This window comes from Lathyrus oleraceus, chromosome 5, assembly GCF_024323335.1.
Source record: "Lathyrus oleraceus cultivar Zhongwan6 chromosome 5, CAAS_Psat_ZW6_1.0, whole genome shotgun sequence".
NCBI classification, from domain to species: Eukaryota; Viridiplantae; Streptophyta; class Magnoliopsida; order Fabales; family Fabaceae; genus Lathyrus; species Lathyrus oleraceus.
Window position 1 is genome coordinate 557,756,295 of NC_066583.1, and position 144,179 is coordinate 557,900,473.

Below are 144,179 nucleotides of genomic sequence, written 5' to 3' on the forward strand. Positions count from 1 at the left end.
TCTTAGCCAAATGGATTGCACTTTGACTATCACACATCAGTCTCACGCGTTCTTGCTCAACACCCAAATCACCTAGAAGACCCCTCAGCCACAATGCTTCCTTTACTCCTTCTGCTACTGCCATGTACTCGGCTTCCGTAGTAGAGAGTGTCACTGTAGACTGTAACATTGATCGCCAACTAACTGGAGCACCGTGTATTTTGAACACATAACCAGTAGTAGATCGCCGTCTATCTAGATCACCAGCATAATCTGAATCAACGAACCCGCTTATTTGACATGTATCTTCACCAAAACACAAAGCAGTGTTAATGGTACCCTTTAAGTACCTCAAAATCCACTTCACAGCTTCCCAGTGTGCCTTTCCCGGATTTGCCATGAACCTACTGATAACACTTACCGCTTGTGAAATATTTGGACGTGTACACACCATAGCGTATATCAAACTGCCAACTGCACTAGCATAAGGTACATTTTCCATGTATGCCTTATCTTCTGCTGTAGTGGGAGATTGATTACCAGAAAGCCTAAAATGTGGAGCTAATGGAGTAACCACCGACTTAGCACCTTTCATTCCAAACCTTTCAACAACCCGCTCTAAATAGCCTTTTTGACTCAAGAACAGTTTCCGATTTGTCCGCTCTCTTCTAATCTTCATACCCAGTATTTTATTTGCAGCACCCAAGTTCTTCGTCTCAAACTCTTTACCAAGTTTAGACTTCAACTTATCTATCTCCACCTTGCTTTTTGAAGCAATAAGCATGTCATCGACATACAATAATAGATAGATAGAATCACCTCCATGAAGCTTCTGAATATAGACACAACTGTCATAGCTGCTTCTAGAGAAACCTTGTTTTATCATAAAAGAATCAAATCGCTTGTACCATTTATCTCGGAGATTGTTTCAATCCATAAAGTGATTTTCTCAAACGACATACCTGACTCTCTTTATCCTCAACCTTGTAACCCTCAGGTTGATCCATATATATTTCCTCATCTAAGTCTCCATGCAAGAAAGTTGTCTTCACGTCTAGTTGTTCCAGCTCAAGATCACCATGAGCTACTAAACTTAATAGCACCCGGATAGAAGTATGTTTCACCACCAGAGAAAATATCTCATTGTAATCAACTCCTTCCTTTTGTGCAAACCCCTTGGCCACTAGCCTAGCCTTATATCTTGTACCGCATGACTTAGTATGATTTTCTTTTCTTTTATACACCCATTTACAACCAATAGCAGACTTTCCTACAGGCAATGGGACCACCTCCCATGTCTTGTTCTTGTGAAGAGATTGCATCTCTTCCTCCATAGCAACCAACCAACTCTCTCTATATTTGTCTTTGATAGCTTGCTTGAAGGTGATCGGCTCATCATATTCAACTGAGAGTGCATATTCAACCAAGTTAACCTGCCCATAATACCTTAGAGGTTTGTCTGACCCAAACTTCTGAACTATTTTATAATTTCTCTTTGGCCTAGTGGTATCCAAAGATTCTTGCTGTTGTTGTTGTAATACATGTGTATTTTCCTGCTGAACCTCCTCATAATCATGTTCATCCTCTTGCTCGTCTTCACTGGCGATAGGATTCTCCACCTGACCACGACTAGAATCTGGTTGGTCTTCAGATTCTATCTCAATAACTTGCTTATTTGATATCGTCACATCACCATCTTTAGGCACCATAGATTTTTCATCAAAGGTAACATCCCTGCTAATCACAAACTTAGAATCTTCTACACTCCAAAGGCGGTAGCCTTTGACCCCTGTTGCATATCCTAGAAAGATAGCTTTCTTGGCTCTATTATCAAGTTTGTTTTCCTTGACGTGATAATAAGCCGTGCATCTGAATATTTTTAGTCTTTCATAATCAGCATGCTCACCTGACCACACCCTATAGGGTGTGTCTCCACCTAAACTAGAATGTGGGGATCTGTTTACAACATAACAAGTTGTAGCTACCGACTCTGCCCACCATTCTCGACCTAACCCAGAATTAGAGCGCATACACCTTGCTTTCTCAAGAAGTGTACGGTTCAGTCTTTCCACGACTCCATTCTGTTGCGGTGTGTCTCTTACCGTCTAGTGTCTAACAAATTCATTGTTCCCTTGTTTCCCAACTCTTGTCTAAAGAGAAAATTGTTTGATAGTAAGTAGGCTGTAATTCAAATTAGGGAGAATATGACGCATAAAAAAGAAAAATCAACAGTGAAAAAAAAAAAGAGGGGGTGTCATGTAAAATGGTTTCCGATAAAAGTATATAAAATAAACTAAAAAAAATAGAAAAAAATTAAAGATGAAGGTGGTCTGTATTCTTTTATTACTAGTTGGTAAGTGGGGTTTAATTCATATATTTACTTATCTATAATCACAAATCACAACATTTTAGAGAAATAGGCTAAAGCCATTTGGCTCATAGCCCCATTTCTCTACAACAATTCCCTAATTTCTTAGGTGGAGAAATGTTATCAAAAGTTTTATTGCGTGCTAATTTATTAAGTTACAATATAGAAATCAATATTTCAAAAGTTATAACCCATCAGAGAGTTATCATAGTTCCATTTACAACAGTCATGGTCAATGGTTAATTTTTTCTTAAAGTTATAGCCCAATTATTAATTTTAATTTAAAAAGTATTAGATTTTATACATGTTTTTTCAAAATCAAGTGTAAAATTATAATTTATTTTCAAAGTTTTATAATTTTATATTGAATTTTTTAAAAATATGTATAAAATCGTAATTTTTAAAATAGTTTTTTTTTAATTTAGATCTATTTTTTAAATTGATCTAGGCCTCCGGCTAATTGGGGGCCCTGGTTGCTCTGCTAAGACCTTTTTGCCTTTTTACTTCAAAATTTGATGTCTAAATAGTTTCCTTGTTTCCTGTAGAAATAGTCAACACAAGAAAAATTCAACACAAGTCATAATAGGAAAATAAGGGAACGGCTTATATTTTATTGTAACATGATTCATTCATTTATTAGTATATAAGACACTATAAATTGTCATATGTTTAGTGTAACAATCATCAAGCAACATTCTAACAACAATATATATATATATATATATATATATATATATATATATATATATATATATATATATATATATATATATATATATATATATATATATATATACAAACAAAGTTACTACTTTCTCAATATAATCAATCTTTATTCTTTAGACATACATTCCTTCATACAAGTTATTATTCTAGCTATATTATTTCGTGTTCAACCTTAGTGAGGGTGATATTTCATATCGTTGTTAGAAGCCAAATTTCTGCTGCGACTCCAACAATTGGTATCAGAGCCAATTGTAAAATAGTATAGTGGTAAAACTTTATTATTTTTTGGTTATCGAAGATAATGGCTTCTACTAGTGGAACCGTCAAGGTTGGTAAATATGAAATTGAGAAGTTCAATGGGAAAAATGATTTTTCCTATTGGAGGATGCAGATGAAAAATCTGCTTATTTCACAAAAATTGCACAAAGCATTAGCGGAAATTTGGCTTCTAACAACGATATGAAATATCACCCTCACTAAGGTTGAACACGAAATAATATAGCTAGAATAATAACTTGTATGAAGGAATATATGTCTAAAGAATAAAGATTGATTATATTGAGAAAGTAGTAACTTTGTTTATATATATATATATATATATATATATATATATATATATATATATATATATATATATATATATATATATATATATATATATATATTATTGTTACAATGTTGCTTGATGATTGTTACACTAAACATATGACAATTTATAGTGTCTTACATACTAATAAATGAATGAATCATGTTACAATAAAATATAAGCCGTTCCCTTATTTTCCTATTATGACTTGTGTTGAATTTTTCTTGTGTTGACTATTTCTACATTTCCCATTAAATAAGTGATCATAAATTTACTTTTAAGGTTGTGAAAATAGTGAGAAATATTCCAATTTAAAATTATAGTGCATTGGGTATCATACTACTATACTATGAGAAATCTCCATTTGGTGATGCAAAGTAAGAATCTTTTAATACAAGATGTAAACAAATATATAAGTGTTTGAATCTTTTACCAGAAAGTGTATAAAATAAAGTCATTTGTTTTCTTCTTTATTTCTTTTTATATAGTTTTTTCTCTTCATTGAAAGTTTTTTATTTTTCTTTGGTTGATTCTCTAAAGTTTATTTATAATGTTGTTCAATATTTGTTTCGCTTGTTGGTAAATAAAACTATGAAAATTTGAGCATTCATATAGCTTTCTTTTTCATAGTTGTTTCTTGATCTTTTGATTTTTTTTTATAAAGGAACAATTGTGATCATTGTATCATATGCAACAGACTAGTCATACCAGATCTTGTCACATATAACGTTGTATCTTTTATCACGTAAATCTTGTACTATTGTACCTTGTATACTATTTCTTAGTTGTATCTCAAATTTGAAATATTAGAATTGAGAGGGAAAATAAATAATTAATTCTTTTAGAGAATTAATTTTACTAATGTTTGATAGAAGAACAAACTCACAATGGTTGAAAATTTGATCTTCACATAGAGAATCAAACCGTTGAATTTAAGCATTGAGTTGATTGAAGAAAATTGATGGTTACTTAAGTCTTCATGGCGGGAATATAGAGGATGCTTCAACATATGTAGTAGAAGTGTTAACCAGATGACTTCAAACATGAGAGAAGGTGAATTGTGATATTAAAAGATTTTTCATAACTTTAAAAAGAAAAAAAGAAAATTTTAAGGTTGATTTTAAAAAAATGGGCAAGAGATGAATAAATTACAAGAAAATAAAGATATAAAACTAAGTAGATAAGAGATCAAAGAAAAACACGCCAGATTTCATTCTAGTTCACTCCAAAATCACTAGGCATGTGTCTAGTCCCTAGGGACTGACCATTGAGATTTCCACGATCACATAGCTTTTACGATAGGATTAGATTTCAACCTTCTTACGCCAAGCATTTATCTCAAGTTTAACTTGCATCCTTTATATCAAAATATCAAAGTCCATAGAACATGCTTCTCTTGATTATAGTTACAAATCAATAGTGATTTACACATGATAACTTGACTAAACCTTTTGCACATTCAACACTAAAAAAGTATTTAAATGAATTAAAAATTTTAAAATATCAATGAAGTGATTAGAATAGGTATTATTTAATATTTCTTGTGGTTTTTAAATTAAAACAAGTCCTCCTTTTAAAGTAGAAAATTTGGCCAAGAAAGGAGAGAAATTGGGTCGGATTTACACCATAATCAATTAGGTTGCAACCATTATCGATTATTATCTATTAAAATAGGAAATTTTTTGTTGGATTTAAACCATAAACTATTAGAATTCTTCCTTAATCTTTTATTGAACTAGTTATCCCCCATAACAAATTAGAAAAGTATCATATTTGGTTAGAGGGTGAATGTTTGCTTCATCAATAATTAAATAAGTAGAGTAATAGATTAAGCTTCAATTTTAAAAGACTTGGCTCAACTTCAAAAATTATAAAAGAAGCTTTGAAAACAGATTTTAAGTGTGTGTGTGTGTGTGTGTGTGTGTGTGTGCGTGTGTGTGTGTGTGTGTGTGTGTGTGTGTGTGTGTATGTGTGTGTGTGTCTGCGTGTGTGCGTGTGTGTGTGTGTGTGTGTCAGAGAGAGAGAGAGAGAGAGTATCACTACGCCAAAAACTGGAATAGACAGCGCACCTTAGAGGGCGCTTTATTACAAAAGCGCACTCTAAAGTGAAGCGAAAAAATAAGGAGCGAACAACTGGAATAGACAGCGCACTTTAAAGGGCGCTTTTGTAATAAAGCGCCCTCTAAGGTGAAGCGAAAAAATAAGGAGGAGATAGAGGGACAACAATACAGGGCGCTTTTTAGAAAGCGCCCTCTAAGGTTACCCTTAGAGGGCGCTTTTAAAAAAGCGCTCTATAAGTCCATGTGCATTTCCAGTTTATAAAGCGCTTTTGGAAAGCCTTAGAGAGCGCTTTCATAAGCGCCCTCTTAGGCCCCCTTTAGAGGGCGCTTTTTTTCCACAAGCGCCCTCTAAGGTCCCCTTTAGTAAACATTAAAATTATAACATACTGCGCGTTTTGTTATTTCACTCTCTGTTATTTTCGTTCTTTTTCACGTTAGGGTTCTCACTGCTACGATTTTCGCTACTTCTAAGGCGTTCTCCTTCCACCTCTGTTAGATCTACGACGTTTCCTCCTTCTATTAATTCGTTGTTAGCTGTTCGATTTTGACACCATAGGTATTTTTCTAATCTTCATATTACTTGGTTTCTCTTCTGACGTTCGCTATTGTTCATTTTTGGTTTCATTTTTCTTGGTTCATACATTTATTGAGTATTCTCAACAATAATTATTGTGTTGTAATGCTAGCAATGGAGACTAGGCATTATGGGTTAAATTTCACCAACTGTTCCATTTGTTTCTCGATGTAGAAAAAGGAGGCAGCAATATCTAAAACACCTTCTACAATCAAAGGTACACTATGCAGCTTATGAGTGTATTTATTCTAGCATACATAGCGTAGCTAGTAACTTAAGAAGTTTAGGTATGGATGTTATTTGATAGAGTAAATTAGAGTCGACTATTCTTCTGTTAGCTTTCAGTTAGACCATTATACAATTCTACATATATATTTTCTAGTCAATGTTTATCTTTTGTAAAAACTATATGATGATATATAACTATGCTACAAATTAGTGCATACCACTAATGCTTAATGCATGGTTCATACATTCTCAGGCTATTGAAGTCAGAGATATCTGAAAATGTTGAGATTCACAAGGATGTTCTCCGAGGTTTAAATCCCAATAGAAATGAAAATTGGATAGTACGAGAGCACAATCGATGTTTTATACCTTGGTTTAAGGATCATATTTATTCAAAGTATTATTCAGATCCCGCTTCAATAACAGAAAGGTTGAGATGCTTAGCATATGGTCCAAGTTTCCATGTTTTTTCTTATAGCGCATACGCGATTAATGGATACACATTTTATACCAAAGGACAAGATGATAAAAGTACTATGCAGAATAGTGGTGTCACCGTGGTAGCTGAAGCAATGCACATATCAAGTGTGAAGGACTTAAACCCCAAATTTGCAAATCTATCGTATTTTGGTGTTATCGAGCGCATTTGGGTGTTTGATTATGAGAACTTTCAGATTCCTATATTTGGTTGCAAGTGGGTTGAAAATAATAACGGCATTCGAATGGATAAGTCAGGATTTTTGCAAGTGGATCTTAATAGGGTGGGATACAAAGATGAGTCTTTTATTCTAGCCTCTCAAGCTAGACAAGTGTTCTATGTCAATGATCTGAAAAGTACGAAATGGTCTATAGTTCTTTTTTCCAACAAAGTAATTGATGAAAACACTGGAGATCAAGGTGATATTGATGTTGAGATTGAATCGTTTACCAGAAATGATCAAGATGAGAATATTATATCAAATGATTCATATATTAGAAATGATCATAATGAGGGTATTTGGATCAATCCAACCGTCTGTGTTGTTAAGAGACATGTAGAACATATTCCAACCAAGAAAAGAAAGAGAACTTAGTGAAAAAGGTACAGGTCAAATGATTTTAATTGTTTTCTTTATTACAGGTAAAATGGCTTTATTACAGGTAAAAGGTATAAACACAATTATATGATATTTATGCATAGAAAATGTTAATTCTTGATCTTATACTTCACCTAACTAATTTTATGATATTTTAGGTTCATGCTATTGATATTGAACAAAAAGAGGTTGTTGCTAAGAAGACTGCGGCTAGCAAAAAAAACATACATCTCAGAGATGCTTTTGCTACTTAGTTTTATTTCTTTTTAAGTTATGAATTGGTTGTATATTTAGAATCTTTAGAAGTTAAACGATTATATATCAGTGGATTGTTGTATATGTATGGATTGTTGTATATAAGGCTTGTTGAATGCAATGTGTGAAAAAGGGCTTCAAATTATACAGTTTTAGGTGTACTGCTTCAATATACAGGTTGTCTAAAATAAATAAATAAATATAGCGCTTTTTAAAAAAAAAAATTTAAATAACCACCCACTTTAGAGGGCGCTTTCCAAAATAAGCGCCCTCTAAACCCTTTAAATTTCCACTTTAGAGGGCGCTTTCCAGTAAAAGCGCCCTCTAAACCCTTAAAGTTTCCACTTTAGAGGGCGCTTTCCAATAAAAGCGCCCTCTAAACCCTTAAAAGTTTCTACTTTAGAGGGCGCTTTCTTTAAAAAGCGCCCTCTAAAGTGGCCCTTAAAGGGCTTAAAGAGCCACTTTAGAGAGCACTTTCACCAGGAAAAAAAGCGTTGTCTTTACCTATGCCAGCGCCAGATTAGAGGGCGCTTTAAAGCGCTGTTATAGGCCAAAAAAAGCGCCCTCTTTTTCCTTATTTGGCGTAGTGTATGTGTGTGTGTATGCATATAGAATCACATTACATTAACTTTTAGCTTGCTACTGAGTGCATACATTTAATATCTAGATGACATCTCTAAAACATGTAATATACGACAATAACAAAACAATGTACATGAATTCCAAGATGTCTATATAATAGTACTACACAAGAATTCACAGCTGAAACAAAATATGACATAACCTAAACTCTAAATCTTCATATCACCTTGCCTTTACCCTTGTCCTTCTTCGAGCTACATGAAAATCAACAACATGAATGAGGTGAGATAATATATCTTAACCAAGTTTCCCTATCTTATGGGTCCACTTGACTCTAAAGGGTTTCCCGTCCATAATCCATTTCCACTAGTACTACACATGTGTAATATGATAAAAATAACATACTTGAAGCTTAATGTCGCTTCATACTACACATGAAAGTTGATGTCCTTTGTACACCTACCATGTAGAATAATAAAAACTACGGATTTTGGCCATGTTGAGAGGAATCGACAAACAACTAAGTTTGATGCCCACGTAGGTAAGGACTTACGGGTGTTCCTCCCCTCTTCTATTTGATCATGTCTGTTAAGGTGGTTTTCGGAATTTCCTGCCCCTCTTCTCTTAGGATTGTGTATAGTAAGGCGGTATCCAAAGTTTTGTCCTACCTTTCCTCTTATCGGGTCTTACTCTTCTACATTTCGATCTACACATTGAGAAATCCCTAGGAATCTTATTTTCACCTATTAGTTTCCCTCTTAATCGAAATTGAAATATCGGTATACACCGAGGGTTGAAGTGTCATCACACATTCAAGAATTTCTCATCAGAGGATACTAACTCAATCCTAGGATATTCTAACTTACCAAGTAGCTTCCATTAGGTAAGCACACACATGAGTCAATAGAGTTACTTTAATAACCCACGCTAATCGATTAACATACGAGACGCTCATCTTTAATCCTCCTTACTTGCTTGCCATACATGATTATCGAGAGTTTCCAGTTTCATTAAACCGCACTCAACCTCTCAGGACTCCGAAATACGAGGATGCTTCAACTAAACCAACTAGGATTCATCTAGCTTATTTAGGCTTGATGAGTCTCTGAATGCTCTCACGATTCATACAAGATCCACATGCTAATACAATCATAATCACTCATGATATTAACATACTATCATGGTACTACACTACCATTACAAGTCCTACCACTTCAAGTTACATAAGACAAGCAAACAAGTGAAAATTTCAAAGTTTTAGGGAGTGTAATCGGTAACACTAAAAGTGTAATCGGTTACATACCCGTTATGTAATGTATTTTTTCATTTTTCATGGGTGGTAATCGCTTACACTAAAAGTGTAACTGGTTACATATCCATTATATTTCTGAAAAACTGAAAATATCAGGATGGTAACCAATTGCTCGAAAAGTGTAATTGATTACACCTCTAGCTAGCTTCATAAAAAACCAAGTTTTCGTGCATGTAACCGGTTACACACAGTGTAACTGATTATGGTATGCTATTTTTAAAAAAAAAACTCCATCATTTAACTCAATTTTCAGCATACTGTTCCAGAATCAACCAAACATTAACTCATACTAACATGCTTAAATGATCATACCATGTCAAAAACAGTACATGCAAGTTACCAACATTTATTGCACATGCATTCACAAAACATGCATGTTTCATCTATCATAAACAAATATCAGTCATCCTACATGAATCCTAACATGAAAATAAGGATAAAATCTAACTAGAAACCCTTCCTTTGATTGATAAAACCTGGAATTTGAGTGAGGTGATTATGAGATGGTGATGCTCTAAGTTGATTTTGGCACTTCCAGAAGGTAATTGAAACACAAGAAGGGGGGACTTTTTCAACCCAAAGAGACAAACAAAAAATTAAGAACAAAAATAATGAACACAATTATTTTTATCTTGGTTCTCTATTAACAAATCTACCTTCGGTCCACCCACCAAGGTGATTTCTCCTTATCACAAGGACTTAATCCACTATAACCAAAATTGATTACAACACAAAGATCAATTGCCAATGTCTTCTTGAGTAATTTTGATTAAACCCTAGTCACTCATGGAAATACAATCACAAATATTAAGATACATAGTGTGTTTACAAAATAATTCTAAGAAAGTAGAACACACAAATGAATTACAAGATGTTTCACAAAAAATATATTCTATGAAGAGTATGAACAAAATTTCATTGTGTGTATTTTCTTCTCAAAATATATTCATGGTATGCAATATTCATGTAATGATATTCTTAGCACTTGGCTAATGTTCCATTCTTCCAAGACTCCTTTATATAGGCAATAAAGAGACATGTTGGAGGATAGAAGTGGAATACACAAATATAGTTGTATCCTTGCATAACGATTTATGAAAATGGGAGACACAATGGTACAAGAGTACAATCCTTATTCAACAAAATTAGTATAGTGGAAGGAATATTTGATATTGTATTGTGTACTATTTTCTCACGTAAAACCTTTTTGATCTTATCTTCAATATTCAGGGGCTTCTGATAAAGAGGTGATGAAGCATGCATAGAAGAAAAATAAGAGTCTGGTTGAGAGAATCTTCACAAACTCAGTCTTCAGAGTCTTGACCCAGTTCATCAGAATATGGTCTTCAGAGTCTGGTGACACAATTCATCAGAGTTGTTTGAATGCAAGACTTTAGAGATTGGCAACATTAGAAGCTTCAGAGTCATAAATCTTTTGATATACAATGTTCAGAGGTGTTGAGTATAATAGTCCAGAGCTTGATTATCTTGTAGAACACACATCTCAGAGTCAGAGTGCACTAGGTTCAGAATCTGATGACGCCACACGTCACTTCTTCAGAGTCAGAACTTGTATCTAGTATCTGCATACTAAGCAAAACCATTAGAGTATAAAATTATTCTCTAAGAGGCTATGTATTGTTATCATCAAAACATAAGGCTAGATGCAGAACCAAATCTTCTTCTTACACTTCCTCTTCAAGAATCAAGCAACTAAATACACATGCAAGGATGAGATGATATTGAACCAATAAATTCTTCTCCTTCCTCCAAACTCGCCTCTTCCTCTCTCTACTTCACACTCTCTTAAATCCTTCTCCATTTGAATTATATATTGGACATGAGAAAAGTCCATAATGCTCTTGGCATTAAATCCAATTAGCTAACCATGCAACTCTTCTCTATTCTAGGAGATTAAGTTTACTAATCATCTTATTATACCACTAATATATCATTAGTAGAATAAAGTTTAGTATTATAAAACTAGGGTATTACATCCCCCCTTAATTTATAATCCGTCATCGAATTTGAGAATTACCTGAACAAATAAGGATATGAATCTCGCATCTACGACTCAAGCTCCCATGTGGCTTTGTTCGGATGTGATTATTTCCAAAGGACCTTCACAAGAGGTATTTCCTTCTTACTTAATACATAATTATGCGATCCAAAATATGAATCAGTTGAAGTTCAAAAGAAAGATCATCTTCTACTTCAACCATGTCTAGAAGGATAGGGTTAAGTGAATCCAGAATAAATTTCCAAAGTTGAGACACATGGAATACACGGATAGTAAAGGCGACAATGCTAAATGCTACACCACTTCACCTACTCGTCTTATGATTTGATACGGTCCAATGTCCATGATTTCTTGTCTTGTACGTTCACCTTAGCCTTAACTTTAGCTTGACCATCAAGAATCTCCTTCCTCGAATTTCTATGGTCTTCTTCACTGATCAACATGACTCTTCTGGTGATCTTGGGATTTATTCAATTTATCTTGAATCGCCTTTATTTTCTCGATAATTTCTTATATTATTTCCAGTCTAAGAATCCCTTTATTGCCAACTTCTTCCCAACACAAAGGCATTCAAAATTTCCTTCCATCAAAGTTTTCATATGAAGTCATCCCTATACTTGCATGGTAATTATTGATGTAGTTGAAATTCTATCAATGGTAAGTGGTCTTTCCAATTTCCCCCACATTCCAAGACATGTTCCCTAAACATATTTTCGATGATTTGGATGGTTATTTCTATATGTCCATCTAATTAGGTGATGTCCCTAGAAAGGTGATTCCAATGGTGTTTAAACAAAGAGAGATAAAAGAGCCATGGGGAAAGTTTACAGACTTGATAGTGAATTGATTGGAATTGCACTAAAGTCTTTGAACAGAAATGAATACTCTGGGTAGCTAGGTTCTACACCCTGTGCACAGAGGTACTCTAGACAAGGGTAGGGAAAATCCCATTTCATCATTTCCTATTGCTTAAGGCTCATGGCATAAAGCCTAGTTAATTACTGACAAGTTGTTGAAGCAGGTTCCCAAAGATGCTTGTGGGGATGATTGAGATATGCTGAGGAAAGTGACTGTGATTCATCAGAAGTCGTGTACTTGTTGAGAGGATGAAACTCCAAAGTGACAGAGATAAGTCTCATCAAGTGATCAAGGGACTTATGGTCACTTGACAATGACAAAAGGGAAAATATATCAGATGAAAGGATCTGGTTGATCAAAGTGAAATTTGATCAAGCCAAATCAAAGGAGTGGATTAATGAACAAACATGATGCATGGTCATACAATAATTAATCCTAGGGTCTCATTGTTAGGTAGCCCAAGAGAAATCCGTGTGGATGAAAAGTGTATTATCCTATGTGTCATTGTTAGGTAGCCCAAGAGAAAGCCATGTGTGTATGAATTTATTCTAAGCCTAAGCAGATGAATGCAATAAGCAATAGGCATACAACAGATGAATAAAACCACAAGCTCAAAAGTTCAACAATAGCAGAACAAGTCAAAGTGTCCATAAGATCCATGGGTCCAAGGTCACTCCAAGTCAAGCAAAGAGTTTAAACCTAAGTCAAAGTCCATAGTCCAAGAGGTCTTCAACACTCTAAGTCAAGCATAGGTTTAAGATTAAGTCCAAATCATTTTATCATGTTTTGATTCTTTGAGATTAACAAGCAAATCAAACAAACAAGATAAGAAACAACAAATGAATAAGGCAATATGAATAGAGTATGAAGTGAGATGATGATTAATGAGACATAAAATTAAATTGTATTAATTAAATTAAATAAAAGTAAATAACATAAATTAAATCAATTGAATTAAATGGCAAGAGTTAAATGGCAATAATCTAAATGGTACAAAGTAATGTTAGAAGTTAATGGTCAATTGACGGTGTCGGGATAATTTAGCGTTATGTTAAGCAATCGTAAGTAGGCTTATGTAGAAGCCATGCCTATTAGAGGTCGGTCAATAACAATGTATGTATTAGATGAAGGAGAAGAGCGATCCAAAATGCAACATAATTTAAAATTTCTCCTTTAGTGATCCTTATGAATGAGCATGATCCGTGATAGAATCGTTCCCTCTTGTGGCAATTGTAACCTTTGATGCAGATCTACAGAGCGATCACGAACGTTGAACGATGACAGCGCCTCTACTCAGTCCACACAAATAGATTCCTTCAATCTCAGTGCTAGCTGCTACGAATGAAGGCTTTGAGTGAGAGAGAGGGAGAAATGAAATTTCAACTGCACAAATGCTTCTACACAAGGGTTCTATTTATAGAACCACTTGTGTGGGCTGCAAGCTAAAAATCCCACTCATTTGTATGTGGCCCATATTTTATAATATGCCAAAATCACTTAAGCGCGTGGTATCTTACCATATTTCGTATTCTACTTAAGTACACCGTACCTTACGATGTTCTACAATTCACTTAAGTGCACCGTACATTACGGTATTCCTTAGTTACTCTATCTCTCATCAATTCGTCCTTTTGTGTGTGACCCTGTAGGTTTTCACGGCATTGGCAATTATATTAAATCACGTATTTAACATAATAAATAGTGAGCAATATCTAGCAACACATCACTGCTACCCAAGACACGAAAATGTCATGTGATCTGACAAATCCTTTTGTGATAATACTTATGTGTACAATTACCCTTTTGCCCTTATGTCTATATTGAACATAAGGCATAGACCGTGTCATCCTTGTCCAGTTCAATATTGGGCCCATAGACATTTATCCTGTTACGCAGGATGGGCAAATTCCATCTAGGTCACTCATGTCCCTTAGCATGCTTCGTGGAGTACCCATCAACTGTCTTTATGGTCATCCAGTTACGGACAATGTTTGATCAGCAATAAGGCACTCGACTCTACATCTAGGGTCCATAGTGGTTTTAGGTTGAAGGGTGGTATACACCATTATTACCATGAGAATAACTTATGACACTTTGCATAATATTCTATATAGTATTCTCATAGCGGGTCAATCCAGTATAAATATTACTCTTAACATTCATACCTATGTTTAAGACTTGATAACTCTTTATCTATGATCCATGAGATGTGATCATCAGTCTATATACATAATAGTCTTAATGCTTTAATGTTATCCCACTTCACAATAAAGCTCGACTACGGATACTTTAAGAATAGTGTCCTTATGTTTAATGTGATCTCATGATTAAGTCACACTTGATACATTAAACGGACTAGCTATTCTATGGACTTTATTAAACAAACATAATAAAGAAAAAGCCTTTATTATTAATAAATAATTCGATACAAGTACCAAAAGTATTGGCCTCTAGGGCTTACACCAACATTAGACATGTTAGAGAATTAACACAAAGTTAATCTCCTACAACATGTCACACAATGATTAAAGCAAAAGAAGAGATGAAGATAGAAAGAATGAAGAGCAGGTCTAAGGCAATCATATAGGGATTATTCTATCCAAAAATCAAAGGACTCAAAATATGGCACATCGAGGAATAACCTATCACTGATCCAAAGTATTGCAGATAATTCATGATCATCCATTAACAGTTTTGAATCAGAGAAGGTTGAATCAACCTCAAGTCCATCTATCGATGATTTTAGATGTGGAAGAACTCATCAACCAAGCTATCGACTTAATTCAAAACATTAGGTGAATATCAAAAAGAAATAAAAAATGATTAAAATGATTTAATAATGATTAATAAAAGAAAATAAAAGAGAAAATGTCAAAGAGAGGTCAAAACACAAAATAAAAGTCCAAGAAAAATAGAGAAGGTCAATAAAATTATAAGTGACTTGACCTCAAAACTTGGGATGAATTTTTTTTAAAACTATTAAAATAAAAAACTTAAATGAAAACTAAATGAAAAATAAAAGAAAATATGAATCAAATGCAAAGATGATTTTTAAAATTATGCAAAAATTATATGTGGTAGATAATATTTTTATAAAATTAAGGAAACAAATTGGACTAAAAAATAATAAATGAGTTATTTAAAATTATTTTTGAAATAAAAGGAAATTAAATGAATTAAAAAGAAAAAGAAAATAATTCAAATGCAACGGCTAGGGCGCGTGTCAATGAATGATTGGCCAGGAGGTTTGAAATTCCCTCTGAAGCGCGTAAAGAAGTTCATCTTTAGCCTCCAGATTTTGATTTTGCAAACTCGTGAACTCTTATTTTTAACATGAATCAATCATGGATTCAGTTGCTAAACATCCCATCGTTCATGTTTCCCTGCATCAGAGCAATTGATTTGCTGTGAGCTGGGAGAACTTTCTCAAACTGTTGAAGAACCCTAGTTCTTCAAATTAAAATTAAATGACTAAATCAATAGATAAATCTCAATTAGTCGAGGCCTTTTGATTAGTGGAACAAGGCGAAGAGTGTGGTAACTTGTTTGCTTGAAGTTGTAACTCGTATCTACCTTTTCAATTGGAGCTTCAGAAGTCAATAATTATGGATCTGGATGCAATATTCCAAGAGTTTACAAACCACGATAATGCTTCAGGTAGCTTCATATGATGTCGTTGAAGGTTTCTAGGCAAAGATTCGAAGGTAAAAGGGCCTGAATGAAGAAATGGTTGACTGGTTTTTCTGAGTTTTCGAGCTTCAGTGAGTCAGGGATTCTTTGGTTGTTCAAGCTTGGAAATGAAGGAAATGTCTTCCACTATTTATAGGGAAGGTGGCAGGATTCAAATACGTGTGAAATGGACCTGAATTCGTGTGAATCAACTCAAGAACTTTCATATCCAAACCGTGTGAAAATTTGGCCCCAAACTCGTGATTTTAGAGTTTTCAAGTGGTTATGTGTTATGGTCAGATGCGTTTGGTCATGAGAAACAAGTTTGCACGTGTGAGAAGTGGTCCCAAATTGATTTTGGCATGATTCCACATTATAGGTCATGGTGCAAAACATAGTTTAGGTCACCATGTTCATGCTTGGGCCAATTCCAATCCACTCGTACGTTTTCCAATTTTCTTTGAGCCAACTGATCACTTCATGGAGTAGAACATGATGCAAAAATAATCAAGTCTAGAAGATATTTGAGGTGAAACTTACATTCTTTGGATGGTTAGGTCGTGACCTGGTTTTTAGGCTGGGTAATTGGTCAAGCAGTTTGCAGCATGTTTGGCCATTTTGAGGTCCTAAGTTGATGATACCATAACTTTTGATTCCCTCGTGCATTTTGAGAAAAACTTGGGCCAAATTATTTTTGACATAAGCTTAACAATATTCAAAAAGAATGGGATCAAAAGAGTTCTTGAGCTGAAACTGGCAAAGGTGAAAAGTAGGGGTCATGACAAGGATTTGACCCATTTTGGCAACTTGGTCTTTGGCACAAATGAGGTCATTAATGAATGAATTGATGTTTGATCCTTGAATCAAAGTTGTATAGGATCCCAAAAAGCACATTTATCTTAAATAAGTTTGGAAATTGGATAAAAAATGAAGGAGTTAGGGAGTTTGGACCAAAGGCATGGCATACTTGCAAATTAGGTCAAACCAACTTGTACCCCTTTATGAAAATTTGATGTTTTCTTGCATTTCAAGCCACAATAATGATGGAATAATCATCCCTTGGTGAAAACTTGATTAGGGATTGTATGATATGGAGAATGGCTTGAAGATTGAGTGATGTGGCATGGAAACAAACACATGAACCAACTTTGAATTACAATGAACAAACTTGCATTTCCCTTTATCAAAAGGCCTTTGCCTTGCCTTGATTTGGAGCATGCTTACCTACATGAGTTACAAGAAAAACCAAGTACCATCTCTAAATGAAGTTAGGGTTAGTTGTTAAGCAAAATAAGATGAAACCCTAATGTTAAGATACAACCTACAAAGTGGTCATGCTTGTGATCCCATGACCAAATGCAATGGTCATGCATGATATAATTTTATGTATGCAAATGGATTATGCAAAAGGGGATGGTAAATTTTGGGGTATGAGAGGCGTGACATGAATTTACTAAAAACATACATAAACTACCACACAACTAATCGTAATTTGCATGCTTTTAACGTCTAAGACATGATAATTCTAACACAATTGGTGACTGATCACAACCCTAAACTTAGCTTGTTGATTGCTCCCAATCAACTTTTAGCACATAAAAAATCATGTCACCCTCAAATGAACAGAAAAAACATAAAATTCCACCATACCTATGAGATCTTAAATGGTTCTCTTTTGTTACTACCTTAAGTTTGGCTTTATTATCGAGGTCGACTAATCTGCACACCTTCACTTGATGGTACTTTTTCACCTGTCATCTCAATTCACACTCTCACCAAATCTCTCGGGTGTTTATATGGTTTACACTCAATATTAACAATATGCAATACCATTCCATAAGCTTGAATAAATTCTCTTTTGATTACTAGATGCACAAGACACACACTTTTTGAGGTCTTTCATGGTTGTAACAGGGTTAGGGTTAAGGTGGGATAAATATATGGATGAGTAGGATGATGGTTCAAAATCATTATTACCATTCTCCTCATTATGTTCATTCTAATTTATCACTGCTATAATTCTTCTTGTACTTTCCCTTTTAGGGTTAGCTGTAATGGACTATTCAGCTTTTTGTATTTTGCTCTGTTTCTCGGTATCTAGTTGAGTTCTTCTTCTGGTGAGGGCTTTGATGATGGTTTTCTACTATTATTTTTTTCATTTTTTTCAGATAAGTTGATTTTTCAACTTCTCACATCTATTTTTTACAAGTGCACTCACCTTTACCAATGTTGCACAGCTACCCCAAACTTAAAGGTTATTATTCCAACAATAACCCCAAACTTATAATGGAACATAGATCCTAGAACTCAACACAATAACTCTCAAAGGGCGGAGAAGTGTTTGGGCCTTGGTTTAATAATATGGTACTTACAGAAACATAGGGATACATGCTTAACAGGGGTGAACAAATGGTAACTATGATAACATGGGATAGCTCAAAAGACTCGAGGCTAAAAACAAACAATGTGCCTCAGCGTGTGTAATCATGCAAATGACATCAGAAAAGAACATACGCAAGTTCTGAATGATAAGGACATACCTGAATGCTCTCCCATGATGAATATTATGTTTGGATATTTCTTCTCTCACCATGTTGGTTAGATTTTACCGCTTTTATAATACCTCTTGTGTGATGGCACTTCTCACTCAGTTACGATAACCTTTCTCCCCCTTCAATAAAACTCAAGAAATCCACATCAAATCATTTCAGAGGTATCAAAATTTAGGAGTATTGACATGTATAGGGCATATAAGCCTTTCATTTGGGCCATCTGTGTCAACCACTCAACCTAGCAATCATCACTTAATTGTAAAAACATGAATTGAATTAACTAAAACAAATAAAAATTGAGGAAATTACAATGGAATCAAAATAAACTAAAAATAACAAAACATTAAATAACTAAAAAAAGAAAAAGAAAATCAAGAAAACTAATCCTCATCCTCTATGACCCTGTCATATATCTGTTGACCAAAGTTGATTATGTCAGTCGGATCACTTCCATCATGCATAAATATGGACAGATGAGACATTCATCCCTGCTCAATCGATCACCTCCATCATGGACTCGAGAATAGGCTCTGGTGTTGCTGAAGAGTCGGCTGAAAGAGGGGATGATGTTGAGGATGTTGTTGAACGGATCCTTCTAGTTGGATCAGCGTATCAATCCCATGATGCTGATAGCGGTCAAAAAATGTAGATGGAGGGTCTCCTGCAAAAATATCTCTGAAACACTGAGCCATTGCTCAAGTGTTCGTGTGATGACTAAGGTAGCATCCTGGTAAACCATTATGCACACAAAAGTCATGCATGAAGCATAACTTGTTTAGCATATCCTGGTGCACCATATAATCCTCATCAGTGAACGTAGAAGATGTGAGAGGCACTCATCGGGGTATGTTCTATGTCGAAGGTGCACTCGACCTTGCAGACTCTGTTAGTCTCCCATTTGTGTCTCTAACACCTGGCGTTTGTGCTACCTTCTTAGGATGGTCAATTATTTGTGACGATGCAAAAAAAAATGACCTAGCAAGTGCATCGCACACTCATGGTGATAAATAGAGTCTTCGCTAAACTTTATTTATTCCAAAAAGGAAAGTAAAAATATTGATAAAACCCTTAAAGATGACAAAGATATGGTCGTCACAACCAAATCAGGTTCGGGAGTCGATTATGTGAGGGAAAGGTATTAGCACCCCTCACATCTGTTGGACTTAACAAGAACCATTTAGTTAGTTTTGTGTTAAGTGTTAGCTTAAAACATGTTTGCTTTCTTTCCTATTCAATAAAAGGTTTTAGATAAAAAGAAAAGGACTAAAAAGGAAGTTTTTTATCAGGGTGTCTATCGAGACTTTGAATCTCGCTCATATGTATCTCCATGTGTGGTGGAGAACTTAATATTGTGTAGTTTTAGGTAGAAAATATTGGTTTGTTGGTCGATTTTAGAGAAATCTATTTAGTCGCATTCTAATGGAAAATATTGCTTATTATCCAAAACATGGAGAAGTGAACATTTGCAACACATTTGAATGGATAACGTAATCTGGATTCTCACATATTCATGTTCTCTTTGCATTCCAGCGGAAAGCATTCTAACCTCTTGTGCATGGTAGGAATGAAGCGTGTTCGCATCGTCTCGGACTGGACGAGGCATTTTTCGTTTACTAAAAGGTTTGAGTGTATTCAAAATATTTTTGGGTGGAAGACAAGCATTCAAACTGGCAAGATATTACAACTTAGGTTCAATACTCAGGGATTAGGATTGAATATTAAATACAAATAATCCTTTTTAATTCTTTTTATTGCGAAAAGGTTTGAAATGTTTACGAGTATTTTAAGCAGAAGAAAAATGTTCGAGCATGCAAGCTATTACGACTTGTGCCTAAGTATTCGAGACTAGGATTGGACATTACACCCAACTAGTCCTTTTTAATCTATTTTATTGAGAGAGAGAGAAATTTGAGACGCGTTTAATGAATTTTGGAGGAAGACAAATACTCGAATGATCGAGTTGTACAACTCTTATCCAAGTATTCGATACTAAGATTGGAAATTACATCCAACTAGCCCTTTTTAATCCATTATTATTGAAAATGTTCAAAGTATTTATGTTATTTGGTTTAGATTTTATTTGAGAAGAGAAGCTTGATGTTGGATCAAGCGTTTTGATTTGTGTTGCAAAATAAAATATGAAATGACTTGTTTTTTGTTTGAAATCGATTTGAATTGATTTTGAAATTGTGGTATGAGGTTTTTTTTATTTAAAAGGTAAATTGTAATTAAACATAAAAAAATATGATTTATTTTATTATTTTTAATTAATAAAAATGTAAATAGTAGTGAGGTTTATTTATTATTTTTGGGTTTTGAAAAGATCTTTTTGGTTTTTAATAAATCAATCCACCCAAGTGATCTAAAATAAAAGAAAAAACACCATATTTACATTTTAAACACACAAGAAATAAATATAGATATTTTAGTTCATACATGTACAAAAAAGAAATAAAATATTAAAATACAATGTTAAAACAAATATAGTCATTTTTTTACAAATAATTATTGAATAAAAATAAAATAGTAATACAAATTACCCAGAAAACCAGATGATGGTGGATTGAGGTCGGTGGTTCTAATGAACTCACACTGCAGAGCGTTTGAATGTCCACGGCGGCGCAGATGAACACCACGTCGGTGTTCATCCTGCAGTCGCTGGAGCTCCACCACCTTCAAACAAAACCCCTCCTCCTTATGTAATCAAACCTGCTGAGGCAAAATTTGGACTCAAAAACACCAACAACCCTCTATAAGACCTTGAATTGAACCCTAGAAGTGAAAACCCTAATTTTTCAAAACTCAAAATAATCTCAATCATCAACAACAACAACAACAACAACAACAAGAAATTAACACAAGGGAGAGTTTCAAAAGCATCAAATAATAAAAGATCAAGCAAGAAAAATGCAAGGGAAGCACAAACATTATTGATTCAGACGTTACTGGAGTGAAGGTCCAACGGGTAAATTTCCCTTCTTTTATCCTCTTTTATTCTCTGGTAGGAATGTTTATAATCAATCTCTGATATTGTGGGATTTAGAGTGAGTGTAATGAAAAACTGTGTGAGGTCGTGTGAAGAATTCTGGATGAATTTGTTTTGTGTTTTTACTGTTGTGAAACTATTATCTCAATGCATTGCCCTCTCATTTACTTTTTTCATTACGGTAACTTGGTGATATGATAAAAATGAATTCCTTTCTATTTTGACTTATGTTCCGTATTTATTGTGCTTGGTTGTGATTGTGTAGCTTGATGTATAGTTTATTTGGGACATATTGAGTTGTTTGAAAATATGTTATAATAGCTTCTTTTGTATTGCCTTGTTTTGGTTATTTGAAACATGTTGCAATGCCTTTTTTTGTGCATAGACTTGGTTGAACTCAAACAACTTGTGTAATTTGATTGACATTGTTTGGTCTTAACTAATCTTTCCCTTTTGGTGCTAGGTCTCAAATCAAGAAATGGCTAGCAAAAAGGCCTCAAGTGAGAGATGCACATGGAAATGGTTGACAATTTCAATGGAATAAGGTTTAGGCTTTGTGGAGGATTGGTGATGGCTTGGACAACAAGTTTTAATATTTTGGTAGCATTAGATTTTGGTTATATAGGTAAATTAGGTTTATGCTCAAAATATAAAAAGTTTCAAATGTATAAAACAAAATATGATTTGAACTGTGAATATCAAAAAAATTTAGTAACTTTTTATTTATGTAATGTGTAGTTAAATGTAACATTTGAAAAATATTTGAAATAAAATGAGAATGCATTATTTTGAAATTCAAAATGTTAGACTTGAAACTTATTATAATGTTTATTAGAATGAATGTATGTATGCAATATTTGGAAAATAATACTCATCAATGGACAATGTATATATGGATCAAACTTATGTGACTTCAAATCACTCAAAATTTCAACTAAACCTCAAAATGAAAATCCACAAGTCTTAAATCAAAGAGCATCTAATGACATGTCAATGCAAATGATGCCACACATATTTGGAAATGGATGTGTGAACTGACCATGTAAATGATTAGATGAAATGTCAAATTGTTGACTTTTCTTTGCTATTAACCTATGCGTACTAATGGGACCTTATGACCAAATGCAATGGTCATAAGATAATGATGCAAATGAGATACAGATGAATTATATGCAGAGGAAAAACTTTTGCGGGGATTTAGGATATGACAGTTGCCCCTATTTAAATAGCTTTGTCGTATGGCATGAGTGATGATAATCCTCATAGAATCCTGGTGAAAGGTGTTTAAATACAGAAGAACTGAATTATGCCCCTAGATGCAATGAAACTATATTATATGATATACTATGAGTTTCCTGGGGATATGCAACGCAAACTCTTTGGGGATTGTTGAGATAATTGGTAAAGTAGGTCTGTTGTTTTAAATATGGTAAGATGAAAAAGACTTACTGGAGAAAACAAAGTTAGGTTTTAAAAGTTTAACATAACATAAGTGATATATTACGGTTTCTCATGTAACAGACATGATAAGGTTATGGCTTCTCACATAACAAAAGGAAAGCATTGTGGTTTCTCATAGAATGATAAAGATGAGTTACGACTTCCCACACAACAAGGGAAGTATTCTAGTTTCTCACTGAAAGGTAATGATAAAGTTATGGTTTCTCACATAATGATCAAAGGTAGGTTATGAATTCTCATGTAACAAATACTTAACGAGTTCTTCCTTCTCACAGAGTAAAAATGATAAGTTATGGCTTCTCACATAGCAAAAACAATAAGTTATGACTTCTCACATAACAAAATGGAAGCTCCTGGCTTCTCACGGAATAATAATGGCAAGTGACGACTTCTCACGTAACAAAAGATGAATGAGTTGAAAGGCTCTGGATTCTCACAGAACAAATATGATAGTGGGTTGCAGATTCTCATGTAACACTGATGAAAGCATTCTGGTTTCTCACAGAATGATAAATTTTGGGAAATTATTTGATGAGTAAGTTACATATTATCACGTAACAAGATGAAAGGTTTGAAAAATGATTTGATTAAGTTATGGGTTCTCGCATAACAAGTGAAAGGTTATGGGTTCTCACGGAACAAAAGATAAATTATGGCTTCTTACATAACAAAAGATGAAAGGCTTTGGCTTCTCACTGAACAAAGATTTGTTGGTTATGGAGTTTCACGTAACAAAAATGAATGGGTTCCGGTTTCCCATAGAATAAAGATAGGTTATGGATTCTCACATAATGAAAGTTAAAGGATTCTAGCTTCTCACAGAATGAGAGGGTAAGTTACGGTTTTTTACATGACAAAATATGAAAGGTTCTAGCTTCTCACAGAACAAAAAGGCAAGTTATGGATTCTCACATAACACTAGCGGCCAGTTACGGATTCTCACGTAACGAAATAAACAGTTATAGATTCTCACAGTATGATAATAGGTTACGTATTCTCACATCCTAAAAAGAAAGGCTCTGGATTCTCACATAACAATAAAAAGTTATGGATTCTCACATAATAAGAACTAAGGCTCTGGATTCTCATAGAATGATAAAGATGATATCTGGTAACTCACGGATTCGACGGACTTTTGAACTTGGTTGGACAAGAAATTTTCTTTGTAGATATTAAACAATGTAATATATTTTGATGATGATGGCGTCTATTCTCTGGGAATGCAGATGGGCGTTGAGCAAGGTTTGTTGTGCATGAGATTTGAGATTTTCTTTTATGCATGTGATGCAATGATGCATGAAATAATATGCATGATTTGATGCTAGAAATGATTTATGCGTGAGTAATGCATGATGTGTGCAAACATGATTGTTTCAACTAGTACCTATTTTTCTGTTTTATGCTAGAAATGATTTATGTAGTGCATGAGGGATAAATTTTCTGTTTTATGTCTCTAATTTTTGCCTGGATCTCCCTTTCGGGTTTTCAATCCACCGAGACTCTCTTTTTTGCCTAAGCCGCCCTTTCGGGTTTTCAACTTAGTGAGTTGTTCTTTTATTTATAGGCGAAGTATTTCTTGACTGCATCGGCATTCACAGGACGAGTTAACTCTTCACTATCCATAGTTGTAAGAATCAAAGCATCGTCGGAAAAGGCTCTCTTCACAACATATGGGCCTTCATAATTAAGGGTCCACTTGCCCCTAGCATCAGGTTTGAACGATAAAATTTTCTTGAGCACGAGGTTACCTTCTCAAAACATACGAGGCTTGACCTTCTTATCAAAAGCTTTCTTCATTCTCTGCTGATATAACTGACCATGACACATGGCAGTCAATCTCTTTTCTTCAATAAAATTCAACTGATCATATCTGGTTTAGCACTATTCAGCTTCTGTCAACTTGGCTTCCATTAGCACACACAGTGATGGGATCTCAATCTCTACTGGGAGCACAACTTCCATGCCATGAACAAGGGAGAAAGGGGTTGCCCTTGTTGAAGTGCGAATGGATGTACGGTACCCATGCAAAGCAAATTGGACCATTTCATGCCAATCTTTATATATCACAACCATCTTCTAAATGATCTTCTTGGTGTTCTTATTTGCAGCTTCAACAACCTCATTCATCTTAGGTATGTAGGGAGAAGAATTATGATGTGCAATCTTGAAGTCTTTGCAAAGAGCTTCCACCATATTATTGTTCAAGTTTGATCCATTATCAGTAATGATCTTACTTGACACACCATACCGTCATATAATCTGATTCTTGATAAACCTTACAACAACTTGCTTGGTTACATTCGCGTACGATGCCGCTTCAACCCGCTTCAGACAAAATGACCTATAATCTTTCACCATTAAAAATGACTTTCCAAGCAAAACTAGTTCTTGAACTCAACATGAAAGTTGTTTGGAATTCCATAAGGAGTAATTTTTCTCTTGGAATCATTTTCATATGACAAAATTGTAGGAGATAAGGTCTATGGAACCCCAGTTTTGACCAATTAACTTTCTCTAGTCAACCACCATGAACCAACTTGCAAACTTGAAATTCTATTGATCTTTTGGACTCATGGAGGATCATATATGCATAAGATGATGTAATATGAAGTATCCCCTGAAATATTTGATCAAATGATGAATAAAATTGTTGAGGAAGTCACACAAGATACCCAGATAAATTAGGGCTTCCAAGGCAAATAAGCTTCAAATTCTTGATGAAGTCTTGATCAAAATGATAAATGAAGATCATGGGGATCCGTATATGATGTTTAGTGTAACACCCCTTTTTATACCCCAAAATACTTAACATATAATCAGAGTGAATAAGCACGCATATAAACAAAAGGGCGTCACATCGACGTTTTCAAAAACTAAAAGCTTTCAAAAACCAACATCATTCATCATCAATATACAATACACCTGGTCATTTAAAATAACACATTTCAAATATCATGAATATTCAAGAGTATGCGTTCGCAACGGAAAATAATGAATACTCATGTATTTCATAAAATGATTCATGTCCCATACCATGATCATCTCTCAATAATCTCCTCAAGATAAAATAAAACCATATCTAGATTATTTGGCACTATGGCCTCTCAAACAGCAAATTGCAAATAAACATGTTCACAAGTAATAACATAATACATATCCAAATAAGATATGAGTTCAATACTACTAATCTACCCGTGTTACATGACCAGAGCATTAACTCACTACCTAGTCTCTAAGCTAAAACACGGAAACTCTCTGGCTCAATCTCGAGTGAGCTACCTTCCACTTACTTCAGCAATACTACTCTTGAGTATCTGCACGATGCCCATGTAAAGGCAACATTCAAACAGAAGGGTGAGAATTCGAATCATTATGAAGAAGTATAATAAAGCACCATGATTAAATCAACCATTAAAGAATTCATCACACCTTGTATAACCATGTAAATAATACTAACCAATATTTATTTCACATGTTTCCAGCATACATCAAAACTCAAGGAGTATAATATTAAAATCCAATGCTATATTCCCAAATATACACATAACCATAATTATCACATAATCACATATTTTACCAAGTTATGTATCCAAACATCACCAAATTCAATTACCATATCTCATACACACATAACAATCACATCAATGCATATATTCAATTATCACATAACTCTAATGTGACTTAATGCATGTGGTACCGTAATGTGAACCCAACGTTTCACCGCTTTCCGATTCAATATCTAGAATCCAAGCCACGCTTCCGATCCGGACAAGATCAAAGCCACTATGCCTATTTCCAATTAAGGATCAACGTCTTCTACGCCTATTTCCATTCAAGGATCAACGTCTATTACCATGTGAACCCACAGTTTCACCGCTTCCACCATAAAGCCGACTATGTCATGAATGAATGTACAAATACCAACAATATATGCAATTAAGATCATCTCTACCATCTTAATATTTCACATATAACCATAATTCAACTCTATGAATTATCCACCAATGGTACGTATACACATTCATAACAAATATACTATTCACAAATATAGGCTAATTATCAAATACACACACTTAGATTTTATTTCAAAATGGTTACAGCATTTAAAATCCTCAATTTTTCTCTTTTTCAGCAGTGGTAACCGGTTAACACATCTGAGGTAACCAGTTAACCCGAAATAGAACTCAATTGCTAGGCAGATGTTTCAGCATGTAACCGGTTAACGCTTTCATGGTAACCGGTTAACCCGAAACGAAATTCAATTTCTGGGCAGATTGTTTTTGCATGTAACCGGTTAACACCTTTGGGGTAACCGGTTAACACAGTGTAAAATCTGGATTTTTCTTAACGTTACTACAGTATAAAACATCAAAATTTGATTCTCCACCTATCCCTCGATTTCACCCATATATCAGTTCCAAACACAATTAACCACCACAAATCACAGATTACTCATTAAAACCTAACAATTTCAAAACCATAAAAATTAGGGATTTCAACCTAAACATTTTTCTACCCATTGACCCAATCATACTAACCCATAATAATAAGGATTCTCCCCTTTACCTCTTCAATTTTTTGGAAAACCCTAACTTCTCCCTTGTTCTTCCCCTCTTCTCCTTACTTTTTCCTCTTTTCTTTCTCTGTTGCCTTGAAAATGACCAAATGAGTGCTACTTCTTACTATCCTAGTATTATATTTGGGCTTAAGAAATGATACCTCTAATTTAATTATTAGGCCCAATAAGACATAGTATTATAATATCTCTATTTAGTTCAAATAAATTAAACCAACACAATATACACACCAAGTCAAATAATATAATAAATTATTATACTACCTAACAACCAATTAATTAATTAACACTCCAAATAAATAAAATAAAATATAATAATAATATAAGAAATAAATACTAAAAATTGGGTTGTTACATTTAGAGTCAATGTGAACCATCTCTTGATTAGCCTCCTTGTATTGAGGGTCTCAAACCCTAGATATGAGCTTGATGAGGCCTTGGTGGATGCACACACTACCTACAAAAGAAGTAAAGTTATACATGGACATATTTTTGGTATTTTGGTTAGTAAACAAAGAGAAATAAAGTATGATACAATCAAATGTGTTTGGTGATCTCTCCCAATGCAAACCCAATGAATGAGGGGTAAGGAGGATGACAAGTTGTGATCCCAAAGCCAATGCATGAGGGATCTTAGAGTCAAATTTGGGGTCTTACAGTGTGCAAACATGATTGTTTCAACTAGTGCCTAAGCGGCGTGCAAAGGAATAGTTAAGGCTGAGAAAGGCTCTTTGGCAACAAAGCTTCTCGTCAAGAGAAAACTTTATTTGACAGGTCATTATGCTAGCATGATCCTCCGACACTTATCTTGAACTTGACAGTTGTTGATGTATGGTAAGTCTTACTTGAGCATCTCGAAGTATGGAGAGAACTTGTCTTCGCCATTTATGCAGCTTATCTTGCACATGGTCTGTTAGGTCTTCAAGAAATTTTTCTCAATACGAGTTTTCAAACAGCTCGTTGTAAGATAACCTTTAAATGGTTTGCCACAGTTCTTTGAAGTAGTCTACCTTATTAATTGATTCTTGGAGTAGCTTTGTCTTTGATCGATAGACTCTTTAGACGGCTTGCCCCTTTTGTGACTGATTCTTGAAGCAATATGTCCTTGATGTGACCACTTATAAATTATCTAGTTTTATAACTTATTGCTCATTGTTAGAACTTCCTAGACGCTAAGTATTAATTTATAAATAAAATTGTTCCTTTAAAATGATAATTCTAATCAAATGTTCATCCAAATTTTAAAATCAAAGTTATTATTGAGATGATGTTGTGAAGTACATAAAATGGATCAATGATCAATATAGAAAAACCAATTTTGTATCATTTTATCTTAATTTTATCTTAGGTAAATAATTGACTAAAATTGAAAGGTGGAATATATTTAAAGAGATGAAAAACATATTGAACTTTTTTACTTATTTTTACAAAAACAACTTATTCATAGAGTTGGAAATTGGTTACACATTGATTTCAAAATTATTAGCCAGAACTATATGAGTAGAGTTGTATTGTGAAAGAGACCTAACTTATGAACTAACACACCCAACTAGAAAGATAGCTACATGTTCATATGTTACAACAAATTAACATGTTATTAGTACTGTCGAAAGGTAAGGGCATGTGTATTGCAGCTGTTGTCAAAGCTAGCTAGCTAGATCAATGAACATAATTAGCATCTCTCATTTTTCTAGCTTATTTAAAGATGCATGTGCGATGTACTATTTCTCACATTAAACTTAGAAGATAATAAGAGAATAAACAGATAGACGGAACATAAATGCGTTGCTGGCTTCTTTAAATTTTACAAAATATATATATATAAACTCTAACTAAACCCAAATATTATAATTTTTGTTATTTATTTTAATTTGTTCTCGTTGGTGGAAGAAGTGTTGGAGTAATTAAAGGGGTATTTATTCCTCAAATAGTTACATATCTAAGAGTTGCAATATCTAATATATAACAGTTACAAAAAATTAATTTTTTTTTTGTAGAACTTTAATTTGACAAATTTACTCTTAAAATTCTGATAAATTATAAATAATTAAGTATTCATGCATGCTTTTAATTTAAATAACTAAGTATTCATGTATGTTAAAATAATGTTTTTAATAATGTCTTAATTAAATAAAAACAAGATAAATTTTAGGTTTAATATATGTTTTATAATATTAATTTAATTTAATTTAATGTTTCTCTTTAGTCTTTTAAATAAAAACGTTACAAGTTAATCATTTAACTTCACTTTTATTATCTTATTTGGTCTCTTCTGTCATTTTTGACAAAAAAAAATATTATACTTTGTGACGTGATTTGACAACAAGACTATTGATACAAATCTATTCAGTATATGTTGTTAAAACATGATATTATGGTTTAAACTGGAATATTTCCCCAAATACGAAACTCCCGCGGTTTAAATAATGTATCAATTTTTAACTACATCGATTGATCTCAATTTTTTTTGTCATAAACTAACGGAAGAGACTAAATTGAACAACGAAAATGAAGTTAAAAGACTAACTTGTAAAGTCCTTTAGTTAAGGGATTAAAACGGAACAATAAATTAAATTAAGGGACTTAGTGATTAATTATACCTAAATTTTATAATTTGATAGTTTAGAGGAAAATGGAGAACAATGTTTTTTTTAAAAATAGAATGATTGAATAAGAAAAAGGAAAGATTTAGTTAGAGAAGAGTTTGGGGCTTTATTTTTATTCAAAATACAAAATCTTTTTTGTTTGGAGGAATTAAAAAATTATATTGGACGAAGGCTTTAAGAGTTTTAGAGAGATTTTGATAAATTGTTCAAATATAATTTATGTTATAATATTTTATAATATATCTATAAAAATTACAATATCTCCTTTAATTTGCAAATAGAGATCTAACTTTATAAAAATTTACAATTTATCCATTAATTTATCTACAAAAATTATTTAGTAATCAAATATGTAAGATTGAATTATATCGAGTGAATATTTTATATTTATTGTAATTATTGTTGTTGTTTGTTTGATTTAGAAACTGCAAATGTCCTTGTTTAAAGATTGGAGGTTTTTTTGGTAGGTTCCTTGGACAGTGTCCATTTCCCTTAAGATTGGAAGTTTTTTATCATCTCTAATCAACTTGGGTGGTAGGAGAAAGTGGTCGGTAAAAAAATGGAAACTTATATGGGATTTGAGGTGAAAGAGGTCCTTCTTTGTTCATGAGCTACTTGTAATTGTCAATCTTCTTTTTGTCCTTCTAGGATTTACTTTTTCTCATGACAAAGATAAGTGGAGTTGGAGTCACGAAGAAGATGGTATTTTCTCATTTTCATCTAGTTATCCTACTCAGTTGAGTTTTAATAATTCTTTGACTATCTCTCATTTGAATGAGAAATTGACTTCCTTTCATCAGAATTAATTGGACCTATTATAAGGTGGTGGTTTTTTCTTAGCAACTTCAAATTCTGATCTAATGATCTTCAATGGTGTTAATGAAGTTCGAGAAGAGAATATGAAGTTTTGAACAAGTTTATGGAAAAGATGAATTTTTGAAACTCATTATGGAATAAGTGATGTCTTTTAGTTTCGTTTATAGGATATATGAAGTTTTGAGTTGTTTGAAGAAGATGAAGTTTCGATGGAGAATATGAAGACTTAGTTTAGCGTTTTGTTCGATTTCAAAAGAGAAATAAAAATAGCATTTGTTCTAAAATCTCTCTCTTTTGTAAAAACATTATTGTGTTTGAATTTTTTTATTAGTTGGGGTCAAACGAGGAAATAGGTAGGAGTAAGATTTTACTTATCTCTTTTCACCTCAATTGAGAGAATAGATAATTCAAATTTTAATTAAAAAAATTAAAAATGAAAGGCAAGTGAAATATTTTATCTATCATGTTAACGGATAAAGAAGGATGTGGTAGCTCTAGGACAGTCTTTGAGTGCGTGCAACACATGACCTCAAATTTATATCAAAAGTTAAACTATAATTAAATAGGGTTCCAAAAAATATTTTTTAAATTAAATTGTGATTAAATATGACTTCTATTTATTTTGACATTATTAATATGTGCCTAACCTATACATAACCTTCAAAAACTTAAGACGGCTCTAGGTAGCTCATCATATATTTATTAGTTTTACTCAAAATTTATTATTTATTATTAAATATATTATTTATTGTAGGGTTTTACTTTTTCACGAACCAAACTATTATAAAATAATGCTGAGTTGTTCCATAATTCAACTCTTGGTAAAAGCATCTTCATTAAGAAATCAATATATTTGCACAAATATATAAAATAAAATAAAATAAGAATTCTATACGAATTGTTAACTTCTATGCAAAATAAATCTTAATTGTATCTAACTAAGGGATTTTCATCAAGAAAGTTACCTTACAAATATTACAAATAGTAAATCCTACCTCCACAATAATTCATTAAGAAAAGTAAATATTCATTACTAAAGAACCATAAATTTGAACCTCCGAACAACGACAATAGTTAGAACAAACTTTATATTAAAAAATAATAATAAAAACATAATAGAAATCACACTTTATCAACATATCAACAAATTCTGAACATAAAAAAAAAGACATTGAAGTATGGCTCTTGACCACATGACTAGTAGGTTAACCATAAACTTTTGCATATAGTAAATTCTCCTTAGGGTAAACTATTATACTACCATGCATGCACCTCCCCCATGCTGCAAAACAAGCATGACACTGTCAACACACTATGATGAAAAGTGTTACTACTATTATGCTAAAAATTTCAGTGCTAGTGGGATTTTGGTGGCACTATCTATTTATATCTCTGATATTACCAGCTTTTTATGATATCACTATAGCCATTCCACCTTATTGAAAGAAGAAAAAAGATGCTAAAAAATCTGACAAACTACTCTTATGTTTTTAATAGCTAAATGTCACTTTTTTTTTACTGCTAGAATCTCACTTTCTACTGCATTTTACCTTTTTTTTACAAATATTTAAATATCGCATTATTCTACTTCATTAAGTATTTACCATCATCGATCAAGATAAGTAATGTTATTCATACATCTAAATTTGACACCAATACTTACATTATATATATTATTCACCATATAAATACGATGAACAGTATATTTTTTAAAATAAAAAAAATTATTTTAAAAAATATTATTTTAAAAAATATTTTTTTTTTATAAATTTATTTTATAATACAAATATAAAATTGTGTCATTAACCTTTTATTTTATAATACAAATATATAAGTTATTAACCTTTTATTTTATTTATAATTCATTAATCCATTTCAATACTTCATTAACAAATAAATTAAATAATATTAATCAAGTTTTGTTATTAAATTATGAAATATAAACAATGTCGTGTGCATGAACAATAATTTTTAATAGTAAAATAAAATTAATTAATAAAATATAAAAAATTGATTAATGAAATGATGAAGTATATTAAAAATATTTTTTTATTAGTAAAATAAAGTTGATTAATAAAATATAAAATATTGATTAATAAAGTTATAAAGTTGGTTAATCATATATTTTTTATATTGATATTTCCTCAATTTAAAATAATAATAATAATAATAATAATAATTTTATAATTTTTTTAAAAAATAATTTATTATTATAATATTTCAAATAAATATTATATACATATAATATTTATTTAAAATTATTCCATTCAAATATATATATTTATGATACTAACAACAATACCAACAACTCTCCTTTAATTTTACAATATTTAAATAATTACGACAATTCTCTTCTAATTTTAAGTATATATTTACGATTTTCTGATTATAATTCACATATATATAAATTTGAAAGAGGTTAATGTATATTTTAAAATTAGGAAAAATGTGGATATTATTTTAGTTAATCTGGGAAGAAATAAATGTAACTTTCTCTTTTTATTTAATATATGTCTGACATTAAATATAAATATTGTTTAACTAAGAATATAGTTAGTCACCCTAGAACCAAATTGCTTTAGTTTTATCTTGACTAATACTAAGACAGAAAAGTACAAGAAAGGTACTGCATGCATGCATTGATTTTTGCAACCAAAAATAGTGTAACGATTGTGTTGCATTGGAAGTAGTAGCATCTGCTTCGATGTGGTTGGTTTGAAATTGAAACAGTATCTTATGTTTCAGAGATGCCAACCGAGAAATTGAAACAGTATCTCATAGCATTTGCCAGTTTTCCTTTTTGGCCTCCAAGATTTTACCCTATGGGATTCAATCCTAGTATACCTCCTAAAATCGACCCTATCCTATACCATCACTTTTCTTTCTCTTTCTCTTTCTCTCATTATATGCCAAACACCAACACCTCTCTTTAGATTTTACATTTTTATGAACAATTGATTAACAAATTAAAGCTAAAAAAACAAAGCCAACCCAAACATCCCAAAATCTCCTTTTCATTAATAGCATACAATAGCAAATGATCAATAACGTTAGGACGAAAATCAATGTTATTCACCTCTACCCAATAAAAAATAATAGCCTTGTTAGAGAAACGTCGCAATTTGATTCCTTAAATATAGCCTTGTTAGATAAATTAGTTCATTCTTTTAAATTTCAACTTTAAATATCTAAGATATGCTCATATTATTGATTGAACATCATTTTATTGGTTGACCTCATTATCTTCTTAAACATAAATCATTTTATTTTTGTTTTAAAATATTTAAATCGTTAGATCTTGCACACTTATATGATCTAATAAAATGAATCATCAACATCTAATTTTTCTTCTATTTTTGAGCTTTTTTTACTATGATGATGATGAAATAGAAAAAAAATTGTGTGTTGGTGATTCTCTATTAGATCATATAATCATGCAAAATCCAACTATTTATCTTTTGAAACAAAGATCAGATACTTTAAATTAAAGAAAATAGTGAAATTGTGGCTTACAATCAACAATATTGTCACATCTTAAATATTTAAATATTTAAAGTTAAAATTTAAGAGAATGAAGTAATTTCTCTAATTGAGTTATACTTAAAGGACCAAATAAAGATGTTTATTAAATAAAAAACCAACATGAAACAAAAAAATTTAAGTTAAAAGACTTAATATCTAATTAAGTCTTATTTTTGATATTTACTTTCCCAACTTTAAACTTTCAACCTATTTATTTATTTATTTTGAAAAAAACTATTGATATTCAGATTCATTAATGTTATTATAATTTTCTTTTTTCTGTACAAGTCTTGTTTATTAAAAATGAAATGTATATTTTTTATTTTATTTTTTCTGGATAAGTCTTCAATTTAAGGAATTTAATCTTCTTACTACGCACATCTTCGTGAAAGTACTTTTTCAAAAACTGCGCTTTGAATACAACTCAGATAACCTCAATTCCAGTAACCCCAAGCCTTTGGCGTGTGTTATCTCACCGACCTTCAACTTCCTCAGACAACATGTGAGTACCAAACAATACCTTCTGCTCCTCAGTACAGGCCATTACTCAGAAAATATTTTCAATCTCTTTCAGTCATGTATGAGCATCTTTCGGATCATGCATGCCCTTGAACATCGATGATTATTCTTGTAGAACTTTTTTGCCCATGCAGGGCCTGAGCCAATGACTCCAAAGCATCAGCAATTGCACGATTGCTTCTTTCAGGCATTATGCACATCATCAAACAGACATTAGAAGAAACAATACATCGATAGTGTACACTCACATGTCACATACTAGGGAACAATTATGCAAGAACCTAGTCGGATTGACGAACATGCTCTAATACCACTATGTAACACCTTAAACCCCCAAAACTTATATAAAAAGGTTTAGTTGACAATTCAATGTGTCACCAACGATAACCCTTTAACAAAACATAGACATTTTGAAAACACGCATCGGAAAAGTAAACAACATACAACATTTGTCATCGCATGCTCATATTTACTTAGGGTATCATCGCAGCTGGATCACATAAATTGCAATAATAAAATAGGTTAACTTCAGTTTGGGTCTTATAAAGACTTAACTTTCACAAAATGATTCAAAAAGAAGTTTCTATATCCAATTTCAATAACTTTAAACAAATCATCATAAATATTTATCAAACTTCAACAAAACAAATATGTAGACATCAACCATAATAAAGAAAACATTATCAGTCCCTAGTGTTATAGAATCAGAGCAAAGCGACTAAAGATGAAAAAGTGATAACTAATGAAAATAACTCTTTGAGTTATTTCCCTCTCACAGCAACAACTCTACTTCTAAGTATCTGCAAGATAACCATGGTGGAAAATATCAAAGCAAAGGGGATGAGAATTCACATCAATAAATTAACAGTATAAACTACAAGGTAGAGTTCAAACATCCACACACTTAATAATAATCAAACAATGTCATTCTCACACTCAATCCATCAACATACACAACAATCACATATTCATCATTTAATCATGTAATGAGACTCTCAACTTCAAATATACTCATATGCATGTGGTACCATATCATCATCAACTGGTTCACCCAGGAAACGGGTTCGCCATGCTCGAACCCCGAATCTACCCTGCTCGAATTCTAGACAAGTCACCAATCCACCCTGCTTAGATTATAACTTGTCTCTTTCATCAACAACAATGACATATGAAGGCATGTCACAACACGCCACTACAACAACAACATAATGTTTAAAATCTCCTCCCGACAGTAAACAAAACATGCATTGATCTAACGATAATAGTTTCTCTCCCGAACTATCATCCTACAACAATATAATCATAATTCAGTAACATAAATCATGCTCATACATCAATATATCAATATCACAACTCACAATATTCAACACAATGTTATCATCATTTTCACATATTTCATCATTTGTCAGCAATTTTGTAACATCAATTAGATTTGCATTTAATCATCAACTTTCATCAAAACAATATCAAACAGTAGCTAACAGTACATCATCACTCAACAAAAGTCAAAAAAATCAAATTCAGCAGTTTATTACAAACAAACAACCCAACTGCGCAACTTTCAGGCTCATGACGCCTTGGTCGTCACAGGCATAATGACCTGGTCGTCACATGCATGATGCCCCTCACCAGCATCCAAAACTAACCTGTCACTATTGTGACGCTCTGTACCAACACACGCGACTGGGAACCATGGTGGGTTACGTGTCAGCGCTTCAAAGGCATGACGCCATGGTCGTCACCAAGCTGGTGTCCATCAGCGATCTACAGCAACACCAGAAACACAATTTTTATAAGGGAAGACTTACGGGATCTCCCAAAATCACTTATAAACTCTCAAATTCGTTCCAAAATACATCATACATGTTATAATACATTCATAACAGATTAATTCAAGAGTTTTACCATATTCAATCAATTAATTCCATAAAATCATGTTTAATCAGAAACCTTCAATAGTTCATCAATGGTGAAAAACACTTTAACATGTCAAAATAGAATTTAGCACATATTATTGTACAAGAATTTCATCACAAATGTCATCATATAACAATAATTTATCATCAATTACATAATTAAATCAAAATCCCAATTGGCCTACTGGAGGTTAAGGACTCTTCAACTCTATCCCTCAAGCATATACTCATTATTGAATTAATCCCCCTCCCCCTTTACCTGGTTTTCAGTAATGAAAAATCTTGTTTAAAACTTCCATTATGTCAAAGCTTTAACCTTCTATCTTCCTTGTGTCTTTAATCTCTTTTTCACGTACCGATAAAAATTCTCTAAACCTAAGTTATCTATTAGCTTATATAGTTAGGATAATCTAATTAAGATTATAATTCTCTCCCTTACTAACAACTATTTTTTCTCCTTCCTCCCCTCTATTTCTCTTAATTTACAATTCAACCTCAAACTCTCTATTTCTTCAATTTTATTAAATAAATTCAATAAAATAGTATTATTTTAATTATTAAAATAAATTGTAATTATTTTAAATAAACTCTACTTACTCTCTACACACTCACCTCGAGGTCGCACACCCTCATCCCCCAAACAAATTCTAATAATTAATTTAAAATACAATTAAATCAATTAAAATAATAACTCGAAAACAGGGATGTTACATCCATGATCAAATAGGTTAAAATTTGTGGTGGAAAGACTAATTAGTCCACTGACTCAAATGTAATTAGTGAATCATTCATCAACTGAAGTTTGATGAGCGATGACCTTTTTTCTATTATTTATATATTTCACTGTTCCATTAAGAGAGTGAAAAATAAAAATAAATAAGTTGAAAGCAATATATACAACAAAAATGAAGAAAAAAATTATGAAGTAAGTATCATGCATCCTCTTCTCAAATATCTATAACCACATGGTCCCTGTAAAAACAAAATATGGACGTGACATATGGGCCTCCTGGATATACCTAAACCCGAGCAGCATGCTTCTAGACCTCAAACAACTCTAGTAGGATGAGGTTCTGGCTTAACTAGTCTAACTTTATTTGAGTGTATCTTACTTCCAAGCTTCTGTCTAGTAGAAGCAATAGTCGAGTCTTTGTTTCCCTGAGAGCGGATTCTCAACATATTGTTCTTATCCATTAGCAAAAATCAACAAAAATATTAACTAATCAACAAATTTGACAATAACAAAGTCATTGAACTTAAAATCAGCATGCATGTTGTTACAATTCATATTATATAATCCAAGTGCATGTTTGGGGACATGTTTGGGTTTTATAATCTGAATGCATTCCATTACGAGTTATAGAAATGTACAATCCGAGTGATACTAGCAATCCAGAAGAACAAAAAAGTGCAATCAATCAAATAATCAGGCAAATATGTACTAACTGTTACGAAAAACTAATGCGTGTAGAAAAATAGAAACATAATAACAACACGAGAATTTATTGTAGAAACTTATCAAAGAAAAAAAAACATGACGGTTATCAAATGATGACTAGAGAATAATACTATGTAAAAATTATTATAATAAATAAGCTATCTTTAACCACCCCTAGGCCCCAATACACCCACACTCTCCAAAGGAAACATTTAACTACCATTCACAACACTCTAACACAAGAGTATAAGAGAAAAATAAAAATCTAATACAAGCTTAAAGTGTTTTTGATTTGTGTATTTTGTAATGAAGAACCTAAATCCTTATATAGCCTTGGACCTCCTCTTCTTTTACAAAACTAAGTGATGTAGAACTTCTTCAACATGTATATTTTCAACCAACACCAATAATCTCCACCTTGATTGAAAATTTTTCATTGGCTTCCATTGTTTTCAACAATAATCATAGTTCAAAAGAACTATCATACTCCACCGTAAAGAGTATAGGTACTTGAAGCTGCACAACTTCAAGAATTTTCACATCATCATCACTGGAAATCATAGTTCAAAAACTATTATACTCCACCAAAATAAACGTATACTTCACTTAAAGTTTAACCACTTCAACAATTTCCACATGTTGAAAATCAGATTGAAAACTTATGGTGCAACTTCCATGTTGACAAGAATCATTCAACCTCCAACATAATCTAACAACAAATTTTGCATAAATGCCCATGTTTTAATCCTCTAACAATAACTCATTCTTTTATATGACAACAGAAATGTCATGAGGGCACACTTCTTAAGTTTTAGAAAATATCATTAGCTTCCATAGCGAGGGAGATATTACTAGCATTTAACTTGGAGCCCTTCTCTAACGTTTCCCATCAGGACACTTATATTTTACATGCCTAATATTTCCATATTTTCAATATCTCACAACCATTTCATTGTTTTTCTTCATATAAGGTCTTTCTATAGCAACCAACATTGAGTTTGATGAAGTATTATCCCCGCCCTTCAACCTTCTTTCTTCATAAAATGTTACTAGTAACTTCTTCAAATCTCAAAGTTTCCTTCCCATATATCAAAACATGTTTAATATTCTCATAGGAAGATGTAAGAGACCATATAAGTCTCAAAGTTTTATCTTCATCATCAATATTGACTCGAGTAGTTTCTAAATCAGAAATAATACCATTGAGAACACTTAGATGATCAAATATTTTCATCTTATATAAGTTATGAAACAGCTCCTTCAACAACAACCGATTTGAAATACCTTTTCTTTGATATAGCTTTTCAAGTGTCTTCTAAAACTTTTTGCGTGAAGAACGTACTAAGAACATTCACAAGAATGTTCTTAGGCAAAGACATGTGAATTGTACTTGAAGCTTTCAAATCTAGTTTCTTTTACTTCTCATTGTCCTTGTTAAAAAATGTTTTCTTTTAATGCCTTGAGTAATCTTAATTGTATAAAAAAATTACTTGAATTTTCCACAAGACAATAATTGACTCTTTCATCAAATTTCTCTAAGTTAAGCCTCACTGCACTTGAAAACTTCACATTGCAGCTAAAACCTTTCCTGCGGTAAAAAAAATCTCAACCAACACAGAGTATAAAATTTCTTTTATGATGTGAAAGATCAGAAAAACATACAACCACATATCATTCTAAAAAACTTATACCCCACCAAAGCAAGTTTTGATACCAATTGTTATGGAAAAACTAATGCACAGATAAAAAGAGAAACATAATTACAACACAAGAATTTAATGTAAAAATTTCAAACCCGTAGAAAAATCATGACTTAATCAAATATTTAACTACAATTCACAACACTCTAACACAAGAATATAAGAGGGGGGAAATCAAATACAGGATTAAAGTATTTTTAATTAGTGTGTTTTACAATGAAGAACTTGAATCCATTATATAGCCTTGGACTTTCTTATCATTTACAAAACTAAGTAAGCTATGACTTTTTTTAACATGTATAGTTTCAATCAACGACAACACTAGTATGTTTTGAAATCGGTTGATACATGATGATTCGAGTAAAACTTTATGAAAAGAGAGGCAATGCAATATTGGAAATTTAGGAATGAAAAGTTTAAAAATACTAAAGTGATGGAAAGAATAAGGGTTTCGCAATCTAAAATAGGTTTAGATACTAGAATTCGAAAATCATAAAAAACAAGCTTTGTATTCTAAAATCCAAGAGACATTTTTGTCAAAACGAATGAATTTTGAAAGATTTAAAGGGTGATAAAATAAGCCATAAAAAATAATAATAAACTTTATGATTATAAGGCCTTTGTAATTTAACTAGGTCTAAACTTCATTTCCGGTGCGAAATATTAAGGGTCTGTTTGAAACACTTTTCAATTTAGTTCTTAAAATTTGTTTTTCAAATCTATTTTAAAAAACTATTTTTAAGAAGAAAATTAACAAAAAATTTGTTTGATAAATTAATTTTTAAAAGCTGTTTTGAAAATATGAAAATAAAAAAACTTGTTTGATAATCTAATCTTTTAATAGTATTTTAAGAAGAGAATAAAAATGCATATTTTTTCATTTACTTTTAAAATCTATTTTATTGTATAAAATATTACAAACTTAAGAAAATTAATTGATATTTGGTCGAATACAAATAATTGGGTTAAATCAATTTTTAATTTTACAAATCACATAACACTTGTTTGTAATAATAATAAGAAAAAACATGTAAAAAATGGGATTCCACGTTTAATAGAGAAAAAAAATTATATAGTGAAAATAATTAAGAAACACAAAAAAATTAAGTAAAATAAATAAACATATTTGAAAATGTTACTTATACATAAAAAGAGCATAAGTAAAAGAAATAACATACTCTTCTTTCAAATACGTTTTTCTATTTTATTTTTAAAATATAAAAATTATTAAAATTACATTAATTCTATTAATGAAAATTCTAAATTTTTATGTTTTTTCGTCAAGTTTTATAATACTAAAAACTAAAAAGTAAGAAGCAAAACACAACTAAACTGTTTTACTTTTTTGCTTTTAAAAACTGAAAAATAGAAAAGAATTTTTAAAAACACTTTTGCAAAACATTATATTCAAACAAATTTTTAAATTTTAAATTTTCGAAAACTAAAAAAGAGTTTTTGAGATACATTTCAACGAGACTCTAATCAATAATCTTATCGGTTTGGAGGGAGAATTTTACCAAACACCCCACATATTCCTAAATTTGACCATAATAATACCACTTAAAAAAATACAATTTTCGCTATTTTATCAATATCCTTTTTTGAAACTTTTTAAAAAATTTAGATGTATACCGACAATTTTGATAGGATATCGGATATTTAATAAAAATCATGATTTTTACCAAAATTTTAAAGTCGCTAACCAACAATTTAAAAACATCTGATAAAATTCAAAATTTTGTTTACATTCTTATCGGCAATTTATAAATATGTGGTATGCCTATAAGTTGTTATCGACCATTTCAAAGATTTTGGTTAAAATACATATATGCATTCCGACAATTCCAAAATTGTCGATAAAAATACAAATAAAATTTTGGATTTTATTAAATATTTCTAAATTGTCGATATAATACAAGATATTTTAAGATATTATCAATTTTAAAATTATATTATAAAAAATATGATTTTTACTAAATAACACGTATTCCGAATTTTTATAATTGTCGCGGATATGTCCAAATATTTCGAATTGACAATGACAGTTCAAAAATAAATACTGAATTTTTAAGATGAACTTTTCAAAAAAAATCGATATTATTTTTAATAGGCATCAAATTTTTTAGATAATTCAATAAAAAAGAATATTTACAGCATGTAATTAATAAAAAATAATAAAGAAAATATTCTTAGTATTATAAAAATATCTGGATGTAAATCCAAACTCAAAACAAAGACAGAAGTCATTTATAACGTTTCCAGCATTCTGGACTAGGCCGGTCCAGGAGCAGAAAATGTCGATGACCCAATATTTTTGAGATTTTCTCAATTCACTTTTTAAATATAAAATTATCCGAAACATGTTTTTATTAATGTATTTTGACAGATTTAAATATACAATGGGTGAATTGTAAAACTCCGTAGTGTTATAGTTCGCAATATGCAAGGTCTAGGAAAATGGTTCGTTCGGTTGGGCCTAAGTGTGATATGTTTTGGTTAATGCATTTCTATAAAATATTATAAAATTTTCATTCCACTTAACAAAATGCAGAGAATTTACTCAGATTTTTTCATTGTTTTTCTTCACATAAGGTCTTTCTATAGCAACCAACATTGAGTTTGATGAAGTATTATCCTCGCCCTTCAACCTTTTTTCTTCATAAAATGTTACTAGTAATTTCTTCAAATCTCAAAGTTTCCTTCCCATATATCAAAACATGTTTAATATTCTCATAGGAGGATGTAAGAGGCCATATAAGTCTCAAAGCTTTATCTTCATCATCAATATTGACTCGAGTAGTTTCTAAATCATAAGGTCTTTCTATAGCAACCAACATTGAGTTTGATGAAGTATTATCCTCGCCCTTCAACCTTCTTTCTTCATAAAATGTTACTAGTAACTTCTTCAAATCTCAAAGTTTCCTTCCCATATATCAAAACATGTTTAATATTCTCATAGGAGGATGTAAGAGGCCATATAAGTCTCAAAGCTTTATCTTCATCATCAATATTGACTCGAGTAGTTTCTAAATCATAAGGTCTTTCTATAGCAACCAACATTGAGTTTGATGAAGTATTATCCTCGCCCTTCAACCTTCTTTCTTCATAAAATGTTACTAGTAACTTCTTCAAATCTCAAAGTTTCCTTCCCATATATCAAAACATGTTTAATATTCTCATAGGAGGATGTAAGAGGCCATATAAGTCTCAAAGCTTTATCTTCATCATCAATATTGACTCGAGTAGTTTCTAAATCATAAGGTCTTTCTATAGCAACCAACATTGAGTTTGATGAAGTATTATCCTCGCCCTTCAACCTTCTTTCTTCATAAAATGTTACTAGTAACTTCTTCAAATCTCAAAGTTTCCTTCCCATATATCAAAACATGTTTAATATTCTCATAGGAGGATGTAAGAGGCCATATAAGTCTCAAAGCTTTATCTTCATCATCAATATTGACTCGAGTAGTTTCTAAATCATAAGGTCTTTCTATAGCAACCAACATTGAGTTTGATGAAGTATTATCCTCGCCCTTCAACCTTCTTTCTTCATAAAATGTTACTAGTAACTTCTTCAAATCTCAAAGTTTCCTTCCCATATATCAAAACATGTTTAATATTCTCATAGGAGGATGTAAGAGGCCATATAAGTCTCAAAGCTTTATCTTCATCATCAATATTGACTCGAGTAGTTTCTAAATCATAAGGTCTTTCTATAGCAACCAACATTGAGTTTGATGAAGTATTATCCTCGCCCTTCAACCTTCTTTCTTCATAAAATGTTACTAGTAACTTCTTCAAATCTCAAAGTTTCCTTCCCATATATCAAAACATGTTTAATATTCTCATAGGAGGATGTAAGAGGCCATATAAGTCTCAAAGCTTTATCTTCATCATCAATATTGACTCGAGTAGTTTCTAAATCAGAAATAATACCATTGAGAACACTTAGATGATCAAATATTTTCATCTTATATAAGTTATGAAACAGCTCCTTCAACAACAACCGATTTGAAATACCTTTTCTTTGATATAGCTTTTCAAGTGTCTTCTAAAACTTTTTGCGTGAAGAACGTACTAAGAACATTCACAAGAATGTTCTTAGGCAAAGACATGTGAATTGTACTTGAAGCTTTCGAATCTAGTTTCTTTTACTTCTCATTGTCCTTGTTAAAAAAATGTTTTCTTTTAATGCCTTGAGTAATCTTAATTGTATAAAAAAATTACTTGAATTTTCCACAAGGAAATAATTGACTCTTTCATCAAATTTCTCTAAGTTAAGCCTCACTGCACTCGAAAACTTCACATTGCAGCTAAAACCTTTCCTGCAGTAAAAAAAAATCCCAACCAACACAGAGTATAAAATTTCTTTTATAATGTGAAAGATCATAAAAACATGCAACCTTATATCATAATAAAAAACTTATACCCCACCAAAGCAAGTTTTGATACCAATTGTTATGAAAAAACTAATGCACAGATAAAAAGAGAAACATAATTACAACACAAGAATTTAACGTAAAAATTCCAACCCCGTAAAAAAATCATGACTTAATCAAATATTTAACTACAATTCACAACACTCTAACGCAAGAATATAAGAGGGGGGAAATCAAATACAGACTTAAAGTATTTTTAATTAGTGTGTTTTACAATGAAGAACTTGAATCCATTATATAGCCTTGGACTTTCTTATCATTTACAAAACTAAGTAAGCTATGCTTTTTTAACATGTATAGTTTCAATAACGACAACACTAGCATGTTTTGAAATCGGTTGATACATGATGATTCGAGCAAAATTTTATGAAAAGAGAGGCGATGCAATATTGGAAATTTAGGAATGAAAAGTTTAAAAATACTAAAGTGATGGAAAGAATAAGGGTTTCGCAATCTAAAGTAGGTTTAGATACTAGAATTCGAAAATCATAAAAAACAAGCTTTGATATTTTGTGAAAACGAATGAATTTTGAAAGATTTAAAGGGTGATAAAATAAGCCATAAAAAATAATAATAAACTTTATGATTATAAGGCCTTTGTAATTTAACTAGGTCTAAACTTCATTTCCGGTGCGAAATATTAAATCAATAATCTCATCGGTGGGAGAATTTTACCAAACACCCCACAGATTCCTAAATTTGACCATAATAATACCAGTTAAAAAAAATACAATTTTCACTATTTTATCAATATCCTTTTTTGAAACTTTTCAAAAATATTAGATTTATACCGACAATTTTGATAGGATATCGGATATTTAGTAAAAATCATGATTTTTACCAAGCTTTTAAAATCGCTACCAATACCAACAATTTAAAAATATCTGATAAAATTCAAAATTGTGTTTACATTCTTATCGGCAATTTATAAATATGTGATATGCCTATAAGTGTTTATCGACCATTTCAAAGATTTTGGTTAAAATACATATATGCATTAATTGTCGATAAAAATACAAATAAAATTTTGGATTTTATTAGATATTTCTAAATTGTGGATATAATACAAGATATTTCATATTATCAATTTTTAAATTATAATATAAAAAATATGATTTTTACTAATTAACACGTATTCCGAATTTTTATAATTGTCGCGGATATGTCCAAATATTTTAAAAAATCCAATACATCAAATTAATTTTATTTTATTTTTATGTATTGTCGAATTGACAATGACCATTCAAAAATAACATACTGAATTTTTAAGATGAACTTTTTAAAAAAAATCGATATTTCTTGTAATACGCATCAAATATTTTAAATAATTCAATAAAAAAGAATATTTACAGCATCTAATTAATAAAAAATAATAAAAAAAATATTCTTAGTATTATAAAAATATCTGGATGCTAGGTAAATCCAAACTCAAAACAAAGACAGAAGTCATTTACAACGTTTCCAGCATTCTGGATTAGGCCGGTCCAGGAGCAGAAAATGTCGATGACCCAATTTTATTGAGATTTTCTCAATTCACTTTTTAAATATAAAATTATCCGAAACATGTTTTTATTAATACAATGGGTGAATCGTAAAACTCCGTAGTGTTATAGTTCACAATATGCAAGGTCTAGGAAAATGGTTCGTTCGGTTGGGCCTAAGTGTGATATGTTTTGGTTAATGCATTTCTATAAAATATTGTAAAATTTTCATTCCACTTACCAAAATGCAGAGAATTTACTCAGATTTTTTCGATGATATATTGTGTAGAAGGATAATAAGGTGAACTGAGAAACTCTCATGGTTTAACGGCTAATGCAACAAGTACTTAGATGATAAGGAAATTATTTCACTACATTGTCAAAAGAGATAGTAAAATTTAGGAATCTATTACGAATTTGAGGAGCTAATTAGAGTATGGCTGCAAGCCATTTCATGGAATAAAAATTGCAAGTACAATAATTCGGCCAAGTACAGAAAATTTGCAGAGTGAAGAAAAAAGAGACAGTTTCCACCAAAATATTCCCCAACAATCATTGGTAAGCAGTTCTCCTATGAGGAGACGAGAATACTTTTTTTTGTTGAGCCTCATATTCTTATGGCTCTCCTCCTTGCTCCTGTAAATCTGGGATCGTTTGTTAGCTGTCCCTGATTGATTCCTTCCCTCCAATTTTGTTATTTTGTCTTCTTTGCCTGCTGGATTGTCTTCAATCATCACATTTACAAACAGTTTAACGAGCTGCTTGACCCTGTGCGTGTTCCAGAAGTTGAGTGACCAACTTGTAAGTGCGGCCGTTAAGGGCCTTGGTATGGTCTACCAACTGCTCATACCTGAACATTTCAAAGTTTAAGGGTTTTAGAACAAAAGAAAAAAAGGGATAAACCAGAACAATAGTAATAGTGTTTATCAAGTTTCAGTATATTATGTCAACTTACACATTTGGATGATTAGGTTCCATGATAACAGTTCCAGTTTGTGAGTCAATTTTGGCATCAAGCTTTAAGCCACGTATGAGATTCACAATCCATCTCTCAGCCTCCTCATAATTCAAATTTAGCTTCTCGGCAAGTACTCTGTTTAAAACAAATATCAGCAACTGAGTAATCCTATCATAAAAAGTTCAGCTGTATTGCGTGTATGAAGAAGACCAGAGGGAATCGTCAACAAAGTATATATCAAATATCAAATAGAGACAAGGCATAAGTCCGCAACAGAAAAAGCAAAACTCTTATTTTATGCATTTGGTTTTGATAGACTATCAAAGATCAATGGCACATAAGTTGAAGCATGTTTTTCATAGAGGCTTATAAAAAAGTTGAAAACCAAACATGAACTACAACATTTGTATCAGATACTATGTACATACCCCATGTCAATGCGTTGGTGTATTCTGCAGTATGTCTCGAAAATAAATAGCCTAGCATTTTCAAGGAACTCATCCCTTAATGGTACAGTTGAGAAATTGCTTTCTTCGACTCGTTTACCAAGGAAGGGGTCATTGAGAATTACCTGCATTTTTAGAAATGGTAAGCATATTATTATAATTAACACATTTATTAGCTAGACAACAGAGAGGGCGCTTACTTCTTCACACTCCCTCATCTTCTTTTGTGCGCCATCAAAGTCATAGTTGACGTAAACACAAGCCAAAAACTCGGTGATGGGGTCCTTATATGAACGCTGCTCTTGTTGAATAACTTTTATAAACTCTTTGAGTTGAGGCCTCCTGCGCTTGTTGACGATAAATGCTGTGGCCAAGTATCGCAAAAGGTGCGGAGCACTAGTTTGGATTGCATTAAGATACCTAAAAATGATATCAAATATTTGACAACAAAACATTCAAGATACTAAACCCAGAGTGAGGAAACAATTGCAGAAGTGTTATTATTTAGATTAACAATAAACAAAATATAGGAATATTTGTGTTCTGATTAAAAACAAATCAAGGGAAATGGAAGATAAGTCAACAATGCATACTTGTCTTGGTTAAACAGATCAATTATCAGTGTTCTTCCATTGTCATGGTTGAAAAAGATGAACAGACTCCAATGCATCAACCATATTCTGCTTTGTACCTGATTTATAGGTGATGAAAAATTCTGCAACAAAGTTCACCAATAGTAAGTCTATTAATCTCAGCAACATTACAAGCAAGATAGTCGTGCTACTGAACAGACCAACAACCTTTGAGTCAATTATTTCCTTCAAGCGATTTAGCTCTTCAAGAGCAACATCCCAGTTTTGCATCAATACTTCAGCTGCCAGCTTTCCCCACAATGCACTCAAACTCCTTTCACTATTAGTGCACAATGCTCTGTACTGATAAAGATAGTCAGCAGCACCAGAGTAGTTTCCACATTCAAACTGAAATTTGCCATATTGGTATAAAGCCTCTATTTGTGCAGGACCGATCTGTTATAACAGAATCATCCTTTAAGAAGTCAGAACTCAAATACCAACATATTCAAACTTCCAGAAGAAAAACAACCAAAAAAATGAGGACATATTAGGATATTTGAAATAACTTAATCAGACTTCTCTTGTGGCATAAGTACTTGTGCAAGTGTTTGAAATGGCTTATCAGTGCGGTCAAATGCTGATCGAATAAAACAGCAGTGTGTTCAAATTCCATTATGCTACAGTACTATATAGCACCGACATAGCCGCTATTTGACGACACAATAGCTTATAAAAATAACATATGATGATTATAAAGTCTTTTAAGCTTATGTAATATGTTCAACAAGATACTTTATTGAAGCAGACTATGCATGTCTTATGTGGAGTCTGATCCCATCTTCAATTCAAGAAACAACCTATACAATACAATACATAAACTCTAATGTGTTGAAACAATTTTTAAAAAAACTAGTTACGTTTGTAATCAAGCATCCCCTATAGAACCTAACAAGCAAAGAGAAAACACCACATTACACACGTTCTGGAACATGTTATTACTGATTACCAATTACTTTCTATTTGTCAAACTATTTGTAATTAATCTTTTGATGAGTTCAGTTAATACAAACAGAGTTAACTCATCTTCTATAATGCTCTCTTTATCTTTCTCTAATAATTCCAAGCTGACACCTGTCGGTCTTGGTAGTTACAACAATATACTAGTTATATGTAACCTATCTTAGCATTACTTTAACAGGTGAAACCTGGCCACAACAGGCTGGACCTAGCCACATCAGGCTTCTTTTAGACCATCAAGAGATAAGATTTGAGCCAAAAAGAACAACTGCACCAGAAGTGCTTCTCTTGTCATCAAGATCTGATGCTCAGTCTGCATCACAATACACCTGCAGAGAGGGAGTTGTAGTAGGAAAAAGAGGAAAGATAAGCAATCCATTCCAATAGAGCCCTTGAGATACCTTAAGATCCTCTTGACGGCAATTTAATGAGTCTTAAGAGGATGAGAAATAAACTGGCAGACTTTATTGGCTGCATAGGCAAGATTGGGTCTGGTGATAGTTGCATATTCCAAGGCACCAACCACAGACATGTATAATGAAGGATCAGAAAAGAAGGCAGAGCCTGTCTTGGTTAACTCATCTTCTATAATGCTCTCTTTATCTTTCTCTAATAATTCCAAGCTGACACCTGTCGGTCTTGGTAGTTACAACAATATACTAGTTATATCTAACCTGTCTTAGCATTACTTTAACAGGTGAAACCTGGCCACAACAGGCTGGACCTAGCCACATCAGGCTTCTTTTAGACCATCAAGAGATAAGATTTGAGCCAAAAAGAACTGCGCCAGAAGTGCTTCTCTTGTCATCAGGATCTGATGTTCAGTCTGCATCACAATACACCTGCAGAGAGGGAGTTGTAGTAGGAAAACGAGGAAACATAAGCAATCCATGTCCAATAGAACCCTTGAGATACCTTAAGATCCTCTTGACAGCAATTTAATGAGTCTTAAGAGGATGAGAAATAAACTGGCAGACTTTATTGGCTGCATATGCAAGATTGGGTCCGGTGATAGTTGCATATTCCAAGGCACCAACCACATACCTGTATAATGAAGGATCAGAAAAGAAGGCAGAGCCTGTCTTGGTTAGCTTGCAGGTGGATTGGGTTAAGAAATGTGGTTGTACCTAACTCAACCCTACAAAACCGGTTGGTAGAGTGAGGATTGCCCCCACTTATAAACTCATGTTCAGGTCATATATTATCTGATGTGGGACTCTTAACACACACCCTCACGCTCAGGACTAGACAATTGTAACGTGGAAATAAATGGTGGGTGACCCGATAGCGGAAAACATAATAGGTGGTCCACCGGATCTTAAACGAGGTTCTTGATACCATGTTAAGAAATGTGGTTTGGCCTAACTCAACCCTACAAAACCGGTTGGTAGAGTGAGGACTGTCCCCACTTATAAACTCATTTTCAGGCCATATATTGTCCGATGTGGGACTCTTAACAGATTGCATAGGAGTGGAGATAGGAGATGACTCAATCATGAGTTTTCTGAAGAAGATCCTTTATGTATTTGGATTAAGTGAGAAGAAGAGAACCATGGGAGGCCTGCTTGACCTCAATTCAAAAAAAAATAGTCAAGATCGCATAAAAACTTGAGAAAGGGCTTGATTCTAGTTGGTGACAATCTTCTTAAGGAGATCTTCTGAACTTCCAATTAGAATGATATCATCCACATAGACTAAAAGATATAGAGTTTGAGCATTAGAGTGATAAATGAAGGGAGAGAGGGATCACATTTACTGGCCCTGAATTGAAGCTCAAGGAGAGCCTTTTGAAGTCTCTCAAGCATTGCCTAAGGGCCTGTTTGAGCCTATAAAGAGTCTTCTGAAGTTTGCAGTTGTCACTAGTAAAAACCTTGAGGTTGCTCCATATACATCTCTTCATCAAGAAGGCCATTACAAAAGACATTATTAACATCCAGATGATGAATAGCCAATGATAAGTAATAAATAGTCAAAAATAATCCTAATAGTGATGGGTTTGACCACTGGTGAGAAGGTTTCTGTAAAATCAAACTTATGTTGTAGATGAAACCCCTTGGCAAGCAACATGGCCTTGTATTTGTTGACAGTGCCATCAGGATTTTCCTTAACCTTAAACACCCATTTGTAACCTATAGCATGTCTATTACGAGGAAGAGGTACAAGAGACCAAGTTTTGTTAGTGATGAGGGCATCAAACTTAGTCTACATGGCAGTTTTCCAAGGTAAGGAGGCCAATGCTTGCTTAATAGTTTTGGGGTCAAGGTGAGTGAGAAGAAGTCTAGGTTCAAGTCTTGGCTGAGCAAATTCAGACTTAGCTCTAGCTTGCATGGAATGAAAATTGACTGTTTTTATAAGTGCAGGAACAGCTTAACAAGAGATGGATTGATCAGTTTGAGAAGTATCTGATGAGGAAGAAGGAGTGGCAGACTCGAGAGAATTTGAGAGATTTGAGACATTTAGGGAAGAGGAAGGAGGAACAGGGGAACTAGAGAGGAGAAGTATGTTGAGACCGAGAAACTGACTCAGAGGAAGACTCTGAAGAAGGGGAAGAGCTTGCAACAGCAGGTGAAATGCCTGAAGAAGCAGGAAGAATAGGATCATGAAAGACAATGGGAGACAAAGTAGTACCCTTAATAGATGATGAACTAGGAGTAGAGGCATTGAGAAAGAGAGCATGAAAGGAGAATCTAGACTCATTGAAAGAATATGTACAGTCTTCCACTAGGGGCTAGACACCTATAGCCCTAGCGATAAGGCATGAACATAGGAAAACAGACACAACCAAGGGGCTAGACACCTATAGCCCTAGCGATAAGGCATGAACATAGGAAAACAGACACAACCAAAGGTCTTGAGGAAAGCATAGTCAGGAGAGATGTGAAACAATAAGGTGTAGGGGACTTTAAAATTAATAGAAGAAGGAAGCCTATTTATTAAGTAGACTACAGTGGAGAAGGCATAATCCAAATTAGACAAGGGCAAGGAGGCTTGACTTACCAGAGTGAGACCAAGGTTTACAATACGTATGTGTTTCCTCTCAACCACACCATTTTGATGGTGTGTGTGTGTGAGGACAAAACACTATGTGGACCATGCCCAGCCCAATCAGAAATTACCCAATCAGACTGAATGGCTTTAATAGAAAATCCAAGTTATAGCTCAACCATGACCTTAAACTATTGGAATAGGCATCAACAAATGACATATAATATGTAAAGCCTAAAATAAAGGGGTTAGGATAGGAAACCCATAAGTCACTATAAACAAGTTCTAAAAGGTTGGAGTATATGGTGTGCGAAGTATGTGAATGATGTCTATGTGCATTACCCATGCAACAATTAGAACAAAATAGACTATGATCTTTATAATGAAAAGGAATATTACAAAGTTGCAAAACAAATTTTAAAACATAAACATTTGGGTGGCCTAGTCTAAGATGTCACACATTAGGCAAATTAGAATCGACACTAGTAGAGTAAGCTCTAGGGACAACCTTAACAGGTAAAGAAGTAGGTAAAGGAGAGGACTTAGCAATAGGAGACAGAGAAATAGGAGGAAACTCATATAAGTCATCACTCCCAACATGGCCTTCAAGAAGCACAACATTAGCAACATGTGATTTGACAAGACACTTGTCAATAGTGAAAACAAAATATACATTATTGTCTTTTGAAAATTTATTGACACTCATAAGACTTTTAGTAATAGTGGGAACTAGGAGCAGATGACTAAAAGTGAGTTTTGTGTGAGGTTGGAAAGGCGACTAAAAGAACTAGAACCAGATGAGGCAATGTGCAAACCTTGGTCATTACCTATGAAGATTTGATCAGGACCTTTCAAAGGGAGTAAGTTGTTAGAGGTTGCTTGCTTCAATAATAACATGATAAGAGGCACCTGAGTCAGGGAACCATGATGCAAATGAGGAATGAAGAGTGTTTGCCACAAAAGTACTAGGTGAAGGAAGAAGAGGAGGAGCGTGTCTAAGAGTCATAGGAGGTCTGTTCCAAACATTGTTGCTATAAGGAGCCATGTGACCTTTGCCAAGGAGATGAGAAAGAGAAATAGGAATTTCTATTAAATGAAGAGCCCTGAAAATGTTGGTTGAATTTATGCCAACAGTGTGCCCAAACTTAAAACAAACCTGACACTAAATATTAGCAAAACAGCCCCCTCTACCTTTGTCATTTCTGCCACCACATGTAGAGTTGGCACCTCTAAATGCATGGTACTCATGGTACTCAAGCTCAGGAGCAGCTTGAGAGAGAAGGGTGGGTTCAGATGTGTGAGTCAGGTTCAAAGAGGACTAGGTTTGGAACTGAAGATTTCTTAAAGTTAGCAAGCCTGAGTTCATGTGCAACAAGAAGGATCTCAACTTCATCAAGATCCATGATGCCAGACTTGCTTTCAATCACAGACACAACTGGAGCATAATCTGAGGATAAACCTTCAAGAATCATGTCAATGTGATGAGAGCATGGCAAAGGATCGTCAATGGAAGCTAAAGCATCAACAATAGTTCTGATTTTGTGCAAATAATCCTGAATTGAGAGCGAATCCAATGTGAGAGCACAAAGTTCAATACAAAGTTGCCTAGCACGACCACGAGTTTGCTTTTAAAAATAATTGAATAAACGATCCCAAAGTTGATGGGCGTGCGAGCAACCAAGAACACGAGAGAATTTTGCTCGAGAGAGAGTAGATTGAAGCCACGATAACAGTAATTGGTCCTTTTGCAACCAAATCAAATAAGCAGCTTTCACCGATCCAAAAATGCGAGCAACTTCATCAAGAGATTGAGGTGAAATTCTTGTGCAAACAACAAAATCTATAAGACCGTGAGCATTGATGTAAGGTTCAACCTAGTGCCTCCAGAGATGAAAGTTCTTTTCATCCAATTTCTGCGCAATTTTGAGCAAAACGGGAGATGACGAACACCATTAGTTGCAACCGGTGTTGTCGGCGCCGGAGTTGCAGAGATTTGAGTGGAAGGGGACGACAAAGCCGGTGGAGAAGACGTTGTGGCCTAGGATCGCGTTAATAATCTGATACCATGATAAAACTCATAGTGGAATTGTTCATTTTCTGTAACAAACTTTTTTTCTCATTCAAAAGTTAGTTACAAAGAGAGGGTCTGGTTGCTTTTATGCTAACAACCAGGTAACCTGCAAAGCAGGCCAGGGTGTTCCATGCTCACATTCGTCAGTCCTGATAGTTACAACAATATACTGGTTATATCTGACTTATCTTAGCATTACTCTAATATACTTCAAGCATTGTTTTAGCTTATAGCATTTTCTCTCATTTCACCCTTATTATTTACTTTTTTTGATACTGTAGAGGAAGTGGTAACATCCATTAGGAACTCACACACAAATAACGTCCAACCTATCAATATCGACTTCTGCCAATTGAGCTAGGATTTGAGGATTTTACCCTTATTATCTTAATTGAACTTTTTTATTATTAACTGAAAATATGTTTGTTAATATTTTATATTAATGAGTTCGTCAAAGGGCTAATTTTACCAAACACCTCAAGTTAAATCAGCTACATTATCCACCCGTTATGTTATAAGTTCAACCGCTATCGGCTAGCTTAACAGCTATCCTTTGCTTATTACCAATCAGAGCACTAAAACGCTATCATCAAAATGTGATTATTATTTCCTAAAAGTCATTATTTCATCACATCATCCCAACAAATTATTAATAAAAAAAAATCCAAACACTATTACTTACATACATGCTGCACTTACATACATGCTGCGGAAACTACTGTTTATGATAAATAATCACGTTTCTATAACAGAGTAAATAAATCGATTAATTGCGTGAAACTATGATAGGGACAAAACCTGGTATTTATCATTAAGCATCTGAAGATTATAGTGTTTATCAGCTTTCAATTCCTGAACGGCGCCAGCATTTTGAAGAAACGCAACAAGAGGAGCAGCAGCGTCTTCAAGAGACTTGAGTCGAGCGACAACGTCGGCCCTGCGTTCAACCATATCCTGAGGCACATCTTCAGTTTGGTAGAGTGTCTTGTGAATGTCCATGGCGTAATCAACCATGTTTGTGTTGTTTAAGAGATCAATCTTAGCTTTCAGGATATGGTTATCGTTGTATATTTGTCTCTCTTGAAGAAACTCTAACAGAGGAAAGACTAGATGCCGGTCAAGATTTGGTGCCATACGTGGTGTCAGATCGTACTCTGCCGCCATAATCGGAGTCTACTGATGCAGTCGCCACAACCAGAGAGGAATATTAGGGTTTGAGAAACTAATATGAAATGACTGATGGTTTGTTTGATTCCCATTTTAAAAACAGTTTTTTAGTTTTTGAAAATTTAAAAATTAAAAACTTATTTGATAAATAGTTTTTAAAAAAGTGGTTTTGAAAACTGTTTTTGTTTTTTAGTTTTAAAAACTAAAAAACCAAAACTACTAAAAGTTGTTTTACTTTTGAATTTTTAAAACACAAAAACTGAAAACACATGAAAAATTTATAAATTTTTATTTACGTTGATTTCTTAAATATGAATTTGCAATAGAAAATATGTTTTTGTTATACTCATATCCGTAAGATAATTATTTGCATCGGAAAAACTCAACAAATAAAAAATATTATGTTTGCACAAGAGAACACATTTTAATTGGTCGGATATTTTCATGTTTATAACATGTACATTATATATTTATCTACTTTTTATTTTTTAATAAAATTTAGTTATCATTCTTTTATGTATTCATTATGTGATTGTTTATATTTTTACATGAACATTCCGTAAAATTATATTAAAAAATATTTAACTTATAGAAAACAAATAAAAATTTGTAAAATTGTAAGATAATAATTTGTAAATTTTATCTCTTTTAAGAAAATGATATGATTGGAATAAAATTAATTTGCAAATAGTATTTTACAATAAATTAAAATAAATTATAAAGAGATTTTTGGAGATATACTAACCTAGTAAAAACAATTTACACGATCATTCAATAAAAATATATCATATAAATAATTTTAAAAAAATTTAATATGATTTAGTGGGATATAATCGTTATTGATTGAAAGTGTAAAATTAATCTCATTAAAAAAAAATTAGTTTAATTAATTACTGAAATAATTTTATACTTTTTTTAATAACTCTTTAATATATATAATATTTTATCATTTACTTATAATCACACTATTTCTAAAAGTAAAAATTAAACAATATTTAAATTAGTTTTTAAAAACAAATCAACCAAACAAGTTTTTTCTTTTATTAACTCAAAAATAGTTTTACAAAACAAAGCTTCCAAATAAATTTTTATTTTATTTTCATCCTAAAAACAATTCTTAAAACTAATTTATAAAACAGTTTTTAAAAATAAAAAGTTGAAATTGAATCAAACAAGCCCTAAGTGTTTTAAAATCTAAAAAACTGAAACTATCAAAATATGTTTTGATTTTCAATTTTCACTTTTACTTTTTAATTTTCAATTGAGGTAAGTTGGAAAAAAAATACGGTTTCATTAATCGGATTATAGTAATTACTTGCAAGATTTTTTAATTGTAATATTTCACTCTCAATCTATTGTTAATCCTCATATATTGTTAATGAAAATTAAAATTCTCAGTCTCAATTATTCTCTCTTTAATTAATCCTCAGTAAGTGAATAGTATATTTTTATACATTAAATGAATTGTGTATATATATTCAAACCAACACTAAAATATAATTTTTATACATCAAGTGAATTGTATATTTTATCATTAATTATTAAAAATATTTTAATAAACTTAAATGTATATTAGCTGAATTTTAATATTTTCAAAAAATATATCACAATTATTTTTATTTAGTAAAATATATTTTTAAAATATAGATTATCAAACAAACTATATTGTCCTATTTTAAAAAAACAGTTTTTACAAATTATACTATCAAATATATTTTTTCACTTTTTAATTTTTAAAACACTTTTCAAAAATTAAATAACCAAATGAATTCTTTTTATTTTATTTTCTCAAAAACAAATTTACAAAATAGATTTGTAAAACAGATTTTAAAAACTAAAATTGAGAAGAAATCCAAACAGACCCTTAGTATCTACATTTTGCTAAATGTAATGAAATGATTCATTAATTCCAAACAAGCATTTGTGTTTAAACTCCAACAAAAGGTAAAATTCATTCAAAAGTTATTACAGAATCTTTTATATACTCATGTTTATAACATGTATATTATATATTTATTTACTTTTTATTTTTTCATGTTTATAACATGTACATTATATATTTATCTACTTTTTATTTTTTAATAAAATTTAATTATCATTCTTTTATATATTCATTATGTGATTGTTTATGTTTTTTACATGAACATTCCGTGAAATTACATTCAAAAATATTTAACTTATAGAAAATAAATAAAAATTTGTAAAATTGTAACATAATAATTTGTAAATTTTATCTTTTTTAAGAAAATTAAATTAACAAAAACACAGTAAAATGATATGATTGGAATAAAATTAACTTGTAAATAGTATTTTACAACAAATTAAAATAAATTATAAAGAGATTAATGGAGATGTACTAACCTAGTAAAAAACAATTACACGATCATTCAATAAAAATATATCATTTTGGTATATCATATAAATAATTTTAAAAAAATTAATATGATTTAGCGGGATATAACCGTTAATGATCGAAAGTGTAAAAATTAATTTACACTATCAATGTATCTTCCATTTTCTCAATTGTAAAATAATAGTTTAAAATTTTAAATAAAAAAATAAATTAGGTTAATTAATTAGTGAAATAATTTTATATTTTTTTAATAACTATTTAATATAGATAATATTTTATCATTTAGAAAAGTAAAAATCAAACAATATTTGAATTAGTTTTTAAAAACAAATCAACCAAACAAGTTTTTTCTTTTATCATCTTAAAAATAGTTTTACAAAACAAAACTTCCAAATAAATTTTTATTTTGTTTTCATCTTAAAAACAATTCTTAAAACTAATTTATAAAACAGTTTTTAAAAACAAAAAATTGAAATTGAATCAAACAAGCCCTAAATAACTTATTGATTATCTAATTTGTCTCGGATTAGGAAATGGTTAGGGTCGTCATAATGGTTGAAGTTAGCAGAAATATACTTGAAGGTATCGCACGCTCAAACATACAACAGAGTCGTCATCGAACTTACTTATTTTCATAAGAAATGAAAAACATCGATAAAATTAAGGAAACCGTTTTGATTGTTCTATCTCGAATAAGTGTTATATCTAAGGATTACTCGCGAAAGAATAAGGGAAAATGATGGAAATAGATAAAGTGCTTTGTGATGATTAGGGCTCTCATGCCTATGCATCCTTATAGTGCAATAAGGAATTCAGAGTTCCGTAGTTCATAGAACTAATGGTGGGAGGTGAAAAGAATTGTGATAACAGTATGGTCTAAACCAAAGGATAATGTTGTTTTGAACTCCAACAAGGGGTGAAATGTGAACCCAAGAGTAAAACTGGTATGAACCAACAAGTGAGGGGCCTAAGGCATGGTATCATTGTATTGGAATAACCGAAAAAGAAAGGGTGGCCTGTATATGGCTGCAAAGTAAGTAAGGAGATGTTCGTCTAAGCTACAAGGTCTAACAAGACAAACAAATCGGTTCTTGGTTCACAAAGAGGTTCAAGATGGAACTCAAAAGTATATTGTATTTGGTTCAAGGAATAAGGTATACTACATGAAGTGAATGAACGTAGAATATGAATGCATCATGGAGATGAATGGAATGGATGACCAAAGTCACAGAATCGGGGTTTTGGTAACAAGTGACCGAAAAGGTATAGTTTGAAACCAAAAGTAAAGGTGTATTGGAATCCATAGTGTAGCGGTGTATTCATCACTTTATGATTTATTGATTAAAGCAAAAGCAAAACATACAAGATAGAGTCGCCACCGCAGTTTTATTTATCCAAAGGAATGGCTAAAAAGCGAACAAAAGCCTAAGAAGTTTTGCAAAGAAAACTAATAAAAGGGGTACAGAGATCTGGGTAAGGGGGTAATTATGCAAAGGGAAGGTGTTAGGCACCCAAAGCATCCTAGGTACTCCTAGGGAACCCTTTTCACAAATTGTTGCAAAAAAGTATTGTTTATGAAACATTTATTGTGCAAACATGAATGAAGGGATGAGAAAAGAATGTACAAATTTAGTTGCCGGATCGGAGCCATTTCTAAAAATATATCAAATATATTAACAAATGTTAGACAAAACAAACAATTGAATAAAATAGAATCATGAACAAATAAAGTTTACAAATTTATATATACCTTGTTCGAGCTTCTCCAAGTCTTCCAAGTGCTCTTCAATATCCACTTTCAAAGGGGAAGATCTTAACCAATTTTGTGCACATATCAAAGCTTCAACAGTGTTTGGTGTAAGAGAGTTCCTATAACAACTAAGAACTCTACCCCCAGTGCTAAAAGCAGACTCCGAAGCAACAGTAGATATTGGCATAGCCAAGATATCTCTAGCCATTATACCAAGAGTAGGGTATTTGGTGGAATTTACCTTCCACCAATTCAAGATGTCAAAATCTTGACTTTTCTTCTCCCTCGTCTCCATGAGATACAAATCCACTTCATTTTTATTTAAATTTGAATCTTGGTCCATGTCCTTCTCAAATTGATCATCCATATGATCAGAAGATGTAACAAATTTTGATAGCTCTATTTCTTGTGCATCACTTTCGACTTGGCCTTTACTTAAGAAAAGACTATAGCTTTCAAACATTTTGTTTAATTTTTGCCTCACCTTATCACACAGAGAATCAACAACTTCCTTATCATAAAACTTATCCAATCCCCACCGAATAAACTGGAACTTACGCCGAGGATCAAAAATGACAGCAATAAAGACTAGCTTATTCATCTTTATGACATCCCCCCAATACTTATTATATTTGTCATTCATAGCATTAGCCATATTTGTAAGTAATGGGTCATCTTTATGATATTCCGTCCAAGTCTTCAATGCCCCCAATATCGTACAATGTTCCATGAAATATGTAGAAGATGTTACATAAGTTGAACCTGACACCTTTGTAGTGATTTCAAAAAACAACTTCAAAAATTTCACAAAACACTTGCCATTATCCCAATCCTCATTATTTGGGATACCACCTTCCAACATCGCATACTCAACACATTTCTCACCTAATCTTTTAAATGCCTTTTGAAACTTCAATGCGCTTTCAAGCAAAAGGTATGTGGAGTTCCACCTAGTGGGACAATCATATTGCACTGTAGACTTGTCTTGTATCCTAACTTCTTTAATACATGTCCTAAACCTATCTAAACGGCCAGGTGACTGACGAACATATCGAACCGCACTCCTAATTTTGGAAATTGAAGAATGCATTTTCTTCAACTTTAACCCATCATTGACAACAAGGTTAAGAATGTGGGCACAATATCTGACGTGTAAATGCTCTCCTTTTAATGGATGTGAATTCCAATCCTCCATTCTATTTTTTAGGTAAGAGATAGCAACATCATTTGAAGCAGCATTATCAACTGTGATGGTGAAAACCTTATCTATCATCCAACCCTCCAAACACTTTTCAATCTTTTTCCCAATTATCTCTCCCTTATGAGATGTTATTGGACAAAAATTGAGAATTCTTTTACGCAACTTCCAGTCTTGATCAATGAAATGCGCAGTAAGAACCATATAATTAATATTTTGCACGGAAGTCCAAGTATCAGTTGTTAGACAGACACTTTGATTTGTTTTAGTAAACAAGTCTCTAAACTTATGTTTTTCACTCATGTAAAGACTCAAACAATCCCTAGCAATTGAAATCCTTCCCGGAAGTGGGAGCCTAGGTTGTGTAACACTCATAAAGTAATGAAATCCTTCATTTTCAACAAACGAAAAAGGCAACTCGTCCACAATTATCATTCTAGCTAAAGCTTGTCTACATAATTCAACATCAAAATGGATACCAACAAGTGTATTATTACTAGTTGCGTTACCGCCTTCTTGAAGGCTAAGAGTGGTTCGAGTGGGATCAAGAACACTCTTGGGAATTTTTTTACATTGATGCAAAAAATGGTTATTTAAATTGGTGGTTCCATTTTTGTGTGAATCAGCAGCATACGACTTCGTACACCAATTACACTTAGCACGAGTTCTCGATGTGTCTCTTGTAAAATGATCCCAAACCCAAGATTTAGGCCTACAAGGTTTTTGTTTACCTGAATCTCCATCATTAGAATCATTAGCATTAGAATCGCCAACTTCTCCAACTTTCCTTTTCTTTTTCTTTTGAACATTACCATCTTCATGTTTGTCCAAATTAATAGTTTGAGATGGATTTGTTGTAGGCATCGCCATCGATGGATTATTTTCAGACTGCAAATATATATACATATACTGTTTGTTAATTTACTGCATAATATTTAAACTGCACTTAATTGAGTATGCATATAGTTCACTTAATATCCTATCACAAGTGACATAACAATGCACCAAACAAGTGACATAACAATGCACCATACATGACCAAACCAAACCAAGGCAATAAAAGGAAATCATGAACAAAAAACCTAACACAAAACCTGCAGAACCATGCATCATAGCAGACCACACAAAAACTGCAGAAACAAGCCATGGCTATCCTACTGCAGCACCACACAAAACCTGCAGAAACAAGCATCATAGCAGACCTAACACATCATCATAACATGTAACAGATCAAGCTACACATTTCCAATCATCATGCTAAGCATAAAAATTTCACAACAGTCTGTAGCCACCAACAATTATGCGCCATACATTGCAGCCAACCAGTCCACGCATATGCACATCAATAATGTTGCAACCCTGTCATCAAGCATTTCACCCCGCATACGCATATAGCAGACTTAACATCATATTAATGATGCAAACATTTACAAGAAATGCAACCATTCACATGCACCCAATTGCAATGATCATACAAACAAACTTGTCATTCATCAAGCATAATAGATCAAAGCATCATTCATCAAGGCTGCAACAGTAAATACAATCAAGAGCAATGCAACAGGGCAAGCAGTTCAATCATCACAAAGCATCATGACAGCAAATTTTTTATCATACAAGGTGTAACACCCCGATCAAAATAAGAGAATTATTTAATTGAGTTAATAGTATTTTATTAATTTAATTAAATAAAGTTGAATTATTGGATTATTATTATTATTATTATTATTATAGATATTATTTATTTTAATAATAATTAAATAAATAATATAATTGGAATATGAAGAGTGGAAGGGTAAAAGTGGAATTGGGTAAAAGAGGCCAAAGGAGATAACTGAAGGTTTTCATTTTCACGTATTTTGCCTCAGAGTCAGAAAAGGGAGAAGCGCTGAAGAGAAAGAGAAGGAAGAGGAAAAGACCAAAGATTGCTCAGAGCTTCCTTCAATCCAAAGAGGTAAGGGGTCTGAACCTTATTAAACGATAATATGCGAGCAATTACATGATATAGGATTGGGTCGTTGATAAATTTGGGGAATTTAGGGAGATTGGGAAAGTTGTGGTTTTTGAGGGAAATTGTCCGATCTGTGAGTATGGTGGCGTTATATACATTGTAATCGAAGTATGTTGTGTATGTATGATTGTTAAATGTTGATATTGGGTTGTAGGCTTAGAAGCCGCGCGTCCACTGTTTCTGCGCTTAAAATCTTGTTTATGCACATAACAGCCAAATGACGTTCGCCATTATGCCTTTGGCGCTCGCCATTTGGGCCTTTTTCCAGAATAAGAGCGTTTAACGCTAAATGGCGTTCACCATTAGCCTAACGGCGTTCGCCATATCAGTTTGACAGACAGTTTTCAGAATAAGAGCGTTTAACGCTAAATGGCGTTCACCATTAGCCTAACGGCGTTCGCCATATCAGTTTGACAGACAGTTTTCAGAATAAGAGCGTTTAACGCTAATGGCGTTCACCATTAGCCTAACGGCGTTCGCCATATCAGTTTGACAGACAGTTTTCAGAATAAGAGCGTTTAACGCTAATGGCGTTCACCATTAGCCTAACGGCGTTCGCCATATCAGTTTGACAGACAGTTTTTCCAGAATAGGAGCGTTTAACGCTAATGGCGTTCACCATTAGCCTAACGGCGTTCGCCATATCAGTTTGACGGACAGCTTTCGCGTTTTAAACTCCCAGATGTGATATCGTTGTAATGTTGTTGTTGTTTTGTTGAGTTGTATGTCATGCTATTAATGAAGATGATAACATGACTATATGATGTTGTTGTTGCTATGTTGATTATGATGCATGTTTGATGTGCATGCATTCATGAAAGGCCGATGCCTAGTGACGAACGGACTGAGTTCCAATGATGTTGTTGACTCCGGGCTTGTTGAGAGGCTTGGTTCCTTATGGGGAACTCGGATTCTATGGTGGTGAATCTGGGAGTAGTGATCCTGTAGTGGTCACAAAATGGGTATACCGAGTCGTGTTGAGTCATGCATGGGTGTGTGCATTGCAATTGATGTGTTGTTTTGTTGATATTCATGAGTTTGTTGATTATAATGATGATTGTGATGATCCGTGTTGACATATGTGCAAATTATTCATATTATATTCTGTCGTTATATTATTGTTTAATAATGTAATTCTCACCCCTTCTGCATGTGTTTATGTTCATCTATGATGAGCAATGTGCAGATAATGAGGAGTAGCTTTTGTTGAGGTGAAGAATAAGTGTAGAGTTATTCTACAGAGTCGAGTCAATGCTCTGGTCATGTGACACCGGGGTTATGGGATTCAATAGAGATTATATTATTATTTAAGTTGTGTATGAAGACTAAATTATTGATATGTTTTGTTGAAACATTTTTATAAATCGTTAATTGTGTTGTTGTCCGCTGCGAAGTTTTATTAAAATAAATGAAATATTTTTATGTTGTAAAGTGATGAGTGTTAAGTTGAATGAAATGTAAACTCTTCTACATGTTGTACTCTGATAAATTCTTTAAATATGTCGTTTGGGTAGAAGGGTGTTACATTAGTGGTATCAGAGCATGGTCAGTCCAGTCGAGTCATAATGTGATGTTTTCCCTGTTGGTCGATTAGTGTAAATGACACTGTCGATTAGTGTGAAGACTTCTGTTGTCTGTCGAGGTTGTCATTTGACGATCTTTGAGAGAGAGTTCGTGATTGATTTGGTGTGCTTACCCTTGCACCAAACTGATATTATTCTGGGAATGAATTGGCTAGAATTCTATGGCGTGTTCATCGACTGCTATAGGAAGACGGTGCGGTTCTCTGAAGTTGGTGAGAATGATGAGGCAAGATTTCTATCTGCTAGGCAGATAGGGGATTTTGTGAAAGATGAAGCTCAGATATTCGCTTTATTTGCGTCTCTGCAAGCGGATAAGAAAGTAGTGAGTGTAGATTTGCCTGTTGTCTGTGAATTTCAGGATGTGTTTCCGGAGGATGTAAGTGATTTACCTCCAGAACGTGAAGTCGAATTTGCCATTGACTTAGTACCAGGTACGAGTCCAGTGTCGATGTCTCCTTATAGAATGTCGGCAACTGAATTAGTTGAACTGAAGAAGCAACTTGAAGAATTGCTTGAGAAGAAGTTTGTGCGTCCAAGTGTTTCTCCTTGGGGTGCACCAGTATTGTTAGTGAAGAAGAAAGAAGGTACGATGAGGTTGTGTGTCGATTATCGGCAGTTGAATAAGGTGACTATCAAGAATCGGTATCCATTGCCGAGGATTGATGATTTGATGGACCAGTTGGTTGGAGCTCATGTTTTCAGTAAGATTGATTTGCGATCGGGTTATCATCAGATCCGAGTGAAGTCAGATGATATTGCGAAGACTGCTTTCCGTACGAGGTATGGTCATTATGAATACACTGTGATGCCGTTCGGTGTATCTAATGCTCCAGGTGTGTTTATGGAATATATGAATCGTATATTCCATCCGTACCTTGATGATTTTGTTGTGGTGTTCATAGATGATATATTGATATATTCTAAGACGGAAGAAGAGCATGCAGGACATCTGAGAATTGTTTTGCAGGTGTTAAGAGAAAAGAAATTATATGCAAAGTTATCTAAATGTGAGTTCTGGTTGAAGGAAGTGAGTTTCCTTGGCCATGTGATTTCGAGTGGTGGGATCTCTGTTGATCCTGCTAAAGTTGATGCTGTATTACAGTGGGAGACTCCGAAGTCTGCTACTGAGATACGCAGTTTTCTGGGGTTAGCTGGTTATTATCGCAGATTTATTGAAGGCTTCTCTAAGTTGGCATTGCCGTTGACGCAGTTGACTAAGAAGGGTCAAGTGTATGTGTGGGATGCAGCTTGTGAAGCGAGTTTTGTTGAGTTGAAGAGGCGGTTGACTAGTGCTCCAGTGTTGATTTTGCCTAATCCTGGTGAGTCCTTCGTTGTTTATTGTGATGCTTCTTTGATGGGTCTTGGTGGTGTTTTGATGCAGAATGGTAAAGTTGTAGCTTATGCTTCTAGACAGTTGAGAGTTCATGAGAGGAATTATCCTACGCATGATCTAGAGCTTGCGGCTGTTGTATTTGTGTTGAAAATGTGGAGGCATTATCTGTATGGTTCCAGATTCGAAGTGTTCAGTGATCACAAGAGTCTGAAGTATCTGTTTGATCAGAAAGAGTTAAATATGAGGCAGAGAAGGTGGTTAGAACTACTGAAGGATTTTGACTTCGAATTGAGTTATCATCCCGGTAAGGCTAATGTAGTTGCAGATGCGCTGAGTAGAAAGTCTCTACATATGTCTATGATGATGGTTCGGGAGCTTGAGTTAATTGAACAGTTCCGTGATATGAGTTTGGGTTGTGAAGTTTCCGCTGATAGTGTAAAGTTGGGTATGCTGAAGTTGACTAGTGAAATTCTGGAAGATATTCGGAATGGTCAGCAAGTTGATGTCGCTCTAGTTGATCATATTACTATGGTTAACCAGGGTAATGGTGGTAATTTTGAGATTGATGAGAATGGCATCCTGCGATTTAAAGGTAGAGTTTGTGTTCCTGAGGTGTCTGAATTGAAAAAGAGTATTCTTGAAGAGGGCCATAGGAGTGGATTGAGTATCCATCCAGGTGCAACTAAAATGTATCAAGATTTGAAGAAGTTGTTTTGGTGGGCGGGTATGAAAAGAGATGTTGCTAAGTTTGTGTATGCCTGTTTGACTTGTCAGAAGTCAAAGATTGAACATCAGAAACCGACAGGTATGATGCAACCTTTGAAGATTCCTGAATGGAAGTGGGATAGCATTTCCATGGATTTTGTGACGGGACTGCCGAGGACGGTGAAAGGTAATGATTCTATTTGGGTGATTGTGGATCGATTGACTAAGTCGGCGCATTTCTTGCCGATGAAGATTAATCACTCTTTAGAGAAGTTGGCAGAGTTGTATATTGAGGAGATAGTGAGGCTGCATGGTATTCCATCCAGTATTGTGTCTGATAGAGATCCCAGATTTACTTCTAGATTTTGGGAAAGTTTGCAGAAAGCGTTGGGGACTAAGTTGAGGTTGAGTTCAGCTTATCATCCTCAGACTGACGGTCAGACTGAAAGAACTATCCAATCCTTGGAGGATTTGTTGAGAGCTTGTGTGTTGGAGCAGAGTGGTTCTTGGGATAGTTATTTGCCGTTGGTGGAGTTTACTTATAATAATAGTTTTCATGCTAGTATCGGTATGGCTCCATATGAAGCATTGTATGGTAGGAGGTGTAGAACTCCATTGTGTTGGTATGAGTCAGGTGAGAGTGTTGTACTCGGACCTGAGATTGTGCAGCAGACGACTGAAAAGGTTAAGATGATTCAGGAGAAGATGAAGATTTCTCAGAGTCGTCAGAAGAGTTATCATGATAAGAGGAGAAAAGCACTTGAGTTCCAAGAGGGAGATCATGTGTTCTTGAGAGTTACTCCGACGACAGGTGTGGGTAGAGCTTTAAAGTCTAAAAAGCTTACTCCGAGGTTTGTGGGTCCGTATCAGATTTTGAAGAGGGTTGGGGAAGTGGCGTATCGGATAGCTTTACCGCCGTCGCTTTCTAATCTGCATGACGTGTTTCATGTATCTCAGTTAAGAAAGTATATTGCGGATCCGTCGCATGTTGTTCAGTTGGATGATATCCAGGTGAGGGATAATTTGACCGTTGAGGTGTTGCCAATTCGGATAGATGACCGAGAAGAGAAGACCCTGAGAGGTAAGAAAATTGCTCTAGTGAAAGTTGTTTGGGGAGGTCCAGCTGGTGAGAGCTTGACTTGGGAGCGTGAAGATCAGATGAAGGAGTCGTATCCGGCTCTATTTGCTTGAGGTATGTTTTCGAGGACGAAAACTTCTAAAGTGGGGGAGAGTTGTAACACCCCGATCAAAATAAGAGAATTATTTAATTGAGTTAATAGTATTTTATTAATTTAATTAAATAAAGTTGAATTATTGGATTATTATTATTATTATTATTATTATAGATATTATTTATTTTAATAATAATTAAATAAATAATATAATTGGAATATGAAGAGTGGAAGGGTAAAAGTGGAATTGGGTAAAAGAGGCCAAAGGAGATAACTGAAGGTTTTCATTTTCACGTATTTTGCCTCAGAGTCAGAAAAGGGAGAAGCGCTGAAGAGAAAGAGAAGGAAGAGGAAAAGACCAAAGATTGCTCAGAGCTTCCTTCAATCCAAAGAGGTAAGGGGTCTGAACCTTATTAAACGATAATATGCGAGCAATTACATGATATAGGATTGGGTCGTTGATAAATTTGGGGAATTTAGGGAGATTGGGAAAGTTGTGGTTTTTGAGGGAAATTGTCCGATCTGTGAGTATGGTGGCGTTATATACATTGTAATCGAAGTATGTTGTGTATGTATGATTGTTAAATGTTGATATTGGGTTGTAGGCTTAGAAGCCGCGCGTCCACTGTTTCTGCGCTTAAAATCTTGTTTATGCACATAACAGCCAAATGACGTTCGCCATTATGCCTTTGGCGCTCGCCATTTGGGCCTTTTTCCAGAATAAGAGCGTTTAACGCTAAATGGCGTTCACCATTAGCCTAACGGCGTTCGCCATATCAGTTTGACAGACAGTTTTCAGAATAAGAGCGTTTAACGCTAAATGGCGTTCACCATTAGCCTAACGGCGTTCGCCATATCAGTTTGACAGACAGTTTTCAGAATAAGAGCGTTTAACGCTAATGGCGTTCACCATTAGCCTAACGGCGTTCGCCATATCAGTTTGACAGACAGTTTTCAGAATAAGAGCGTTTAACGCTAATGGCGTTCACCATTAGCCTAACGGCGTTCGCCATATCAGTTTGACAGACAGTTTTTCCAGAATAGGAGCGTTTAACGCTAATGGCGTTCACCATTAGCCTAACGGCGTTCGCCATATCAGTTTGACGGACAGCTTTCGCGTTTTAAACTCCCAGATGTGATATCGTTGTAATGTTGTTGTTGTTTTGTTGAGTTGTATGTCATGCTATTAATGAAGATGATAACATGACTATATGATGTTGTTGTTGCTATGTTGATTATGATGCATGTTTGATGTGCATGCATTCATGAAAGGCCGATGCCTAGTGACGAACGGACTGAGTTCCAATGATGTTGTTGACTCCGGGCTTGTTGAGAGGCTTGGTTCCTTATGGGGAACTCGGATTCTATGGTGGTGAATCTGGGAGTAGTGATCCTGTAGTGGTCACAAAATGGGTATACCGAGTCGTGTTGAGTCATGCATGGGTGTGTGCATTGCAATTGATGTGTTGTTTTGTTGATATTCATGAGTTTGTTGATTATAATGATGATTGTGATGATCCGTGTTGACATATGTGCAAATTATTCATATTATATTCTGTCGTTATATTATTGTTTAATAATGTAATTCTCACCCCTTCTGCATGTGTTTATGTTCATCTATGATGAGCAATGTGCAGATAATGAGGAGTAGCTTTTGTTGAGGTGAAGAATAAGTGTAGAGTTATTCTACAGAGTCGAGTCAATGCTCTGGTCATGTGACACCGGGGTTATGGGATTCAATAGAGATTATATTATTATTTAAGTTGTGTATGAAGACTAAATTATTGATATGTTTTGTTGAAACATTTTTATAAATCGTTAATTGTGTTGTTGTCCGCTGCGAAGTTTTATTAAAATAAATGAAATATTTTTATGTTGTAAAGTGATGAGTGTTAAGTTGAATGAAATGTAAACTCTTCTACATGTTGTACTCTGATAAATTCTTTAAATATGTCGTTTGGGTAGAAGGGTGTTACACAAGGTATCATAATAACTTCACAAAAGTCCATTAACATAACATATCAATAACAACCAATGCAAGAAATTCAACAATGGTCACATATTCAACAACAAATAAATGAGCAGCAACAAGTCATGAGATCACAATCCATTGATTCAAACCAGATATGCATTTTAACCATAACTGAACAAACTAATTGAACCCAAACTAACATTGTCACATCATCATAAAACTGAACCAATCAATCATTGACAACTAACCACAAATTATGAACTCACCCATTTCCCTAAAAACTCACAAATTATAGAGAATAATTTCTATATTTTACCAGATTTTCGGCAACAGAACTGACTTCCTTCTCAATAGTCATATCTAAGAAAGAGAGAAGAAGGGATATTAGAGAAGAGGAGATGAAAAACGAAATTGAAACATGAGGAAGTGAGAGATTTACCTTTCGATTGTGAAGAGGATGAAGATGAGAAACTAATTTGTCTTTGCCTTCTTCCTTCTTCTGTGTACGATTTTGTCTTTGCCTTCTTCTTTTGTGTACGATTTTGTCTTTGCCTTTTCCTGTGTACGGTTTTGTCTTTGCCTTCTTCTGTTGCTAACCCTAGGTTTTCAGGTTTCTTTCTTTAGAAATGGGCTTGGGTTTGGTGTAAAATAAATGGGTTCTAAATAACGCGGTTTGGTTTGGTTTGGTTTGGTTTCAAAATATAAACCGCAAACCGAACCAAACCGCGCGGTTCTGTCATAAAGTGGCCCAAACAAATCCGAACCAAATGCGGTTTTTGCGGTTTTCAGTTTGGTTAGGTTCGGTTTGCGGTTTTTTATTGGGCCGGTTTGGTTTTGAACACCCCTAGTGAAAAACACTTTAACATGTCAAAACAGAATTTAGCACATATTGTTGTACAAGAATTTCATCACAAATATCATCATATAACAACAATTTATCATCAATTACATAATTAAATCAAAATCCCAATTGGCCTACTGGAGGTTAAGGACTCTTCAACTCTATCCCTCAAGCATATACTCATTATTGAATTAATCCCCCTCCCCCTTTACTTGGTTTTCAGTAATGAAAAATCTTGTTTAAAACTTCTGTTATGTCAAAGCTCTAACCTTCTATCTTCCTTGTGTCTTTAATCTCTTTTTCACGTACGGATAAAAATTCTCTAAACCTAAGTTATCTATTAGCTTATATAGTTAGGATAATCTAATTAAGATTATAATACTCTCCCTTACTAACAACTATTTTTTCTCCTTCCTCCCCTCTATTTCTCTTAATTTACAATTCAGCCTCAAACTCTCTATTTCTTCAATTTTATTAAATAAATTTAATAAAATAGTATTATTTTAATTATTAAAATAAATTGTAATTATTTTAAATAAACTCTACTTACTCTCTACACCCCCACCTCAAGGTCGCACACCCTCATCCCCCAAACAAATTCTAATAATTAATTTAAAATACAATTAAATCAATTAAAATAATAACTCAAAAACAGGGATGTTACATCCATGATCAAATAGGTTAAAATTTGTGGTGGAAAGATTAATTAGTCCACCGACTCAAATGTAATTAGTGAATCATTCATCAACTGAAGTTTGATGAGCGATGACCTTTTTTCTATTATTTATATATTTCAGTGTTCCATTAAGAGAGTGAAAAATAAAAATAAATAAGTTGAAAGCTATATATACAACAAAAATGAAGAAAAAAATTATGAAGTAAGTATCATGCATCCTCTTCTCAAATATCTATAATCACATGGTCCCTCTAAAAACAAAATATGGACGTGACATATGGGCCTCCTGGATATACCTAAACCCGAGCAACATGCTTCTAGACCTCAAACAACTCTAGTAGGATGAGGTTCTGGCTTAACTAGTCTAATTTTATTTGAGTGTATCTTACTTCCAAGCTTCTGTCTAGTAGAAGCAATAGTCGAGTCTTTGTTTCCCTGAGAGCGGATTCTCAACATATTGTTCTTATCCATTAGCAAAAATCAACAAAAATATTAACTAATCAACAAATTTGACAATAACAAAGTCATTGAACTTAAAATCAGCATGCATGTTGTTACAATTCATATTATATAATCCAAGTGCATGTTTGGGGACATGTTTGGGTTGTATAATCTGAATGCATTCCATTACGAGTTATAGAAATGTACAATCCGAGTGATACTAGCAATCTAGAAGAACAAAAAAGTGCAATCAATCAAATAATCAGGCAAATATGTACTAACTGTTACGAAAAACTAATGCGTGTAGAAAAATAGAAACATAATAACAACACGAGAATTTATTGTAGAAACTTATCAAAGAAAAAAAAAACATGACGGTTATCAAATGATGACTAGAGAATAATACTATGTAAAAATTATTATAATAAATAAGCTATCTTTAACCACCCCTAGGCCCCAATACACCCACACTCTCCAAAGGAAACATTTAACTACCATTCACAACACTCTAACACAAGAGTATAAGAGAAAAATAAAAATCTAATACAAGCTTAAAGTGTTTTTGATTTGTGTATTTTGTAATGAAGAACCTAAATTCTTATATAGTTTTGGACCTCCTCTTCTTTTACAAAACTAAGTGATGTAGAACTTCTTCAACATGTATATTTTCAACCAACACCAATAATCTCCACCTTGATTGAAAATTTTTCATTGGCTTCCATTGTTTTCAACAATAATCATAGTTCAAAAGAACTATCATACTCCACCGTAAAGAGTATAGGTACTTGAAGTTGCACAACTTCAAGAATTTTCACATCATCATCACTGGAAATCATAGTTCAAAAACTATTATACTCCACCAAAATAAACGTATACTTCACTTAAAGTTTAACCACTTCAACAATTTCCACATGTTGAAAATCAGATTGAAAACTTATGGTGCAACTTCCATGTTGACAAGAATCATTCAACCTCCAACATAATCTAACAACAAATTTTGCATAAATGCCCATGTTTTAATCCTCTAACAATAACTCATTCTTTTATATGACAACGGAAATGTCATGAGGGCACACTTCTTAAGTTTTAGAAAATATCATTAGCTTCCATAGCGAGGGAGATATTACTAGCATTTAACTTGGAGCCCTTATCTAACGTTTCCCATCAGGACACTTATATTTTACATGCCTAATATTTCCATATTTTCAATATCTCAAAACCATTTCATTGTTTTTCTTCACATAAGGTCTTTCTATAGCAACCAACATTGAGTTTGATGAAGTATTATCCCCGCCCTTCAACCTTCTTTCTTCATAAAATGTTACTAGTAACTTCTTCAAATCTCAAAGTTTCCTTCCCATATATCAAAACATGTTTAATATTCTCATAGGAAGATGTAAGAGACCATATAAGTCTCAAAGTTTTATCTTCATCATCAATATTGACTCGAGTAGTTTCTAAATCAGAAATAATACCATTGAGAACACTTAGATGATCAAATATTTTCATCTTATATAAGTTATGAAACAGCTCCTTCAACAACAACCGATTTGAAATACCTTTTCTTTGATATAGCTTTTCAAGTGTCTTCTAAAACTTTTTGCGTGAAGAACGTACTAAGAACATTCACAAGAATGTTCTTAGGCAAAGACATGTGAATTGTACTTGAAGCTTTCAAATCTAGTTTCTTTTACTTCTCATTGTCCTTGTTAAAAAATGTTTTCTTTTAATGCCTTGAGTAATCTTAATTGTATAAAAAAATTACCTGAATTTTCCACAAGACAATAATTGCCTCTTTCATCAAATTTCTCTAAGTTAAGCCTCACTGCACTTGAAAACTTCACATTGCAGCTAAAACCTTTCCTGCGGTAAAAAAAATCCCAACCAACACAGAGTATAAAATTTCTTTTATGATGTGAAAGATCAGAAAAACATACAACCACATATCATTCTAAAAAACTTATACCCCACCAAAGCAAGTTTTGATACCAATTGTTCTGGAAAAACTAATGCACAGATAAAAAGAGAAACATAATTACAACACAAGAATTTAATGTAAAAATTTCAAACCCGTAGAAAAATCATGACTTAATCAAATATTTAACTACAATTCACAACACAACACAAGAATATAAGAGGGGGGAAATCAAATACAGGATTAAAGTATTTTTAATTAGTGTGTTTTACAATGAAGAACTTGAATCCATTATATAGCCTTGGACTTTCTTATCATTTACAAAACTAAGTAAGCTATGACTTTTTTTAACATGTATAGTTTCAATCAACGACAACACTAGTATGTTTTGAAATCGGTTGATACATGATGATTCGAGTAAAACTTTATGAAAAGAGAGGCAATGCAATATTGGAAATTTAGGAATGAAAAGTTTAAAAATACTAAAGTGATGGAAAGAATAAGGGTTTCGCAATCTAAAATAGGTTTAGATACTAGAATTCGAAAATCATAAAAAACAAGCTTTGTATTCTAAAATCCAAGAGATATTTTTGTCAAAACGAATGAATTTTGAAAGATTTAAAGGGTGATAAAATAAGCCATAAAAAATAATAATAAACTATATGATTATAAGGCCTTTGTAATTTAACTAGGTCTAAACTTCATTTCCGGTGCGAAATATTAAGGGTCTGTTTGAAACACTTTTCAATTTAGTTCTTAAAATTTGTTTTTCAAATCTATTTTAAAAAACTATTTTTAAGAAGAAAATTAACAAAAAAATTCTTTGATAAATTAATTTTTAAAAACTGTTTTGAAAATATGAAAATAAAAAAACTTGTTTGATAATCTAATCTTTTAATAGTATTTTAAGAAGAGAATAAAAATGCATATTTTGTCATTTACTTTTAAAATCTATTTTATTGTATAAAATATTACAAACTTAAGAAAATTAATTGATATTTGGTCGAATACAAATAATTGGGTTAAATCAATTTTTAATTTTACAAATCACATAACACTTGTTTGTAATAATAATAAGAAAAAACATGTAAAAAATGGGATTCCACGTTTAATAGAGAAAAAAAATTATATAGTGAAAATAACTAAGAAACACAAAAAAATTAAGTAAAATAAATAAACATATTTGAAAATGTTACTTATACATAAAAAGAGCATAAATAAAAGAAATAACATACTCTTCTTTCAAATACGTTTTTCTATTTTATTTTTAAAATATAAAAATTATTAAAATTACATTAATTCTATTAATGAAAATTCTAAATTTTTATGTTTTTTCGTCAAGTTTTATAATACTAAAAACTAAACTGTTTTACATTTTTGCTTTTAAAAACTGAAAAATAAAAAAGAGTTTTTAAAAACACTTTTGCAAAACATTATATTCAAACAAATTTTTAAATTTTAAATTTTTGAAAACTAAAAAAGAGTTTTTGAGATACATTTCAAACAGACTCTAATCAATAATCTTATCGGTTTGGAGGGAGAATTTTACCAAACACCCCACATATTCCTAAATTTGACCATAATAATACCACTTAAAAAAATACAATTTTCGCTATTTTATCAATATCCTTTTTTGAAACTTTTTAAAAATTTTAGATTTATACCGACAATTTTGATAGGATATCGGATATTTAATAAAAATCATGATTTTTACCAAATTTTTAAAGTCGCTAACCAACAATTTAAAAACATCTGATAAAATTCAAAATTTTGTTTACATTCTTATCGGCAATTTATAAATATGTGGTATGCCTATAAGTTGTTATCGACCATTTCAAAGATTTTGGTTAAAATACATATATGCATTCCGACAATTCCAAAATTGTCGATAAAAATACAAATAAAATTTTGGATTTTATTAAATATTTCTAAATTCTCGATATAATACAAGATATTTTAAGATATTATCAATTTTAAAATTATATTATAAAAAATATGATTTTTACTAAATAACACGTATTCCGAATTTTTATAATTGTCGCGGATATGTCCAAATATTTTGAATTGACAATGACAGTTCAAAAATAAATACTGAATTTTTAAGATGAACTTTAAAAAAAAAAACGATATTATTTTTAATAGGCATCAAATTTTTTAGATAATTCAATAAAAAAGAATATTTACAGCATGTAATTAATAAAAAATAATAAAGAAAATATTCTTAGTATTATAAAAATATCTGGATGCTAGGTAAATCCAAACTCAAAACAAAGACAGAAGTCATTTATAACGTTTCCAGCATTCTGGACTAGGCCGGTCCAGGAGCAGAAAATGTCGATGACCCAATATTTTTGAGATTTTCTCAATTCACTTTTTAAATACTACAATGGGTGAATTGTAAAACTCCGTAGTGTTATAGTTCGCAATATGCAAGGTCTAGGAAAATGGTTCGTTCGATTGGGCCTAAGTGTGATATGTTTTGGTTAATGCATTTCTATAAAATATTGGAAAATTTTCATTCCACTTAACAAAATGCAGAGAATTTACTCAGATTTTTTCGATATAGTTTAGAAGGATAATATATTTTGTATAGAAGGTGAACTGAAAAACTCTCATGGTTAAACGGCTAATGCAACAAGTACTTAGATGATAAGGAAATTATTTCACTGCATTGTCAAAAGAGATAGTAAAATTTAGGAATCTATTACGAATTTGAGGAGCTAATTAGAGTATGGCTGCAAGCCATTTCATGGAATGAAAATTGCAAGTACAATAATTCGGCCAAGTACATAAAATTTGCAGAGTGAAGAAAAAAGACAGTTTCAACCAAAATATTCCCCAACAATCATTGGTAAGCAGTTCTCCTATGAGGACACGAGAATACTTTTTTTTGTTGAGCCTCATATTCTTATGGCTCTCCTCCTTGCTCCTGTAAATCTGGGATCGTTTGTTAGCTGTCCCTGATTGATTCCTTCCCTCCAATTTTGTTATTTTGTCTTCTTTGCCTGCTGGATTGTCTTCAATCATCACATTTACAAACAGTTTAACGAGCTGCTTGACCCTGTGCGTGTTCCAGAAGTTGAGTGACCAACTTGTAAGTGCGGCCGTTAAGGGCCTTGGTATGGTCTACCAACTGCTCATACCTGAACATTTCAAAGTTTAAGGGTTTTAGAACAAAAGAAAAAAAGGGATAAACCAGAACAATAGCAATAGTGTTTATCAAGTTTCAGTATATTATGTCAACTTACACATTTGGATGATTAGGTTCCATGATAACAGTTCCAGTTTGAGAGTCAATTTTGGCATCAAGCTTTAAGCCTCGTATGAGGTTCACAATCCATCTCTCAGCCTCCTCATAATTCAAATTTAGCTTCTCGGCAAGTACTCTGTTTAAAACAAATATCAGCAACTGGGTAATCCTATCATAAAAAGTTTAGCTGTATTGCATGTATGAAGTAGACCAGAGGGAATCGTCAACAAAGTATATATCAAATATCAAATAGAGACAAGGCATAAGTCCGCAACAGAAAAAGCAAAACTCTTATTTTATGCATTTGGTTTTGATAGACTATCAAAGATCAATGGCACATAAGTTGAAGCATGTTTTTCATAGAGGCTTATAAAAAAGTTGAAAACCAAACATGAACTACAACATTTGTATCAGATACTATGTACATACCCCATGTCAATGCGTTGGTGTATTCTGCAGTATGTCTCAAAAATAAATAGCCTAGCATTTTCAAGGAACTCATCCCTTAATGGTACAGTTGAGAAATTGCTTTCTTCAACTCGTTTACCAAGGAAGGGGTCATTGAGAATTACCTGCATTTTTAGAAATGGTAAGCATATTATTATAATTAACACATTTGTTAGCTAGACAATAGAGAGGGCACTTACTTCTTCACACTCCCTCATCTTCTTTTGTGCGCCATCAAAGTCATAGTTGACGTAAACACAAGCCAAAAACTCGGTGATGGGGTCCTTATATGAATGCTGCTCTTGTTGAATAACTTTTATAAACTCTTTGAGTTGAGGCCTCCTGCGCTTGTTGACAATAAATGCTGTGGCCAAGTATCGCAAAAGGTGTGGAGCACTAGTTTGGATTGCATTAAGATACCTAGAAATGATATCAAATATTTGACAACAAAACATTCAAGATACTAAACCCAGAGTGAGGAAACAATTGCAGAAGTGTTATTATTTAGATTAATAATAAACAAAATATAGGAATATTTGTGTTCTGATTAAAAACAAATCAAGGGAAAGGGAAGATAAGTCAACAATGCATACTTGTCTTGGTTAAACAGATCAATTATCAGGGTTCTTCCATTGTCATGGTTGAAAAAGATGAACAGACTCCAATGCATCAACCATATTCTGCTTTGTACCTGATTTATAGGTGATGAAAAATTCTGCAACAAAGTTCACCAATAGTAAGTCTATTAATCTCAGCAGCATTACAAGCAAGATAGTCGTGCTACTGAATAGATCAACAACCTTTGAGTCAATTATTTCCTTCAAGCGATTTAGCTCTTCAAGAGCAACATCCCAGTTTTGCATCAATACTTCAGCTGCCAGCTTTCCCCACAATGCACTCAAACTCCTTTCACTATTAGTGCACAATGCTCTGTACTGATAAAGATAGTCAGCAGCACCAGAGTAGTTTCCACATTCAAACTGAAATTTGCCATATTGGTATAAAGCCTCTATTTGTGCGGGACCGATCTGTTATAACAGAATCATTCTTTAAGAAGTCAGAACTCAAATACCAACATATTCAAACTTCCAGAAGAAAAACAACCAAAAAAATGAGAACATATTAGGATATTTGAAATAACTTAATCAGACTTCTATTGTGGCATAAGTACTTGTGCAAGTGTTTGAAAGGCAGTACAGTCAAATGCTGATCGAATAAGACAGCAGTGTTCAAATTCCATTATGCTACAGTACTATATAGCACCGTCATAGCCGCTATTTGACGACACAATAGCTTATAAAAATAACATATGATGACTATAAACTCTTCTAAGCTTATGTAATATGTTCAACAAGATACTTTACTGAAGCAGACTATGCCTGTCTTACGTGGAGTCTGATCCCATCTACAATTAAAGAAACAACCTATACAATACAATACATAAACTCTAATGTGTTGAAACAATTTTATAACTAACTAGTTACGTTTGTAATCAAGCATCCCCTGTAGAACCTAACAACCAAAGAGAAAACACCACATTACACGGGAATAGACTGTCTCCAGTTAAAAAAAAATTTAGTGAAATCTCAACCAGTGATTTTTCTCTAATACATATTAAAAAACTAATTAAAAGATAAATGAATGGTGATGTGCTCCACTGGATCCTTTCCAGTTAAAAGCTCACGGGAGACAATCCATGCCCCACGTTACAAACGTTCTGGAACATGTTATTACTGATTATCAATTACTTTCTATTTGTCAAACTATTTGTAATTAATCTTTTGATGAGTTCAGTTAATACAAACAGAGTTAACTCATCTTCTATAATGCTCTCTTTATCTTTCTCTAATAATTCCAAGCTGACACCTGTCGGTCTTGGTAGTTACAACAATATACTAGTTATATCTAACCTGTCTTAGCATTACTTTAACAGGTGAAACCTGGCCACAACAGGCTGGACCTAGCAACATCAGGCTTCTTTTAGACCATCAAGAGATAAGATTTGAGCCAAAAAGAACTGCGCCAGAAGTGCTTCTCTTGTCATCAGGATCTGATGTTCAGTCTGCATCACAATACACCTGCAGAGAGGGAGTTGTAGTAGGAAAACGAGGAAACATAAGCAATCCATGTCCAATAGAACCCTTGAGATACCTTAAGATCCTCTTGACAGCAATTTAATGAGTCTTAAGAGGATGAGAAATAAACTGGCAGACTTTATTGGCTGCATATGCAAGATTGGGTCCGGTGATAGTTGCATATTCCAAGGCACCAACCACATACCTGTATAATGAAGGATCAGAAAAGAAGGCAGAGCCTGTCTTGGTTAGCTTGCAGGTGGATTGGGTTAAGAAATGTGGTTGGACCTAACTCAACCCTACAAAACCGGTTGGTAGAGTGAGGACTGCCCCCACTTATAAACTCATGTTCAGGTCATATATTATCTGATGTGGGACTCTTGACACACACCCTCACGCTCAGGACTAGACAATTGTAACGTGGAAATAAATGGTGGGTGACCTGATAGCGGAAAACATAATAGGTGGTCCACCGGATCTTAAACGAGGTTCTTGATACCATGTTAAGAAATGTGGTTTGGCCTAACTCAACCCTACAAAACTGGTTGGTAGAGTGAGGACTGTCCCCACTTATAAACTCATTTTCAGGCCATATATTGTCCGATGTGGGACTCTTAACAGATTGCATAGGAGTGGAGATAGGAGATGACTCAATCATGAGTTTTCTGAAGAAGATCCCTTATGTATTTGGATTAAGTGAGAAGAAGAGAACCATGGGAGGCCTGCTTGACCTCAATTCAAAAAAAAATAGTCAAGATCGCATAAAAACTTGAGAAAGGGCTTGATTCTAGTTGGTGACAATCTTCTTAAGGAGATCTTTTGAACTTCCAATTAGAATGATATCATCCACATAGACTAAAAGATATAGAGTTTGAGCATTAGAGTGATAAATGAAGGGAGAGAGGGATCACATTTACTGGCCCTGAATTGAAGCTCAAGGAGAGCCTTTTGAAGTCTCTCAAGCATTGCCTAAGGGCCTGTTTGAGCCCATAGAGTCTTCTGAAGTTTGCAGTTGTCACTAGTAAAAACCTTGAGGTTGCTCCATATACATCTCTTCATCAAGAAGGCCATTAAAAAAGACATTATTAACATCCAGATGATGAATAGCCAATGATAAGTAATAAATAGTCAAAAATAATCCTAATAGTGATGGGTTTGACCACTGGTGAGAAGGTTTCTATAAAATCAAACTTATGTTGTAGATGAAACCCCTTGGCAAGCAACATGGCCTTGTATTTGTTGACAGTGCCATCAGGATTTTCCTTAACCTTAAACACCCATTTGTAACCTATAGTATGTCTATTACGAGGAAGAGGTACAAGAGACCAAGTTTTGTTAGTGATGAGGGCATCAAACTTAGTCTACATGGCAGTTTTCCAAGGTAAGGAGGCCAATGCTTGCTTAATAGTTTTGGGGTCAAGGTGAGTGAGAAGAAGTCTAGGTTCAAGTCTTGGCTGAGCAAATTCAGACTTAGCTCTAGCTTGCATGGAATGAAAATTGACTGTTTTTATAAGTGCAGGAACAGCTTAACGAGAGATGGATTGATCAGTTTGAGAAGTATCTGATGAGGAAGAAGGAGTGGCAGACTCGAGAGAATTTGAGAGATTTGAGACATTTAGGGAAGAGGAAGGAGGAACAGGGGAACTAGAGAGGAGAAGTATGTTGAGACCGAGAAACTGACTCAGAGGAAGACTCTGAAGAAGGGGAAGAGCTTGCAACAGCAGGTGAAATGCCTGAAGAAGCAGGAAGAATAGGATCATGAAAGACAATGGGAGACAAAGTAGTACCCTTAATAGATGATGAACTAGAAGTAGAGGCATTGAGAAAGAGAGCATGAAAGGAGAATCTAGACTCATTGAAAGAATATGTACAGTCTTCCACTAGGGGCTAGACACCTATAGCCCTAGCGATAAGGCAGGAACATAGGAAAACAGACACAACCAAAGGTCTTGACGAAAGCATAGTCAGGAGAGATGTGAAACAATAAGGAGAGATGTGAAACAATAAGGTGTAGGGGACTTTAAAATTAATAGAAGAAGGAAGCCTATTTATTAAGTAGACTACAGTGGAGAAGGCATAATCCAAATTAGACAAGGGCAAGGAGGCTTGACTTACCAGAGTGAGACCAAGGTTTACAATATGTATGTGTTTCCTCTCAACCACACCATTTTGATGGTGTGTGTGTGTGAGGACAAAACACTATGTGGACCATGCCCAGCCCAATCAGAAATTACCCAATCAGACTGAATGGCTTTAATAGAAAATCCAAGTTATAGCTCAACCATGACCTTAAACTATTGGAATAGGCATCAACAAATGACATATAATATGTAAAGCCTAAAATAAAGGGGTTAGGATAGGAAACCCATAAGTCACTATAAACAAGTTCTAAAAGGTTGGAGTATATGGTGTGCGAAGTATGTGAATGATGTCTATGTGCATTACCCATGCAACAATTAGAACAAAATAGACTATGATCTTTATAATGAAAAGGAATATTACAAAGTTGCAAAACAAATTTTAAAACATAAACATTTGGGTGGCCTAGTCTAAGATGTCACACATTAGGCAAATTAGAATCGACACTAGTAGAGTAAGCTCTAGGGACAACCTTAACAGGTAAAGAAGTAGGTAAAGGAGAGGACTTAGCAATAGGAGACAGAGAAATAGGAGGAAACTCATATAAGTCATCACTCCCAACATGGCCTTCAAGAAGCACAACATTAGCAACATGTGATTTGACAAGACACTTGTCAATAGTGAAAACAAAATATACATTATTGTCTTTTGAAAATTTATTGACACTCATAAGACTTTTAGTAATAGTGGGAACTAGGAGCAGATGACTAAAAGTGAGTCTTGTGTGAGGTTGGAAAGGCGACTAAAAGAACTAGAACCAGATGAGGCAATGTGCAAACCTTGGTCATTACCTATGAAGATTTGATCAGGACCTTTCAAAGGGAGTAAGTTGTTAGAGGTTGCTTGCTTCAATAATAACATGATAAGAGGCACCTGAGTCAGGGAACCATGATGCAAATGAGGAATGAAGAGTGTTTGCCACAAAAGTACTAGGTGAAGGAAGAAGAGGAGGAGCGTGTCTAAGAGTCATAGGAGGTCTGTTCCAAACATTGTTGCTATAAGGAGCCATGTGACCTTTGCCAAGGAGATGAGAAAGAGAAATAGGAATTTCTATCAAATGAAGAGCTCTGAAAATGTTGGTTGAATTTATGCCAGCAGTGTGCCCAAACTTAAAACAAACCTGACACTAAATATTAGCAAAACAGCCTCCGCTGCCTCTGTCATTTCTGCCACCACGTGTAGAGTTGGCACCTCTAAATGCATGGTACTCAGGCTCAGGAGCAGCTTGAGAGAGAAGGGTGGGTTCAGAATTGACAATTTGAGACTCAGTAGAAGCAGGTAGGTGAGGCAATGTGTGAGTCAGGTTCAAAGAGAACTAGGTTTGGAACTGAAGATTTCTTAAAGTTAGCAAGCCTGAGTTCATGTGCAACAAGAAGGATCTCAACTTCATCAAGATCCATGATGCCAGACTTGCTTTCAATCACAGACACAACTAGTGCATAATCTTTCAATCACAGACACAACTAGCGCATAATCTGAGGATAAACCTTCAAGAATCATGTCAATGTGATGAGAGCATGGCAAAGGATCGTCAATGGAAGCTAAAGCATCAACAATAGTTCTGATTCCTGAATTGGGAGTGAATCCAATGTGAGAGCACAAAGTTCAATACAAAGTTGCCTAGCACGAGCACGAGTTTGCTTCTAAAAATAATTGAATAAACGATCCCAAAGTTGATGAGCATGCGAGCAACCAAGAATGTGATTATTATTTCCTAAAAGTCATTATTTCATCGCATCATCCAAACAAATTATTAATAAAACGCTATCATCAAAATGAGCACTAAAACGCTATCATCAAAATGTGATTATTATTTCCTAAAAGTCATTATTTCATCCCATCATCCAAACAAATTATTAATAAAAAAAATACAAACACTATTTCTTACATACATGCTGCGGAAACTACTGTTATGATAAATAATCACGTTTCTATAACAGAGTAAATAAATCGATTAATTGCGTGAAACTATGACAGGGACCTGGTATTTATCATTAAGCATCTGAAGATTATAGTGTTTATCAGCTTTCAATTCCTGAACGGCGCCAGCATTTTGAAGAAACGCAACAAGAGGAGCAGCAGCGTCTTCAAGAGACTTGAGTCGAGCGACAACGTCGGCCCTGCGTTCAACCATATCCTGAGGCACACCTTCAGTTTGGTAGAGTGTCTTGTGAATGTCCATGGCGTAATCAACCATGTTTGTGTTGTTTAAGAGATCAATCTTAGCTTTCAGGATATGGTTATCGTTGTATATTTGTCTCTCTTGAAGAAACTCTAACAGAGGAAAGACTAAATGCCGGTCAAGATTTGGTGCCATACGCGGTGTCAGATCGTACTCTGACGCCATGATCGGAGTCTACTGATGCAGTCGCCACAACCAGAGAGGAATATTAGGGTTTGAGAAACTAATATGAAATGACTGAGTTTTTCTTTTGGTTGAAAAGCCAAAAGGCTAAGCTTTTTTTATTGGGTTTAATATATTTTATCTTTGTTAAATAGTATTTGTTTTGATTTTTTGAATTGTTTTATCTATTATCTGTTTTAAATGTTTAATAATACTGAATTTTAAGTTTTTTTATTACAAATATACTATAGATAAAAAATTTAGATAAACCAAAATGATTAATATATATATATATATATATATATATATATATATATATATATATATATATATATATATATATATATATATATATATATATATATATATATTGGAAGTTTTTTTAATTGAAGAGAAAATTGAAAGGTTGATATAATTAGTGACTATCCGATTTTGTCTTAAGTTAGTTAGAAATTAATGGTCTGTTTGATTCCTTTTTAAAAACAGTTTTTTAGTTTTTTGAAAATTTAAAAATTAAAAACTTATTTGATAAATAGTTTTTAAAAAAGTGGTTTTGAAAACTGTTTTTGTTTTTTAGTTTTAAAAACTAAAAAACCAAAACTACTAAAAGTTGTTTTACTTTTGAATTTTTAAAACACAAAAACTGAAAACACATGAAAAATTTATAAATTTTTATTATTAATAGTAATTACGTTGATTTCTTAAATATGAATTTGCAATAGGAAATATGTTTTTGTTATACTCATATGCGTAAGATAATTATTTGCATCGGAAAAACTCAACAAATAAAAAATATTATGTTTGCACAAGAGAACACATTTTAATTGGTCGGATATTTTCATGTTTATAACATGTACATTATATATTTATCTACTTTTTATTTTTTAATAAAATTTAGTTATCATTCTTTTATGTATTCATTATGTGATTGTTTATATTTTTACATGAACGTTCCGTAAAATTACATTAAAAAATATTTAACTTATAGAAAACAAATGAAAATTTGTAAAATTGTAAGATAATAATTTGTAAATTTTATCTCTTTTAAGAAAATAATATGATTGGAATAAAATTAATTTGCAAATAGTATTTTACAATAAATTAAAATAAATTATAAAGAGATTTTTGGAGATGTACTAACCTAGTAAAAACAATTTACACGATCATTCAATAAAAATATATCATTTTGCTATATCATATAAATAATTTTAAAAAAATTTAATATGATTAGTGGGATATAATCGTTATTGATTGAAAGTGTAAAATTAATTTACACTATCAACGTATCATCCATTTTCTCAATTGCAAAATAATTGTTTAAAATTTTAAATTAAAAAAATAAATTAGTTTAATTAATTACTGAAATAATTTTATACATTTTTTAATAACTCTTTAATATATATAATATTTTATCATTTACTTATAATCACACTATTTCTAAAAATAAAAATTAAACAATATTTAAATTAGTTTTTAAAAACAAATCAACCAAACAAGTTTTTTCTTTTATTAACTCAAAAATAGTTTTACAAAACAAAGCTTCCAAATAAATTTTTATTTTATTTTCATCCTAAAAACAATTCTTAAAACTAATTTATAAAACAGTTTTTAAAAATAAAAAGTTGAAATTGAATCAAACAAGCCCTTAGTGTTTTAAAATCTAAAAAACTGAAACTATCAAAATATGTTTTGATTTTCAATTTTCACTTTTACTTTTTAATTTTCAATTGAGGTAAGTTGGAAAAAAAATACGGTTTCATTAATCGGATTATAGTAATTACTTGCAAGATTTTTTAATTGTAATATTTCACTCTCAATCTATTGTTAATCCTCATATATTGTTAATGAAAATTAAAATTCTCAGTCTCAATTATTCTCTCTTTAATTAATCCTCAGTAAGTGAATAGTATATTTTTATACATTAAATGAATTGTGTATATATATTCAAACCAACACTAAAATATAATTTTTATACATCAAGTGAATTGTATATTTTATCATTAATTATTAAAAATATTTTAATAAACTTAAATGTATATTAGCTGAATTTTAATATTTTCAAAAAATATATCACAATTATTTTTATTTAGTAAAATAGATTTTTAAAATATAGATTATCAAACAAGCTATATTGTCCTATTTAAAAAAAACAGTTTTTACAAATTATACTATCAAATATATTTTTTCACTTTTTAATTTTTAAAACAGTTTTCAAAAATTGAATAACCAAATAAATTCTTTTTATTTTATTTTCTCAAAAATAAATTTACAAAATAGATTTGTAAAACAGATTTTAAAAACTAAAATTGAGAAGAGATCCAAACAGACCCTTAGTATCTACATTTTGCTAAATGTAATGAAATGATTCATTAATTCCAAACAAGCATTTGTGTTTAAACTCCAACAAAAGGTAAAATTCATTCAAAAGTTATTACAAAATCTTTTATATATTCATGTTTATAACATGTACGTTATATATTTATCTACTTTTTATTTTTTCATGTTTATAACATGTACATTATATATTTATCTACTTTTTATTTTTTAATAAAATTTAATTATCATTCTTTTATATATTCATTATGTGATTGTTTATGTTTTTTACATGAACATTCCGTGAAATTACATTCAAAAATATTTAACTTATAGAAAATAAATAAAAATTTGTAAAATTGTAACATAATAATTTGTAAATTTTATCTTTTTTAAGAAAATTAAATTAACAAAAACACAGTAAAATGATATGATTGGAATAAAATTAACTTGTAAATAGTATTTTACAACAAATTAAAATAAATTATAAAGAGATTAATGGAGATGTATTAACCTAGTAAAAAACAATTACACGATCATTCAATAAAAATATATCATTTTGGTATATCATATAAATAATTTTAAAAAAATTAATATGATTTAGCGGGATATAACCGTTAATGATCGAAAGTGTAAAAATTAATTTACACTATCAATGTATCTTCCATTTTCTCAATTGTAAAATAATAGTTTAAAATTTTAAATTAAAAAAATAAATTAGGTTAATTAATTAGTGAAATAATTTTATATTTTTTTAATAACTATTTAATATAGATAATATTTTATCATTTAGAAAAGTAAAAATCAAACAATATTTGAATTAGTTTTTAAAAACAAATCAACCAAACAAGTTCTTTCTTTTATCATCTTAAAAATAGTTTTACAAAACAAAACTTCCAAATAAATTTTTATTTTGTTTTCATCCTAAAAACAATTCTTAAAACTAATTTATAAAACAGTTTTTAAAAACAAAATATTGAAATTGAATCAAACAAGCCCTAAATAACTTATTGATTATCTAATTTGTCTCGGATTAGGAAATGGTTAGGGTCGTCATAATGGTTGAAGTTAGCAGAAATATACTTGAAGGTATCGCACGCTCGAACATACAACAGAGTCGTCATCGAACTTACTTATTTTCACAAGAAATGAAAAACATCGATAAAATTAAGGAAACCGTTTTGATTGTTCTATCTCGAATAAGTGTTATATCTAAGGATTACTCGCGAAAGAATAAGGGAAAATGATGGAAATAGATAAAGTGCTTTGTGATGATTAGGGCTCTCATGCCTATGCATCCTTATAGTGCAATAAGGAATTCAGAGTTTCGTAGTTCATAGAACTAATGGTGGGAGGTGAAAAGAATTGTGATAACAGTATGGTCTAAACCAAAGGATAATGTTGTTTTGAACTCCAACAAGGGGTGAAATGTGAACCCAAGAGTAAAACTGATATGAACCAACAAGTGAGGGGCCTAAGGCATGGTATCATTGTATTGGAATAACCGAAAAAGAAAGGGTGGCCTGTATATGGCTGCAAAGTAAGTAAGGAGATGTTCGTCTAAGCTACAAGGTCTAACAAGACAAACAAATCGGTTCTTGGTTCACAAAGAGGTTCAAGATGGAACTCAAAAGTATATTGTATTTGGTTCAAGGAATAAGGTATACTACATGAAGTGAATGAACGTAGAATATGAATGCATCATGGAGATGAATGGAATGGATGACCAAAGTCACAGAATCGGGGTTTTGGTAACAAGTGATCGAAAAGGTATAGTTTGAAACCAAAAATAAAGGTGTATTGGAATCCATAGTGTAGCGGTGTATTCATCACTTTATGATTTATTGATTAAACCAAAAGCAAAACATACAAGATAGAGTCGCCACCGCACTTTTATTTATCCAAAGGAATGGCTAAAAAGCGAACAAAAGCCTAAGAAGTTTTGCAAAGAAAACTAATAAAAGGGGTACAGAGATCTGGGTAAGGGGGTAATTATGCAAAGGGAAGGTGTTAGGCACCCAAAGCATCCTAGGTACTCCTAGGGAACCCTTTTCACAAATTGTTGCAAAAAATTATTGTTTATGAAACATTTATTGTGCAAACATGAATGAAGGGATGAGAAAAGAATGTACAAATTTAGTTGCCGGATCGGAGCCATTTCTAAAAATATATCAAATATATTAACAAATGTTAGACAAAACAAACAATTGAATAAAATAGAATCATGAACAAATAAAGTTTACAAATTTATATATACCTTGTTCGAGCTTCTCCAAGTCTTCCAAGTGCTCTTCAATATCCACTTTCAAAGGGGAAGATCTTAACCAATTTTGTGCACATATCAAAGCTTCAACAGTGTTTGGTGTAAGAGAGCTCCTATAACAACTAAGAACTCTACCCCCGGTGCTAAAAGCAGACTCCGAAGCAACAGTAGATATTGGCATAGCCAAGATATCTCTAGCCATTATACCAAGAGTAGGGTATTTGGTGGAATTTACCTTCCACCAATTCAAGATGTCAAAATCTTGACTTTTCTTCTCCCTCGTCTCCATGAGATACAAATCCACTTCATTTTTATTTAAATTTGAATCTTGGTCCATGTCCTTCTCAAATTGATCATCCATATGATCAGAAGATGTAACAAATTCTGATAGCTCTATTTCTTGTGCATCACTTTCGACTTGGCCTTTACTTAAGAAAAGACTATAGCTTTCAAACATTTTGTTTAATGTTTGCCTCACCTTATCACACAGAGAATCAGCAACTTCCTTATCATAAAACTTATCCAATCCCCACCGAATAAACTGGAACTTACGCTGAGGATCAAAAATGACAGCAATAAAGACTAGCTTATTCATCTTTATGACATCCCCCCAATACTTATTATATTTGTCGTTCATAGCATTAGCCATATTTGTAAGTAATGGGTCATCTTTATGATATTCCGTCCAAGTCTTCAATGCCCCCAATATCGTACAATGTTCCATGAAATATGTAAAAGATGTTACATAAGTTGAACCTGACACCTTTGTAGTGATTTCAAAAAACAACTTCAAAAATTTCACAAAACACTTGGCATTATCCCAATCCTCATTATTTGGGATACCACCTTCCAACATCGCATACTCAACACATTTCTCACCTAATCTTTTAAATGCCTTTTGAAACTTCAATGCGCTTTCAAGCAAAAGGTATGTGGAGTTCCACCTAGTGGGACAATCATATTGCACTGTAGACTTGTCTTGTATCCTAACTTCTTTAATACATGTCCTAAACCTATCTAAACGGCCAGGTGACTGACGAACATATCGAACCGCACTCCTAATTTTGGAAATTGAAGAATGCATTTTCTTCAACTTTAACCCATCATTGACAACAAGGTTAAGAATGTGGGCACAATATCTGACGTGTAAATGCTCTCCTTTTAATGGATGTGAATTCCAATCCTCCATTCTATTTTTTAGGTAAGAGATAGCAACATCATTTGAAGCAGCATTATCAACTGTGATGGTGAAAACCTTATCTATCATCCAACCCTCCAAACACTTTTCAATCTTTTTCCCAATTATCTCTCCCTTATGAGATGTTATTGGACAAAAATTGAGAATTCTTTTACGCAACTTCCAGTCTTGATCAATGAAATGCGCAGTAAGAACCATATAATTAATATTTTGCACGGAAGTCCAAGTATCAGTTGTTAGACAGACACTTTGATTTGTTTTAGTAAACAAGTCTCTAAACTTATGTTTTTCACTCATGTAAAGACTCAAACAATCCCTAGCAATTGAAATCCTTCCCGGAAGTGGGAGCCTAGGTTGTGTAACACTCATAAAGTAATGAAATCCTTCATTTTCAACAAACGAAAAAGGCAACTCGTCCACAATTATCATTCTAGCTAAAGCTTGTCTACATAATTCAACATCAAAATGGATACCAACAAGTGTATTATTACTAGTTGCGTTACCGCCTTCTTGAAGGCTAAGAGTGGTTCGAGTGGGATCAAGAACACTCTTGGGAATTTTTTTACATTGATGCAAAAAATGGTTATTTAAATTGGTGGTTCCATTTTTGTGTGAATCAGCAGCATACGACTTCGTACACCAATTACACTTAGCACGAGTTCTCGATGTGTCTCTTGTAAAATGATCCCAAACCCAAGATTTAGGCCTACAAGGTTTTTGTTTACCTGAATCTCCATCATTAGAATCATTAGCATTAGAATCGCCAACTTCTCCAACTTTCCTTTTCTTTTTCTTTTGAACATTACCATCTTCATGTTTGTCCAAATTAATAGTTTGAGATGGATTTGTTGTAGGCATCGCCATCGATGGATTATTTTCAGACTGCAAATATATATACATATACTGTTTGTTAATTTACTGCATAATATTTAAACTGCACTTAATTGAGTATGCATATAGTTCACTTAATATCCTATCACAAGTGACATAACAATGCACCAAACAAGTGACATAACAATGCACCATACATGACCAAACCAAACCAAGGCAATAAAAGGAAATCATGAACAAAAAACCTAACACAAAACCTGCAGAACCATGCATCATAGCAGACCACACAAAACCTGCAGAAACAAGCCATGGCTATCCTACTGCAGCACCACACAAAACCTGCAGAAACAAGCATCATAGCAGACCTAACACATCATCATAACATGTAACAGATCAAGCTGCACATTTCCAATCATCATGTTAAGCATAAAAATTTCACAACAGTCTGTAGCCACCAACAATTATGCACCATACATTGCAGCCAACCAGTCCATGCATATGCACATCAATAATGTTGCAACCCTGTCATCAAGCATTTCACCCCGCATACGCATATAGCAGACCTAACATCATATTAATGATGCAAACATTTACAAGAAATGCAACCATTCACATGCACCCAATTGCAATGATCATACAAACAAACTTGTCATTCATCAAGCATAATAGATCAAAGCATCATTCATCAAGGCTGCAACAGTAAATACAATCAAGAGCAATGCAACAGGGCAAGCAGTTCAATCATCACAAAGCATCATGACAGCAAATTTTTTATCATACAAGGTATCATAATAACTTCACAAAAGTCCATTAACATAACATATCAATAACAACCAATGCAAGAAATTCAACAATGGTCACATATTCAACAACAAATAAATGAGCAGCAACAAGTCATGAGATCACAATCCATTGATTCAAACCAGATATGCATTTTAACCATAACTGAACAAACTAATTGAACCCAAACTAACATTGTCACATCATCATAAAACTGAACCAATCAATCATTGACAACTAACCACAAATTATGAACTCACCCATTTCCCTAAAAACTCACAAATTACAGAGAATAATTTCTATATTTTACCAGATTTTCGGCAACAGAACTGACTTCCTTCTCAATAGTCATATCTAAGAAAGAGAGAATAAGGGATATTAGAGAAGAGGAGATGAAAAACGAAATTGAAACATGAGGAAGCGAGAGATTTACCTTTCGATTGTGAAGAGGATGAAGATGAGAAACTAATTTGTCTTTGCCTTCTTCCTTCTTCTGTGTACGATTTTGTCTTTGCCTTCTTCTTTTGTGTACGATTTTGTCTTTGCCTTTGCCTGTGTACGATTTTGTCTTTGCCTTCTTCTGTTGCTAACCCTAGGTTTTCAGGTTTCTTTCTTTAGAAATGGGCTTGGGTTTGGTGTAAAATAAATGGGTTCTAAATAACGCGGTTTGGTTTGGTTTGGTTTGGTTTCAAAATATAAACCGTAAACCGAACCAAACCGCGCGGTTCTGTCATAAAGTGGCCCAAACAAATCCGAACCAAATGCGGTTTTTGCGGTTTTCAGTTTGGTTAGGTTCGGTTTGCGGTTTTTTATTGGGCCGGTTTGGTTTTGAACACCCCTAGTGAAAAACACTTTAACATGTCAAAACAGAATTTAGCACATATTGTTGTACAAGAGTTTCATCACAAATATCATCATATAACAACAATTTATCATCAATTACATAATTAAATCAAAATCCCAATTGGCCTACTGGAGGTTAAGGACTCTTCAACTCTATCCCTCAAGCATATACTCATTATTGAATTAATCCCCCTCCCCCTTTACTTGGTTTTCAATAATGAAAAATCTTGTTTAAAACTTCTGTTATGTCAAAGCTCTAACCTTCTATCTTCCTTGTGTCTTTAATCTCTTTTTCACGTACGGATAAAAATTCTCTAAACCTAAGTTATCTATTAGCTTATATAGTTAGGATAATCTAATTAAGATTATAATTCTCTCCCTTACTAACAACTATTTTTTCTCCTTCCTCCCCTCTATTTCTCTTAATTTACAATTCAGCCTCAAACTCTCTATTTCTTCAATTTTATTAAATAAATTCAATAAAATAGTATTATTTTAATTATTAAAATAAATTGTAATTATTTTAAATAAACTCTACTTACTCTCTACACCCCCACCTCAAGGTCGCACACCCCCATCCCCCAAACAAATTCTAATAATTAATTTAAAATACAATTAAATCAATTAAAATAATAACTCGAAAACATGGATGTTACATCCATGATCAAATAGGTTAAAATTTGTGGTGGAAAGATTAATTAGTCCACTGACTCAAATGTAATTAGTGAATCATTCATCAACTGAAGTTTGATGAGCGATGACCTTTTTTCTATTATTTATATATTTCAGTGTTCCATTAAGAGAGTGAAAAATAAAAATAAAAAAGTTGAAAGCTATATATACAACAAAAATGAAGAAAAAAATTATGAAGTAAGTATCATGCATCCTCTTCTCAAATATCTATAATCACATGGTCCCTCTAAAAACAAAATATGGACGTGACATATGGGCCTCCTGGATATACCTAAACCCGAGCAGCATGCTTCTAGACCTCAAACAACTCTAGTAGGATGAGGTTCTAGCTTAACTAGTCTAACTTTATTTGAGTTTATCTTACTTCCAAGCTTCTGTCTAGTAGAAGCAATAGTCGAGTCTTTGTTTCCCTGAGAGCAAATTCTCAACATATTGTTCTTATCCATTAGAAAAAATCAACAAAAATATTAACTAATCAACAAATTTGACAATAACAAAGTCATTGAACTTAAAATCAGCATGCATGTTGTTACAATTCATATTATATAATCCAAGTGCATGTTTGGGTTTTATAATCTGAATGCATTCCATTACGAGTTATAGAAATGTACAATCCGAGTGATACTAGCAATCCAAAAGAACAAAAAAGTGCAATCAATCAAATAATCAGGCAAATATGTACTAACTGTTACGAAAAACTAATGCGTGTAGAAAAATAGAAACATAATAACAACACGAGAATTTATTGTAGAAACTTATTAAAGAAAAAAAAACATGACGGTTATCAAATGATGACTAGAGAATAATACTATGTAAAAATTATTATAATAAATAAGCTATCTTTAACCACCCCTAGGCCCCAATACACCCACACTCTCCAAAGGAAACATTTAACTACCATTCACAACACTCTAACACAAGAGTATAAGAGAAAAATAAAAATCTAATACAAGCTTAAAGTGTTTTTGATTTGTGTATTTTGTAATGAAGAACCTAAATCCTTATATAGCCTTGGACCTCCTCTTCTTTTACAAAACTAAGTGATGTAGAACTTCTTCAACATGTATATTTTCAACCAACACCAATAATCTCCACCTTGATTGAAAATTTTTCATTGGAAAGAACTATCATACTCCACCGTAAAGAGTATAGGTACTTGAAGCTGCACAACTTCAAGAATTTTCACATCATCATCACTGGAAATCATAGTTCAAAAACTATTATACTCCACCAAAATAAACGTATACTTCACTTAAAGTTTAACCACTTTAACAATTTCCACATGTTGAAAATCAGATTGAAAACTTATGGTGCAACTTCCATGTTGACAAGAATCATTCAACCTCCAACATAATCTAACAACAAATTTTGCATCAATGCCCATGTTTTAATCCTCTAACAATAACTCATTCTTTTATATGACAACGGAAATGTCATGAGGGCACACTTCTTAAGTTTTAGAAAATATCATTAGCTTCCATAGCGAGGGAGATATTACTAGCATTTAACTTGGAGCCCTTCTCTAACGTTTCCCATCAGGACACTTATATTTTACATGCCTAATATTTCCATCTTTTCAATATCTCACAACCATTTCATTATTTTTCTTCACATAAGGTCTTTCTATAGCAACCAACATTGAGTTTGATGAAGTATTATCCCCGCCCTTCAACCTTCTTTCTTCATAAAATGTTACTAGTAACTTCTTCAAATCTCAAAGTTTCCTTCCCATATATCAAAACATGTTTAATATTCTCATAGGAAGATGTAAGAGACCATATAAGTCTCAAAGTTTTATCTTCATCATCAATATTGACTCGAGTAGTTTCTAAATCAGAAATAATACCATTGAGAACACTTAGATGATCAAATATTTTCATCTTATATAAGTTATGAAACAGCTCCTTCAACAACAACCGATTTGAAATACCTTTTCTTTGATATAGCTTTTCAAGTGTCTTCTAAAACTTTTTGCGTGAAGAACGTACTAAGAATATTCACAAGAATGTTCTTAGGCAAAGACATGCGAATTGTACTTGAAGCTTTCAAATCTAGTTTCTTTTACTTCTCATTGTCCTTGTTAAAAAATGTTTTCTTTTAATGCCTTGAGTAATCTTAATTGTATAAAAAAATTACTTGAATTTTCCACAAGACAATAATTGACTCTTTCATCAAATTTCTCTAAGTTAAGCCTCACTGCACTTGAAAACTTCACATTGCAGCTAAAACCTTTCCTGCGGTAAAAAAAATCCCAACCAACACAGAGTATAAAATTTCTTTTATGATGTGAAAGATCAGAAAAACATACAACCACATATCATTCTAAAAAACTTATACCCCACCAAAGCAAGTTTTGATACCAATTGTTATGGAAAAACTAATGCACAGATAAAAGAGAAACATAATTACAACACAAGAATTTAATGTAAAAATTTCAAACCCGTAGAAAAATCATGACTTAATCAAATATTTAACTACAATTCACAACACTCTAACACAAGAATATAAGAGGGGGGAAATCAAATACAGGATTAAAGTATTTTTAATTAGTGTGTTTTACAATGAAGAACTTGAATCCATTATATAGCCTTGGACTTTCTTATCATTTACAAAACTAAGTAAGCTATGACTTTTTTTAACATGTATAGTTTCAATCAACGACAACACTAGTATGTTTTGAAATCGGTTGATACATGATGATTCGAGTAAAACTTTATGAAAAGAGAGGCAATGCAATATTGGAAATTTAGGAATGAAAAGTTTAAAAATACTAAAGTGATGGAAAGAATAAGGGTTTCGCAATCTAAAATAGGTTTAGATACTAGAATTCGAAAATCATAAAAAACAAGCTTTGTATTCTAAAATCCAAGAGATATTTTTGTCAAAACGAATGAATTTTGAAAGATTTAAAGGGTGATAAAATAAGTCATAAAAAATAATAATAAACTTTATGATTATAAGGCCTTTGTAAATAGTATTTTACAACAAATTAAAATAAATTAACTTGTAAATAGTATTTTACAACAAATTAACTTGTAAAATGATAACAAAAACACAGTAAAATGATATGATTGGAATAAAATTAACTTGTAAATAGTATTTTACAACAAATTAAAATAAATTATAAAGAGATTAATGGAGATGTACTAACCTAGTAAAAAACAATTACACGATCATTCAATAAAAATATATCATTTTGGTATATCATATAAATAATTTAAAAAAAATTAATATCATTTAGCGGGATATAACCGTTAATGATCGAAAGTGTAAAAATTAATTTACACTATCAATGTATCTTCCATTTTCTCAATTGTAAAATAATAGTTTAAAATTTTAAATTAAAAAAATAAATTAGGTTAATTAATTAGTGAAATAATTTTATATTTTTTTAATAACTATTTAATATAGATAATATTTTATCATTTAGAAAAGTAAAAATCAAACAATATTTGAATTAGTTTTTAAAAACAAATCAACCAAACAAGTTTTTTCTTTTATCATCTTAAAAATAGTTTTACAAAACAAAACTTCCAAATAAATTTTTATTTTGTTTTCATCCTAAAAACAATTCTTAAAACTAATTTATAAAACAGTTTTTAAAAACAAAAAATTGAAATTGAATCAAACAAGCCCTAAATAACTTATTGATTATCTAATTTGTCTCAGATTAGGAAATGGTTAGGGTCGTCATAATGGTTGAAGTTAGCAGAAATATACTTGAAGGTATCGCACGCTCGAACATACAACAGAGTCGTCATCGAACTTACTTATTTTCACAAGAAATGAAAAACATCGATAAAATTAAGGAAACCGTTTTGATTGTTCTATCTCGAATAAGTGTTATATCTAAGGATTACTCACGAAAGAATAAGGGAAAATGATGGAAATAGATAAAGTGCTTTGTGATGATTAGGGCTCTCATGCCTATGCATCCTTATAGTGCAATAAGGAATTCAGAGTTCCATAGTTCATAGAACTAATGGTGGGAGGTGAAAAGAATTGTGATAACAGTATGGTCTAAACCAAAGGATAATGTTGTTTTGAACTCCAACAAGGGGTGAAATGTGAACCCAAGAGTAAAACTGGTATGAACCAACAAGTGAGGGGCCTAAGGCATGGTATCATTGTATTGGAATAACCGAAAAAGAAAGGGTGGCCTGTATATGGCTGCAAAGTAAGTAAGGAGATGTCCGTCTAAGCTACAAGGTCTAACAATACAAACAAATCGGTTCTTGATTCACAAAGAGGTTCAAGATGTAACTCAAAAGTATATTGTATTTGGTTCAAGGAATAAGGTATACTACATGAAGTGAATGAACGTAGAATATGAATGCATCGTGGAGATGAATGGAATGGATGACCAAAGTCACAGAATCGGGGTTTTGGTAACAAGTGACCGAAAAGGTATAGTTTGAAACCAAAAGTAAAGGTGTATTGGAATCCATAGTGTAGCGGTGTATTCATCACTTTATGATTTATTGATTAAACCAAAAGCAAAACATACAAGATAGAGTCGCCACCGCACTTTTATTTATCCAAAGGAATGGCTAAAAAGCGAACAAAAGCCTAAGAAGTTTTGCAAAGAAAACTAATAAAAGAGGTACAGAGATCTGGGTAAGGGGGTAATTATGCAAAGGGAAGGTGTTAGGCACCCAAAGCATCCTAGGTACTCCTAGGGAACCCTTTTCACAAATTGTTGCAAAAAAGTATTGTTTATGAAACATTTATTGTGCAAACATGAATGAAGGGATGAGAAAATAATGTACAAATTTTATTGTTTTTGTGTTTGGATGGATAACCATTGCCTACGTACCTTTACAGGATCAAAACCTCGTAGTTCGGCTAAAAGATTTCCAAAACATGGGTGAATTGATTTTAAAACAAAAGCCCTAAGGTCTTTCGTTATCCACGGGAGAAAACTCAACCTATACAACCACAAGTCCACCATGTGAGAAAAGCTTCAACTTGCTAGTGAGGGACCATGCCCTATAATAAGCAAGGAAGTCTTACAATTCAATCACTAAGGACAAAAGGTGAGATTCACATCAACCACTAAGATAACTAAGATCTATGGCTAATGTGTGAAAACTTGTCAAGAAGTGGACCTGAGCCACAAAAACAATTGAATGAGTGGAATTAGTCAATTAGAATTATTCACAAAAAGAAGTCAAAGTAGGATTAGAATTCAATTCAAAAGAAGTATTGTGAAAATGAAGTTTGAAAAATCAAAGGCTTAAGGCCTAGGTTTCTAGTTTGAAAAGAAATGAAAATGTTTGCACAATATTTTTCTGGTTTGAGTTAACGTGCAAATGGAGGTTTAAAGAACAAAAAGAATGGGAGGTTAAGGGATGCAAAACTTCTTAGGTGTTCACCTCTTGAGATCATATGTAGATGATTCAAGTGATTCCTTTGGAAAAGGCAACAAGCAAATAACATATAAACAATATACCAGAAAAAGCCAACATAAATGGGAACCAGATGCCAATCAACGGACTTACACTAGACTCACAAAACCAAGATGGATACCAGATGCCAATCAATGGATTTACACTAGCCTCACAAAACAAAGAAAACATGGAAACCAGATACCAATCAATGGATTTATACTAGCCTCACAAAGCAAAGAAAACATGGAAACCAGGTGCCAATCAATAGACTTATGCTAGCCTCACAAAGCAAAGAAAACAAATGCAATAAGCAAGAGGAAACAAGTTGCCAATAAATGGTCTTACACTCGACTCCAAGGAAATGGAATGCCAATCAATGGTCTTAGTCCCAACTCCTACCAGATCACAGGAAACAACTGCCAATAAATGGACTTACATTGACTCCTCAATGGACAAAACAAAATGTCACAAAGTATGAACAATGATCATGAAATGATATACAATTAATGCTCAAAGATGAAAACAATGCACAGAGGCACACACAAACAATTATGCACAAATAGGCAAATAAGCAAACAAGCAGTCACTTATCACACACTATACACAATCAATAGGCTCAAGCAAGGTTAGGCTTTAGTCAAGGGGTCACATCAACCTCAACAAACAAGCCAACTGGAAAGGGGTGTTTTGAGCTCTTAACCCTAACATTGAGAGTTAGGGTGAAGCAGATGAAATGAAGATGAGGGTTATGCCTCATAGCTCTTAACCCGGCCTGGGTGAGCTTGAATCAAAGAATGCGTGGGAGTCCAGAATGAGGAACTCTATTCCACAAATGACTGACTCTATGGACAAGATTTTGGGTTTTTATTCAAAGTGCATCAACATATTGTGTGAGCAAGATGAAAGACTCAACTGAATAGCAGGGGATGGATTGCATATCCCTTCTATCTGCCAATTGCCTCTTAAGAGGACTTAACCTGCTTGGCACAAAATTAAACAAACAAAAACATGGCCTCTTAAGGAGGGCTTCAGACAGGTGCCTGCCAAAATAACATGACAGGTCTTCCAGACTACATGGAGATCAAGGGAAATACCTAAGTGGTATGCCAACCACAAGCAAAGAAAAGTTCAAATGAACTTAAAGCAACTTAGGTACCTGTGTAAACAACTAAACAAATCAGTACAGTATTCAGACAAACAGACAAAAGTCAACAACAAACAGACAATCCCAATGTACAACATATAATCCATAAGGCAAACTCAAGTGAATTATCATCAACCTACAAAACAACCAAATGTTAGCAATCAATAGCAAATATCAACATTCAAATGATGAAGCAACATCAACCATGGAATTTGGGTGCTTGGTCCTGAAATTCAAAGCTCACATGTAAGTACAAACCACTAGGTCAAAGCCTAGGGTCAAAGGTGAAGAAAAAATTCAAAACAGGAGCTAATATTCAACACAATGCAACTTCAAACACATATGAATATGTCCTAAAAAGGACCAAGTCAAAATCATCAAGAAAGGGCATGTAATGAGCAATAGAAGTCAAAGACAATTTCAAAGCATACATTTGGACATTGAGAATGAAAATTTCAAATCAAAACAGAAATGATCCAAACAATTCTGGAAAAATTTATGAGCATACAACATGTCCAATACAATCATCATACAAAAAATCAGAATCAACAGAGGTCATTTGATATGGAAATAAAATTGCACAAGAAAGGCATCCAATTGTGTGACACAAATTGTCACACCATACAAACATGTGTGTAAAACAGAAATGGCAAATGAGAAAAATGCACAATCAAGCCTCAAACATCCATTAACATATTAGGAACAATCATGCAAAATTTCATGGCATTTGGATCAATATTGAGCATTTCACATTAGCATGAATGAAGCAAGGCCACAAATGTATACATGTTCACATACTCAGCCACAATTCAAAATCCAGAAAGTGAAAAATCATGAAATTACCACCAAAAAATTCTAGACAAACATAGGATCATGCTACCAAAAAACTGGAATTATTTGAATCATTTATCAATTTATTATGCATTTTTGAAGTAGACAAAAATTTGAAATGAAAATGAAGCAATACATATGAAATTTGGAGGGAAATAAAGAAATGGAAATGAAATTTGAAAAAACGTAGCCAGCCAGAATCGAACTCGGTTGCATTTCAAAAATGAGCGCTGAACACATGAAACACTGTAGTTTCATTTATTCGCTGGCACGCTGAGTCATTGGTCCAAGCATACATGGCATTGGTCAAAGGAACGGGGACCTCTCAAAGTGATAGCATGGCGCATACGTGGATATGAAGGTGGACCAAGCCCTAGCTACATCAGCGCAAACCAGACGGCAGCGCCTACGGCCGTACACGGTGGAAAACACCGTCTTCCTCGCGAAGACGGTGATGAACAGTGAACAACATCCAGAAAATTTTGCAGAATTTTGAAAACTTGATACCATTCGAACCGTTACAACATGTAGATCACAGATCAACCAATATTTAATCCTAATTCATCATGAACAGAGAGAATCGATGGAAAACATTTTGATGCAACAAACTTTAGTCAAGCATATCTCTCTCAATAATGCACTATTTTCAATTCTAAAAGCATCAGTAAACTCAGCATGGAAAGATCTACATGAACATGTTAATGAATTGCAAAATTATGAGATTCGAAAACTGAACCTCTTGAAGATCAACTTCTGGAAATGCATGATCCAAGGCTTGGCAAGCTTCAAATCTACTCCAGAATACTTGCTATGATGTTTGATGAAGAAATTGAGGCTTGAAACTGTGTAGATCTAGCTCAAATCTCAACTGCCATGGCAATGTTCTTGAGCTTCAACTGCTTGAATATGGCTCCAATTCTTCAAACAAAAGTTGAATTCACACTTAATCAAGTTCACTGATCATGATTCTTCAATAAAATCCAATTGCTATGTTGAAGAAATTTGAATTTTGATTAGGAGAAAATTTTGGAGGGAGAGAGAATTTTGAGATCTAGATCTAGAATCCTCTTCAATTCTGTTATGGTTATCAATATATATGAAGTCCTAATCACATACTAATTAAAATTAGGCATGGTTTAGTTGTGATTAATCAAGATAAGGTGTTATGACCAAAACTTGAAAATTGGAGGGTACATGACTATTTCCAACGTGAACAGTACCATGTGGCTGATTAATTTCACTTAAAATCATTTTCCAAACACAATGGCAATGGTAAATAATTCCCATGATGCACCATTTTTGAATTGGCCATTTTCCCTCCAAAATTGACTTGAAATAGCAAATGATCATATGATAGAAATTCATGCAATGTGATGACTGGTTTGGAAACTTCATGTCATGAGAAGAAAAATGCAAGAAGAGCCACTCAATTTGGAGTTATGAATCAAAAGATATGGCCATTTGAAGTTCCATGCACACTTGGCAATGATTGGACCATATCTCCTCAACCATTCATCAGATGCTCATGATCTTGGACTTTTTGGAAATGGGAGAGAGAGATATTCAACTTTCATGTTGGACAAAATTTCATTTGAAGCTTCTTTGATGTTGGAAAGTTGATTTGAAGTTGGACCAAAAACTTTCCATTTTTGGAAAGTTGAAATTACAGGTCACTTTCCATTTTTGGAAACTTTTGACTTGACCTCAAATTCTTCAACCTTGATCTTTGGTATGATGAATAAGCATGATTTGGACATGAATGGGATGAAGAAACTCAATTCTCACATTCAAAACCCACAGTTGACTTTTCAGTTGACTACATTGGTCCTTAGATGACCTGAAAATATTCTGATGAACTTGAGCCTCAACCACTTGGGGAATTGGTTCCAAAATGAACATATAGCTCACATAAGCTCAAAATAATGATCACATGATCCATATCTCAATGGAAACTTCATCTCTTGCACAAAGGAGTCACTTGAATTGCCTTGACCTGTTGACTGCTTAAGCTGCAAGTAACAAAGGTTAATGACATATTTTTGTACATTTTGGTTAGTGATTAAAAGAAAAGCAATGATATACAAATGCAAGTAATGTTTGGTGATCAAGAACCACTCTCAAAGAGATATCCCACCCACAGGGAAGGAAGCAAGGTGTCCAATGATCCTTGAGGCAATGCAATGTTATGATATGATGCCATGAGGGATCTTAGGGACAAAATTGGGGTCTTACAGCTGCCCCTATTTAAGGTCATTCTAACCGGAGAAGTTAAGGTTAAAATCTTCATCTCGACGCGGTAGAATGGGCTTAAATAACAATAATGAGACAAATTTTGGTCCCTAAGAGACCTCATGATGCAAATGTATGAATGCAACACAAACAAACTCTATGGGGAATATGGGTCCACAAAGAAGAAAAGACGATCCATCGGAGTGATACACTCACCAGGAACGGAGACTCTAACTGGACTTTCATGGGGATAAGAAAAGACTACGTGAGCAGGACACGACTCTGAATTAGGAAAAAAGAACTTGACACTGCGTGAGCAGGACACGACTGGACTGGAGACCTCACTGGGGAGTAAAGGACTCAAACTGACTCAAAGATGCGTGTATTGGGGAAAACGTCAATACAACAAAACTATCCACAAAGGATACTTCGGATGAAAATTCGGACTCGGGCTGGGGAAAGATTCACACAGAACCTCCCTGCCGGGGAAAATTGCATATATTGGGGAAAACGCCAATACAGCAAAAGGGTGAATCACAACAGAAACTCCGCTGGGGAATGTCTAACAAAGACTCTCCAGAGGAAGCAACAAGGAGATGAGGTGTTACCGGTTACTGGGTAACAAACTCAAAGAGACATATGATCTGAACACCGGTTACTGGGTGAAAGAACAACAAGCTCAGGAAGAATGAATATCTAAGACCGGTATAAGGGTGAGAGATATCAATCAACCAAACATCTGAGAAAGACCTGAAACAGGTACATCAACTCAGGAAAATCTGACTCCACAAGGGATCAAGGTCATAATAGGGAGCAGAAAAGGAAGGAACACCAGGGATATCGGTTACTGGGTATATAATAGGTGACCAACCAAAGGCATGAATTGGTTTTTACTGCCAAAACACTCATCATCCGAAAGGAGGGCTTGAAAAAGCAAATCGACTTACAGGATGGACATTCGACTCCGCAACGGGAAAACGAATCCTACTCAAACGGGGAAGGACAGAAGGCTTCAACCAAAGAGCGCATAAGATATATTATCCATTACCGTCAAAACGTGGATAGTATACTCGCATGGAAGGAACACCAGGCATACCGGTTACTGGGTATATAATAGGTGACCGACCGAAAAGAGAAACAATCGTTACCAACAACATCAGGGTAAACGAAAGATAACTCGCTGGGGATAAATGTCGCATCCGCGAAAAACAACCGGCGGGCTAAAACAAAACAAACAGAGCCGCCACCGTGCGTTATTTATCCCAAAGGAGGGAAAGGAAACGCTCGAAGTAAACCTGGAAAAGACATGGTCTCGCGACCAAAGAGAGATGGGATCGGGAGTCGGTTATGCGAAGGGAAGGTATTAGCACCCCTACGCATCCGTCGTACTCGACGGGATCCACGCTCAAAAGGAAAGAAGAAAGGTTGCTAAAACAAACATTGCTCACAAACATCACACACACACACACACACACACACTGGAAACAACACAGGTGGGAGAAGAGGGGAACGGGCTCGCTAGGATATCGCATCCTATGCCTACGTATCTCATCTGGAATGAGAATCAGAGCTACCGTAGTTCGGCTCACGCACGCCGAAACAAAACACACGCAAACAGGCAAACATGGAAACCGAATGCCAATCGCTGGACTTACATCAGACTCCGAACCAAACAACCCACACTGGAAACCAAACGCCAATTGCTGGACTTATATCGGACTCCAAGCATACAACAATAGGATACGGAATGCCAATCGCTGGGCTTATATCCATCTCCTACACACACAAGAAGGGTAACAATCGAACAAGTTACTAAGGAGTCTGGCACTCGAGCCTAGCAACTGTCAAGCAAACACACACAAAAAGAAAAAGGGTGCCTGGAGAGATCTCGTACGACCTCCTGCCTACGTACCTCATCTGGTATGAGGATCAGGGCAACGTAGTTCCCCTGAACAGGGGAGAAACTTTCTCCTAACCAGAGACTGGGAAATGATAAACTAGAAGGGAGACTGACTCGAGCCTAATAATTATCATGTATTCCACAATGGTCCTAGGTTGAGGTTTCTATCTAACTTGCACAGGCAGCAAGCTATCCTAAACATCATAAGCAAAGCAGAACAAACATACACACAATTAGCACACACTATATACAAACAAAGTGGGCTCACACAAGGTTAGGCTGTGAAACACAAGCCAACTGGAATCGGGTGATGTTAGCTCTTAACCCTAACATTGAGAGTTAGGGTGAAGCAGATGAAATGGGAAGTGAGGATAAGACCTCACAGCTCTTATCCCTGGCTTGGGAGAGCTTCAGACAAATGAAAGTGTGGGAGTTCAGAAAGTTGGAACTCTTCTCCACATATGACTGACTCAACAAAGATCTTGGGTTATTATCCACAATGCATAAACACAAGGTGTGTGAGCAAAGCAGATGACACACTGAATAGCAGGAGATGGATTGCACATCTCTTTTATCTGCCAATTGCCTTATCAAAGGTCTTTTCCTGCTTGGCACAAAAATAAACAATCACAAGCATTGCCTCTTAAGGAGGGCTTCAGACAGGTGCCTGCCCAAGTAACAGGACAGGTCTTCCAGACTACATGAAGTCAGTGAGTTATACCTCAATTGGTTAAGCAACCAAGCAACAGCAAAAGCAAGTTCAAAGAACTTAAGCAACTAATGTACCTGAAAACAATCTAACTTAGTCAGTATACAACTCAAAAAGTCAAACAGACAATCCAATAGTCAACAGTCAACAGTACACAAACAAACAATGCACCAATGTGCAAGGCACAAGCTCAACTCAAATGATCTAAAAGCAACCTACAAAATAAATCAATGTTAGTCAACATCAACCAATCAACCCAATTCAAGCAATGTGAATCAATTCCCTTATGACCATATGCTCCTTATCCTGAAAACAAAGCTCAAACATAAGCACCAACCACTAGGACAAGGCCTAGGGTCAAAGAGGGAGAAATACTTCAAAGCAGAACATGAAAATTGACATGAATAAACTTCAATCCAATAAGAACATCATCCAAAAAGTTCCACATCCATATCATGCACCAAAATCATTTCACAAGTCAAATAAGGAAAAGTATGCAAGTTGGAAGCTCATTGAAGCAACAGAATGAACAAATCCACATTAATTCCAAAATGACTCAATAAATCCAAAGAAAAATCATGGCCAAACATCACACATCACATGATCAACACACCAAAAATCAAGGACATTGGACAAGTTTAAGCATACTAATCAAATTCCCTAAGGCAAGGTAAGCACAAACAAGCTCAATTGAGACACAAAATGCTACATCAACTTAGCACAAGCCTAAAACAGAATTGACAAATGATAAATGTCTCAAACCAAAGCCACAATAAACTTCAAAGTGTCTAGAAACAATGTACAAAATTTCAAATCCATAGGATAAACAACCATCATTTCACAAATCATTGAAGTTCATGACTATCCAAAAGTCCACAAATGGTCATCCAGCAAGAAAAATCCCAAACAAATCAGAAATCATTCCACAAATTCCACAAAAATCAATCCTAACATCCATAAGAAGCATCATGCAAAAAATCACATCATTTGGCATTTATTTGGCATGGCAAAGAAAATCATCAAACCAAGCAATCAAAGGTGTGACACACATTGTCACACCTACATTAAACAGATCATAACTCAACAACCAGAAATGAGAAAAATGCAAACTCTACACCAAAAGGTCCCTAAAGATGTCTAGTTTAAGCATGCAAAGTTTCAAGAGCATTGGATAAAATATCATCATTTCACAAAGCATATGGCAAACAAGGTCCAAAAAGCATACATGTGAACAATCCCTAAGCAAGATTAAAATCCATCCAGGCACAAATTATGGAAAAATAGTCATAAAAAACTAGAAATCATGAGGAACAACATGCAAAAATTCCCAGGTCATTTGGCTCATCCATCAATGAGTTATGAATTTTCTAAGTGAATGAAAAATTAAAAAAACATGTTGAAAGCACATACATGAATGGGTGGAAAATATGGAATAATGCAATGGGAAAGTCACGAGCCAGGGATCGAACCGGCCACGAATTCAAATTGGAGCGCTTAACAATGAAACTCTGTGTTTCATTAAAGCCTATGTGGCAAGGCCGTGCGCTCATATCCAATCATTCTGCCACGCTGAGGCCACGCTGTACCAATGCATGGCTAGAAACATAAAAGCGCATGCAGAGAAGCCAGGCACTGATCAAATAGCGTTCTGGAAAAAAACCCTAGCGTGTTCATCAATATTCATAGTGTTCTTGAGGCTCAAGAACACATTTGTCCAGAAATTCACAATGAGCACACCAATGGACTCGTCTTTCATCATACAACACTAATCTAAGCTCAATTTAACCTAACTCCACATGTATCTAGAGATTCAAGCCAAAGAAGTTTCATGTATCAACCTTAGATCTAACCTATCTCACTCGTTTCTCCATGAAAATCAATGAGACAAAGCTCAGCATACTCAGGGATGAAAGATCCACAACATGCACATAAACATTTCAAGAATTGAGGAACTCGAATTCTAACCTTCAAGCAAGTGCATAAATGAAATTGTAGCTTTCAGGCCTTGAGAAGTCCAAACAGTTGCTCCCACACTCCTGTATGATGATTTGGATGAATGCTTGATGCTCAACCTTGCACGATTTGGCCAGAAAATCCAACTGCCATTGATGGAGGTGAGCTTTAACAGTTCCAAATCAGCTCGAAAATTGATGGATCTTGCTTCCAAAATGTCCAATTATGCTTGTGGATCAAGGATTGATCAAGAACAAGGTAAGGTTTATGAAGAAATTTGATGAAAAAGTGAGAGAACCAAATGAAGAAAATTGTGAAAATGGATCTAGATCTGAGAATTATGAAGTGTTAATCATGAAAACAGTTATGCTTTAGCTTTTATATGATGCCTTAACCATGTTGCTAATCACAATTAAGCCAAATGCAAATGGATTAGTGAAATTGAAGTGTAATGCCAATTTGTCAATTCACCCTCATGTAATGCATGCCAATGGAACAGTGCTCAGATTTGCCCTTGGAATCATTTCAAATGCTGTTTGGAGCCAAGTGTAATTGGTAAAAGGTGAATGCAATGCATAATTTTCAAATTACCACTTTCCCTCCAAAATTCAAATGAAAAGTCCAAAAATTTTGTAATGGAAATGAATGGTTTATGATGCATGAGTTGGATAGTGCATTTCAAGAGAGAAATGTTGCAAAAAGAACCACTTCAATTGGCCTTATGGTTCAAAAGTTATGCATGCTTGAAGTTCAAATTTACTTGACCATGATTGATCCATATCTTTTCAACCATACATGAGAAATTCATGTTCTTAGACTTTTTGGAAATGGGAGAACAAGATCTACAACTTTCATGTTCAACAAAATTTCATTTGAAGCTTTTTTGATGATGTAATCTTGAGGAGAAAACCTTTCCATTTTTGGCAATTTTGAATTACAAGTCACTTTCTATTTTTGGAAAGTTTTGTCCAGACTTTATTTTCTTTAATGTTGATGTTTGAAATGTCAAATGAAACTTGTTTGAACATGAATGAAGTATTTCTAACCACTTCCCACCTCCAAAACCAACAGTTGACTTTTGGTTGACTTTTTCCAGTTGATAGATGACTTGGCCATGCACAGATGAATTTGAGCCTCAATCTTCTGATGAAATGGCTCCAAAATGAAACCCTAGCTTACACAAGCTCAATAAAACCATATGATGATCCCCATCTCATGAAAGACCTCATCTCCTTGACAAACCCTGATTGGTACAATACAACTGATTAGGGTTGACCAGAGGTCAAAACCCTAATCCCAAGGAAGCTTGATCAGGAATAATGAACCTCTTGGTGATGATAAGACCATGATGATGATGATGTACCATTTTAACCAAGATAATATCCAACCTCCTTGAGGAACCAAGAAACCCTAATTGAAGCACAAACCCTCAGATGGCTAGTGATCAATTCAACAAGATCCTCAGGCTTGAATCTTTTAACCTCTTTATCTTCTGAGAAAGACCTAGGAGGATGACTTGCTTACTGTTCCCACATGATATGCAAATATGCAATGACTAATGACCTAAAAAATGAAATGAAGTATGCTAAGCTAGTCCCAAGAGAGGAGGGCAAATTTTGAGGTGTTACAATAAATTGCAAGCATACGGCAATTATCCAGGAGACATACCACCGGTTACTGGGAGATACGCTCAAAAAAGGGGAAGAAATGAATATTCGATTCCACAAAGGGAACACGAATCTTACTCGGTCGGGGAAACACGACAGGCTTCGACTGAAGAGTGCATGAGATATATTATCCATTACCGTCAGAACGTGGATAATACACTCGCATGGAAGATTATCCACAACTGGTTACTGGGTTAATAAAGGATAAATCAACCGAAAAGAAGGGCATCGGGATACCAAAACTAGGTATATAAAGATGACCGATCAAAGGGAGCAACAATCATTACCAACAAAAGGGTAGATGCAAGAGGACTCACTGGGGATGCATTGATAAAAAATCAATGATCCGGGGAACAAATCACTGGCAAACGGTGAAAGGACCCGCTGAGGATAAAATTGTTAGCATGCGGCAATTATCCACAAAAAGACTTGCTGGGAATACAAGTGCTTACTCAGAGCAATTACCCAGAAGAGAGGGAATATCAACATCGAATACTGGATGAAGATAACCACAAAGAGTAACCATCATCGGTTAGGATGAACAACAAGGTTAACTCTGCACAGGGGAGAACAAAGGATTTACAACTACCGAATACTGGGTAGAAGACCAAAGGCTCAGCTGAGAAAGAAGGTGAAATAATTGCCGGTTACTGAGCAATTATCTAACTATTCCTCAAGGAAGCACACACTCTGCTAGGGAGACAACAACAACATATAGGATTTACAACTACCGAATACTGGGTAGACCGCAAAATCCGCCATCAACTAGGATGAACCACAAAGGTCACCTCTGCTAGGGGATGAAAGTAGGATTTATAACTACCTAATACTGGGTAGAAAACCATAGAGATAGGACTTATAACTACCGGATACTGGTTAGAAGCCACGACCTCTGATGAGGATAGAAAAGGATTAGGGTTTACATCCACCGAATACTGGGTAGAAGACCAAAACCTCTGCGTGGGGAGCAAAAGGATCACAACTCCGCACGGGGAAAAACAAATAGGGTTTATAACTACCAGATACTGGGTAGAAAACCACAAATTGCTGGAGAGCAAGAAAATAGGATTTACAACTACCGAATACTGGGTAGAAAACGAACGACTCTTGTTGAGGAACAAAAAAGTTCACAAATACCAATCTCTGGGTAAACAACCACAAATTCCGCAAAGAGGGAAAAAAGGTATACAGGATTTACAACTACCGGTTACTGGGTAGAAAACCACAAAGCATAGGACTTACAACTACCGGTTACTGGGTAGAAGCCATAAAGGATAGGACTTACAACTACCGGTTACTGGGTAGAAAACCACAAAGGATAGGACTTACAACTACCGGTTACTGGGTAGAAGCCACAAACTTCGCTGGGGATAAGATGAACTATTGCCGGTTACTGGGCAATTTATTCATTTATTCCACAGGGAAGCACAAGAGACCGTTGCAAAAAGGCCAATTCAGGATCAATTCAAAAAGGCAAACTGAATCAAGACTCGTCCTAATGAGGATAGAACTCAAAAGGGAAAACCCATCCCAATGTATGTGTTGGGAGGAAACGGAAAAAACCATCATCCACGAGGATACGTCTCAGTGGGGAACTGCAAAAAGAATGACAGACACTTTCTGCTTATGGGGCTGACTCTATATTGAGAGATTAGACACCCGACATCTGCTTGGGGAGATCTACTGGGGAGATCTATATCACCAATCAGCAGGAGACAACAAACAAAAGATATATGGCAAAAAATGCAACATGAACATCTGAATGTTGAAAGTATGCATGAATATGCGTGATTTACGTTTGATGAATGCTGACAAAACAGACATTTCTAACACAAACAGGTCCAGGAATCAAACGCCCGGTACTACACCACAGGAGAGAAAGCCAGGATCACCGGAGAATAATCAACTCTGCCGGGATCAAAGACAACAAGGATCTCTGCAAGGATGGATCATCAGTCTCATCTGAGAAAAAGGAGCTCACTGCACATGCGAAAACTGCCACGAAAGCAACTCCAAACAACTCCACTGGGGGGAAAACCCACTAAGGGAGAAAAGATCACACAAGTAGATTCTTCCACACAAGCCACTCTACTGGGGATCAGAAACATCAGGAAATCACCAAATCTCTGCATGGGAGAAATCATCACAGATACAATCTACCATACCACAAATCTACTGGGGATTTATCTGAGGCAGAGAAGGAGAACTGGGGATCAACCACCAAATACTGAACCTTCCAAAAGGAACCCACAACTGCTGAGGAGGAAAAAAATCACTGCTCTGCTGAAGGGAGGGGAGGAGAAAACCTCACCAAGCACTCTGAATGGGGAGAGTCCCAACAAAGGTTCTGCTCAACAAAAAATCTGTTCGGGAGAAATCCCAACAAATACCCTGCTCGGGGGAACACCAAATCTCAACAGAAGCTCTGCTTAGGGAGCAACCCCAACAACAATCTGGAGAAAGAGGATACAGCCATGCCAGGAATATGAACAAAAATCTTACCCTGTTGGAAATCATGTCATCCTTGGGAGAGCACTGAGAAATTCTTAAGTATCCTTTTATCATTGTGAATGTTCACTTTGTTTAAAACAAATTTTGAAAATTTTTATTGTTTAAAACAATGACATTTTATCAATTAAAACATGCAAAACATTTGTTGAATTGAAACAAATAAGAGTGCAAATAATTGGATAAAAGCTCAAATTTATTTGATGGAATGGTAGCCTGCAAATGGCAAGACTCCATAGATCTGTACAAATTTGAAATCGGTGATATATATTGGAAGAGGGCTACATTGAACATAATGACCATTTCTCTACCAATTTGAATCCGATGTATTCGAAGCTTCAGTTGACGACGAATGAACGAGAATTTCTGACGAAAAGACGGCTGTGAAACAGAAAGTCTTGTCAGGATGCAGTTACTTGCCAAATCCCTAATTTTTGCCTAGATTTCCCCAGGGTGAGTGTCATACCCCAAAATTTGCCCGTTGATATTACAAGGCATCTTTCAAGGCGTTCCGACTTGTTCTGCAAGGCACTGACATCAAATGGACAAAAGCCCAGCTCACAACAGGCCCAGTTCAAAAGTGGCCCAAACTAGCTTGCTCGCTAGGCGAGCAATTCCTTCGCCTAGCGAACACTTCGTCATGACACTCGCCCAGCGAAGCATCAGATCCAGAAAAAAGCCCAGAATAGTTTGCTCGCTAGGCGAGCAATTCCTTCGCCTAGCGAAGCTTGCGAAAATCTGAAGTTTTGGACCTCATTTTAAGCCCATTAGGTCATGAAAAAGGGCATTATAAATACCAGCACTTCAGTAATGAAAGGGAGGACGAAAAACAGAGGGAGACAGACGAAAACCCTGGCACAAAAACCCTGGAGGCTACTTTAGAAACCCTGAAGGCCGCTCCTCCGCTCCGAAGCTACCACCGCCCAACTCAATCCGGCTCGCCAATTCAAGGTTGCAATTCGATTGCAAACAGGTTTGCATTACTATTATCGCTTTATTTTCTTAATTTGCATGTGATACCGCTTTATGTTCTTAACTTGCATGTGATATTATAATTGAATTCATAAACATATTTGAGGTTTTGCATGTGAATTTAAGTGTGCCTGAATATTGTGAATGCTGAACCATATAATTATGTGTTGGATGCCATAAGCCATGCCGCAGGTTGAAGTCATACTGTTCTGAAATTCAAAACCCGCAGCCGCTCGCTAGCACATCGCTAAGCGAGCATGTAGCGAGTATTCGCTAGGCCCTCGCTAGGCGAGGCAGAGGCGAACGGGACAGTCGCTAATATTTTGTTTGTTATGTCCTATGCGTATCTGATCTATTCTATGTTAATTATGCACTATTTTGCCTGACATTCATGCTGCTGTATTTTCTTTTGCGGTGTAATCTTCGATTACACCCCGATTTGGTATTCTAACCCGTTTGCTGAATTTTGCCAAGGTTCACATGTCCCAGGAAAAGATTGCCGTTAGGTCTTCCACTTTATTTGTGGGATACCCTTGTGGAGACTCACCCTAAATTACTTAATTAATTTTAATGTGTTAATTTTAATGTATTAATTTTAATGTATTAATTTTAATGTATTGATTTTAATATGGAGGCTCGTCCTAATTACTTAACTAACTTTAAAATATGACCTTTAAATATGTGATCTTGGACCTCTCTTTTGCCTTATGATATTACGGTATTACGGTCATGTCCCGCGAATGTAGGGATACACTTAGCAAAGACCCTTCGGTTAAATCATCATAAAATAAATCATGGTCCCTCGGATGTTGCCTTTGAAAATACGATTTTGTCCCTCGATGACCCTTCGGTGTAGCCTACGGTTAAATGATGATCGTCCCTTCGAATGCTAAGGTATCCTTACAACTGTTGCCTTCAATGACCTATCGATGACCCTACGGTGACCCTTAAACATCCAAAAGGGTAAGATTACTTACTTCTCCATAGTAAGGACAGTTTTACCCTCATAAGGATAGGAAATGCCCATAACGACCTCAGGAAGGTATAACTCTCAATTGCCGGATCATAACCTAAAACATTTTCCACCCCTCACACTTTACACTTTACAAATCCTAGAAAATCACCACTTGGTATACATTCATACTAGAATCATTACCAAGTTACATTTTTCTAAACCGTTTTCAAAATCAAACGAGATAAATACTTTGTATACATTCATACGAGAATCATTACAAAGTTAAACTCTCTTTTCGAAACATTTTTTAAGCAATTCACCGACACTTTTCAGACAAAAATATAAGTGATCCAGCAATTAAGAGCCCATGGATAACCATGGATACAAAGGGTGCTAATACCTTCCCTTTGTATAATGTACCTCCCGAATCCAAAATCTATTGAGGTCTTTCCTGTTCTTTTCCACCTTTCCTTATTGGATAAAAGAAAAGTCGGTGGCGACTCTTGCTATCCGCGACATTGCGATAAAAAGCAAAACACCCCAAGTCAGTTCACCGTATGACAGAACTGGCGACTCTGCTGGGGAATCTTTAAAAAGAGAGGTTATCTTAAAAAACAAGATCACTTATTCCAAATTGTCTGATTTACTTTTAAGGGATTGCTTGGGTATTTTTGAGTGAAAGATCCTACACCCGGATCTAGTGTACCTTAGGTAAGTAGCAATAGATCATCACGACTATCCGACGTATACTGGAATGGTTAAAATGATGGCTACGGTTAATGTGACACTTTGGATGTCCTGATGTTCCTCATGTTTACTTGAGGAAAAATTTGGCATTCGCGTGGTGTCATCAAAGCATTAACCAGACCTTTAGAACCCTAATTGACTCATCCTAGCCATTAGAAAGTAGTGAGATAACTGACTTCGGTTCCGACTGGGGTTGGTTGAGACTCGATACTACACTCTTTGAGATTGGACTTTAGGGAAGCTTTGGTCAACCACTTGGTGTTGCACTGAAGTGGACTTAAAAGAAGGTCAATGATTGGAGATCCTTCTAGAACCCGGTTACTATTCTAGGACAGGTTGAACCAACTAAACTTCAGTGGGGAGGGTACTTACCTATGGAACTCATGCAAGCCTTAAAACCTAGGAATGATGGTTGTGTGACTTGCTTGTGCTTGTTATTTATTTAACCTCATAACATCATAACATCATAACATCATGACATCATAACATTGAACTAACCATTTCAAGGACTTAGGGATTTAACTTTGCTCTGTTTTGTATGAAAAAAAAAACAAAAAAACAAAAAACAAAAAAAAAAACAAAAAAAAGTTTCCCTTTTTGGTAGTTTATGCAAAGTTGAATTCCAAAAGTCCTTGAAAACATTTCATACATTGCATAGCATAACATAGCATAACAGGTACTCTAAAGGGATCAGTGTTCTCACGGTTTTCCTCCACACAGAAAAATGGACCTCGAACAAACTGTCAAGGATCTCCATACTCAGAATGCTCAACTCCAGGAGATGATCTTGAACTTATCCAGGGGGCAGGAGGAACTGAAAGCTCTCTTGCTCGAGAAAAAGAAAGACAAGAAAGCTGTGAGTTACATTAACCCGGGAAGAAGGCTTAAAGGACAGGCTGCGGGAATCAAAATCAGAATTCCGAAGGATCAAGAAGAGGAAACAGAGACAGATCCAGAAGATGAGAATGCTGATCCTTTCAACCCTGAGGATGACGATGAAGATTACGAGAATGAACAGTACTCTCCAAAAGATGGCAAGTACAAGTTGCTGGAAGAACGCATGCTAGCTATGGAAGGTCAGAAGGCGCCCGGTCTGGATTTTGAAAGTTTGGATCTAGTCTCCGATGTGATTATTCCTCGCAAATTCAAGGTCCCCGCTTTCACTCAGTATGATGGGGCATCTTGTCCTCAGATGCATCTGAGAGCTTACGTGAGAAAGATTCAGCCGTATACCACTAATAAGAAGCTCTGGATCCATTTCTTCCAAGAGAGTCTGTCTGGCACACAATTGGAGTGGTATTATCAGCTCGAGAGCTCTGACATCCACACATGGACGGATTTAGCAACTGCTTTCTATAAACAGTACCAGTATAATTCTGAACTAGCGCCTACTCGGCTACAGTTGCAGAATATGACTATGGGATCTAAAGAAAGTTTCAAAGAATATGCTCAAAAGTGGAGAGATTTGGCTGGCAGAGTCAAACCCCCTATGACTGATCGAGAATTAGTGGACATGTTCATGAGCACACTGACTGGCCCATTCTACAGCCATCTATTGAGGAGTTCCTCATTGGGTTTCACTGAACTTATATTAACAGGTGAACATGTTGAAAGTGGCATTCGAAGTGGGAAGATACAGGCGACTATCTTTGATCCTCCGGAGACTCCTAATGGCATCACTGCCCCTCTGCCTAATCATGACGAGACTGTCAATGCTGTGGAAGATACTGATAACGATTATGACTTGGATAGCTGGATTTTCCCAACAATTGGTGACGGACCCAATAATTGGAAGGCTGAAGACACTATCCCGATTTCCTTTAGTCAGGAGTAATTGTTATTGCTATTTTTGTGTTTCAAAGCATTGTGTCTATACCCGGGGCATAATAGCTAATTTTTCAAGGGTTTTGTCATTTCATAAGCATATTCATATTCAATAAATCAATGGACTTTTTGCATTCAAATATTGCGCTCTTTATCTTTCCTGTCATTTTTTTCAAAACAAGCTATGTTTTCTTGCACACACGCACGTAACAGTTTTCCGATCCATATCCACTCTGGATCCTGTTGATAATAGTTCTGCTACTGTTCATTATGACTTTGAAAATCCGATCTACCAAGCCGAGGATGGAAGCGAGGAAGATTGTGAAGTCCCTGGTGAACTTGTCAGACTGTTACTACAAGAAGAAAAGACCATACAGCTGTTGGTGTAAGCCCTAGAGGCCAATACTTTTGGTACTTGTATCGAATTATTTATTAATAATAAAAGGCTTTTTCTTTATTACGTTTGTTTAATAAAGTCCCTAGAATAGTTAGTCTGTTTAATGTATCAAGTATGACTTAATCATGAGGTCACATTAAACATAAGGACATTATTCTTAAAGTATCCGTAGTCGAGCTTTAGTGTGAAGTGGGATAACATTAAAGCATTAAGACTATTATGTTTGTAGACTGATGATCACATCTCATGGATCATGGATAAAGAGTTATCAAGTCTTAAACATAGGTATGAATATTAGGAGTAATATTTATACCGGATTGACCCGCTATGAGAATACTATATAGAAAGTTATGCAAGGTGTCATAAGTTATTCTCATGGTGATAATAGTGTATTCCACTCTTCGACCTGAAACCACTATGGATCCTAGATGTAGAGTCGAGTGCTTTATTGCTGATCCAACGTTGTCCGTAACTGGATAACCATAAAGACAGTTAATGGGTACTCCACAAAGCATGCTGAGGGACATGAGTGTCCTAGATGGAATTTGCCCATCCTGCGTAACAGGATAAATGTCTATGGGCCCAATATTGAACTAGACAAGGATGACACGGTCTATACCTTGTGTTCAATATAGACATAAGGGCAAAAGGGTAATTATACACATAAGTATTATCACAGAAGGAATTGTCAGATCACATGACATTTTCGTGTCTTGGGTAGCAGTGATGTGTTGCTAGATACCGCTCACTGTTTATTATGTTAAATACATGATTTGATATAATTGCCAACGCCGCGAAAACCTACAGGGTCACACACAAAGGACGGATTGATGAGAGATAGAGTAATTAAGGAATACTGTAAGGTACGGTGCCCTTAAGTGAGTTATGGAACATCGTAAGGTACGGTGTACTTGAGTAGAATACGAAATATGGTAAGGTACCATGGGCTTAAGTGATTTTGGGCATATTATAAGATATGGGCCAAAATACACTTAAGTGGGCTTTTAGCTTGAAGCCCACACAAGTGGTTCTATAAATAGAACCCTTGTGCAGAAGCAAATTTTTTTTGCGGTTGCATTATTTTCGTTTTCTATCACTCTCTCCCTCTCTCACTCAAAGCCTTCACTCGTACCAGCTAGCACTGAGATTGAAGGAACCCGTTCGTGTGGACTGAGTAGAGACGTTGTCATCGTTCAACGTTCGTGATCGCTTCGTGGATTTGCATCAAAGGTTTTGATCGTCACAAGAGATCTGCACCAAAGGTTCAACCGTCACAAGAGGTAAATATTCTATCACTGATCATGACCATTCGTAAGGATCTCTAAAGGAGAAAATTTTAATTTCCGCTGCGCTTTGGGTCGCAATTCTCCTTCAACAGCCGCAGGAGGAATCAATTGAAATTGCAATGGGTACTGAAATAGACAAGAAAGAAGTCAGAGGTTTCTTGGGGCACTCGAATTACATTGCCCGATTCATCCCACATTTGACTGCTACCTGCAAACCCATCTTCAAATTACCAAAAAAGAAAAATCAAGAGATGGTACGGAATGATGAATGACAAAATCAAGAAATATCTCCAAGAACCTCCAATTCTAATGCTACCAGTTGAAGGAAGACCTCTAATCATGTATTTGACCGTGTTAGAAAATTCAATAGGGTGTGCTGGGGCAACATGACGAGTCTGGTCGAAAAGAGCATGCCATACACTGCCTTAGCAAAAGGTACCGACTGTGAAACAAGATACTCACAGCTCGAGAAAGCTTACTGTGCTTTGGCTTAGGCTGCTCGCCGACTAAGACAGTATATGTTGAATCATACCACTTTATTGATTTCTAAGATGGATTCTATCAAATATCTACTTGAGAAACCTGCTGTCTCCTGAGAGAGTTATCACTGATAATGGTACTAAACTGAATTCTACACGCAGTTCAAAATAAAGCACCATAACTCTTCTCCGTACCGGCCAAAGACGAACGGCGCCGTGGAGGCTGCTAACAATATCAAGAATATAACAGTAACATACAAAGACCGGCAGGAGATGTTACCTTTTGCTCTTCATGGTTACCGCACTTCGACAGGGGCAACCCCTTTCTCTTTAGTCTATGGAATGGAAGCCGTTTTACCAGTGGAAGTTCAGATTCCCTCTCTAAGAATTGCGAAAGATGCAGGCTTAGATGAGGATGAATGGATTCAAACTCGACTCGATCAGATAAATCTGATTGATGAAAAGAGACTTGCGGCTATTTGTCATAGGCAGATATATCAGAAGCGCATGACCCAAGCATTTAACAAAAAGGTCAAGAGACAGGTGTACCAACTTGGCGCCTTGGTGGTCAAGCGTATCATTCTACCACAAGGTGATCCCAGAGGCAAATGGACTCCCACACACGAAGGGCCATTTGTAGTTAAGAAGGTATTCTCTGGTGGAGCCATGATACTTGCTACAATGGATGGCGAAGATTTCCCGCATCCTGTGAACGCGGACATAGTTAAAAAATACTACGCATAAAAGAGACCCGCTAGGTCGACGTACCTAGGCAAAAGTGAGGGCATCCCGGTGAACCAAAGGGGTTCGGGCAAAAATGAGGGATAAACATATAAAGACGTACACCCGGCAAGTCGAAAACCTGAAAAGGCGGCTTGGGCAAAAAAGGGTATCCTGGTGGACTGAAAACCTGAAAAGGTGGTCCAGGCAAAAATTAGGGATTAAAGCGTATGACTATGTCCCGTTCTCTGTCAGCTTCACCCAAGTTTCAAGGGACCGAACAAGCCAATCACTTCTATCCGACAGCAGGAGATGAGATGCTTGAAGACATAATGACAGTGGTGGAATTAGAATCGATAGGACTTTTTCTGCATAGCTTTCTCTTTGTTTGCCTGACAATTTCCTCTTACTAGGATTTCTGTCTCCTTGTATTCAAACTGCCTGTTTATGGGCTCTCTTTCAAAATCAATACAATTTCATTTCCAAAAAGATGCTTTTGTTTTTACCCTTTCTGTTTTAATTGCGTAAACGTCCATTGATTTAATTTGAATTGACTTATGCATTTGAATATGATCAATATTTACCAAAAATACATGCCTAGAATGGTAATGGCAGTTACTAAGAGACTTCAGGATCGTGGATAAGGTCTAACCCTGTTTCCCAATGAATCCGTTGCTAATTCTATTCCCCGGCAACGCCAGTTATTCCCCAGAAGAGGTCGGCACCACCAGACGGACAGGTCATCTCTTCTACCCCCAGCCAGGCTCTGTTGAGTGTTTCCACCATCAGACAAGAATCAAATACCCCTAGCTAAGGAAAGGTCATCAATACAAATATCTCCGACCAGAAGACTGAGATTTATTTCCCCAGTAGAGTCCCCTGGAAGAACGTTTCAGACACATAGTGCATTCATTACATCATTTCACATCACATACCTACATACAATTTTCGTTCCGCATCATATACATTACATCATTTCATAACATATACATGTATACAATGCTCTCATTCATTCCAGACGCATAATTCACTCATTACATCATTTCACAGCATACGCATGCATACAACATTTGCATCTCATGCATCATGACATGGCATGAAGCTAACTTTATTTTTCAGGTTAATCATCCTCCTGACACAGTCAAAACAAAGGTCCATTCAGACGGACATCCTCATCAATTACATTCAAAATTCAACTATAACCCTCAGACACTGCCTATCATACGGTATATTCCGAGGTGTAGTCTAGCGTACGACTACTTTCTTCTTCAGATACATCTTTCATATCTGCTCCATGTCAACATCCATTCTGACATCCTCCTAACGATGGCATCTATAAGCCCATCCCAAATATTCATTGCAAATACAACATACACAAATACTATCAGATATGGCCTACCGTACGGTTCTTTCTGATTCAGCCCAACATATGACTCCTTCCACTCAGATACGATCTAACGGACGATCCATTCTGATCTTCAACTATCCCAACACGGTCTAATGTACGACCCAATTGGACCTTCACTTCTCAGGTACTGCCTAGCATACGGTCCATCCTGATTCATCTCAACACATGACTCCTTCAACTCAGATACGATCTAGCGTACGATCCATTCTGACCTTCAATAACTCAAAGACAATCTAATGTACGACCAAGTTAGACCTTCAAATCTTCAAATACCACTCAAATACAGTCTAATGTACGACCAAGTTAGACCTTCAAATCCTCAGATTCTGCTTAGTGACAGTCTAATGTACGACCAAGTTAGACCTTCAAGTCAGATTCTGCAAATACAGTCTAATGTACGACCAAGTTAGACCTTCATCCCCTCAGATGCTACCTTCGGACAGGTACATTTCTGAATGGTAGTCTAGTATACGGCTACTCCTTTACTCAGATGCTACCTTCGGACAGGTACATTTCTGAATGGTAGTCTAGTATACGGCTACTCCTTTACTCAGATGCTACCTTCGGACAGGTACATTTCTAAATAGTAGTCTAGTATACGGCTACTCCTTTACTCAGATGCTACCTTCGGACAGGTACATTTCTGAATGGTAGTCTAGTATACGGCTACTCCCTTACTCAGATGCTACCTTCGGATAGGTACATTTCTGAATGGTAGTCTAGTATACGGCTACTCCCTTACTCAGATGCTACCTTCGGACAGGTACATTTCTGAGTGGTAGTCTAGTATACGGCTACTCCCTTACTCAGATGCTACCTTCGGACATGTACATTTCTGAATGGTGGTCTAGTATACGGCTACTCCCTTACTCAGATGCTACCTTCGGACAGGTACATTTCTGAATGGTGGTCTAGTATACGGCTACTCCCTTACTCAGATGCTACCTTCGGACAGGTACATTTCTGAATGGTGGTCTAGTATACGGCTACTCCCTTACTCAGATGCTACCTTCGGACAGGTACATTTCTGAATGGTGGTCTAGTATACGGCTACTCCCTTACTCAGATGCTACCTTCGGACAGGTACATTTCTGAATGGTGGTCTAGTATACGGCTACTCCCTTACTCAGATGCTACCTTCGGACAGGTACATTTCTGAATGGTGGTCTAGTATACGGCTACTCCCTTACTCAGATGCTACCTTCGGACAGGTACATTTCTGAATGGTAGTCTAGTATACGACTACTCCCTTACTCAGATGCTACCTTCGGACAGGTACATTTCTGAATGGTAGTCTAGTATACGACTACTCCCTTACTCAGATGCTACCTTCGGACAGGTACATTTCTGAATGGTAGTCTAGTATACGACTACTCCCTTACTCAGATGCTACCTTCGGACAGGTACATTTCTGAATGGTAGTCTAGTATACGACTACTCCCTTACTCAGATGCTACCTTCGGACAGGTACATTTCTGAATGGTAGTCTAGTATACGACTACTCCCTTACTCAGATGCTACCTTCGGACAGGTACATTTCTGAATGGTAGTCTAGTATACGACTACTCCCTTACTCAGATGCTACCTTCGGACAGGTACATTTCTGAATGGTAGTCTAGTATACGGCTACTCCCTTACTCAGATGCTACCTTCGGACAGGTACATTTCTGAATGGTAGTCTAGTATACGACTACTCCCTTTAATGCAGATTCAGCCTAACAGACGGCTCATTCTGTTACTCAGATGCTACCTTCGGACAGGTACATTTCTGAATGGTAGTCTAGTATACGACTGCTCCCTTTAAAGCAGATTCAGCCTAACGGACGGCTCATTCTGTTACTCAGATGCTACCTTCGGACAGGTACATTTCTGAATGGTAGTCTAGTATACGACTACTCCCTTTTCAGCGGATTCAGCCTAACGGACGGCTCATTCTGCAACTCAGAGACGATCTAGCGTACGATCCATTCTGATCTTTCATCCCCATCAAAGTCATCCGCCTAACGAACAGCTCACTCTGGTACTCAGATATGATCTAGCGTATGATCCATTCTGATCCCTTATCCCCAGCAGTATATAGCATACTCTGACTCCCCAGCGAAGTCGACAGCATAATGGATGACTCACTATATGGTCTAGCGTATGACCCGGTGTGACACCCATGTCTCCAGATATCGTCTAACGTACGACGCAATCTGGAAATCTCCTCATCAAGCTACCTGGATGGCATCTTTAAGCCCATCTCCGTCAAGACTAATTGACAAGCGCAAATTTTCGGGGCATTCTAGTGTTCAATAATCTTCCACCTCCAGACCACGAATGGTGCACATACCATTCTACTCTCTCGGTTCAAGAATATTGAACAGGGGCAGCTGTCATACCCCAAAATTTGCCCGTTGATATTACAAGGCATCTTTCAAGGCATTCCGACTTGTTCTGCAAGGCACTGACATCAAATGGACAAAAGCCCAGCTCACAACAGGCCCAGTTCAAAAGTGGCCCAAACTAGCTTGCTCGCTAGGCGAGCAATTCCTTCGCCTAGCGAACACTTCGTCATGACACTCGCCCAGCGAAGCATCAGATCCAGAAAAAAGCCCAGAATAGTTTGCTCGCTAGGCGAGCAATTCCTTCGCCTAGCGAAGCTTGCGAAAATCTGAAGTTTTGGACCTCATTTTAAGCCCATTAGGTCATGAAAAAGGGCATTATAAATACCAGCACTTCAGTAATGAAAGGGAGGACGAAAAACAGAGGGAGACAGACGAAAACCTGGCACAAAAACCCTGGAGGCTACTTTAGAAACCCTGAAGGCTGCTCCTCCGCTCCGAAGCTACCACCGCCCAACTCAATCCGGCTCGCCAATTCAAGGTTGCAATTCGATTGCAAACAGGTTTGCATTACTATTATCGCTTTATTTTCTTAATTTGCATGTGATACCGCTTTATGTTCTTAACTTGCATGTGATATTATAATTGAATTCATAAACATATTTGAGGTTTTGCATGTGAATTTAAGTGTGCCTGAATATTGTGAATGCTGAACCATATAATTATGTGTTGGATGCCATAAGCCATGCCGCAGGTTGAAGTCATACTGTTCTGAAATTCAAAACCCGCAGCCGCTCGCTAGCACATCGCTAAGCGAGCATGTAGCGAGTATTCGCTAGGCCCTCGCTAGGCGAGGCAGAGGCGAACGGGACAGTCGCTAATATTTTGTTTGTTATGTCCTATGCGTATCTGATCTATTCTATGTTAATTATGCACTGTTTTGCCTGACATTCATGCTGCTGTATTTTCTTTTGCGGTGTAATCTTCGATTACACCCCGATTTGGTATTCTAACCCGTTTGCTGAATTTTGCCAAGGTTCACATGTCCCAGGAAAAGATTGCCGTTAGGTCTTCCACTTTATTTGTGGGATACCCTTGTGGAGACTCACCCTAAATTACTTAATTAATTTTAATGTGTTAATTTTAATGTATTAATTTTAATGTATTAATTTTAATGTATTGATTTTAATATGGAGGCTCGTCCTAATTACTTAACTAACTTTAAAATATGACCTTTAAATATGTGATCTTGGACCTCTCTTTTGCCTTATGATATTACGGTATTACGGTCATGTCCCGCGAATGTAGGGATACACTTAGCAAAGACCCTTCGGTTAAATCATCATAAAATAAATCATGGTCCCTCGGATGTTGCCTTCGAAAATACGATTTTGTCCCTCGATGACCCTTCGGTGTAGCCTACGGTTAAATGATGATCGTCCCTTCGAATGCTAAGGTATCCTTACAACTGTTGCCTTCAATGACCTATCGATGACCCTACGGTGACCCTTAAACATCCAAAAGGGTAAGATTACTTACTTCTCCATAGTAAGGACAGTTTTACCCTCATAAGGATAGGAAATGCCCATAACGACCTCAGGAAGGTATAACTCTCAATTGCCGGATCATAACCTAAAACATTTTCCACCCCTCACACTTTACACTTTACAAATCCTAGAAAAGCACCACTTGGTATACATTCATACTAGAATCATTACCAAGTTACATTTTTCTAAACCGTTTTCAAAATCAAACGAGATAAATACTTTGTATACATTCATACGAGAATCATTACAAAGTTAAACTCTCTTTTCGAAACATTTTTTAAGCAATTCACCGACACTTTTCAGACAAAAATATAAGTGATCCAGCAATTAAGAGCCCATGGATAACCATGGATACAAAGGGTGCTAATACCTTCCCTTTGTATAATGTACCTCCCGAACCCAAAATCTATTGAGGTCTTTCCTGTTCTTTTCCACCTTTCCTTATTGGATAAAAGAAAAGTCGGTGGCGACTCTTGCTATCCGCGATATTGCGATAAAAAGCAAAACACCCTAAAGTCAGTTCACCGTATGACAGTGAGGTACTCAATCTAGCGGGATGCAAATATTCTTTTTCATGTCTCTAATTTTTGCCTGGATCACCCTTTCGGGTTTTCCACCGAGACGCTCATTTTTGCTTAAGCTGCCCTTTCGGGTTTTCAACTTAGCGAGCTATTCTGTTTTTATTTTTAGGCGAAGTATTTCTTGACTGCATCTGAATTCACAGGACGAGTGAAATCCTCCCCATCCATTGTTGTAAGCATCAAAGCACCGCCTGAAAAGGCTCTCTTGACAACATATGGACCTTCGTAGTTTGGAGTCCACTTGCCCTTGGAATCGGGCGCGAAAGACAAGACTTTCTTGAGCACGAGGTCACCTTCTCGGAACACACGAGGCTTGACCTTCTTATCGAATGCTTTCTTCATTCTTTGCTGATATAACTGACCATGACACATGGCAGTCAATCGCTTCTCTTCAATCAAATTCAGTTGGTCATAACGACTCTGAATCCATTCAGCATCAGTCAACTTGGCTTCCATCAAGACTCTCATTGATGGGATCTCCACCTCTACTGGGAGAACAGCCTCCATGCCGTAAACAAGAGAAAAAGGGGTTGCCCCTGTTGAAGTGCGGACAGATGTACGATATCCATGCAAAGCAAATGGCAGCATCTCATGCCAATCTTTGTACGTAACTGTCATCTTCTGGATAATCTTCTTGATATTCTTATTAGCAGCTTCAACAACCCCATTCATCTTGGGTGGGTTTGTAGGGAGAAGAATTATGGTGTGCAATCTTGAACTCAGCGCACAACTCTTCCATCATCTTATTATTCAAATTAGATCCATTATCAGTAATGATCTTATCTGGCACACCATACCGACAAATAAGCTGATTCTTGATAAACTTCACGACCACCTGCCTGGTCACACTCGCATATGATGCGACTTCAACCCATTTGGTGAAGTAATCAATTACTACGAGAATAAACCTGTGTCCATTGGACGCTTTCGGTTCAATCATGCCGATCATGTCGATTCCCCGCATAGAGAAAGGCCATGGTGATGAAATCACATTCAGAAGTGTCGGAGGAATATGAATCTTATCCGCGTAAATCTGACACTTGTGGCATTTCTTCACATACTTGCAGCAGTCAGACTCCATTGTCAGCCAATAGTAGCCTGCTCTCAACATCTTCCTAGCCATGGCATGTCCATTGGAATGAGTACCAAATTAACCCTCATGGACCTCAGTCATCAACAGGTTTGCTTCGTGTCTATCCACGCATCTGAGCAGAACCATGTCATAATTTCTCTTGTAAAGCACTTCACCACTGAGGTAAAAACTGCCTGACAACCTTCTCAAAGTTTTCCTATCTTTCACAGATGCCCCAGGCGGGTAGACCTGGTTCTGGAGGAAATTATTGATATCATAATACCAAGGCTTGTCATCTTGTACTTCTTCAACTGCAAACAAGTGAGCCGGTCTATCCAAGCGCTTCACGGCGATGTTGGGAACTTCATTCCAATACTTGACTACAATCATAGAAGCAAGCGTAGCAAGAGCATCTGCCATCCGATTATCTTCTCGAGGAATATGATGAAAATCAACTTCTGTAAAGAACGTTGAAATCCTCCTCGCATAATCTCTGTATGGAATGAGACTTGGCTGATTCGTCTCCCATTCACCCTTGATCTGATTGACAACGAGGGCCGAATCACCATACACATCAAGATGCTTGATCCTTAAATCAATGCACTCTTCTAATCCCATAATACAAGCTTCGTACTCCGCCATATTATTCGTGCATTTGAAAGTTAGCCTTGCTGTAAAAGGAATATGTGTGCCCTGAGGAGTAATGATTACTGCCCCAATTCCATTTCCATACTGATTCACAGCGCCATCAAATACCATCGTCCATCTAGAACCAGGTTCTGGACCTTCGTCAAGTGTAGGCTCATCGCAATCTTTCATTTTCAAATACAGAATCTCCTCATTTGGGAAGTCGTACTGAACAGACTGATGATCTTCAATCTGCTTATGTGCCAAGTGATCAGCCAAGATACTACCTTTGATAGCTTTCTGAGCTCGGTACTCGATATCATACTCAGACAACAACATCTGCCAATGGGCAATTCTCCCTGTTAAAGCAGGCTTCTCGAAAATATACTTGATTGGATCCATTCTGGATATCAACCAAGTTGTATGATTTATCATGTACTGGCGTAAACGCTTAGTAGCCCAAGCCAAAGCACAGCACGTCTTCTCAAGCATTGAGTATCGAGACTCACAATTAGTGAACTTCTTACTCAGGTAGTAGATATCAGATTCTTTCTTTCCCGATTCATCTTGTTGACCGAGTACACAACCCATCGAGTCTTCAAGAACAGTCAAATACATGATCAAAGGTCTTCCTTCTACAGGCAGAGACAAGATCGGGGGTTCAGACAGATACTCTTTGATGTTGTCGAAAGCTTTCTGGCAATCCTCGGTCCAATCATGAGACTGATCTTTCCGGAGGAGCTTGAATATCGACGCATATGTGGCGGTCATGTGGGATATAAATCTGGAAATATAGTTCAAGCGGCCAAGAAAACCTCGGACTTGCTTTTCAGTTTTGGGTGCAGGCTGTTGGTGTAAGCCCTAGAGGCCAATTCTTTTGGTACTTGTATCGAATTATTTATTAATAATAAAAGGTTTTTTCTTTATTACGTTTGTTTAATAAAGTCCCTAGAATAGTTAGTCTGTTTAATGTATCAAGTATGACTTAATCATGAGATCATATTAAACATAAGGACACTATTCTTAAAGTATCCGTAGTCGAGCTTTAGTGTGAAGTGGGATAACATTAAAGCATTAAGACTATTATGTTTGTAGACTGATGATCACATCCCATGGATCATGGATAAAGAGTTATTAAGTCTTAAACATAGGTATGAATATTATGAGTAATATTTATACCAGATTGACCCGCTATGAGAATACTATATAGAAAGTTATGAAAAGTGTCATAAGTTATTCTCATGGTGATAATGGTGTGTACCACTCTTCGACCTGAAACCACTATGGACCCTAGATGTAGAGTCGAGTGCTTTATTGCTGATCCAACGTTGTCCGTAACTGGATAACCATAAAGACAGTTGATGGGTACTCCACGAAGCATGCTGAGGGACATGAGTGATCTAGATGGAATTTGCCCATCCTGCATAACAGGATAAATGTCTATGGGCCCAATATTGAACTAGACAAGGATGACACGGTCTATGCCTTGTGTTCAATATAGACATAAGGGCAAAAGGGTAATTATACACATAAGTATTATCACAGAAGGTTTTGTCAGATCACATGACATTTTCGTGTCTTGGGTAGCAGTGATGTGTTGCTAGATACCGCTCACTGTTTATTATGTTAAATGTGTGATTTAATATAATTGCCAACGTCACGAAAACCTACAGGGTCACACACAAAGGACGGATTGATGAGAGAAAGGGTAACTAAGGAATACCGTAAGGTACGGTGCCCTTAAGTGAATTATAGAACATCGTAAGGTACGGTGTACTTGAGTAGCATACGAAATATGGTAAGGTACCATGGGCTTAAGTGATTTTGGGCATATTATAAGATATGGGCCAAAATACACTTAAGTGGGCTTTTAGCTTGAAGCCCACACAAGTGGTTCTATAAATAGAACCCTTGTGCAGAAGCATTAATGGCGGTTGCATTTATTTTCGTTCTCTCTCTCTCTCTCTCTCTCTCTCTCTCTCTCTCTCTCTCTCTCTCACACTCAAAGCCTTCATTCGTACCAGCTAGCACTGAGATTGAAGGAAGCCGTTCGTGTGGACTGAGTAGAGACGTTGTCATCGTTCAACGCTCGTGATCGCTTCGTGGATTTACATCAAAGGTTTTGATTGTCACAAGAGATCTGCACCAAAGGTTTCAACCGTCACAAGAGGTAAATATTCTATCACTGATCATGACCATTCGTAAGGATCTCTAAAAGAGATTTTTTTTTTAATTTCCGCTGCGTTTTGGACCGCAATTCTCCTTCACAGGCATCTCTTGTATTGCTTTGACCTTTGCAGGATCAACCTCAATACCTCTTTCGCTGAATACAAAACCCAATAACTTGCCGAAACAGACTCCAAATGTACATTTGTTCGGATTCAGACGAAGCATGTACTTCCTCAAACGCTGAAAAAGTTTCAACAAATGCTCAACATGTTCAACTTCCGTTCGGGACTTAGCAATCATATCATCAACATAGACCTCAATCTCCTTGTGCATCATATCATGAAACAAGGTAGTCATAGCACGTTGATACGTGGCTCCGGTGTTCTTCAAACCGAAGGGCATCACTCGATAACAGAATGTTCCCCAAGGTGTGATGAATGTTGTCTTCTCCATATCCTCGGGTGCCATTTTGATTTGATTATATCCAGAAAATCCGTCCATAAACGAAAAGACTTTGAATTTAGCTGTATTGTCTACCAACATATCAATGTGTGGTAGAGGGAAATCATCTTTCGGACTAGCTTTATTCAAATCTCTGTAATCAACACACATACGGACTTTTCCGTCTTTCTTGGGCACAGGCACAATATTGGCCACCCATTAAGGATATGTAGAAGTCACCAGAAACCCCGCATCAATTTGCTTCTGAACTTCCTCTTTGATCTTCACCGCCATATCTAGATGAGTTCTTCTGAGCTTCTGCTTCACAGGAATGTAAGGACAAAGTGTCAGACAACATACGATCGCAAGTTTCGATGATGACAAATGACCACCATGCATGTCTACAAACAAATGCAACACATCACCGATCATATCCTTTCCTATGCTTATCTAAATCTGTTATAATTCTTAAAAACATATGTGGACAAAGTGTGATCATGACGAAATGCATGAAAATCACAAAATACAATTTTTTGCAGGTTTGCAGGCTTTGAGTCGACCGCAAAGGTCAGCGCATAAGCCTCGGGTTAGCGCATAACACAGACTAGTTGTGATTGGGTCAGCGCATGATGCTTTGAGTCAACCACAGGTCAGCTCATGGAAGCTATGAGTCGACCGCAAGGGTCAGCGCATGAGCCACAGGTCAGCGCATAACTCAGACAAACTGGAGATTGGTCAGCGCATACTTGCTTGAGTCGACCATAAGGGTCGGCGCATAGCTCACGGGTCAGCGCATAAATCCCTTGAGTCGACCACAGGTCGACGCATGGCATAGTGATGCTATCCACGGGTCAGCGCATGAAACCTTTGAGTCGACCATAGGGGTCAGCGCATTCCCCACGGGTCAGCGCACGCCGACCTATGGTCGACCGCTCGGGCGTAAACTCAGTTTTCTGAGTATTTTCCACTGTTTGAAAAGCTGTTATTTTTGGTTGGTAAGTTGTTACTATAAATAGAAGTAAAATCACTTTTATCAACTAACATTTGTCAATTTGTATTCAAGTGTTCAAGGAAACAAGAAAGAGTGAAAAAGGTGTCCAAGATTCATCATCTTCATCTTCAACATTTCACAATACATCAACTGCACACAATTACTTTTGATGTGGTTCGTGATCGATTAAAGGTGATAAGGTTCGAAGCTGTGATCGAAGAATCCGGTTCGGGTTGAAGCTTGTGACAGGTTCTTTCTTGAATAAAACCATTAGGGTTTTGTCCTCCAATACAGGTTTGTGTTTGGGGGTTTTTGGACGAATTGCTTCATCAATATTCAGCCGAGCGAAGGTGATTGAGAAGAGGAAGTCTTCATCAGTCTAGTAGCGGATTAGGTGATATTGAAGTGAAGGATTCAGGTTCGATTCGTTGTGTTTGAGATCAGCCGGGCCGAGGGTTTGAAGAACGGAAGATTCTTCAACAAAGGGGCTGGAATCGGAGGTCTAGCAACAACGATCGAAGGTCTTGATTCATCTTGAATCAAGGAACAAGGATAGGAAGCATCATTCAACACATTGGAAGTTTTGTTGTTTACTTGCTTTGCAATCCTTGTATAAACGGTTAAGTTTCACAGGTGATATCTAATTAATCATCTCAATTCTAATTTTAGAATTGAGGGCAGACGTACCCCGAAGCGAGGACGGCGGGGGAACTGCCTCATCAAATCTCTGTCTTCTTTAATTTTCTGCATAAGTGTTTTTCAGCTTAAAAATTAAGTGATTTTAGTTTAAGCAATTTTACCAAATGTTGATATAAGTTGAGTAAGAGATTAAAACTGCTGTTTGAATACAAAGTACAATAGTATATTGTACTAGATAAATTTGAATTACTTACTCAACTCAAATATCTCTTGGAGTGTATGCACACCAAGTGTTTGTTAATTTGCATAAGCCAAAGTTGTCTTAAGTTTGCATCCAGTTTAATTTGGTATTTTGGATCATTTGAACTAGGCTTGCTAGTTAGTAAAATATATCATTGAGTGTGCAAATAGTGTAGTGATTTGTATTTCACTTTATCTCAAATCCATTAGCTTAACGCATATCCGGTTTTCCAATAACGGTTCGTTTTAGACTAAAATTTTCCTCGGCCGCTTCCGCACTTAAAACAAATTTTCAAAACCAATTTTCTTTTAAATTGGCAGCGCCGACTCAAGTTTTTAATTGGGATCTATTCAACCCCCCCCCTTCTAGATCCGTGTCATAGTCTAACAAGTGGTATCAGGAGCTCCGGTTCACTCCGTGCTTCAAAATACAACTTTGATAGAAAATGGCTAACGAACCTAAAGGGGCTTATAATAGAGCTCCCGTTTTCAATGGTGAAAATTATAGTTATTGGAAAGACTGTATGCGGGTGCATATAAATTCCATAGATAGAAAAATATGGAATGTTATTCTCAATGGTCCAATTCAAATAACCATGACCAATGAGAACAACGAAGTGGTGCCTAAGCCCGAAGCACAATGGACCGATGATGATGAAAAGAAATACAATTATGATTGGAAAGCCAAAAATATCCTAATCTCCTCATTAGGTGTAGATGAATACTATCGTGTATCCCATTGTCCTACTGCTAAGGCTATGTGGGATTCACTACAAATTGCCCATGAGGGGACGAATGATGTTAAATTGGCTAGAATCAATACACTAACACAAGAGTTTGATCTCTTTTTCATGGAGCAAGGGGAAACCATTGCTGACATGCAAAAGAGATTCACTAATCTCATCAATCGATTACATTCACTTGGTAGGCCTGTTTCTAATGATATTGCTACTAATAAGATCTTAAGATGTCTTAACAGGGAATGGCAGCCGAAAGTGACCGCCATCAAAGAGGCAAATGATCTTACCACATCGGACTTGACAACATTGTTTGGTAAACTACAAAAGCATGAACAAGTTCTCTTGAGCCTGGAACAACACGAAAAGAAAGATAAGAAGGACAAAGCAAAGGTGAGTGAAAAGAAATCAATAGCTCTAAAGACTTCCTCCTCAAAGTCTCAAGCAAAAGAGCAAAGTGATTATTCATCGAGCGACGAAGAAGAAGAGGATAAGAGTGAAGATATGAGGCTGTTTGTTAAACGCTACAACCGTTACGTGAGAAAGAACGGCATCCAACATTCCGAGAAGAACTTGGTAAACTTCCGGAAGCAATCTAGGTACTCTAAAAATGATGACTCGAAAGGAAAAATAACTAGAGGGTCGTGCTATAAGTGTGGAAAGCCGGGTCACTATAAACCGGACTGTCCGATGAACAAGAAGATAAAAGAAAAAGAATCATACAAATCACACAAGAAACCATCAAAGCCAAGGAGGGCATACATAGCTTGGGAAAGCGATAGCGACTCCTCCGATGATGAAAGCTCTAGTGATGAAGATGAAAATGCAAATCTATGTCTCTCTGCTCATCAAAAGAACAAAAAGAAACAAGTACGACATGCTAAATATGAAAAATCCTCTAGTATGTCTCATCATGAATTGCAAACTGCTTTTGATACTTTACACTATGAAGCGAAAGAGGCCTTTAAAAGGCTTGCCTCAAATAAGAAAATCTTTTCTCATTTGGAACATAAAATTCGAGAATCCGAACGGAAACTTGAGGCACTTAAAGCTTCTATAGTGGAAAGCACAAAAACAAGTTATGAGGACCTTAGAAGTAAAATGATGAACTTTGGGTGTGATACTTGTTACATTTGGCAAGGTGAAGTAAGAAACCTAAAGGCCAAACTTGACAAGGCTCTTGAGCCCAAGATTACTTTTGCTATCGACAAATCAAACTTTCGAAAAAGTATGATTAATCCATATCAAAAATATAAATATGTTATAAAGGATGAAGATAGCAAAAGCAATCCAAATGTAAATTTCTCTTGTCTCTATTGTTGCAAGAAAGGCCACTCCATTGCTAAATGTAGGTTTAGGAGATTTTTAGTTCCTAAAGGCATTTATCAATGGATGCCCAAATGCAACCATTTCGTTCCTCACCATTCAGGACCCAATAAGCCATTGGGTACCTTCTCTTGTTAATTATATTGCCATAGGTACAATGCCTCGAGACTACCGAGAGAAGATGGGTTCTCGACAGTGGATGCTCAAGGCACATGTCAGGAGACATATCTCTCTTCATTGACTTTGTGGTTAAGAAGAAGGGATATGTAACTTATGGCGACAACAACCGTGGAGCAATTCTTGGTAAAGGTAGTGTAGGTAATCCCTCCTCTACTACTATTTCTGATGTTTTGCTTATCGAAGGTCTTAAACACAATCTACTTAGCATTAGTCAATTATGTGACAAAGGATACAATGTATCGTTTTGAAAAGATTGTTGCAAAATTATACATAATGATGATAAGAAGAGTATGTTTAATGGCCTACGTGTGAACAATGTCTATGTGCTTGACTTAAATGAAGTATCGTTAACAAGTGACAAATGCCTTGTAACAATGAGTGAAGATTCATGGTTATGGCATAGGCGTTTAGCACATGTTAACTTTGACTCACTTAACAAAGTAGTCTCAAAAGATGTAGTCCTAGGTCTCCCCAAAATTAAGTTCACCAAGGATCACCTTTGTGATGCTTGTCAAAAGGGGAAGCAAACGAGGATCTCATTTAAATCCAAAAATATCGTTTCAACAACGAGACCTCTCGAGCTTCTCCATATGGATTTATTTGGGCCATCTAGGATTAAAAGTCTAGGAGGAAACTATTACGGTTTCGTAATAGTGGACGACTTTTCTCGATTTTGTTGGACTATTTTCTTAGTAAGTAAGAGCGACACATTCGCCGCCTTTGAACGATTTGCTAAGCTTTCCCAAAATAAACTAAATACAAACATTGTTGCAATTAGAAGCGATCATGGGGGTGAGTTTGAAAATCACTTATTTGAAGAATATTGCGGTAACCATGGTATTGATCATAACTTCTCCGCTCCACGTACTCCTCAACAAAATGGGGTTGTGGAGCGTAAAAATCGAATTTTGGAAGAATTGGGAAGAACAATGATCAATGAAAGTGGCTTACCGAAATATTTTTGGGCTGACGCCATTAGTACGGCTTGTTATGTTTTGAATAGGGTGCTCATTCGCCCCATTCTAAACAAAACACCGTATGAACTTTTAAAAGGGCGAAAGCCAAATGTTTCTCACTTACATGTCTTTGGTTGCAAATGTTTTGTATTGAACAATGGAAAGGAAAACTTAGGGAAATTCGATTCCAAGGCCGACGAAGGTATCTTCCTCGGATACTCTCAATCTAGCAAAGCATATAGAATATACAACAAACGATTACTTGCTGTAGAAGAGTCTGTACATGTTACTTTTGATGAATCCAATCCGAGAAACGTCGGAAAGGGTAGTGTTTTTCATGGTGCAGGTACATCTACTGAAGACATACTCAAAGGTTGCGAGCCGGGGATTGATCAACCCGACATAGTCAAAATTGAGGAGGATAAAGATGTACACCATGAGGAAACCGAGGTAGCTCATCCGCCTTCAAACGATGATCTCCCTCAAGCTTGGAAGTCTTCCAAAGACCACCCAATCGACAACATTCTCGGAGATATCTCAAAGGGTGTAACAACTCGATCTAAGCTAAGTAATTTCTGTTATCACTTCGCTTTCGTTTCGCAGATGGAACCTAAAAACCCTAAAGAAGCCCTACTCGATGAACACTGGTTTTTATCAATGCAGGAGGAACTTAATCAGTTCACCAGAAATGAGGTTTGGGACCCTGTCCCTCCTCCGCGAGATCATCGAGTAATCGGCACCCGATGGGTGTTTAGGAACAAACTGGACGAAAACGGGGTAATAACCCGTAATAAGGCGCGTTTAGTCGCGCAAGGGTATAACCAAGAGGAAGGCATCGACTATGAGGAAACTTATGCGCCGGTTTCCCGACTCGAGGCTATACGCCTTCTCCTTGCCTTCGCTTGTGCGAAAGATTTTAAGCTATTCCAAATGGATGTTAAGAGTGCGTTCCTTAACGGTCACATAAATGAAGAGGTTTACGTCGCACAACCTCCGGGTTTCGAATCCCATGAGTATTCTGATCATGTTTATAAACTAAAAAGGGCTTTGTATGGCCTCAAACAAGCTCCTAGAGCTTGGTATGAGAGACTAAGCAAATTCTTACTCGATCAAGGCTACTCAAGAGGAAAGGTTGACACAACCCTCTTCATTAAACGTCAAGGAAAGCACTTGATATTAGTGCAAATTTATGTAGATGATATCATATTTGGGTCTACTAACATGAATCTTGTGAGAGAGTTTTCTGACCTTATGCAGGGCGAATTCGAGATGAGTATGATGGGGGGGCTCACATACTTTCTCGGTCTGCAAATTAAACAACTCAAAGAAGGAACTTTCGTGAGCCAGACAAAGTACTGTTTGGACCTTATCAAGAGATTTGACATGGCAAAAGCTAAGGCCATAGACACCCCATGCCTACTTGTACAAACTTGAACAAAGATGAAGACGGTAAGGAAGTAGATGTAAAACGGTATAGAGGTATGATTGGTTCACTCCTTTATCTTACTGCTTCTCGTCCCGATATTATGTTTAGCGTATGCATGTGCGCAAGATATCAATCATGTCCCAAGGAATCCCATTTAAAAGCCGTTAAACGAATACTTCGATACCTATCCGGTACTCCGAAGTATGTACTATGGTATTCCAAAGGTAATGATTGTTCATTGGTAGGCTTCTCCGATTTCAATTTTGCCGGTTGCAAATCGGATAGGAAAAGCACCAGTGGCATTTGTCACTTATTTTCAAACTCTTTGGTCAGTTGGCATAGCAAGAAACAGGTTTCAGTTGCTTAGTCAACCGCCGAAGCGGAATACGTTGCCGCCGGTAGTTGTTGTGCCCAAATCCTATGGATTAAGCAACAACTATTGGATTTTAACCTCAAACTTGAACGTATTCCCATTTTTTGTGACAATACAAGTGCCATTAACCTTACCAAGAATCCTGTGTTGCATTCTCGCACTAAACACATCAAAATTCGACACCACTTTCTTCGTGATCATGTAGAGAAATGTGACATTGTATTTGAACATGTTAATACTGAAAATCAACTAGCGAACATCTTCACAAAGCCGCTAGCCACTGAACCTTTCTTTCATATCCGCAGAGAACTTGGTATTCTCGATATTTTGGAACGGGCACTATAATCTGCTATTTTACTTTATTCCATATAAGAATATAATCTTGTACTTCTAACAAATTAATGTTGTTGCAAGCACAAGTTTACCGTTCACCAAGTCACTCCGGCATCGAGGTGATATTGTTCCTCTCTTTCTCTCTCTGCAAAGTCTCATGGTTAAAATAGTTATACCTCATAATGATAGTGTGTATATGTGCATGATGTATCTCTTTGGATGTTTATTCTCGTATGGCATTCTAACTATGCATCAAACTTGCCAACGTATGTGCAGAAAAATGTAAAACTGAAATCTTTGCTTGTTGTTTGATTGTATTCATTTCTCTGTTATGCTTGTTTGTGCACAATCTATTTTAATGATTATTGTACTTTTAATTAATGATTATTGTAACACCTCAAAATTTGCCCTCCTCTCTTGGGACTAGCATTAACATATTTGCATATCATTTTAGGGCATTAGGCATTTCATATTGCATAACATGTGGTTACATAGTGCAAGCCATCTTCCCAAGTCTTGATCAGGAGATGAGGAAGTTCAAAGGTGCAAGCCTAGGGTTGTACTGATTGATCATGGGCCATCTGAGGATTGAGCTGTGAATTAGGGTTTTGTGACTCCCAAGGATATTGGTCTTCATGTTGATTGAATCGATACATCATCATCACCATGGTTGGATGTCATCAGGAGATTGAAGAAGATTCCTTGAGATTAGGGTTTTGACCACTGGTCAACCCTAATCAGTTGCATTGGGCCAATCAGGGCTGGATCAGGAGATGGGGTTTGAGATGGAGATGAGGTTCATTTTGTGATTATATTGTGATTATTGAGGCTAGGGTGTCACCTTTGAGCCATTTCAGTTGAAGATTGGGGTTCAATTTGATCTATGCATTGCCAAATTCATCTGTCAGATGAAAAGTCAACTGTGGTCAACTGTACATGATCTGATGGATGTGGAGGTGGAAATGAGTTGGATACACTTCATTCATGTTGGAACAAGTGATATTTGACATCTCAAAGCTTAAGAATGAAGAAAATCAAGTCAGGACAAAAACTGCCAAAAATAGCAAGTGACTTGTAACTGAAGTTTCCAAAAATGGAAAGTTTTTGACCTCAAAAACAGAAGTCCAAGGAAGCTTCAAATGAAAAATTGTTCAACATGACAGATGTAGATCTTGTTCTCACCTTTCCAAAAAGTCCAAGAACTTGAAAATCCGATGTACGGTTTGCGAGATATGGCTCAGTGAATTTCAGAAAAGACCGTAATCAGGAGGCCATAACTTCCACATGGTTTGTCCAAATTGCAAGTTCTTTATATGCACAAACTCCATTTGACATGTACTTTGAGGGTGCATCATTGGATTTGTTCAAAAATGGCCAAGGCAAAAAGTCACTTTTCAACTGGACAGCTGAATTGGACCAGGGGCAAAATTGTCCAAATGTCAAAATAATTAGAATTTTTGAATGGGACTTTTTCCAACACCTCAGGAATGGCATTTTAAGTATGTTTGAATATTCATTTCATGGCTAGGCCTCATAATTTGAGTTTTGGCTCGAAGAATGGAAATGCAAAATTGGACTTTTTTCTACCACATAGTGAAATTCAAGAATAGGCATCCAATTGAAATGAAACTTGTTTCTACACATTGCATATGACATTTTGGACTTGTTGGAACCAAAATTGAGCTGCTACATGAACTGATTTGGAGAGAGGGCATTTTGGCCAAATTGAAGGAAATTGCACTTTCACTTAACATTACCATTTAACTAATTAAGTGGATTAGTGGAGGATTAAGCATCCATATAAATTCTAAATCATTTCCTAATCATAAGAGAAAATTCACAATCCCAAGGTCAGATCCAAAAACTCTCCACATTCTCCAAAATCTCCCAAGAACACATTGAACAAAAATTCATCAAACTCCTTGAATTCTTGATCAATTCTCGAATTTCTTTTTGCATTGATCTTCAATCATCCTCTACTCCATCTGTTTTGGAAATTTGGATCAAGAGAAGCTCCATTCGTGGCTGTTCATGTTGGAGGCATCAATGGTGAATTGAGGTTTTCATGCACTAGGAGCTACTACAATTGAATCTAGCTTCGCTGTTCACTCTTCCAAACCTTTTACTACAACTGTTTTGGACTTCCACGCGCAAAGCTCGTCAATCTCGCCACTGCCATTTCAGGTGCTCAGAATTCGAAACTCATGATTTGGTTAATTATTGTATGCTTTGTGTAGTGCGTTTCGTGTAGAGCACTGTGATGCTTTTGGTTTTGTGAATGGATAACCGTAGAGGAAGAAATCTTGATTTTAAGTTTAGAACCAAAACCCTAACTCGATCGATCTGTGAGATTTAGGAACTTTTAGGTTAAATTAAGTTGATATTTGAGATCTACATGTTAAGACGGTTCTAACGGATATTCACTTGTTCGTTTTGGTGATGATTTGAAATCCACGTGTTCTTGGCATTGCTGGACTTGGAAGATGAAGTTTCTGGGAATTTCATGTGTTTGATCCTTAATTTCGTTTGAAAATTCAAATAATGTGTTTCCCGCCGCGCCAAAAATTACCATAATGCCACTGCAATTTCATTAATTTAAGTTAATTCATTTTAATTATTAAAAAATTCATATGACCTTTAAAAAATCGTAAAAAATAGTAAAAAAATCCAAAAAATATGGAAATTTTTTCTATAGCTTCCTTGGTGAGTGTAGGTTTTTTTTGACCTATTGGTCAAAGTTGTGCTTGGTAATAATATTATTTGGCTTAGGCTTGTTTCACATGTGTCCATTTTTGCTACCTTCTACCAATTTGATCATGAAATGCACAAAATGTAAAATAAATTCTTGAAAATTTTTGTGATGATTGTAGACTCATTGAGGATTATTTATATGTAAATTTCATGAATTTTTGATACCTGGTTAGAGAGCAGCAAATTCTGGAACTTAGGTGTGACAATTTGTGTCACACCTCTTGATGTCAACTTGCAGGATTTTTTTGAGTGACCTATACATGTTAGAATTGGCTGAAATTTTGCATGGTGAATTGTTGATATGTTAGGATGTTGTATGAATTTTTGTAGAATTTTTCATTGCATTTTCAATTTGATCATGATTTTTCATTTCTGGAGATCATTTGTGCAAGCTCATATGACATAGGTTTGTAATTTTGATGTGAAATCCTCATATTGTATTGTATGGCCATGAAATTTGATATGCATGAACTAGACACATGTTAGGACCTCCTTGTTTTGGTCTCATCAATTTCTTTTTTGTTTTCATTGAGTTATGAATTTTTGAAGTGGATGTATGCATTGATGGTGTGAATTGGAGCATGAAATTGTGTCTGTTTTTGTTGATTTTCATTGACATGGTTCCATTTGCCCAATTGAGCTCAAATTTGACATGGTAGACCTTGATTGACCCCTGTTTATGTGTATTTAATTTGAGATTTTTTTGATGTGTTTTGGCATGGCTTTGAATGCAATACTTCTGTTTGTATATTTGGTGCTTCATTTGAACCAATATGGATTGTTTTGTGCATGAATTGAACTTGATGGATGATATAAACATGAGACCAATGATGTTTGCTCTTGTTTGATGTTAATTTGATGTTGGATGGTGGATACCTTGCTGTTTTAATTTTTTTCTTGCTTTGGGACCCTAGGCTTGGCCTAGTGGTCTAGTTACTAATGTTTGCTTGATTTTTCAGGATCAAGTAAGCAATGTACGTGGAAAATGATACAAGTTGGTTTTAATTGATGTTGTGGATGTTTGTACACTAACATAACATTGTTTTGTAGGTGTTGGAGCTGGGGCTTAAGCCTTGAGCTTGCTTTGTGTTGTATTGTTTAAACTGTTTGATTGTTTGCTGTATAGTTTGTCTGATTGATTACTGATTGAGTTTGATTGTTTCCAGGTACTTTAGTTGCTCAGTTCCTTGTGAACTATTGCTTTGCTTTGCTTAAGCAACTTGCATTTGAGGTATAACCTTCTTACTTCATGTAGTCTGGAGACCCGGCTGTTACCGGGCCGGGCAAATAAATGTCTGAAGTCCTCCTTAAGAGGCAATGCTTGTGTATGTTTATTTTTAAGCCCAAGCAGGAAAAGTCCTTCAAGTAAGGCAATTGGTGGAAGGTAGGGACAAGCAACCTGTCCCCCACTATTCAGTTGAGTCTTCTCCTTGCTCCCATTACATGGTTGTAGCATTGAGATCAAAAGCCCAAGATCTGTTGTGTCAGAGTCTCTGAGTATAGAAGGGTTCCCCCATTCTGGACCCATGCTCATTTGTCAGCTCTCCCTGGTTAGGGATATGAGCTGTGAGGTCTGATCCTCACTTCACCTCTTCATCTGCTTCACCTTAGCCTCGTAATGGCAAGGTTAAGAGCAAAACCAGCCTGTACAGACGACTTGCTTAGGCAGTCAAACCCGATTGATTGAGCCCCTTGTTTGGCTATAGTGGGTGTTATGTGGATATTTGATTGACATGCTTGTGTTGTTTGAGATGCCTGTTCTCATCTGATATATGCTTGTATATTGTATGCTTGTGTGATTGCTTCTTTCCTGGTTAGGATAGTTTGTTTATGCAAGTAGGATAGAAAACCGAACTTAGGTGAATGATGCATGACAACATTAGGCTCGAGTCTCAGCTCCCTAGTTGTGTGTCTTTCCCCGGTTTCTGGTTAGCAATTTAGTCCCTTTCAGGGGAACTACATCGCCCTGATCCTCGTGCCAGACGAGGTATGTAGGCAGGTGGTCGTGCGAGACCACTCCGGGCAACCTTTTCCTTTTTTGCGTGTGTTTACTTGTTATCTGATCGTATGTTTGGGTTCGGATGCCGACGTAAGCCCAGTGATTGGCTGTCGGGCTCCACGTTTGCCCTTTTGAGTGTGTTTTGGTTCGGATGCCGACGTAATTCCATCCAGTGGTTGTCGGGCTCCATGTTTGCCACCCTTGTTTGTTTTTGTTGTTTTGTGTTGTTTGGCGTGCGTAAGCCGAACTACAGAGGCTCTGATTCTTGTTCCAGACAAGATATGTAGGCATAAGGTGCGATGCCTTATCGAGCCCGTTTCTCTTAACCCCACCTGCGTTCCCCGTGTGTGTGTGTGTGATGTTTAGCAACCTTTTCTTTATTCTAGGACGTGGATCCCTAGGAGTACCTAGGACGTGAGGGGTGCTAATACCTTCCCCTCGCGTAACCGACTCCCGAACCTTTTCTCTCTGGTCGCGAGACCATGTCTTTCCAGGTTTCTCTGAGCGTTTCCTTTCCCTATCTTGGGATAAATAACGTTTAGTGGCGGCTCTGTGTGTGTTTTATTCTTGAGTCTCGCCGGTTGATTTTTCGCAGGATGCGACAGCTGGCGACTCTGCTGGGGACGGCTGATGTAGACCTGTGCTGGTCCATCGTCCCTAAGCGAGTCCTTCCTAGCGTTTTAGGATTGGTTTGGGTTGCTTATTGTGTGTTATTTATTGCATTTATTATTCTAACCAGTGTGTATCTATATTTGCATTAATGTCTGCATGCATCATACTATCATGTTGTTGCCGTCCTCTATGCAGGTGGTTCCTCTGTTTGGGGTGGGTGTTCTGAGTGGGGCTAAAACCCAGGCCCGAGTATACACCTAGGACTAGTGTGGTCTCATGTCGCCTCTTTCATGTTAAGTCAACATGTGCCTGGCGGCGTGATGTACCACAAGCCGGACGAGGCTCATTTGGTAGTGCTCATCTCTGTGGATATTCCGCTTTGTTTGAGTCACTCCATTTGAGTTGTTGACTCTGGTGACCGATCATTCCCGGATCTTTGGTTTAGACGATTTTAAGAGAGCTACAATGGCACACCCGAAAGGGCAAACCCATTGAGTATCTCTGCCCGATTGTCGAGACTATTATCCGCCTTAGGATAACCTGATTAGAATTTACCTGTGAGGGGAGGGTGATTCTTACAGATGCATGTTCTGTTGGTGACTCAGATGGTGACTAATGGTTCAGTTGATCAGAGTCCTATTTATAAGTCGGATTTATGGCCGTTTATTTCTGAGACGCCGGAGTGCTGTCCGAATTATTCCTCAGTGGGGATCCGTTTATTTCAGGATTCCCCGGGCCGAGATATTTATCAGTGGGGATCCGTTTATTTCAGGATTCCCCGGGCCGATTCAGATGATGGTGGTGTGTCTGCTCAGAGACCAGTGATGATGATGAGGTATCTGTCTTCCGTTTGTTTCGGAACCCTTGAGTTGGATTTGTGGTTACATGTAGTCCTTCAGATGGTTGTGATCAGTCCAGGGATCCGAGCTGTAGTTCAGAGCAACAGATGATCAGATGACTTGGAGGATGGCCCAGTGCATTGCATACATCTGCATCATTCTCATTTTGCATTCATCTGCACCCAAACTACGTCTAGCCGTATGGGGAGTATTATTGATTGAGAATCTGGTTGAGAGACATCTTGAATTTCAGAATATGGATGTCAAAATAGTAGCTGTCTCGATGAAACCAGAATCGAAGGACGGAATCTTCCTCATATGGATAGACGTTGCATTCATGCATATTAACCTGTTTGCTGTTTTGCAGGAATCATTGCTCGTGCTCGTAGAGTTGTACCCTTGCACTCAACCCGTCCTCACAGATACTTCACCAGACGCAATACACCCAGACTGATGGATCTTCCCAACACAGATATGCTCGAACTGAAAGATAAAATGAACGAGCTGATCAACATCATGCAAGGCTTTGCAGTTGGTCAGAAGGCTCTGGCAGATAAAGTTGAAAAGCTCGAGCGGGCTTCAGCTGCTAACAGTGTTGTTAATCTGGATGGTGTCTCCAATCAGGGTTGGGTGGATCCAAAGATGGTGGTAAAAGAGCGACTGTGGGTTTGGTGAATGACAATGCTGCTGGTTTTGGTGCTGGTGGTCAACCTGGGCCCGGTCTGGGGCAGAATTTGAAGGACAATTTTGTGCCTCCTTTCTATGGGTTTGATGATGACAGGGAGGAAGACAGAGAGGCTGATCAATTCTCCATGCACGATGAGCCATTTGGTCAATATGGTGTCCAGCCACAGAGCAAAGAAATTCAGTTGCTGGCAGAGAAGGTGAAGGCTCTGGAAAGCCATGCTACTCCGGGGTTTGTCAACATGTCGAATATGGGGTTGGTTGAGGGGATTGTGATCCCGCAAAAGTTCAAGGTGCCCACATTTGACAAATATAATGGAAGTTCTTGTCCGGAAACTCATCTTTAAGCCTTTGTCCGCAAGATCTCTGCATACACAACTGATCAGAAGCTATGGATGTATTTCTTCCAGGACAGTCTGTCCGGAGGATCCTTGGAGTGGTATACCAAGCTGAAATCTGCTGACATCAAGAGTTGGCAAGATCTGGGAGATGCTTTCTTTAAACAGTACCAGTTCAATGCTGATATGGCCCCGAGTCGTACCCAGCTGCAGGGTATGTCTCAGAAGAATACTGAAGGGTTTAAAGAGTATGCTCAAAGATGGAGGGAGTTGGCTGCCAGAGTGCAACCTCCTTTGGTGGATCGGGAGATGTCTGATCTCTTCATGGGTACTTTGCAAGGGGTCTTTGCCGAGAGAATGGTGGGTTGTCCCGTCACCAACTTTGCTGATATTGTGGTGGCGGGTGAGCGAATTGAAAGTTGGCTGAAAATGGGGAAGATCCAGGGTGGTAATGCTTCGTCATCGGGATCAAAGAAACCATTCGGGAACGGTCAGCGCAAGAATGAGGGTGACTCGAGTGCTGTGTATGAGCAAAGAGGATATAGTGGGGGTCGTTATTATCAGCATGCTGCTGCGGTAAACATCCCTGCTGGTAATCAGTCAGCCAGACAGCAACGTCAGCCACCGCAATCGAGAGCCGGGTACCAGGTGAAAGGGAAAGGAGTTGATCGTCACTTCGACAGGCCGCCCGTGTCATATGCCGTGCTGTTCAAAAAGTTGAGGGATTTGGGGTTGGTCCAGCCGAGGGCGATGGTTCCGATAAGAACAGATCAGTGGCCTCCTGATTACGATGAGAATGCCAAGTGTGAATTTCATTCTGGTACGCAGGGGCATAACATTGAGGGCTGTAGAGCATTCAAGAATGTCGTCCAGGACCTGGTAGACTCCAAAGCTATCAATTTTGCGCCATCACCGAATGTTAATGCTAATCCCATGCCGGTACATGGTCAAGCGACGGTGAGTGCAATTGCTGAAGATGCAGATTACACCTGTGCAGTGGGTGGAGAGACCAACAGTGACTGCAAGCTGGATGGTTGGGTAAAACCGTGTGCACCAGGGCAGCAAATCCTGAACTGGAGGGTTTGAAAGATCAACATTGTTACTCATCTGGAAGAGTATTATTTCTTGTTTTCAGTTTATATGCATGAAAGCCATACGTGTTGCCCGACACGTAATGGTTCATTGTAAGGGCCACCTCATGTTTAAATTTGCATTTCTGCATCAT

General features: G+C 35.3%; 4 protein-coding genes across 5 annotated transcripts; all 4 read right to left on the reverse strand.

The window, feature by feature from the left end:
- Positions 1–46,694: 46,694 nt before the first annotated feature.
- Positions 46,695–55,607, reverse strand: LOC127086380 (eukaryotic translation initiation factor 3 subunit E). The gene is made up of 7 exons (XM_051027139.1): positions 55,156–55,607; positions 48,510–48,737; positions 48,303–48,424; positions 47,910–48,129; positions 47,692–47,834; positions 47,261–47,398; positions 46,695–47,155 (listed from the first exon to the last, which is right to left on the reverse strand). Exons 1-7 carry the CDS (start codon positions 55,519–55,521, stop codon positions 47,056–47,058), a joined length of 1,317 nt encoding a protein of 438 aa, XP_050883096.1. The 5' UTR covers positions 55,522–55,607; the 3' UTR covers positions 46,695–47,055.
- On the reverse strand, positions 46,695–83,838 carry LOC127086381 (eukaryotic translation initiation factor 3 subunit E). Of its 2 annotated transcripts, XR_007789467.1 has the most exons (8): positions 83,367–83,838; positions 77,972–78,199; positions 77,765–77,886; positions 77,372–77,591; positions 77,154–77,296; positions 76,723–76,860; positions 76,359–76,617; positions 46,695–46,895 (listed from the first exon to the last, which is right to left on the reverse strand). XR_007789467.1 is itself a non-coding variant. In XM_051027140.1 (7 exons), exons 1-7 carry the CDS (start codon positions 83,730–83,732, stop codon positions 76,518–76,520), a joined length of 1,317 nt encoding a protein of 438 aa, XP_050883097.1. In that variant the 5' UTR covers positions 83,733–83,838; the 3' UTR covers positions 76,117–76,517. The 2 variants fall into 2 exon arrangements, 1 of the variants encoding a protein (XP_050883097.1); XM_051027140.1 differs by lacking the exon at positions 46,695–46,895 and having other exon boundaries at positions 76,117–76,617.
- LOC127082044 (uncharacterized) lies at positions 57,881–61,695 on the reverse strand. The gene is made up of 5 exons (XM_051022267.1): positions 61,153–61,695; positions 60,847–60,924; positions 60,063–60,111; positions 59,628–59,894; positions 57,881–57,885 (listed from the first exon to the last, which is right to left on the reverse strand). The coding sequence occupies exons 1-5, from the start codon at positions 61,693–61,695 to the stop codon at positions 57,881–57,883; spliced, it is 942 nt and encodes a 313-aa protein (XP_050878224.1).
- Positions 83,839–86,551: 2,713 nt separating the features above from the next.
- LOC127082045 (uncharacterized) lies at positions 86,552–90,367 on the reverse strand. Its single transcript, XM_051022268.1, has 5 exons — positions 89,825–90,367; positions 89,519–89,596; positions 88,735–88,783; positions 88,300–88,566; positions 86,552–86,556 (listed from the first exon to the last, which is right to left on the reverse strand). The coding sequence occupies exons 1-5, from the start codon at positions 90,365–90,367 to the stop codon at positions 86,552–86,554; spliced, it is 942 nt and encodes a 313-aa protein (XP_050878225.1).
- Positions 90,368–144,179: the final 53,812 nt, after the last annotated feature.

Excerpts from the sequence above, each read along its gene's own strand:
- LOC127086380 (XM_051027139.1), bottom strand. The coding sequence starts at position 55,521 with ATGGCGGCAGAGTACGATCTGACACCACGTATGGCACCAAATCTTGAC. Across the intron at positions 48,130-48,302 it reads GATCTGTTTAACCAAGACAA|GTATCTTAATGCAATCCAAA; the intron begins GTATGCATTGTT and ends TATCATTTTTAG. Across the intron at positions 47,156-47,260 it reads GAACCTAATCATCCAAATGT|GTATGAGCAGTTGGTAGACC; the intron begins GTAAGTTGACAT and ends TGAAATGTTCAG.
- LOC127082044 (XM_051022267.1), bottom strand. The coding sequence starts at position 61,695 with ATGGCGATGCCTACAACAAATCCATCTCAAACTATTAATTTGGACAAA. Across the intron at positions 60,925-61,152 it reads TTCCGGGAAGGATTTCAATT|ATTGAAAAGTGTTTGGAGGG; the intron begins GCTAGGGATTGT and ends ATTGGGAAAAAG. Across the intron at positions 60,112-60,846 it reads ATGCTGCTTCAAATGATGTT|GTGAGGCAAAAATTAAACAA; the intron begins GCTATCTCTTAC and ends CTGTGTGATAAG.
- LOC127086381 (XM_051027140.1), bottom strand. The coding sequence starts at position 83,732 with ATGGCGTCAGAGTACGATCTGACACCGCGTATGGCACCAAATCTTGAC. Across the intron at positions 77,297-77,371 it reads AGATGAGGGAGTGTGAAGAA|GTAATTCTCAATGACCCCTT; the intron begins GTAAGTGCCCTC and ends CTAAAAATGCAG. Across the intron at positions 76,861-77,153 it reads CACCAACGCATTGACATGGG|AGTACTTGCCGAGAAGCTAA; the intron begins GTATGTACATAG and ends TGTTTTAAACAG.
- LOC127082045 (XM_051022268.1), bottom strand. The coding sequence starts at position 90,367 with ATGGCGATGCCTACAACAAATCCATCTCAAACTATTAATTTGGACAAA. Across the intron at positions 89,597-89,824 it reads TTCCGGGAAGGATTTCAATT|ATTGAAAAGTGTTTGGAGGG; the intron begins GCTAGGGATTGT and ends ATTGGGAAAAAG. Across the intron at positions 88,567-88,734 it reads AAGCTATAGTCTTTTCTTAA|ATTTTGACATCTTGAATTGG; the intron begins GTAAAGGCCAAG and ends AGAAAAGTCAAG.